The sequence below is a fragment of the Salvelinus alpinus genome, chromosome 8 (genome assembly GCF_045679555.1).
Source record: "Salvelinus alpinus chromosome 8, SLU_Salpinus.1, whole genome shotgun sequence".
NCBI lineage: Eukaryota > Metazoa > Chordata > Actinopteri > Salmoniformes > Salmonidae > Salvelinus > Salvelinus alpinus.
The window spans coordinates 40776634-40906873 of NC_092093.1; the positions used below are offsets into that span (position 1 = coordinate 40776634).

The window sequence follows — 130240 nt, forward strand, 5'->3', positions numbered from 1 at the left end:
ACATTTCTATGTAGTTTGCCAATATCACGGACTGCGAAAGTCCTAAATGGTTTATTGACAAATCTTTTCAAGAAAAACCTTTCTTTTGGCAACATATTAATGTGTGGATTCATGGCCCCTTCTGCTAAAACTTGGTAAAGATCAGTGGTACTATACTGAACAAAAATATAAACGCAACATGCAATCATTTCAGATTTGACTGACTTACAGTTCATAGAAGGAATTCCGACACTTGAAATTAATTCATTAGGCCCTAATCTATGGATTTCACATGACTGGGAATACAGATATGCATTTGTTGGTTATAGATACCTTTAAAAAAAATCAAAAAAAATATGGGTGTGGATCAGAAAACCAGTCAGTATCTGGTGTGACCACGATTTGCCTCATTCAGCACAACACATCTCCTTCTCATAGAGTTGATCAGGCTGTTGATTGTGCCTGTGGACTGTTGTCCCACTCCTCTTTAATGCCTGTGCAAAGCTGATGGATATTGGCAGGAACTGGAACACGCTGTCTTGCACGTCGATCCCAAACATGCTCAATGGGTGTCCATGGCTGGTGAGTATGCGGGCCATGGACAAACTGGGACATTTTCAGCTTCCAGGAATTGTATATAGGTCCTTGCAACATGAGGCTGTGCATTATCATGCTTAAACATGACGTTATTGCGACGGATGAATGGCACGACAATGGGCCTCCAGGATTTCGTATGCATTCAAATTGCCATCGGGTTAACTGTCCATGGCTTATGCCTACCCATAACTTGTATTCTCCCTAACACAAGGTGCGCCTGTGTAATTGTTTTATTTTATTTAACCTTTATTTAACTTGGCAAGTCAGTTAAGTACAAATTCTTATTTACAATGACTGCCTACCGGGGAACAGTGGGTTTAACTGCCTTGTTCAGGGGGCAGAACGACAGATTTGTGTCTTGTCAGCTCAGGGATTCGATCGAGCAACCTTTTGGTTACTGGCCCAACGCTCTAACCACTAGGCTACCTGCTGTCCCGTAATTATCATGCTGTCAGCTTCTTGATATGCTACATCTGTCAGGTGGATGGATTATCTTGGCAAAGGAGAAATGCTCACTAACAGGGATGTAAACAAATATTTGTAAACAACATTTGAGAGAAATAAGGTTTTTGTGCGTATGGAACTTTTCTGGGATGTTTTATTTTAGCTCATGAAACATGGGACCAGCACTATACATGTTGCGTTTATATTTTTGGTGTGTACACACACAGTGCACTCGGAAAGTATTCAGACCCCTTCACTTTTTCCACATTTTGTTATTAAATCGTTTTTTGTCCCTCAATCTACACACAATATCCCGTAATGAACAAGCAAAAACAGTGTTCAACATTTTTGCAAATCTATTAAAAATAATAACTATTTACATAATTATTCAGACTCTGTACTCTAGGAAGTCTTGGTGGTTCCAGAAGTCTTCAATTTAAGAATGGAGGCAACTGTGTTCTTGGGGACCTTCAATGTTGCAGAAATGTTTTGGTACCTTTCCCCAGATCTGTGCCTCGACACAATCCTGTCTCAGAGCTTTACAGAAAATTCCTTCGACCTCATGGCTTGGTTTTTGCTCTGACATACACTGTCAATTGTAGGATCTTATATAGACCGGTGCGTTGTGTGCCTTTCCAAATCATGTCCAATCAAGTTGTAGAAACATCTCAAGGATGATCAATGGAAACAGGATGAGCTCAAGTTAGTCTCATAGCAAAGGGTCTGAATACTTAAGTAAATAAGGTTTGTGATTTTTATTTTTAATACATTTTCAAAAACCTGTTTGCGCTTTGTCATTATGGGCTTTGTGTGTAGATTGCTGAGAATTGCTTTTAGAATAAGGCTGTAAATGTAACAATGTGCAAAAAGTCAAGGTCTGAATACTGTTTGTGTGTGTGTATATATATATATAAAGTGTTTAACAAATACGTATATTTTATATTTGAGATTCTTCGAAGTAGCCACCCTTTACCTTGACAGCTTTGCACACTTTTGGCATTCTCTCAACCTGCTTCACCTGGAATGCTTTACCAAACGTCTTGAAGGAGTTCCCACATATGCTGAGCACTTGTTTGCTGCGATCCAACTCATCCCAAACCATCTCAATTGGGATGAGGTCGGGTGATGGTGGAGGCCATGTCATCTGATGCAATACTCCATCACTCTCCTTAGTCAAATAGCCCTTACACAGCCTGGAGGTGTGTTGGGTCATTGTCCTGTTGAAAAACAAGTGATAGTCCCACTAAGCGCAAACCAGATGGGATGGCCTATCGCTGCAGAATGGTGTGGTAGCCATGCTGGTTAAGTGTGCCTTGAATTCTAAATAAATCAGTGTCACCAGCAAAGCACCATCACACCTCTTCCTGCATGCTTCACGGTGGGAACCACACATGCAGAGATCGTCCTCACAAAGACACGGCGGTTGGAACCAAAAATCTCAAATTTGGACTCATCAGACCAAATTACAGATTTCCACCAGTCTAATGTCCATTGCTCGTGTTTCTTGTCCCAAGCAAGTCTCTTCTTATTGGTGTTGTTTAGTAGTGGTTTCTTTGCAGAAATTTGACCATGAAGTCCTGATTCACACAGTCTCCTCTGAGCAGTTGATGTTGATGTGTCTTACTTGAACTCTGAAGCATTTATTTGGGCTGCAATTTCTGAGGATGGTAACTAATGAACGTATCCTCTGCAGCAGAGGTAACTCTGGTTCTTCCTTTTCTGTGGCGGTCCTCATGAGAGCCAGTTTCATCATAGAGCGTGATGGTTTTTGCGACTGGACTTGAAGAAACTTTCAAAGTTCTTGACATTTTCCGGATTGACTGTCCTTCATGTCTTAAAGTAATGATGGACTGTTGTTTCTCTTTTCTTATTTGAGCTGTTCTTGACATAATAGGGCTATCTTCTGTATACCACCCTACTGTGTCACAGCACAACTGATTTGCTCAAAAGCATGAAGGAAAGAAATTCCACAAATTAACTTTTAACAAGGCACACTTGTTAACCTGTTTGGGCGCATGAATCGCTAGCAGGACACCTACGACAACATCCGGTGAAATTGCATAGAGCGAAATTCAAAATCCAAAAATCATAAACATTCATGAAAATACAAGTGTCATACAACATTTAAAAGCTTAATTTGATAATCCAACCGCGTTGTCATATTTCAAAAAGGCTTTACGGCGAAAGCATACCATGCGATTATCTCAGGACAGCGCCCCACATCAAAATACTTTTTCAGCCAGCACAGGCGTCACAAAATCACAAATAGCGATTAAATAAATCACCTACCTTTTTGAAGATCTTCCTCTGTTTGCAATCCCAAGGGTCCCTGCTACACAATGAATGGTCGTTTTGTTCGATAAAGTCCTTCTCTATATCCAAAAAAGTTTAGTTGGGGCCAATGATCTCAGTAATCCACTCATTCAACATGCATACAAACAAATCCAAAAAGTTACCTGTAAAGTTCATCCAAACATGTCAAACGATGTTTCAAATTAATCCTCAGGTACTCTAATATCTAAATAAACAATACTATTTAAGACGGAGAATAGTATGTTCAATAACGAAGAGTGCGCACCTCATTCATACGCCTTGGAAAAACTACAACTACTTGCTCATTTTTCAAAAAACAAGTCTGAAACCCTTTCTAAAGACTTAACATCTAGTGGAAGCCATAGGAACTGCAATATGGGTCCTATCTATTTGTATTTCCCATAGGCTAGCATTGAAATGGCCTGTGACCTCAAAGAAAGGTCTGGATGTATTTATCTCGGATTTTCGCCTGCTATATCAGTTCTGTTATACTCACAGACATCATTTTAACGGTTTTAGAGACTTCAGAGTGTTTTCTATCCAATGCTACCAAGTATATGCATATCCTAGCTTCTGGGTCTGAGTAACAGGCAGTTTACTTTGGGCACGTCAGTCATCCGAAATTCAGAATAATAAAGAGTATGCTAATGAAGAATTTAAATGCATTCCAGGTGACTACCTCATAAAGCTGGTTGAGCGAATGCCACGAGTGTGCAAAGCTCTCATCAAAGCAAAGGGTGGCTACTTTGACGAATCTCAAATATAAAATATATTTTGACGCATTTAACACTGTTTTTGGTTACTACATGATTTCATATGTTCCATAGTTTTGATGTCTTCACTATTATTCTACAATGTAGAAAATGGTAAAAATAAAAACCCTTGAGTAGGTGTGTCCAAACTTTTAAGTTGTACTGTGTGTATATATACAGTTGAAGTCGGAAGTTTACATTCACCTTAGCCAAATACATTTAAACTCAGTTTTTCACAATTCCTGACATTTAATCCTAGTAAAAATTCCCTGTTTTAGGTCAGTTAGGATCACCACTTTATTTTAAGAATGTGAAATGTCAGAATAATAGTAATTTATTTAAGCTTTTATTTCATCACATTCCCAGTGGGTCAGAAGTTTACGTACACTCAATTAGTATTCGGTAGCATTGCCTTCAAATTGTTTAACTTGGGTCAAATGTTTTGGGTAGCCTTCCACAAGCTTCCCACAATAAGTTGGGTGAATTTTGTCCCATTCCCCCTGACAGAGCTGGTGTAACTGAGTCAGGTTTGTAGGCCTCCTTGCTTGCACACGCTTATTCACTTCTGCCCACAATAATCTATAGGATTGAGGTCAGGGCTTTGTGATGGCCACGCCAATACCTTGACTTTGTTGTCCTTAAGCCATTTTGCCTCAACTTTGGAAGTATGATTGGGGTCAATGTCCATTTGGAAGACCCATTTGCAACCAAGCTTTAACTTCCTGACTGATGTCTTGATGTTGCTTCAATATATCCACATAATTGTCATTCCTCATGATGCTGTCTGTTTTGTGAAGTGCTCCAGTCCCTCCTGCAGCAAAGCACCCCCACAACATGATGCTGCCACCCCCGTGCTTCACGGTTGGGATGGTGTTTTTCGGCTTCCAAGCCTCTCCCTTTTTCCTCCAAACATAACGATGGTCATTATGGCTAAACAGTTCTATTTTTATTTCATCAGACCAGAGGACATTTCTCCAAAAAGTATGATCTTTGTCCCCAGGTTGTTGCAAACTGTAGTCTGGCTTTTTTATGGCGGTTTTGGAGCAGTGGCTTCTTCCTTGCTGTGCGGCCTTTCAGGTTATGTCGACATAGGACTCGTTTTACTTTGGATATAGATACTTTTGTACCTGTTTCCTCCATCTTCAAGATCCTTTGCTGTTGTTCTGGGATTGATTTGCACTTTTTGCACCAAAGTACGTTCATCTCTAGGAGACAGAACCCGTCTCCTTCCTGAGCGGTATAACGGCTGCGTGGTCCCATGGTGTTTATACTTGCGTACTATTGTCTGTACAGATGAATGTGGTACCTTCAGGCATTTGGAAATTGCTCCCAAGAATGAACCAGACTTGTGGAGGTCTACAATTTCTTTTTTCTGAGCTCTTGGCTGAATTATTTTGATTTTCCCATGATGTCAAGCAAAGAGGCACTGAGTTTGAAGGTAGGCCTTGAAATACATCCACAGGTACACCTCCAATTGACTCAAATGATGTCAATTAGCGTACCAGATGCTTCTAAAGCCATGACATAATTTTCTGGAATTTTCCAAGCTGTTTAAAGGCACAGTCAATTTAGTGTATGTAAACTTCTGACCCACTGGAATTGTGATACAGTGAAATAATCTGTAAACAATTGTTGGAAAAATGACTTGTGTCATGCACAAAGTAGATGTCTTAACCGACTTGCCAAAACTATAGTTTGTTAACAAGAAATGTGTGGAGTGGTTGAAAAACGAGTTTTAATGACTCCAACCTAAGTGTGGGTTAACTTTTGACTTCATCTCTAGATATTCAGAAAGTTTTCAGACCCCTTGACTTTTTCTACATTTTGTTACCTTACAGCCTTTTCTGAAATGGATAATAAAAAAAATACAAATTCTCATCAATCTACACACACAACGTGTGTAACCCCATAATGACAAAGCAGAAACCGGTTGTTTGAAATGTTTGAACACTAATTAAATATATCCCTTTACTCAGTACTTTGTTGAAGCACCTTTGGCAGAGATTACAGTATTTAGTCCTCTTGGGTATGACGCTACAAGCTTGTCACATGTTTTTTGGGGACTTTCTCCTATTCTTCCCTACAAAGAAGCGTCGCTGCACAGCTATTTTCAGGTCTCTCCAGAGATGTTCGATCAGGTTGAAGTCCGAGCTTTGGCTGGACCACTCAAGGACTTTCAGAGACTTGTCCCAAAGCCACTCCTACATTATCTTGGCTGTGTGCTTAAGGTTGTTGTCCTGTTAGAAGGTGAACCTTCACCCCAGTCTGAGTTCCTGAGCGCTCTGGAGCAGGTTTTCATCAAGGATCTCTGTATTTTTCTCTGTTCATCTTTCCCTCCATCCTGACTAGTCTCCCAGTCCCTGCCACTGAAGAACATCACAACAGCATGATGCTGCCACCACCATGCTTTACTGCAGGGATGGTGCCAGGTTTCTTCCAGACGTGACACTTGGCATTCAGGCCAAAGAGTTCAATCTTGGTTTCATCAGACCAGAGAATCTTGTTCATCATGGTCTGAGTCCTTTAGGTACCTTTTATGGCAAACTCCAAGCGGGCTGTCATGTGCCTTTTACTTCCGTCTGGCCACTCTACCATAAAGGCCTATTGGTGGAGTGCTGCAGAGATTCGGGTTCTTGGTCCCCCGATTGCTCAGTTTAGCCGGGCGGCCAGCTCTAGGAAGAGTCTTGGTGGTTCGAAACTTCTTCCATTTGAAGAATGATGGAGGAAACTGGGTTCTTGGGGACCCTCAATGCTGCAGACATTTTTTTGGTACCCTTCCCCAGATCTCTGCCTCGGATCTCTACGGACAATTCCTTTGACCTCATGACTTGGTTTTTGCTCAGACATGCACTGTCAATTGTGGGACCTTATATAGACAGGTGTGTTCCTTTCCAAATCATGTCCAATCATTTGCATTTACAACAGGTGGACTCCAATCAAGTTGTAGAATCATCTTAAGGATGATCAATGGAAACAGGATGCACCCGAGCTTAATTTTTGTCTCATAGCAAAGGGTCTGAATATTTATGTAAATAAGGTATTTCTGTTATTTTTAATACATTTGCAAAAATGTCTTAACCTGTTTTCGATTTTTCGTTATGGTGCTTTGTGTGTAGATTAAGGAAATGTTTTTATTTAATCTGAGTCTGAATACTTTCTGAATGCCTGTGTGTGTGTGTATAGATAAATGTGCCTGGCTTTATAAATAATCTAACAGGTAGTCAATTTATTATAGACCTAATTAAGTTGGGGTTTCCTCTCCTCACTTTTCTTAGACAATAAAGGCAATGGCTGTTTTCGCATCTCCTAACTCCGCAGCTGACTGCCGTATTGTTCGCCACACCAAAATGCTGGTTAACTTTGCTTTTATGCATATAGCAACATGGTCTAGGAAAAGGTGCCAATTCAACAGCGCAATGTTTCAGAACCTTGGACAGTGACCGCTGTCTAACGCGGGAGAAAGTGAATTTGTTATAAAACAATATTATTTTTATTGGTGTTGCACCATTGTTCTTACAAAATATAACAATATACAATTTCAGTAGCACATGTCTTAAATGGAATAGTCCACTTACACTTATTTTTTATTTTTTTTACTGCTCGACTAAAGAAATCTCGGTCTACCAACAGCCTATCAATCAACCAGTCGACTAAGTGGGGCCAGCTCTAATCCGCATATAGATGACATTTAAAATTGAACAGATTGACCAATAGCATTTATGTAAATAGTAAAAAGAACAGGTCCTAGTATCGACCCCTGCGGAACACCTTTATGTATTTCAAGAATAACTTATTCAACTTATTCAATAACGTAGCATGATCAACGGTATCAAAAGCTTTTGACAGGTCCACAAACAAAGCAGCACATTTAATTTTAGAGTCTAAAGCATTGACAAGATCATTAACAACCAAAGTGGCTGCTCTAATAGTGCTATGACCAGGCCTAAACCCTGATTTGGTTTACATTCTAAATACATTTCTCAAATAAATAAAAAAAGGGCAAAGTTGTACATTTACCGATGATTCAAGAATCTTAGCTAGACAAAGAAGCCTTGAAATTGGGCACAAATTATTTTGATTACTACTAGCACGAGATGATTTCCATACTTTTGGAATTTGTCCTGACAACAATGTCAAACAAAAAATATGGGTTATTGAGCCAACAATGATGGGCGCAGCACACTTAAATGATTTGATACTTAGAGGGCTACATTGGACCTTTTAACTAAGGGTGAATGCTTTACCGTAACATTCTAGATGTGAGGGACTTGGTCAAATTCCTTTCAACCTCAAAAGGACTGGGCTGCTGTCTTCCAGCACCGAGGCGGGCCCTTTCCTCTGAGCATGGAGTTTTCCCAAACGTCCTCTATTTCGAATCAAGTATCAGGATTGCATGGTTTTTGAATTTTTTTTTTACCAAGAAAAAAAGATGACCCTACTCATGCTAGTTAGTTAGATTGTTCAGCTACTTTGTGTAAAGTGTAAAACGGACAAATTTTTTCTCGCTCTTGGAGGTTTTAACATGTAGGAGTTTCTCTTCCTTTGCTCCGCTGATTGAATCATGATAAGTATTTGTGAAGTTGGGTGGGCTTCGAAGGCTGAAAGAGAATTAGAAAAAGTAATTGTCCATTAGGTTTGCACAAAAAGGAAAATTTACTTTGGCGCTCTTGGCATTGAAAGGATAAAAACAGACATAAAAATGCACATTCCACACATTGAGCTTTTCCATGTCAGTTCACCATAGAGGATTGTCACTGCAAGATTGTTTTGTAAACTAATTTTTTTTTGCGTGGCACCTTTTAATCTCCGACCGGGCGGCAGCATGTTGAAGGGTGCGTGCTGTGGGTGGGTGTTTTCGCTGTAGACCTAGAGTGTTTTCCTTTTTTAGTGTTCTATATTTGGAATAAGTCAAGGGGTATGAATACTTTCTGAAGGCACTGTCGGTCACAAAGGCATATCAGTAGCAGGTGAGGTTGCACTGTGTTAAAGGCTGAGGAACTTCATTAATAAGATCCTGACATTATCTTCTCACCTTAGGTGGCTTCACTCCTACGTGATGCTCGTCCCTCAACAGATCTGTCTTGTAGGACATGGAACTTTTAACGTTTTGATTTTGCTCATCCGCCCAACACTAGTTCCTGATTCTTAAAATCACTCCGCTCTCGGTAGCTATTATGCACTGGCTACTACGGCAGACCATGTTTGATTAGCTGAGCAAGAGGGGAGGAGACGAAGCCACTCTCGCTAAAATCTGTCCAAAATTAGCCAAATGCAATTCTATGGGCTTATTTATTTAACCCTTTATTTTACCATGTAAGTTGACTGAGAATACATTCTCATTTACAGCAACGACCTAGGGAATAGTTACAGGGGAGAGGGGGGATGAATGAGCCAATTGTAAGCTGGGGATGATTAGGTGACCGTGATGGTATGAGGGCCAGATTGGGAATTTAACCAGGACACGGGTTAACACCCCTACTCTTACAATAAGTGCCATGGGATCTTTAGTGACCACAGAGAGTCAGGAGACCCGTTTAACGTCCCATCCGAAAGACAGCACCCTACACAGGGAAAGGTCCCCAATCACTGCCCTGGGATATTTGTTTAGACCAGAGGAAAGAGTACTGCCTACTGGCCCTCCAACACCACTTCCAGCAGCATCTAGTCTCCCATCCGGGGACCACCCAGGACCAACCCTGCTTGGCTTCAGAAGCAAGCCAGCAGTGGGATGCAGGGTGGTATGCTGCTAGCAAAGCTGGAGACATGATCATCTTGTCATTGCCTAGTGCAAGCTTGTTTGAATGGCCGTACAGTAGCTAGTTTGCCAGCTTGTTGATGAAGTTGTACAGAACCAAATTTATGGGACTGTTCTCAGAAATCGGCATGTAACTGACTCTTGACAGCTGGCACTGTGCCTCGCTACTTTGTAACATTTGGCCAAAGCGATAACGTCGCAGTCAGCTGTGCTGTATTACTAGGCTCACTAATCACGGCAGAACCGATATCATGAGAACTAGCTAGCTAACTGGCGTTGTTAGCATCCCTTTTGTTTCATATGGATTAATTTGAGACGGATTCAGCCAGCAAGCAGACACTTGCTAGCTAATGCGTTAGCTAGCAGTTATTTTGTTGCACATTTTGAATTTCATGAATACGGATTCCACCACAAGCACCTTAGCTAGATGTAGAAGTGGGTGGTGAAGACTTGCTCCTGAAAACAAAATTCTTAGCTAAAGGTTTATAGTTTTTGGGAAGATTTAACTCTGACACTTTTGGGGATGAAAGGGGGTTCAGTGGATGATGTCACCTTGGTTACATTTTTGAATGTTAGGACAGCATATTGTAGCAGTATCTGATATGATACATGTTAACTTTGTCCAGGAGAGTTCGTGTGGCATCTTCTATCTTTTACACCCAGGTTTGTCTAATAAACAAACTGAAGAGGTTCTGTCTTTCCATACACTTGCTGAGTAGTGCGGTCAGGGTAATGGGTCTATAATTATTGAGGGATTTGTCATGTGGTATCTTAGGCACAGGAATTAAAGTAGACACCTTCCAGTAGGGCTGTCCCTGATTTAAAAAATCTTAGTCGAACGAGAGTCGTTTGTTCTTTCGACCAATCGTTTGGTCAAAATTTTGAAACGTCTATTTTTCCATATATAGACACATCCTATGTGTTAATCAAATCAACTACATGCACTGAGCTTGTCTGATGCTTTAAGCGCACTGTTTGATTAAATAAAGAAGAGAAATGAGTCTGACGCAATTGATTTGATTGTGACTGTCCAGGCTCAGACTTGCTGTGTTTAAAAAAAAAAAATTAAAAGACAAGTGACACTGTGACTAGCACCTGTTGTCTCTCTCTCCCTGCTGCAGCGACGACCACAGAACCGCAAAAGTGTTTATCATGTTGTCCGTGTTGCTGAAGCTGCAACATAATTACAGCCAGTTCTGACTGAAAGGTTTGATTACCGAAATCCCACATTTGTTTAGGAAAACCATTCCCTATTCCCTCAACCCCTGTTCTCTTTACTTGTATGCATCGCATGCATGTGACCAATAGGGCCTGACTTATAGCATATCATAATCAAATCAATAAATTGGTTATAACAAACTCTGAACATGTGACCGCAAAATGGATGCAGAGGTCATGACAAATAAACTTGAAACGGTAATGTTTACTGGTTGCGCACGAGGTAAAAGGGAAGTCAGATGTGTGGAGTAAATGTGACTTAAGTTGTGGAAAATACTAGAGATCAAGAAAAAGAAGGTAAGGAGCAAGTGCTACATGCATATTGTGTCCCAAACAGGTGCTGTTAGACCGTTTTGGAACAATGTAAACAACACAAAATATATTATAAGCGTATGAGAGAGCAAAGTTTATTTTTATTTTTTTATTTTTTTGTAAAGCCTTTCTTACAGCAAAGATTAAAGAGTCATATTCATTCGTGAATGCAATTTCCCAAAAGGAAATGGTTAATTTATTATTTATGGTAATTATTTTGCATTTCAAATCATGAATGACTCGTATGCTCTGTGATGACATTAACGATGATGATAAAAACAAAAGGAGGTCAAGAAAAAAGTTGCGTTGTTATTATGAATATTGTTTTTATGAAAATTTTGAAAAGTGTAAACTATTTATAAACTAATTATAAATAATACCAGTGGCTGTTTTAACTAAAGTCTTAAGCCTTTATTGCAATATAGCAAAGATTAAAAACAGACGATTTTTATAAAATTGTTTCATCTGACATGTGGTTGTGTGATGCTTGGTGCTCACGGAATCAGTAGGCTATTAAAGAAACATTCAAACAGAAGCAGGATCTCTTCTGTCGATGTATATGGATGATTTATAAAGCCAAGCACATTTGATTGATTATAGACCTAATTAAGTTGGTCTCTCTACTCACTTTTTATAGACAATTAAGGCAAGAGCTGTATTCTCGCCTCCGCCACATTGTTCTCAACACCAACATGCTGGTTAACTTTGATACTGTGCACATAGTGGTTGCTCAATGAAAAGTTTTGAGATTATGCTGCTGGATTTAGAGGTAATTTGTGGTTTAGTACAGTACCCTGCGTCACTGCGTCATTGCTCCAGACCAGCGCAAGAGGGAGTTAGAGCACTGTTTTTATGATTTTGGGTCCCAAGGCGCTAATGTGTCTCTAACTGACAATGAATGGGTGACATAAACCTAAATAGAAACTGATAATTGTGCACAACTTCAAAATTGAATTTCAATGAACTGAATGATGAGGATGAAGAAGGTGATTGAATTTAAAACAATAGTGTAAGAATTGCTATTCCTCTGTCCTGCACGCTCACACCTGGAAAAATACACTTTTTTTTTGTTTCTACTTGTCAGTATTACTTAGTAAAACTATTGTTATGCTGTTTTTATTCTAAGAGGAACGAAAATGTTAAATTCCATGATATTCTTAAGATATGTGTTGACTGAAATATAAGCAAGTGATGTCTGCTAAGTAATCAAGTTAACGGCGCCGTCATATGGCCTTGGCACCTACATAAAGCCGAGTGACTCACTTATTCATAGCTTTGGATCAAAATAAGTACCAACATTCCTTCTGGTAGTCTTTTAATAAAGAAATGTTTTGGTTGTCCTGACCTGGACGCCATGTATTATAGTCTCTAAAAGGAAACATATTACCACCTTCTCTTGCATATGTCATTTTCCGTATGGATCCATAATACAGAAATATCACTGAATGACAGAAATATTGAAATAAAGTAGGTTAATGTATGTAAACATTGTTGCTTACTGGAAAATACTCTTTCTAAATTAATGGAAGAGGCGAGGGGGGAAAAGACAGAATTCAGAGGTCGAGACAAGCATGGGGACTGGTCTTGATAAATCAATGAGATTTTTATTTGCCCTGAATCTCCGTTTGGGTATTTGTTAGATTACAATTAGTGTGGAAATGTGATAAAGGATTTTATATGTTTAAAGTAATAATAATAGAATCTGAATGACATTTAAGAGTAATGACTAAAGTATTTCACCCTAATAGTTACAGAAGCTTAGACAATGTGTTTAGACATAATACTAGAATATTGTGAGACAGTGGGAACATTGTGTTTTGTGTGTGATAAAGAGGAACTGACAACAGACATGTTTTGGTACTGTGAGACCAAGGACAGGAGAGGAACAAATGCACTTGTAGGTGCTTGTAGGCGTTATATAAAAGGCTGTGCGCATTATATGATTTTTAGAACGTTCTCTGAGTCTTTGCCTAATTCTTATTAACCAGAGCTTTACAATCTAGGGGGAATTGGTCAAAGCTATAGTGATTGTTATCATCATTGGGATTGAAAATTCTCGTGACAAAATGTTAGGATAATTTTTTCGTACTGTAGCCTACTCCCAACCGGTCACATTGTACAGCGCCATTATGGGCTATTAGCAGGACAATATATTCTTGCTATGAAGGAGGGTAGGGGGAGAATTGTATCGTCAAATGTATTTCTTAGGTTAGCTGTATCACAACCGGCCGTGATTGGGAATCCCATAGGCCGGTGTAGGCCATCATTGTAAATACGAATTTGTTCTTAACTGACGTGCCTAGTTAAATAAAGGTCATGTATATTTTCCTGAGGGTTTAGTTTTTCTTGGAATATTAATCAAATAAGCTACATTTCTTAAAATCAATCTCATATACTATATGTATGAATTTAAAATAGGTTTTAAATTCTCTAGTACAGCCAGTAACTTTCTGTTATTTGAAAACAAAAAAAGCTCTGAAATATCGCTAATGTTTTCAAACACTTGTTTTTCACAAGTGCTATTAGCAGGACAATAGACACGATGTGGTGCCAAAAACACCTCTCTGACATAGGGTCCAGCATATCTCTTGATGATGTCATTGAATGTCTGTTTAATATTCTCTACAAGGACAAATATTACCACAGTCTCTTGCGCATGTCATTTTCCAGATTTGCGCTAACAAAAAATGCCCCTTAGATGTTAATTTAGAATCCTCCAATACTCTAAATGTAATTATTGGCGGCGAGCCATGTAGATTTCAAAATAGTTGAAGAGATTTTCGATGGCACATGGTTTATGAATTGAGACACACTTTTCCGTTCATCCTGAACAATCGTGTAAGAATTGCTATTCCTCTGTCCTGCACGCAAACCCAAATAAATACTTATTTTTTTGTTTTTACTTGATCAGAACAAGCTGTAACTGGACTGTAGCGTATTATTTACTAAAACTGTTATATTAAGGTTTTTATTCGAAGAGAAATTAAAATGACCTGGATGCCATGTACACTATTATAGTCTCTAAAAGGGAAAATATTACCACAGTCTCTTGCGCATTTCATTTCTTTCATAATGCATCCTTATTTACAAAGCGATTATTATTAGATATTCTCACAGTGCACATCTGTAAATCCCAAACTCTAAAAGTAATTGGAAAGGTGGATGCAAATTATTTTTGACATTGTGGTTACAATAAAGAATGTAAACAATATGCTGTGTTTTTATTTACAGTAGTGATGGACAGCTGGAGGCATTTTGAAAACTTGTTTTTCACTAGTGTACTCTAGCAGGTGTAGCCCTTCATGCAAACAATGTTTCCTATTAGCGGGACAATAGACTCGTCACAGCCCGGCTACTGTAGGTGTGAAAATCCCCCAATTTGGCCCTAACAGTTCTTCATCAACATCTTTATGCCTTCATGTAATAAATTGAGGATAAATATTTTTATTATTTAAACTACATTTTAGTTGCACTTCCCCCCAGCTCCACAACCACGGGTAAAACCTTGCTGAGATGCTCGATGTATTTGTTGTATTGTCAATTTCTCAAGCCAAAACGTCTTGATGGCCTTCATCAGTTCATCTTTGCTTGTTACTGTAGGCTTGGCAAAGTTACGGATTAATGTTTTCAGTTGATGCCAAACAAGTTCGATCGGGTTTAAATCAGGAGACCTAATACATGTAGAGATGGGAAAAAAAATATTTGTAGATATATTGTAGGCCTACCATAGGTGTTGTAGGTATTTTTTATTTTACTACATAAAGGTCTACTTACTTTGCTGGCGTCTTGAACCAGTTTATGCCCTCATTTACAATGCAAACCTGGGCGGCAGTGTGTTTTGGGTCGTTGTCTGCATTTGGAGAAGAAAAATACATTTAGCCTAACAGCCAACATTAGGTACAATACTAGAAATATACATGTAAATAGGCCTAAACATAACAAAATATTGCTATAATCTTACCTTGAAAGAAATGTGGTCCCAGAAACACCTCTCTGACATGAAGTACATCATATCTTCAAAGAAATCTCGAGCCATGATGCCTGAAAAGAGGCAACTGTGAATTATTGTTGAACACATAGCAGTCCGTAAGGTGTAGGCTACAATATTTTATATACCTTTTGCTTTGTAAATGCTAAACTTACGATCAAAAATCAAATATGGGCCTGGTCCCTGGTGAGAAATAGTCCCCTTCCTCACATTTCGTTTGATGGGATGCTTGGGACTCTGATTGCTTGATCATCTTCCTTTTTTTCTGTAGCAATTTTGAGCAAATTGCTCAAGGGCCACAGTTGATACATCTGTGAAGATGGCGTCATTGAATGTCTCGCCAGCTTTGATCCATGCCTGGGCCTGCAGGACGCGAAGGTAGTTGTCAGATTAATCATTGGGTCGAAACTACAGAACAGTACAAAACAAGAGAACACACATGGTTAATGTCCTGATGTCTGTGTCTGTCTGTCTCCTTCCGTCCCTTTCTTCCTTTCTTCAAGTCCAGGCAAGTTTCTTCAACTGTGTTCTGACTGTGATGTAGATGTGCCGTGATGCCAGCCGATTACAGATGGCCTTTGCCAAGCGCTCTTCATCCATTAGTGAGTCAATCGCTTGAATAGTCTTGCTGGAAATAGAATGCAATGTAAAAATGCGCAGCCGACATTAAAGACCAGCAGTCGATTTATTTAACCATTATTAGGCCTACAGTATTTTAGCCTACTGTACCTGATCATTTTCCTGGGCTTTCGCATTCAGCGTAACACAGGCATCTGATGATAGTGTTTGCGAATAGCACTGTCCGTGACCAAAATCCCAAAGTCTACCAGTATTTTTAATGTCTTCAGTAGATGTTCCCTTCCTCCTTAAAGCCCTAATCTGCTCACTTAAATTAATACAGATCCTGGTCATGGTGCTACAGTATGCTACAGCATAATCAAACTGAGGACAATTGGCGATCTGCTGTATACTTATGGCCTATTGTAACTTGAAAGTCACACCTTTCCAGTACTCCTCACCACGCCCCAAACTCCCCCCTTAACACAGTTACCATTCAAAAACTAGTTGTTTATCTATAAAAAAAAAGACATTGCAACCAAAGAGAACAAACTAGATGGACAACGTTTTCATCAAGCCAGCTTCTTTCTATGGTGCCTCCCAATCGCTCACTTTTGGTCATTTGAAAACAAAATTATCTCCAAAATATCGTATTTTTTTAAACAAGCCATTGAAAGTTGGTTGCAATTTCAGTTTAATCCACCAGAAAAAGCAGAACAAATAAATCAACAAATATTGTGGTTAAACTCAAATATACTAATTGATTTAAAAAAAGTATCAATTGGAACCTAACGAGTGGAAGGGGGGGAAAAGTATTATTATTAACCCTGCATTGTAATTATATAAAAGCCCCTTAGATATTGTTTTTATTTACAGTAGTGATGGACAGCTGGAGGCATTTTGTGTTTGACAAGCGTAGCATGCTGTGATTTCTGCAAACCAACGTTTATAGGGTGGGCTATTAGCAGGACTATATTTTGTTCATGGCTCCAGAGTGGTGCAGTGGTCTAAGGCACTGCATCTCAGTGCAAGAGGCATCACTACAGTCCCTGGTTCGATTCCAGGCTCATCCAGCGAGGGTATTGTCTTCTTAGCAAGGGAGGAGAATTCTCGACCTGGGTGGACTGTGAGAGGATCATGTACAAACCCAATGATATCCTTGTGCGTGCTGTAGTCTTCAAATCTGGTGGATAAGTTATCCCTCAGCTGCTTGATGAAATATTCCATCACCTGCGGCTTGGTCCCTCTGCCTGCCGTTTCTTCAGTGTGCTGAAGTGCAGTAGCCTTCCAGAAGTCCAAATTCAGCCTTCCTAGTAAAGGCCTCAAATTTCTCCACCTTGTCCGCGACTGTTTCCCTCTTCCTTGTAACTGCAGATTTAACCCGTTTAAGTTATAGGATATGTCCATAAAAAAAGCTGTGTGCAGCTTGCAGTTAATGATTCAATGTTTCTGTGTCGGGCCTCTATATGGGGAGACAATACCACTGAAAGTTCTCTGCTTAGATTCATAGTCTGAGATTGAATTATTTGCAAACAGCGATATTTTCATTGCAACTAAGACACACTGGCTTGGCATTGGGAGAAGATGGAGAGATGAATGCAAATCTCTCTACATTCTTCTCTGAAACTTTGATTTTCATTAATCATCTTTCTACTTGATACATTTTGAGAGTGACATTTTATCTTGCTATCCAGCAAATTGTTCTGAACAAATGTTGATGTTAAAAAAAGTAGTGTAGCCTACAATAGGCTACGTAGACCTGTTTTTCCCCACCTATCAACGCACAGAGAAATAGACAAATTATATTTGAATAGAGGCATGTTTTGTGAGCATAATCAAATCTTATTGTCACTGAATGTATGCACTAATCATGTGTTAAACATGTTAAATAAGTAGTGTAGGCAAATTAATTGTGCTAATATTATATACTTATGTTCTGACCCGCCGTCATCCAATTGTTACAACAGGATTTGAAGCAATAGCCAACCCGTGTGTGGTCAACTATTTCAGCACCGTTTCACACTGCTCTGAGACAAGCATGGGGACTGGTCTTGATAAATAAATGACAATTTTATTTTCACTGAATCTTCGTTTGGGTATTGGTTGGTCTACAATTAGGGTATGGAAACGGTCACGTTGTACAGCACCATATTTTCCTGACGGAAACCCTGAGGGTTTCGTTGTTCGTTTTTCTTGGAATCGAAACACCATAATATTAATCAAATTAATTAAGCTACATTTTTTAATCAATCCCACATACTATGTTCAAACAAAAAAAGGTTTTAAATTCTCTAGTACAGCCAATATTTAAGACTGTCATGCTTCTCAAAAGTGCCCTCTGGTGATCTAACTAGCATTAATGGCAACAATGGCTGACACTTAAATAACGTGCCATAGAATTCCGCAGCAGCCCGCAAGGCATGCTGCAGTATGACGCAACTTTTTCTAGACTATCATCATGGTCTAGAAAAAGGCACCAATCATATACAATTAAAGCAGCATGTCTTAGAGTGATGGACTGCCTTCTCCACGGCCTCCACCATGGATTAATCCACTCAGACAGGCGCAAATCAGATGGGTGTCTTGTACAACATGAAAATGTATTTATTTTTGCGACTGCTTGATTGAAGAAATCTTGGTTGACCAACAGCCTACCTTCCAAACAATCCACCAGTCGACTAAATGTGGTCAGCCCTACCTTCCAGGCCTCCGGGACAAAGCTTGTGTTCAGAAACCACTGGAACAGTTGGGTGAAAACATATCACAGTTGTGAAGTGAACCACATTCCTTCAGGCCCTTCCCCTTCAGGCTGTCTGGTCCAGGAGCTTTGACATCCCTCTCCTCTATTGTCACATTGCCTGGAACCATTCCTTCAGAGAGTGTGTGGCAGTCCTCACTGAAGTCATGGTTGTCAAATCTGGAGTAAAATCTGTTCAATTAATTTGCAAAATGTAGTGCTTGGTTTCTGTGGCTCTCATCGAATCCATTCCAAAGGGTATTCTCTTATTAAGTTGTAGTCCTTTGTTAAGCTATGTTTTGTTGTCTGGGAAAATTATAACATTAGTTTTGATAATAGAATCAACACAGGTTAGTGTCCAATAGCAATTCTTGGTTTAGGGAACAGACAGGGCCATTAAGAAATGCATCCCATTCAGATGCTTCAAAGCAGCCTGTTAATGGCTCTACAGAGTCATTTGAGGGTTATCAGGGAACTATTGTAACTAAATTGTGTTAATCATTAGTGTCTCCCTTAAATGTGTAACCCCAGACTTGAACACGCTGTCCCCTCTGCCTTTGTCCCTATGAAACTGATGTCAGCCTACATTCGAATCCACATGATTCGATTGTTGTAGATTAATTGACTGCAATAGTCCCTGCTGAGACAAAATCTGAAGTGAGAATTCCACCAAAAGTTGTGGTGTTGGTGCTTACCTCTCCTACCCTTTGGATGGTCTGGATTTGTACAGCTATAACTCGGATGCATTTACGGACTGACAGTCTGTATACAGTTGAAGTCGGAAGTTTACGTACACCTTAGCCAAATACATTTAAACTCAGTTTTTCACAATTCCTGACATCCAATCCTAGTAAAAATTCACTGTCTTAGGTCAGTTAGGATCACCACTTTATTTTAAGAATGTGAAATGTCAGAATAATAGTTGAGAGAATTATATTTTCAGCTTTTATTTCTTTCATCACATTCCCAGTGGGTCAGAAGTTTACATACACTCAACCCCCACCTGTGGACGTCGGGCCCTCATACCACCCTCATGGAGTCTGTTTCTGACCGTTTGAGCAGACACATGCACATTTGTGGCCTGCTGGAGGTAATTTTGCAGGGCTCTGGCAGTGCTCCTCCTTGCACAAAGGCGGAGGTAGCGGTCCTGCTGCTGGGTTGTTGCCCTCCTACGGCCTCCTCCACGTCTCCTGATGTACTGGCCTGTCTCCCGGTAGCGCCTCCATGCTCTGGACACTACGCTGACAGACACAGCAAACCTTCTTGCCACAGCTCGCATTGATGTGCCATCCTGGATGAGCTGCACTACCTGAGCCACTTGTGTGGGTTGTAGACTCCGTCTCATGCTACCACTAGAGTGAAAGCACCGCCAGCATTCAAAAGTGACCAAAACATCAGCCAGGAACATAGGAACTGAGAAGTGGTTTGTGGTCACCACCTGCAGAACCACTCCTTTATTGGGGGTGTCTTGCTAATTGCCTATAATTTCCACCTTTTGTCTATTCCATTTGCACAACAGCATGTGCAATTTATTGTCAATCAGTGTTGCTTCCTAAGTGGACAGTTTGATTTCACAGAAGTGTGATTGACTTGGAGTTACATTGTGTTGTTTAAGTGTTCCCTTTATTTTTTTGAGCAGTGTATATATTCATTTTAAGGTTTAACTTCTTAGTGATCCCTTCCTGCTCAGATCCCGGTAACGGGATTGATTTGACAACATCCAGTGAAATTGCAGGGCGCCAAAAAACAGAAATAATCATAATAAAAATTCACAAAACATACATGTATAATACATCAAAGCTTTATATTAAAAAAAAAGCTTTATAATAAAGCTTAACCCTAACCCTAATGGAAAACAGATTGACCTCAAAAAAAGAATTCCCTGGCTGGATTGTGCTCGGGGTTTCGCCTGCCAAATCAGTTCTGTTATACTCACAGACATTATTCAAACAGTTTTAGAAACTAGACCTGAGTAGCAGGCAGTTTACTTTGGGCACGCTTTTCATCCGGATGTGAAAATACTGCCCCCTATCCCGAAGAAGTTTTAATGTTGTTTTCTAGTCTCTGCTTCTCATAAGAAATGGTCTGAGAGATGTGAGTTATTGCAGTCAAAACAGGGTGTCTGTGAGAAAGCGCCTCAAGGCTAAAAGAGATTCATAGACACAGAACCCTGCAGGGGAGTGAAAGAGATAAGAGACTAGTCAGCCATACCACTATAAAGCAACATGGGGAGTGGAAAATTACTGCTGAGCCCTTAGAAACACTGGAACTATTGTCTCTCCTGCAAGTTTGTATAACTGTATATGCATTGGCTTGGTCTCATGAGTAGAAGGTGTTGACGTAGGCAGTTACATCACTAGGGGTTGACTGCAAGCATATTAAAGCAACTTGGACCCTTTCCTATTTTGCAGAACTTACTCGGAAACATGCATGCTATGTTCCTGTTGTCAACTTCTGTCTGCAATTGCATTAATAAAGGTTTTTGATTGATTTACTTAAAGATATTGTCTGATTGCTGATTTCACCAATAAGCAAATGATTGACAAGGAACAAGGAACCTACCCCAACATTTGGCAAGCTTGCCAGGAGTAAGTGTCCACCCCAGTTGGAGGAGATTCTTCACCATGGTGCCAGAGCTCCAAATTAAACAAGGCAGGCAGACACCTGTTTAATCTAAGTCTGTAATTAATTGGCATTCACTGGTGTGGTTTCCCTCTATCAAGTAAACGTCACCTCACTCACTCTAAAATATATACATACACTTTGAATATGACATAGTCGATTTTCTAGATTGGAGAAATTACAAAACAGACTTGGTGAAATGCATGATGTCAATATATGATGAATGAAATGAATGATTGATGATTTGAATTTTTACTTCGGGTGGTAATGCAGCGACCATTGCTGAATACTAGTTATTTAATTTTTTAGAGGGGATTCAGTAATAATCATCATATTTTTGGGGGGTTGTAATGCGGAGACCATTACTGAAAATGAGTTGTTTTGGAGAGGTGGTTCAGTAATAATCATCTTCTATTTTATTTTGGGTGGTAATGTGGGCGACCATTACTAAATACTAGTTATTTTATTTTGTAGAGGTAATTCAGCGACAATTACCCAGGCCACCTTGACCTATGAGAGGGTGGTTTATAATATTTTTTGTAGTGGTTATTCTATGAAAATTACCCAGTGAATGAGTTGAGTTGTTTATGAATAGTGCGTTTGTATGTTTCGTTTGTTTGTCTGTGGATTATGGCGGGGTTTATTGGGTAATGGCCCAATGGTGGAATAAAAAGTTAGGAGTAGGACAGAAGTTATTTGAATAAAAGGTTGAACATATTTGTTAGTGAAACTTTCCTACCATAGGACAATATAGGAAATGTACAACCCTTAGTATACCAGTAAAATTATAACAAGGAAGTTATGTAGAGATTTTCATAGAAAATGACTTTGTGACACTATCACCAGGGGGCACTGGTGTATAACATATTACTGTTACTCTACACATTTACATTTAAGTCATTTAGCAGACGCTCTTATCCAGAGCGACTTACAAATTGGAAAGTTCATACATATTCATCCTGGTCCCCCCGTGGGGAATGAACCCACAACCCTGGCGTTGCAAGCGCCATGCTCTACCAACTGAGCCACACGGGACTACACCCTTAAGATATAATATTAGGAATTGAAGTCTATCATGCAGTTGTCTCTGTGAGGCCCGTGTGTGAAATATATTTGAGTTTAGTAGAACCATTTACTATAGCCTGGATTAAGTGAGAGTAGAATTAGGATTACAGTATCACCCACTGTTGTTTAACACACACTGAAAGGAGATAAAGAATAATTTATAGAGGCATTTGTCTACATGTTACACCCACTTTTTAAGATACCCCTATAAAAATTGGGAAACGCATTACACGCAGACTATTTAAATAAAACGCCGGAGCACCATGGCACAGTCAAACCAGAATGAGGAGATAGGAGCAATGAAGCCTGTCATGCTTGTTGAATATATGCAAAAGAAGTTTCCCGCTGTGGAATTTACATTCACTTTTAAGAAATGGCATGTCTGGACAGAGATGGCAGGAGAAAATAGATATCCAATGGATGGTTCATTCAACAAGACTAGGTTGGATTTAGTCAAGGAGATAATTCAGACAAGAAAAATGGACAAAAAGAAGGGGATGAAGAAAAGTACCCTTGTGTCAGAAACTGTGATAGGAATGATGATGCTGGAAGGACAGATTTTCATGAACAAGGCTACCGTGACCAAACTAAAGCTGGAGAGAACAATAGAGTGTGGGAGGAAAGAAATGAGTCAGGACAGAGGCAGAACAGGAGTACAGGAGTAATCAACCCAAAGGACCCCCGGGTGACTATACACAGATCTACCCTCTCATACCACTGACAGAAGAAAATGGAGAAGCAACCACAATTATCCTCAAGGGGACTCTGATGAAGGAGGTGGATGACAGAACAGCAGCAACAAGCGGCATGAGAACAATAGAATTGGATGGAGAGAAAAAAAAGGAGGAGTTTCCCTCGACACCCCAACTCACTCCACAAAAAGGAACCGACTGGAAGACCCTAGACATATGGCCGCCTGTAGAAAACAAACTAACTACTAAAGAAGTAAAAGAAAAGTACAGTGTTACCATCCATGGGTAACTTATTCAGAGACAAGGGAGAAGGAAGACTGGAAAATAATAAGTTGTATACATTACGAAAAGAGAAGAGAAAGTTGATAGAAGATCTGCAGGTGCTAATTGCTGATAAGATTAAAGAGACAATGGACACAGATGATGTGGACAAAAGTAAAAAGCTAAAAGAGGATGTGTGCCCGCCAGAGCCCCTCGTGACTGGAACAACACTCAATGCTACTGTCACGCCCTGACCATAGTAAGCTGTTTTTCTCTGTGTTGGTTGGGGCGTGATAGTGACTAGGTGGGTCATCTAGGTGTTTGTATGTCTGTTGGCCTGATATGGTCCCCAATCAGAGACAGCTGTTTATCGTTGTCTCTGATTGGGGTTCATATTTAGGTAGCCATTTTCCCCATTGTTAGTTGTGGGATCTTGTCTACAGTGAGTTGCCTTTGTGCACTCCAGTAGTTTCACGTTTCGTTTGTTCGTTATTGTTTTGTTTAGTGAGTTTCTCTTTATTAAAATTATGTGGAACTCTATGCACGCTGCGCCTTGGTCTCATCCTTATAACGAACGTGACAGAAGATCCCAACAACAAAGGACCAAGCAGCGTGCCCAGGAGGAGGAAGTATCCTGGACTTGGGAGGAAATCCTGGCAGGAAAGGATCGCCTTCCTTGGCGGGAGTTGCCTAGGAGCATGAGAAGACAGCGACGACATCGGGGAGGTAGGCCACAGAAACCCCAAGAAATTTTTTATCTTTATTAAAATTATGTGGAACTTTATGCACGCTGCGCCTTGGTCTCATCCTTATAACGAACGTGACAGCTGGACCTGTGGGCAGTTGGGGCATGTGAGTTCACAATGTGGGGGAAATGAAAGAGGAAGAGTTTACAATAGGGGCAGAGGAAACTTTGGGCCTGGCAGAGGAAGAGGAAACTTTGCTATTGCACATCCCGGAGTTTACTACCCACCATGGCAACAATATGCTCCTCAGCCACAGTACCACTCGCCAGGAGCTGAAAATGCTCCCCAGGGGCCACCTATGCCCTATGGACAAGGAGGACAAGTTAATGACAGAGGACAGCCATGGCCAATGGGAAATCAGAACACCAACAGTTCTTATTTCCCTTAGAATCAACAGTGAAGGCCCCCGACTCCCCTGCTCCAGTGTCCCCAGTACGAATTCAATGATGGAAGAGAAGAGCCAATGGTTACTCTTAATGTTAATGGACATGACCTACCATTTCTAATAGACACTGGAGCTCACTGTTCCTGTTTAGGCAAACCTGGACAAGTTGTTGGGGCTTCCCTGAGCAAATCATCAGTAACAATAACAGGGACATCGGGACAGCCCAGGAATGTGTACTGAACAAAGACTTGTTTGATGAACCTCTGCTTGACTCTGACATGGTGCTGTTCGCTGATGGTTCTGCCTATATAGATCAAAGCACAGGGAAGAAACATGTAGGATTTGCTGTAGTAGATGTGGAAGGTGATATTGAGGTTATACGGCCCCTACCAGAACATTTATCAGCGCAACAGGCAGATTTATTAGCTCTGAACACAGCTTGTGATTTGGGGGAAGGGAAGGCCCATACTGTCTATTCAGACTCAGCATATGCTATTGGGGTTTGTTTGTCATGGTGTGGGGTTTGGAGAGCAGGAGGTATTTGAAACTATGCGAAAACCTAACAAATTGGATATTGCTAAGGTTGAGGCACAGACGGGTAGAAGTGATTATGCTAAGTATTGGTAACAGCATAGCTGATGAGGTTGGCCAAATTGGCTGCTTCCCTTGTCACACACATGCATTCTATTTTTAGTCGTTTGTGTCATCTGAAACTACTGATCTTGAGAAACAGCAGCAGGCTGATATTCTCAATCGCCAAGTATGGAGGGAGAGAGGGTGTGCTCTCTGTCCTAGGCCTGGCTTATGGCTATATCTTTTGTCTGGCATGCCCTGTTTACCATCAACCATGATCTCTACTGTTTGCCGATTGGCTCCAGGAGTGAGCCATTCGTCAAGGGGGATATGGTGGAGGAGAAGATTATATGGTGGAAGAGAAGATTTTGGCCCAATGGTTTTGCCCAAATTTCAATCAGCACGTTAAACAGTTCATTTATCATTGTTTGTTATATATGTTTGTTATATAACATAGACAAGGGAACCCCACTAAAAAAGGACATTTTGTCCACCTTGCTATGGATTTCATAGACATGGTAGAGCGAAAAGAAAGAAAGAGATGCTGCCTGGTGATAATTGACAGGTTCACCAGGTGGGTGGAAGCATCTCCCACCACCAACTGCGATGCATGAACAGTTGCAAAATTGCTAGTAAGGGAAATCATACCCAGGTTCGGTGTGCCTGAGGTTTTGTCTGCAGATAATGGGACCCATCTCATAGGAGATGTGGTTGCCCAAGTGGCCAAAATGATGTGTGTTGACCAGAAGTTTGTGTCCATCTATCACCCGCGGAGTAACGGGAGTTACTGAGAGGGCTAATCAAACCCTGAAAGGCTCCCTTGCCAAACTATGCCATTCCACAGGAATGAGGGATTGCCAGAGGGAAAATTGGGTGGACACCTTGTGAAATGTTAAAAAGATGACCAATGAACACCCCAGGGGTGAGACCTATGACTGACCGACAGATAGACATAACTAAGGCACAGTGTGATCACATTGAGTACATGAAAGAACTAACTTAAATTGTCAGTTTTCTCCACTCTCACACTAGGAAAGCAGCAGAACCAATCCCAGGTGAGGATCCAGATGCTCTGACCATCTGCGTAGGAGACTGGGTGAAACTCAGTCCACACGTGAAAATGGAACCAACCACAATGGATGGGTCCATTCCAGGTAACCATGGTAACACCAACAGCCCTGCAAGTGGTGGAGGGGTCCGGCTGGCATCATCTCTCCCACTGCAAGCACCTCCCAGAGTGGAAGCCATGGATGTGCGACTGGAGGGAGGGAGAGCAGGGCCCCGAGGACATCTGAAGGAGGAAAAAGGTCAGAGCCAAAGGACAGAAGCAGAAGGCCGAGACCAAACGGCCGGAAAGAAAGATGAAGAAGGCTCTAGCCAAAGAGCAGAAGAAGGAGACATCATTTCACACTAACACTCAGGTTCTATAACTAGGAAACAGAGACTACACCGGGTCTGGTGGTTTGTTTTCCCCATCATCCTTTCCATGTGTCTCCTTGTGGGCGCAGCCACGGGACCCCTGGGGGATCTGAGGAAAACAACAAATGGATGGAAATGCTGAGAAAAATTGGAAATCAGACTAAGAGGCCAGGAACCCAGATTTTACTAGTTAGAAAGCATACAGTTGAAGTCGGAAGTTTACATACACTTAGGTTGGAGTCATTAAAACTTGTTTTTCAACCACTCCACAAATTATAAAACTATAGTTTTGGCAAGTCGGTTAGGACATCTACTTTGTGCATGAAACAAGTCATTTTTCCAACAATTGTTTACAGACAGATTATTTCACTTATAATTCACTGTATCACAATTCCAGTGGGTCAGAAGTTTACATACACTAAGTTGACTGTACCTTTAAACAGCTTGGAAAATTCCAGAAAATTATCTCATGGCTTTAGAAGCTTCTGATAGGCTAATTGACATCATTTGAGTCAATTGGAGGTGTACCTGTGGATGTATTTCAAGGCCTACCTTCAAAATCAGTGCCTCTTTGCTTGACATCATGGGAAAATCAAAAGAAATCAGCCAAGACCTCAGAAAGAAAATTGTAGACCTCTGGTCCACCCTTGGGAGCAATTTCCAAACGCCTGAAGGTACCACGTTCATCTGTACAAACAATAGTACGCAAGTATATACACCATGGGACCACGCAGCCGTCATACCTCTCAGGAAGGAGGCGCGTTCTGTCTCATAGAGATCAACGTACTTTGGTATGAAAAGTGCAAATCAATCCCAGAACAACAGCAAAGGACCTTGTGAAGATGCTGGAGGAAACGGGTACAAAATTATCTATATCCACAGGTAAACGAGTCCTATATCGACATAACATGAAAGGCTGCTCGGCAAGGAAGAAGCCACTGCTCTAAAACCGCCATAAAAAAGCCAGTCTACGGTTTGCAACTGCACATGGGGACAAAGATAGTACTTTTTGGAGAAATGTCCTCTGGTCTGATGAAACAAAAATAGAACTGTTTGGCCATAATGACCATCGTTATGTTTGGAGGAAAAAGGGGGATGCTCGCAAGCCAAAGAACACCATCCCAACCGTGAAGCACGGGGGTGGCAGCATCATGTTGTGGGGGTGCTTTGCTGCAGGAGGGACTGGTGTACTTCACAAAATAGATGGCTTCATGGGGATGGAATATTATGTGGATATATTGAAGCAACATCTCAAGACATCAGTCAGGAAGTTAAAGCTTGGTCGCAAAATGGGTCTTCCAAATGGACAATGACCCCAAGCATACTTCCACAGTTGTGGCAAAATGGCTTAAGGACAACAAAGTCAAGGTATTGGAGTACCCATCACAAAGCCCTGACCTCAATCCTATAGAAAATGTGTGGGCAGAACTGAAAAAGCGTGTGTGAGCAAGGAGGCCTACAAACCTGACTCAGTTACACCAGCTCTGTCAGGAGGAATGGGCCAACATTTATCCAACTTATTGTGGGAAGCCTGTGAAAGGCTACCCAAAACGTTTGACCCAAGTTAAACAATTTAAAGGCACTTCTACCAAATGCTAATTGAGTGTATGTAAACTTCTGACCCACTGGGAATGTGATGAAAGAAATAAAAACTAAAATAAATAATTATCTCTATTATTATTCTGAAATGTCACATTCTTAAAATAAAGTGGTGATGCTAACTGGAATTTTTAATGGGATTAAATGTCAGGAATTGTGAAAAGTTTAAATTCAGCCGTTTCCAGCTACAATAGTAATTTACAACATTAACAATGTCGACGCTGTATTTCTGAACAATCTGATATTATTTTAAATGGACAAAAATGTTGCTTTTCTTTAAAAAACAAGGACATTTCTGAGGGACCCCAAACTTTTGAACGGTAGTCAATCTCTATAGATCATTATTCATAAACTATAAACATTGATGGTAAAATGCAATTTTTTCAACGACCTGGACCAGTATTTTATTGCAGACAGAGAGAAATAGTATGTAGCCTGTTATTATTCAAACCAAAGTGAGTACAGAGGACATCATTGTTGCGTTTTGGTGAGCGATAAGTCTTATTTGAAACTTCTCATGAAAAATCTGACTCATTCTCTTAACATCCCATTATGTTCCTAATATACTGCTTCATACATTGAACGTTAGTGTATTGCTATATAAACACGTGTATTCCTCTTTACATTATGGAAAGGGTATATCCTCCGTTGGCAAATTAAATTGGGCACCAAATGGAACAAAACATACTGACACAGAGAGGGACTTGTCATATTACACATATTTAGATTTTTTTTAAACGTTTTCCAGTGCGTGCTCCAATGAACACAGCCCAGGAAATAGCATATAAAGGGCGTGAATGTTCTCTTTTTACATCAGTGTTATTATACCCCACCCCATCTTGCTTAAAGTACTGTAATTATGTTTTACCTTGGCACACAGCGTTTCCCATTGCCACCTTACGCTCAAATATGAAGATCTGGGACCAAATGTGTGGGATCAGGTCCCTCCTGTTCATAATATAGTCTTATTAATTATGATCTAAAACTCGAAACTGATCCTAGATTAGATCAGCACTCCTACTCCGAAATAATTATACATACAGCCCATGAGAGTGGATCCATGTATGTTACAAAGTCAATAGAAAAAGTCAATGCTTTCTTCTATTGAGTCTTCACATGACACGAAGGGTAACTGGTCCTAAAATGATAACAAAAACATTACACAGTCACTGGAGATATTACGAGAGCCGCCATCTCTGTTCCTGTCGCAGTTAAACCTCTGTGTGACTTATCAAGCCAAACAGTTTAAACAGGAGAAAATTCAATGAACAATGGTGCCACAAACGTACTACCAATTACTAGAAGATGGAACAACCCGAAAATGCACCTACAATAAGATAATCATGTGGCAATGTAGACCGACTACAAACAAACACAGAGAAGAGTAAAATTCTTAAGATATGCTGCTCTTTACGGTAATATATTGTGCAGAGTGCAGTGGACAAGAAAATATACATTTCTTCTCTATGTTTGCCGTAAAAAAATAAATAAAAAGGCACAAAGGATTAAAGGTACACTCAGCAAGATGACATCATCATACAAAATGAGGCAACTTCCTACTTACAGACAACATAGAGAATTACAAATCTGCCACGACTGACATTATTGGCTATTCCCAATGTGTGTGTACCACAAGGGATGATGCAAATTGTTACTTTTGCTTAATGACGGTAATCTTGGCGGCAGATTTGAATTCCGCTGTTGTGTAATGTCCTTCGGTTAATGATGTAATCTGCTGAGTGTACCTTTAATTTTTCAGCTGTGTGCACCACTGTCAGGCACATACAGTGTAGACACTGAAGGGTTTCTTCAACCTAGCACTTTTTCAGGATTTTGGCTGTAAGAGAGCATCTATGGTGGGGATCGGCATTCAGCAATATCCCCATAATATTTCCCTTATTTATTATATAGACACGAGAGCCGAATCCAACTTTTTGCCTGACCATACCGTAGCAGAGCTCAAATGACTGACAAGTGACAACAATACCTTTCATGACTTGTTCCACTCAAACAAGAAGGCTGCCCAAAGCTCAGCTCCGTTTTGAACTGGATGTCAAATAAATGAGCAAGTTTATGTTTCTTTCATTAATTCAACATAATGTGCTAACAAAGCACGTTCGCTAACAAAACAAGTTCCCGTTTGCTAAAGAAATATTTGCACAAAAAAAGCATGCTGGGGAAAAAAAAACTTGCTTGATAAAGAATGTTTGCTTATAGAACGTGTTCCCGAACAAATCATTTCCTAAAGACAAGGAGATGAAGCTAACTTCACGTGTCGAGTTCCAATTGCTGCCAATCTCAAAGCTGTTGCTTTTGCAAGGTGTGTGTATTGTTTCTGGTATCGTATTTGCTGATAAGGAAAGTTGTAACCTTAAACACCTACATAAAATCCGCAAAGAAAAATCTGAAAAAATATCTGGTAACCACTACCAGAGCACACAAAACAAGACTGTTTATTTACAGATTCGATGATAATTAAAGGGATAGTTCGGGATTTTGGCAATGAAGCCCTTTATCTACTTCCTCAGTCAGATGAACTTGTGGACACCATTTTCCATGTCTAACTTCCAGTATGCAGGAAGTTAGAGGTCATTTTGGGAGCCAATGCTAATTAGCGTTAGCGCAATAATTGGAAGTCTACAGGAACAGCTAGCATATTCGCTGTTCCCATAGACTTCCAGTCATTGCTCTAATGCTAGTAGCAATTGCTCACTGCTGCTCCTCTTCGGCCTGGGGTGGGACCTCGGGCTGAACCTGGTCCTCAGGTTGGGGCTGCTCCTGAGGGGGCCTGTCTGGGGCCGGGAGAGGAGGGGGCCGCGGGGGCACAGCCTGATGCTGTCTTTGGCGGTAGGCGATGATAGTGCCCAGAAGCAGGGCGATGACCGTCATGAGGTAGAGGTCCCACTCGGGGCCCAGGAGCTGGTCAAGGTCCACCTGACTGACCAGCTCAGTCATCTGGTGGAGGGGGGATGGAGCGAGGAGGGAGATGATGCAGGGAGGGAGGGGAAGAAATAAAGAGGGAGGTCAGAGGGAGAGGGAGCAGAAAGAGAGAGCATTGATTACATTTAACAAACAGTACAATCCCATGAATCCTGTACAAATGTTGTAAACTACAACTAGCCTAAGTTTGCCTCAAATATTGAGCCTGGCCCCCACGAGTTGAAATAGAAACGACTGAGGAAACTGAATCTCCCAGAGTCACCCGGGTCCAGGAAGCGCTCTGTACTGTACACTCACGTTGAGGTCGTGCATGTACTGCAGGGTGTAGACCAGGCCCAGTTTACACAGAGCCAGGAAGACGGGCACCTGGGCGTCGGGACTGGCCTCGGCAGCCATGTCATAGAAACGCTTGGCCAGGTGGATGTCCTACACCAGGCGGAAAGATAGAGGGTTACACGGTTGTGTGCGTATATTAATGCGTGTGCATGTGTGTGTTTGCCCACCTGTTTGATGCCCAGGCCTTTCTCATGCATGTAGCCCAGGTTGAACATGGCCTGAGCACTGTGCTGCTGCTCCGAGGCCAGCCTATAGTGGATGACAGCAGTCTCGTAGTCCACATCAGTACCATAACCGTAGAAATGGTAGTCCCCAAGCTTTATCCTAGCCACTGTATAACCTGGGTAACACAGTTAGACATATAGTACCCACGTCAGTACCGTAACCGTACACACATCAGTATCATAACCGTAGAAATGGTAGTCCCCCAGCTTTATTCTAGCCACTGTATAACCTGGGTAACACAGTTAGACATATAGTACCCACGTCAGTACCGTAACCGTACACACATCAGTATCAAAACTGTAGAAACGGTAGTCCCCCAGCTTTATCCTAGTCCTTGTTTAACCACAGTTGAACATACAGTACACATGTCATTACCATACGTTTTAATACCCCAGCTTTATCTTACCTATCCTTGCCAACAACTTAAGGGTACAAAAACAAGATGGTTGCTCAGCACAGCAATAAGAGGGGAGGGTGATTTATGAAGGAGGCTAGACCAACCCTGTGCTGCTGCTCTGGTCCAATGGAGGAGGGCTCGAGGGTACGTCTCGTTCTCACTGAAGATCCGGGCCTCTGCTTGAAATAGAAACACACACACACACACACACACACACACACACACACACACACACACACACACACACACACACACACACGGTTCAGAACAGGGGTTGGAACCCAAATGATTATCCAATTGTTTCATTCCGAACAGAACCTCAATATTTGTTGTTCCAATAGTGCACTGTTCATATACATGGTAAAATAATGGTTAATAAACAACTCCAAGGGGTCCCTATAAAATCAGTTTTATATTTTCCTTTTTTAATGGTTTTAGATCTTTTTTGTTCATAGAGAAACAACTAAATTAGATGTTCTGAGTCAATGTCAATGCTTAAATCACAGAACACTATTTTTATGGGGTGTGAAAAACGAACATTTGGGTTTTTAAGTGTAATTCCCCTTTAATTGAGTGTCTGGCCCTTTTAATTGTGCTTCTAACGAGTGAGGAATGTGCCGTCTAATGTGATGGTCTATCAATGTATCTGTACTGCTGCTGCTCATTTCATGACAAAGTTTGCAAATAACAAATAATAGATACAATTCTATAATTCAGTGGTCACGAACCGGTCGATCGCTAAAGGCATTCCTAGTCGATCACCAGACGTTTCTGTAGAAAATACATAAATAAAGGATTGTTCTCCATTTTTAGTATTTGTGTTGCGCTGTTGGCGGTATGTGCACTTGATTCAGAAGCCCTGGGCACCGGGTAAGCAAAGTGTTCCCACATTTAAATGTGTCTAAAAAGACTAACTCCGACTGCCCGGTGGACTGGGAGATCTGTGGCTAAATCGAGTGATAGCTCATATCACCGCTTCCACGACACCGGCAAAAGCAAATGTTGATACTAGCCTACGTGAGACTTCATACCTTTTAAAACCATGAACAGAGAGACTCAAATAATACAGCAAAGAGCTGCTGTTTGAGTGAGTTCTTAAGTTTTTATGCAGCACTGTCAACACTGTTTTTGCTCAACACCATTACAAAACATAAAAACACTTCTCCCTACTCCCACTCGTGCGGCAGGTGCAATGAATGAGTAGCCAAGTGTATCGATAGCCCCGCGTGCCAATTTTTATAGAGGAATATTTAACTTTCTCTGGTCATAGGAACAACATGAATTTGTGCATGAGGCAGATGCGGTGTGACTCGAGTTTCGCCATCAGGTGGAAAACAGTGTCCCCTCTGAGAGGCGAAGCCTCTGTTGCTCTCTCCCTCCCTCCGCTGAGACTAATGCCGTGTTCAAAACAACTGGGAACTTGGAAATCTCAGACATCAGTGCGTTCAAGACAACTGGGAAGTCAGTCTGGGAAAAATAGTTCAACGGTCATCCAACTCGGAATTCCAAGTCGGAAACACTAGCATCTTTCTAGAGCTCTGACTTTCCAACCTGAAGATCACTGACATCACGACCTTGTTTTTTCCCCCGGTTTCCCAGTTGTCTTGAAAGCACCATGAACATCAGATGCAGGTACCATCAGTAAAATAAAAATTATTTGCAAATTATTTACATTTATGATCAGTTATGCCTCAAGTGCTACACCAACTGATCTAATTTGTTATCAAAGCTCGAGTTTTGAAATACACTGCTAAAAAAAATAAAGGGAACACTTAAACAACACAATGTAACTCCAAGTCAATCACACTTCTGTGAAATCAAACTGTCCACTTAGGAAGCAACACTGATTGACAATAAATTTCACATGCTGTTGTGCAAATGGAATAGACAACAGGTTGAAATTATAGGCAATTAGCAAGACACCCCCAATAAAGGAGTGGTTCTGCAGGTGGTGACCACAGACCACTTCTCAGTTCCTATGCTTCCTGGCTGATGTTTTGGTCACTTTTGAATGCTGGCGGTGCTTTCACTCTAGTGGTAGCATGAGACGGAGTCTACAACCCACACAAGTGGCTCAGGTAGTGCAGCTCATCCAGGATGGCACATCAATGCGAGCTGTGGCAAGAAGGTTCGCTGTGTCTGTCAGCGTAGTGTCCAGAGCATGGAGGCGCTACCAGGAGACAGGCCAGTACATCAGGAGATGTGGACACTACGTTTTTCTCGCCCGAGTAGCTTCGTTTCACTGCCAAAAATATAATTAAAACATCTAGTGTTCAGTGAAATAACACCACAATGTCAAATACAGGTAGACAATGCTGGGGGAAAAGGCCACAAAAAACTATACAGACAATGCCTTCATCAAACAACACTGTTTCACGATGCATCAGTGACATGGCAGAAGATGTTTTGAAACAATTACTCCTTCGCATACAAGCCAATGAATTATATGCGTTACAGCTGGATGAGTCAGACGTGGCGGGCCTGGCACAGCTCCTGGTATAAGTCCGTTACGTTAATGGGGGGGTCAATTAAGGAAGACATCCTCTTCTGCAAACTACTGGAAACCTTGACAACATGAGAGGATATTGTTAAAGTACTGGACAGCTTTGTGACATCAAATGGACTTTGGTGGTCAAGATGTGTTGGTATCTGTACTGATGGCGCAAAAGCCCTGACAGGGAGACATAGTGGAGTGGTAACGCACGAGCAAGCAGTTGCTCCTGACGCCACTTGGGTACACTGCAGCATCCACTGAGAGGCTCTTGCTGCCAAGGGAATGCCTGACAACTTGAAAGACGTTTTGGACAGTACAGTGAAAATGGTTAACTTTGTTAAAGCAAGACCCATGAACTCTCGTGTATTTTCTGCATTATGATATGGGCAGCGACCATGTAACGCTTTCACAACATACAGAAGTGCGCTGGTTATCAAGGGGCAAGGTATTGACCCATTTTTTAAAATTAAGAGACGAGCTTAACGTTTTTTTTTACTGACTGTAATTTTCACTTGTCTGACCGCTTGCATGAGGACGACGAGTTTTTCACACGATTGGCCTATCTGGGTGATGCTTTTTCTTGCCTGAATGATCTGAATCTACGATTACAGGGACTCTCCGCAACTATATTCAATGTGCAGGACAAAATTGAGGCTATGATTAAGAAGTTGGAGCTGTTTTCTGTCTGCGTTAACAAGGACAACACACAGGTCCTTCCATCATTGTATGATTTCTTTGTGCGCAAATGAACTCAAGCTTACGGACAATGTCAAATGTGATATAGCGAAGCATCTGAGTGAGCTGGGTGCGAAATTACACAGGTAATTTCCAGAAATGGACGACACAAACAACTGGATTCATTATCCCTTTCAAGCCCTGCCTCCAGTCCACTTACCGATATCTGAACAAGCGAGCCTCATCGAAATTGCAACAAGCGATTCTGTGAAAATTTGATTTAATCAGAAGCCACTGCCAGACTGCGCTCAGAGTTTCTAAAATTGTTTGAATGATGTCTGTGAGTATAACAGAACTCATATGGCAGGCAAAAACCTGAGAAAAAATCCAACCAGGAAGTGGGAAATCTGAGGTTGGTCGATTTTCAACTCAGCTCCTATTGAAGATACAGTGGGATATTGGTAATGTTGTACTTCCTAAGGCTTCCACTAGATGTCATCAGTCTTTAGAACCTTGTCTGATGCTTCTACTGTGAAGTGGGGCCGAATGAGAGGGGATTGAGTAAGGTTTACCATGACCTGAACATGCGCTGACCATGCGCGTTCATGTGAGAGCGAGCTGTGTTCCATCGCACTTCTGAAGACAAAGGAATTCTCCGGTTGGAACGTTATTGAATTATGTTAAAAACATCCTAAAGATTGATTCAATACTTTGTTTGTCATGTTTTTACGGACTGTAATATAACTTTTTCAACTTTTCGTCCGTACTTTCCGCTGGACTTGCCCGCGCGTCGTGAGTTTGGAAAGTGTACTGAACGCTAAAACAACAAGGAGGAATTTGGACATAAATTATGGACATTATCGAACAAAACAAATATTTATTGTGGAACTGGGATTCCTTGGAGTGCATTCTGATGAAGATCATCAAAGGTAAGTGAATGTTTATAATGTTATTTCTGACTTCTATTGACTGCACAATATGGCGGATATATTTTTGTCTTGATTGGGCTCTGAGCGCCGACCTCAGATTATTGCATGGTTTGCTTTTTCCGTAAAGCTTGTTTGAAATCTGACACAGCGGTTGCATTAAGGAGAAGTGGAGAAGAAAATTCCATGCATAACATTTATAATGAGTATTTATGTAAATTGATGTGGCTCTCTGCAAAATCACCGGATGTTTTGGAACTACTGAACGTAACGCGCCAATGTAAACTCAGATTTTTGGATATAAATATGAACTTTACCGAACAAAACATACATGTATTGTGTAACATGAAGTCCTATGAGTGTCATCTGATGAAGATCATCAAAGGTTAGTGCTTAATTTTATCTCTATTTCTGCTTTTTGTTACTCCTCTCTTTGGCTGGAAAAATGGCTGTGTTATTCTGTGAATAGGCACTCACCTAACATAATCGTTTGGTGTGCTTTCGCCGTAAATCCTTTTTGAAATCAGACATGTTGGCTGGATTCATAAATTGTGTAGCTTTAATTTGGTGTCTTTCATGTGTGATTTCATGAAAGATTGATTTTTATAGTAATTTATTTGAATTTGGCACGCTGCATTTTTACTGGCTTTTGGCCAAGTGGGACGTTAGCGTCCCACATACACTAGAGAGGTTAAAGGCACAGTTAACTTAGTGTATGTAAACTTCAGACCCACTGGAATTGTGATACAGTGATATAAGTTAAATAATCTGTCTGTAAACAATTGTTGGAAAAATTACTTGTGTCATGCACAAAGTAGATGTCCTAACTGACTTGCCAAAACTGTAGTTTGTTAACAAGATATTTGTGGAGTGGTTGAAAAACTAGTTTTAATGACTCCAACTGTACATGCACTGTTTATGTGTTCTTACTCTGGTCCAGGATGAAGGCTACATTGCTCTGGGCCACTTCATAGCCCTGCTCGGCCAGCAGTAGGTACTGCACCAGCGACCCGTCCATGTCGCCATCCTTGAAGCTGCGGTAGGCTGCCATAAGCCTCTCCGACCAGCGCCCACGCTCACACACATTCTTGAAGAGCTGCTCACAGACACACACACACAATAAGACAGACAGATATACACACAGAAACATGAACAAAAGGGTCTGTTCAGAGAATTCGAGGTAGAAGTCACCCCTAACCACAGACTTAGGATCAGATTGCACAACCCCTGATTTTAAATTTAACCATTGGGAGGATAAAAATATATCTGACCCCAGTTGTGGATCAATGGCTAAGGAATGGATAAGTATGGATTGGCAAACAATGACTGACAATGAGTAGCAAATGGCTAAATGCTTAGCTAATACATGGCTGAATGGCATTTAATGGAGGGCAATTAACACGCTACTAAATGGCTAAACGGATGACCATGTTTTATTCCTAGCTAGAAGACAGATATTTGGTTATTCATGCATAGATCTAACAGATGAAGGTTAATCTCAGGCTAACGGATGGTTTATTGATGGTTTAATGCACAGGTAACAGAAAGCTAATTCCTGGCTAATGGAAAATGCTGTCTAGAGGCTAGCTCCCAGGTGGCTAGTTTGGCAGTGGTGTGTAATTAAAGGCTAATGAACTGTGACGCGCTGGGATACTGAACTAGCTAATAGCTAGCTAATGGCTAATCCTATAGCTATACAGTTCCATAGCAGCTAGTTAACGGCTAGTTGATGGCTAATGCTATAGCTAGCCAATTCAATACAGCAGCTATAGCTAATTACTAATTAATGCTGTAGCTAGCCAATTATGTAAATCCGCTAGCTAATGGCTAACTAGCTCACCTCCACGGCGGTGTGGCAGGAGCGCATAACGCCGGTGCCCGTGGCATGCATCTGGGCCAGGTTGTAGAAGGCCAGGATGTGGCCCGCCTGCGAGGCCAGGTTGAAGAACTTGAGGGCCTGCTTGTAGTCACACTTCACCCCGATCCCATCTGGGGAGGAAGAGGGGGAATGGAGAGACAAAAAGTGAGTGAGAGATCCCCAACACAGAGAAGGAGAAGGAGAGGTGGTGTGCAAGAGAAAAAAAGAGTGGTTGAGACTGCAGAGTTGGGAACAGAATGTTGGTGGGCAACTAACATTGCACTGTTCCCCAGGATACTAAAGGGACAAGGCTGTTTTACACTAACCAACAGAAAAAACAGGGGGTCTCTACACACACAGGCCCACAACGCATGCGCACACACTCACTGTAGTACATTGTGCCCAGCTGAAGCTGTCCGTCTACCCAGCCCTGCTCTGCTGCCTTCTGGAAGTATTTCAGCGCCAACTCGTAATTCTGTAGGACACACACACAAAACATAACTATTGTGTAAATCATACAGAAAATAAAGACAGCCTACACAGCTGCTGGATTCAATTGCCTATGCCAATCTCTACAAAAGCTCACTTTTGGAATGTAACTACAGTTTGAATCATACAGGCATGCAGCTAAACCCTATTGCATGTGCCAAATCTTTATCTCAAATAAATATGTTTTGGGAAAGGGGGATACCTAGTCGGTTGTACAACAATGCATTCAACTGAAATGTGTCTTCCGAATTTAACTCGACCCCTCTGAATCAGAGAGGTGCGGGGGGCTGCCTTAATCAACATTCACGTCATTGGTGCCTGGGGAACAGTGGGTTAACTGCCTTGCTCAGGAGCAGAGGGACAGATTTTTACCTGGTCAGCTCTGGGATTTGATCAAGCAACCTTTCGGTTACTGGCATATCACTCATACCCGCCAGGCTACCTGCCAAGCTCTTGTAGTGTAGGTGCCAGGTGGCACTGGGTGATGGTGGACAGTTGCAGTCACTTACCACTGGAACGCCCCTCCCGTACAGGTACGCCATGCCCAGTCCACTCTGCCCAACAGGGTTACCCTAGGGGACAAGAACAGTTGGAAAGGACACCAAAAAGAGAGACACTCTTGAAAACCACATCTATACCGGTTAATTTGACTAATAATATATACAATTGAAGTCGGAAGTTTACATACACTTAGGTTGGAGTCATTAAAACTTGTTTTTCAACCACTCCACAAATGTCTTGTTAATCTTGTCACTACAGGGGGTGCTGTTTCAACTTCGACATTTTGCGTCTCCAAATTAAACTGCCTCATACTCAATTCTTGCTCGTACAATATGCATATTATTATTACTATTGGATAGAAAACAATCTCTAGTTTCTAAAACCGTTTGAATTATGTCTGTGGGTGAACCAGAACTCTTTCTACAGCGAAAATCATGACAGGACATGCGAAGGTCAGAAAAATAGTCTCTGTTCTCAGATCAGTTTAAAGCTCTGTGTGTGCCCTATGGATCGAAATGAACTGCACCCGCCTTCCCCTGGATGTCAGTAACCAATGAGAAGTGGAATGGAGTCTCTACGTATTTCTCAGAGTTTATAAAAGGCAATGGAGTGACATGTACGTTCTTTTGGACGCTCGCCAAGGCGCAAGAGAGGACATCAGAATGGCATGTTGAATAGCTCTTGTTATCGGCCTAAGATATATCCGTCTGTGATTTAATTCGATATAGGTGTTAGAAACATCATAACGAAGTTATTTGAAACCGATTTATATCAGTTTATGCGAGTATATTGCTATTTTCGGAATTTTCGTAGTATTGCGTTTGAGGATTTGGACATGTGTGTGCCACGTAGCTATTGTTAGCTGCTAGTTCCGAAGTTGAAGTGGAAGTCCTTATTATTCTCTATGTTTGGTTAGGTCAGGGTGTGACTTGGGTGGGAAAGTCTATGTTTTCTATTTCTTTGTTTTTGGCCAGTGTGGTTCCCAATCAGAGGCAGCTGTCTATCGTTGTCTCTGATTGGGGATCATATATAAGTTGTCATTTTCCTTTTGGGTTTTGTGGGATCTTGTTTTCTGTTTAGTGTATCTGCCTGACAGAACTGTGCGCTTTCGTTTTCACGTTTGTTATTTTATTTGAGTGTTTTTTGAAATAAAAGAATCATGAACACTTTCCACGTTGGTCCACTCTTCCTACCACCAACGAGAGCCGTAACATTTACATACACTAAGTTGACTGTGCCTTTAAACAGCTTGGAAAATTCCTGAAAATGATGTCATGGCTTTAGAAGCTTCTGATAGGCTAATTGACGTCAATTGGAGGTGTACCCGTGGATGTACTTCAAGACCTACCTTCAAACTCAGTGCCTCTTTGCTTGACATCATGGGAAAATCAAGAAATCAGCCAAGACCTCAGAAACAAAAATTGTAGACCTGGTTCATCCTTGGGAGCAATTTCCAAATGCTTGAAGGTACCACGTTCATCTGTACAGGCAATAGTACGCAAGTATTAACACCATGGGACCACACAGCCGTCATACCGTTCAGGAAGTAGACGTGTTCTGTCTCCTAGAGATGAACATACTTTGGTGCGAAAAGTGCAAATCAATCCCAGAACAACAGCAAAGGAACTTGTGAACATGCTGGAGGAAACAGGTACAAAAGTATCTATATCCACAGTAAAACGAGTCGTATATCGACATAACCGCTCAGCAAGGAAGGCCGCTCAGCAAGGAAGAAGCCATTGTTCCAAAACCGCCATAAAAAAGCCAGACTACGGTTTGCAACTGCACATGGGGACAAAGATCGTACTTTTTGGAGAAATGTCCTCTGGTCTAAAAATAGAACTGTTTGGCCATAATGACCATTGTTATGTTTGGAGGAAAAAGGGGAAGGCTTGCAAGCCGAAGAACACCATCCCAACCGTGAAGCACGGGGGTGGCAGCATCATGTTGTGGGGGTGCTTTGCTGCAGGAGGGACTGCTGCACTTCACAAAAGAGATGGCATCATGAGGGAGGAAAATTATGTGGATATATTGAAGCAACATCTCAAGACATCAGTCAGGAAGTTGAAACTTGGTCGCAAATGGGTCTTTCAAATGGACAATGACCCCAAGCAAACTTCCAAAGTTGTGACAAAATGGCTTAAGGACAACAAAGTCAAGGTATTGGTATTGGAGTTGCCATCACAAAGCCCTGACCTCAATCCTATAGAAAATGTGTGGGCAGAACTGAAAAAGCGTGTGCGAGCAAGGAGGCCTACAAATCTGACTCAGTTACATCAGCTCTGTCAGGAGCAATGGGTCAAAATTGTGAGAAGCTTGTGGAAGGCTACCCAAAACATTTGACCCAAGTTAAACAATTTAAAGGCAATGCTACCAAATACTAATTGAGTGTATGTAAACGTCTGACCCATTGGGAATGTGATGAAAGAAATAAAAGTTGAAATAAATCACTCTCTCAACTATTATTCTGACATTTCACATTCTTAAAATAAAGTGGTGATCCTAACTGACCTAAGACAGGGAATTTTTACTAGGATGAAATGTCAGGAATTGTGAAAAACTGAGTTTAAATATATTTGGCTAAGGTGTATGTAAACATCCGACTTCAACTGTAACTGATCGATCCTGAAAAACCATGTGGTCATTGAAAAGCGATGTATAGGAATGTTTCTGTCCCAGCAGTTTTTGACCACTATGAACAGTGGATTCTTATATAGGTAATTCTTACAGGCACTGTGGCCTATGTATAAGATACCCAAAGAAGTGAATAGTTTGATAAAAGGAAATATTAAGAAAACACAGAGTTATACATATATCATTATGGATGTATAACAATCCATGGTTGGACCACAGAAATATGATGTCCACACCAGTGATTCTATTTCTAAGATTTGGACACTCACCAGGTCAGAGGCCTTCTTGAAGTACTGCAGGGCCGTCTCATTGTTCTGAGACAAGTACTCACTGCCATCCGAGTACATCTGACAGAGAGACAGAGACAGAGAGCGAGAGAGAGCGAGATAGAGCGAGCGAGACAGAGAGCGAGCGAGACAGAGAGCGAGCGAGACAGAAAGCGATCGAGCGAGTGAGAGACAGAGAGTGAGCGAGCGAGAGACAGAGAGCGAGCGAGCGAGAGACAGAGAGCGAGCGAGCGAGAGACAGAGAGACAGAGAGCGAGCGAGAGACAGACAGAGAGCGAGCGAGCGAGAGACAGAGAGAGAGCGAGAGACAGATAGAGCGAGAGACAGACAGAGCGAGAGCGAGAGACAGATAGAGCGAGAGACAGACAGAGCGAGACAGAGAGGAAAATAGAATAAAGAGAAGGGGAGAGAAGGGAGCATGAGGAGAAACCACTGGAAAGTAGCACAGCCACAGAGTAAGGTTTGCGTTACTTATTTATTTCTACACAGTGCTACAGGCCTATAAGATCATGTAATAATCTTACCTTCCCAAGGAAGGCCATGGCATGTGTGTTCCCCGCATTCGCTGCCTGGTTGAAGTAATCATAGGCCCGCTGTCGACAAACAAACATTTAATTTGTGACCAACTCCACACAACAACTTCACATTGAATACAAGAGTGAGCACGACATAGAGCTAGTGTTTGAATAATTTGAAAATGGGTTAGCAAGAGTTTACCTGGTGGTTCTGCTCCACCCCCCGACCACCGTACAGATGCAGCTGGCCCAGTCCCACCTGTTGTGGACAAAGCATGGGGTCATGGCACGAAACATGACGTATGAGTACCAAATGGCGCCATATTTCCTATATAGTGCACTACTTTTGACCAGAATCCACCCTTTCAATCATTACACGCTTACTCATGATCATACTACAGCCGTGCATGTCAGAGAAACGTGAAAATCAAGACTCAGAAAGGGACTTGTTTACTTCTTTTAACTCCTGCAAGTGCGAGGAAGTGTATAATCGGTATAGTGCCCCGAATGCCCCTGACTGTCTCGCTTTAACTTTGGTGATTGTTAGTTCTCAAAGATGACATTACGAAACAAATATGTCAAGGCTTTTATCTTTTCTACATACTTTCAACTTAGTTTTAGTGCTTCACGTTTACACCGATTGCTTTTTCCCCATCGCCAAAGAATTCCAAAGAATTTCCCATTCAAAGAAAATCACTCAGAGCAGTCTTCCCCATCTGAACCCTAACCTGGGCCTGTACATCTCCCTTCTCAGCCAGGAACTGGTAGTACTGGATCAGGTCTTCCTCCAGCATGCCGCTGGTAGAGCCCGGGTTCTCCACCTCGTCCAGCAGACGCACCCTCTGCACCGCACTGCCCCCAGTTAGGGACACGTCACTGGCCACTGGAGAGTGGGTGAGAGAAAGACAATGTTTCTGCCATAAATTGCTCTGTGAATAAAATTGATTTATTTTCTGAACACAGTTGAGTTGCAGCCTTCGCTTTTGTTTGATCAGTTTGCTGAGATTCTGGAACATCTACTTTTTAAACTCTACTGCACATGCTCGTTTCGGGCTGTTCAGATGCAGGCGTTCTCCATTCGAAACACTGACAAACTGTCATCTGAGATAGTGAAAGTGTTCAATTGGTCGGTAGCAGGTGGCTTCTTACCATGATTGGCCACCAGTCTGTAGTGCGTCAGTGCTGATTCGCAGCTCTGGGGCACACCCACACCACCCCAGTATCGGTATCCCTAAAGAGAGAATGGTAGCAAAGGGAGAACAGGTCAATCATCATACAGTATACATCCATAAGAGAGAAACAATACACATCATAAGGCCTCTCTATTCAAATCTACAAAAAGAAGAAGTAGCTCACCAGAATCATATGAGCCACCAGGTTTCCACCCAAAGCCCCGAAGGTGTAGTAAACCAACGCCTGAAACAGAGTTGAGGAGTTATGCATTTACTTTACATTCCTGGTTAAGGAGGTAACTCCATATTATCTAAGAAAGCTACCTCTGAACAAATACAGCTTTTCATCAGTATATAGGCAACATGGAAAGAAGGAGAGGCTGGATTTTGGTACCTTTGCTTGACTGGAGTTCATTCCTAACCCAGCAGCGTACAAGAAACCAAGTGCCTGTTGGAAGATACCGGGGTGGAGCGTTAGAATACCTACGACCACACAGAGATGCATGGACATAGATTAAATAGTATATGCATACATCAACTGTTAGTTTTCGTCAGTCCACATTTCTATTCGAGTCATATACTTTAAAGCAAGTTTTATACGCAAGACGACGGACATAATGTGCTTATTTTGAAGGGCATTCATCTCTGTTCATCAACGGACGACTCCCATTGAAAAACCATCAACTCAATCCGTCATTTTAAGACAAAAGCTGTCTGGCTGTAGCCCTAAGCATCAACAGAGCATGTTTAAAATGTCTAACCTGGATCCATTAAGTTTAAATAGGAATGTTCCATTACCATCTGAGCTTTGGGTGAGCCCTCCAGGGCCAGCTTCTCAAACAGCTCCTTGGCCTTGGGGATGTTCTGGGTCATATAGTCTCCAAACAGCATGGCGTAGGCCACCTTCTCCATGGCCTTGTGGTGGCCTTTCCACGCCACCTTCACTAGCTTCTCATACAACCTGGTGAGGAATAAGATGAAGATTGAGAAGTTAAAAGTGTGTGGATGTAGCCTGGGGTGGTCTAGCGGTCTAAGCCTCTCCTATAGAACACGTGTACTAAGTACCGCTGCAAGCAAGGGTTCCAATCCAACCCACTGCTCCAGCAATATCTTTCCTCCTTCCTTTCTCTCTGTCGATCCTGTCCAAGATAGATACAGATACAAAATAAGAAAGGAGTAGGACTGCCCCAAATCGGGAAAAAGGTGTTGTGGACCAGATTAGTGACAAGACACACACAGCCCTGCAAGCATATCAAAGCTTTCAAAAAGTATTTCACATCCTTTTACAGCCTGAATTTAAAATTGCTTAAATGTATATTTTGTGTCACTGATCTACACAGAATACCCCATAATGTCAAAGTGGATATTTTATTTTTTATTGAATATCCAAAACATACAATATACTTGCAGTGAAGCCGCTTAACAGCTACACCATACAAGTCATCCAACAGACTCCCATTCAGAGTGACACACAGAAGCATCCAAGGTCAATGCCCTGCTCAAGGGCACGTTGACAGATCTACCACCAGGCCAAAAAACGTGAACCCGAACCCTCCAAGATACCCCCCACAGTTCCCCAATAGCTGTCCCACAACCATTCAAGACCCCTCCCACAGTCCCCTCCAAGAAGAAAAATAAATACAATTAATTCCATTCCCCACCCCTAAGAACCCCACAATGCACCAACAACCAAGAGAACGAACTAAAGAGAAAAAAGAAAGACAGAAGAAAACAGCAAACAACAATAAAAAATAAAAAAAGACATCAAGGACAACTAAAATCATAACAGCAATGCCAATTGTATATGTTTGTGTGCATGTCTGGCACTAGTACATGTATGTGTGTGTTCTTGTATGCATTTATTTGAATGAGAGTGTGTGTATATGCATGTGTACAAACACCTGCACGGCATCAGCCTCAGGCAAACCGGCATTAGCTGTAAAAACACTGCCCCTCAGTGTCATTCAAACATACTTTTTTGTATTTTGACTTTATTTTTGACTTATATCTTTGACCATCATTCTATCTCCAGCACAACAACTCCACTCCCACTTGTCTCCAATTCCACATCCCAACCCTCAGCTTCCCTCAGCCCATCCCACCTATCTCTGCTGCCCACCCTCTTAGGATTTCTACGCAACATAGATCTTTCAACTATGCTGTGATGTTAAATGTACAATTTCAATCTATCTAATCGAATAGAATCCACAGATTGCGAGTTGAAGATAAATACTTTTACTAAGAGTATTAGTATATTAGCAATTGACTGACCCGGTCTCTCCAGATCTCCTAACAGTACTATTTTAGGGTCAATTTTAGATCAATGCTATGCATTTTCAGCCATTCCTGAACCTGAGACAAGAAACAGGCTACCTGAGGGCAATACCAAAATAAATGGTCTATTGATTCTGTATCCTCACAACAAAATCTGCAGAGCTTTTATGATTTTATGCCCCAAATATTAAAAAATAAAAATTGGTGGCAAGAATGCTGTATAATAATTTTAGCTGAAAAGCACGAAGTCTTGAATCTTGCATTGTTTTATATATCAACTCATACACCCAGTACTATGGAATCGGTACATCAAAAATATCTTCCCAACTATTTTGCAATCTGTATGGCACAGTCAACATCCTGGTCCTCAAATGAAAGTGGTAAACTTTCCTATTTCTGCTATTTTTATTCCTCTGCCAGTTTTGATCCTTTATATTGGCAGACAGACAGTTCGCTACCTCCTTCCGCTGCCACCTGCCTCCTCCATTTTTGGGGTAATGCTGTAATCAATTGGTTGTACTCTTGGATTGAACAGACCTTCCCGTACAATTCCGATAACTCCATGAAGGACATAACTCTACCATTACAATTTACAATATCGCTTAAGAACAAAATACCCTTTTCAAACATCTTTCCCATAAATACAAGTATTTTATCAACCAGCATATTTGAGTTCAGGCATAATATTTGTTGTAATATTTGTTCTATCTTTTCTGGGGGATGAAATTTAAATTGTAGCCAGCTCTGCAATGCTTGTTTGAAAAAGAGATACTTTGAAAAAACGATCATTTTCAATTAATCGAAAATGAGACATGGCAATCTGCACAAGGGCAAAAAGGCCATTCTTAAACAATGGATGAGCTTTTCTTAGTAATCTACTTGTGAACCATTTAGGGTTCAAGTAAAACCTTTGAATAAGTGAAGCTTTTAGGGTGAGGTTTAGTGCTTTTATATTTAATAGGCTCAACCCACCCAATTCATTATATAGAAAGGCATGCTTTATTTTGTCTGGTTTAGCATCCCAGATAAAGCCAAATATTTTTCGCTCATATGATTTGAAAAACTAATCATCAGGCGTAGACAGCGCCATAACTAAGTGAGTAAACTGAGATGACTAAGGAGTTAATCAGGGCAATTTTTTCATAAATAGACAGGTATTTACCTCTCCATGGTTGCAGGAACTTGTCTATTTTTACAAATGTTCTATTGAAATTCATTGTGGAGAGCTTATTTATATCTTTGTGATATGAACACCAAGTATGTCTACTTCACCATCAGCCCATTTTATAGGTAAACTGCAAGTTAATGTAAAAGTTGTATTAGATAAAGATCCAATACGTAATATTGTAACTTATCATAATTTGGTTTTAGTCCAGAGAGTATAGATCAAATCAAATGTATTTATATAGCCCTTCTTACATCAGCTGATATCTCAAAGTGCTGTACAGAAACCCAGCCTAAAACCCCAAACAGCAAGCAATGCAGGTGTAGAAGCACGGTGGCTAGGAAAAACTCCCTAGAAAGGCCAACACCTAGGAAGAAACCTAGAGAGGAACCAGGCTATGAGGGGTGGCCAGTATAGAAAAGTTATCTAGATCTTCAATGAGACATTGCAGGGATCTAACTCCAGAACTTAATATAAAACTTGAGTCATCAAAATCCGTTATAAATACCAGGCCTGGCTTCTTAGATGTTTCATGATGTTCTATTATTTCTAGTAGTTGTCGTATATTATCTCCAATGTATCGTCCATGTAAAAAACCTGTCTGATCAGGATGAACAATACCTGGTAAAACCCTTTTAATTCTGAGTTGCATCACAACATTGAAGTGTAAGGGGCTTCCAGTTTTTTAGATAGACTGGGTCTTTATATTTGCCATCTGGGTCTTGTTTTAATAATAGAGAAATCAGACCTTCCTGCTGAGTACCTGACAGACTTCCATTTCTATAGGATTAGTTAAAACAATCTAACAATGGAGCTTTTAGTATATCAAAAAAGGCTTGATATACCTCTATCGGTATGCCATCAAGCCCTGGGGTTTTCCCAGACTGAAAAGACTTAATAGCCTCAAAAAATTATTCCTCTGTAATTTGGCCTTCGCACTGATCTTTCTGTGCATTTGTTAATTTTAAATTTTTTATATTATTTGGAAAGAATTCCTTACTGTAATCTTCATTCAGTGGCAGAGGATGAAACGGAAAAGACAACATCTGCCTAAAATATTTACCTTCCTCTTTTAAAATATAATTCGTAGAATCATAGATGACTTTGTTAGCGTTCCAGTATTGGAGATTCAGGAAGAACTTTGCATTTTTCTCCAAAATTCCATCCAGTTTGCTTTATTTTTGTAATATATTACATAAGATCATTCTTGAATACGTTCCTCAGGTTATTTTTGTTTTTCCTCTAACTTATTTTGTATCTCTGTTGTGTCGTTTTTATTGCTATCTACCTGTACTATTAGTTCATGGATTTCCCTTGTTAGTCTTGTCTCTTTAGCCAGAAACTGATTTTTTTATTATTGATGAATATTGAATTGAATGACCTCAAGGTACATTTAAAGGTATCCCAAACAATAAGGGGATTTGCTGAACCTATATTATACTGGAAAAATTCTGTTATAAATTATTTTGTCTTAGTTAAAAATAAGTTGTCCTCCAGTAAACTTTGATTACATTTCCAATATCCCCGTCCACGTGGAAAATCTATAAGAGTTATGTGAATGCCAATTAGATGATGATCCGATTGCATTCTGTCTCCTATTAAAACTTTTTTAACCTTTGATGCAAGAGAGAAAGAGACAAAGTAGTCAAGACGACTAGCTTGATTAAGTCTCCTCCATTTATATCTCACTAGGTCGGGGTTATCCAAATATCCAAATATTAAATTGTTTAACTTGGCTCAAACGTTTTGGGTAGCCTTCCGCAAGTTTCCACAATAAGTTGGGTGAATTTTGGCACATTCCTCCTGACAAAGCTGGTGTAACTGAGTCAGGTTTGTTGGCCTCCTTGCTCGAACACACTTTTTCAGTTCTGCCCACAAATGTTCTATAGGATTGAGGTCAGGGCTTTGTGATGGCTACTCCAATACCTTGACTTTGTTGTCCTTAAGCCATTTGCCACAACTTTGGAAGTATGCTTGGGGTCATTGTCCATTAAGAAGACCCATTTGCAACTAAGCTTTAACTTCCTGACTGATGTCTTGAGATGTTGCTCAATATATGTACTGTACTTCCGGTGCCGACAGAGATGGCCGCCTCGCTTCGCGTTCCTAGGAAACTATGCAGTATTTAGTTTTTTTTACGTGTTATTTCTTACATTGGTACCCCAGGTAATCTTAGGTTTTATTACAAACAGTCGGGAGGAACTACTGGATATAAGAGCAACGTCAACTCACCATCATTACGACCAGCAATACGACTTTTCCAAAGCGGATCCTCTGTTTTGCCAACCACCCAGGACAATGGATTGGATCCCAGCCGGCGAACCAAAACAACGACGCCGTAAAAGGGGCAGACGAAGTGGTCTTCTGGTCAGGCTCCGGGGACGGTCACATCGCGCACCGCTCCCGAGCATACTAATCGCCAATGTCCAGTCTCTTGACAACAAGGTTGATGAAATCCGAGCAAGGGTGGCATTACAGGGAGACATAAGAGACTGTAAAATTCTTTGCTTCACGGAAACATGGCTCACTCGAGACAAGCTATCGGAGTCGGTACAGCCACCTGGTTTCTTCACGCATCGCGCCGACAGAAACAAGCATCTTTCTGGTAAGGAGAGGGGCGGGGGGGGGGGGTATGCCTTATGATCAACGAGACGTGGTGTGATCATAACAACATACAGGAACTCAACTCCTTCTGTTCACCTGACTTAGAATTCCTCACAATCAAATGTCGACAGCATTATCTACCAAGAGAATTCTCTTCGATTATAATCACAGCCGCATATATTCCCCCCCAAGCAGACACATCGATGGCCCTGAACAAACTTTATTTGACTCTATGTAAACTGGAACCCACATATCCTGAGGCTGCATTCATTGTAGCTGGGGAAGTTAACAAGGCTAATCTGAAAACAAGACTCCCTAAATTCTATCAGCATATTGATTGTGCTACCAGGGCTGGTAAAACCCTGGATCATTGTTATTCTAACTTCCGCGACGCATATAAGGCACTCCCCCTCCCTCCTTTCGGAAAAGCTGACCACGGCTCCATTTTGTTGCTCCCTGCCTATAGACAGAGACTAAAACAGGAATCTCCCGCGCTCAGGTCTGTTCAACACTGGTCCGACCAATCTGATTCCACGCTTCAAGACTGCTTCGATCATGTGGATTGGGATATGTTTCGCATTGCGTCAAACAACAACATTGACGAATACACTGATTCGGTGAGCGAGTTTATTAGCAAGTGCATCGGCGATGTCGTACCCACAGCAACTATTAAAACATTCCCAAACCAGAAACCGTGGATTGATGGCAGCATTCGCGCGAAACTGAAAGCGCGAACCACTGCTTTTAACCAGGGCAAGGTGACCGGAAACATGACCGAATACAAACAGCGTAGCTATTCCCTCCGCAAGGCAATCAAACAAGCTAAGTGTCAGTATAGAGACAAAGTAGAGTTGCAATTCAACAGCTCAGACACAAGAGGTATGTGGCAGGGTCTACAGTCAATCACGGATTACAAAAAGAAAACCAGCCCCGTCGCGGACCAGGATGTCTTGCTCCCAAACAGACTAAACAACTTCTTTGCTCGCTTTGAGGACAATACAGTGCCACTGACACGGCCCGCTACCAAAACCTGCGGACTCTCCTTCACTGCAGCCGACGTGAGTAAAACATTAAAACGTGTTAACCCTCGCAAGGCTGCAGGCCCAGACGGCATCCCCAGCCGTGTCCTCAGAGCATGCGCAGACCAGCTGGCTCGTGTGTTTACGGACATATTCAATCAATCCTTATCCCAGTCTGCTGTTCCCACATGCTTCAAGAGGGCCACCATTGTACCTGTTCCCAAGAAAGCTAAGGTAACTGAGTTAAACGACTACCGCCCCGCAGCACTCACTTCCGTCATCATGAAGTGCTTTGAGAGACTAGTCAAGGACCATGTCACCTCCACCCTACCTGACACCCTAGACCCACTCCAATTTGCTTACCGCCCCAATAGGTCCACAGACGAAGCAATCGCAACCACACTGCCCTAACCCATCTGGACAAGAGGAACACCCATGTGAGAATGCTGTTCATCGATTACAGCTCAGCATTTAACACCATAGTACCCTCCAAACTCGTCATCAAGCTCGAGACCCTGGGTCTCGACCCCGCCCTGTGCAACTGGATACTGGACTTCCTGACGGGCCGCCCCCAGGTGGTGAGGGTAGGTAACAACATCTCCACCCCGCTGATCCTCAACACTGGGGCCCCACAAGGGTGCGTTCTGAGCCCTCTCCTGTACTCCCTGTTCACCCACGACTGCGTGGCCATGCACGCCTCCAACTCAATCATCAAGTTTGCGGATGACACTACAGTGGTAGGCTTGATCACCAACAACGACGAGACGGCCTACAGGGAGGAGGTGAGGGCCCTCGGAGTGTGGTGTCAGGAAAATAACCTCATACTCAACGTCAACAAAACAAAGGAGATGATTGTGGACTTCAGGAAACAGCAGAGGGAGCACCCCCCTATCCACATCGACGGGTCAGTAGTGGAGAAGGTGGAAAGTTTTAAGTTCCTCGGTGTACACATCACGGACAAACTGAACTGGTCCACCCACACAGACAGCGTTGTGAAGAAGGCGCAGCAGCGCCTCTTCAACCTCAGGAGGCTGAAGAAATTCGGCTTGTCACCAAAAGCACTCACAAACTTCTACAGATGCACAATCGAGAGCATCCTGTCGGGCTGTATCACCGCCTGGTACGGCAACTGCTCCGCCCACAACCGTAAGGCTCTCCAGAGGGTAGTGAGGTCTGCAGAACGCATCACCAGGGGCAAACTACCTGCCCTCCAGGACACCTACACCACCCGATGTCACAGGAAGGCCATAAAGATCATCAAGGACAACAACCACCCGAGCCACTGCCTGTTCTTTACACTTGTGTGTATAAGGTAGTTGTTGTGAAATTGTTAGGTTAGATTACTCGTTGGTTATTACTGCATTGTCGGAACTAGAAGCACATGCATTTCGCTGCACTCGCATTAACATCTGCTAACCATGTGTATGTGACAAATACAATTTGATTTGATATATCCACATCATTTTCATTGTGTGAAGTGCACCAGTCCCTCCTGCAGCAAAGCATACCCACAACATGATGCTGCTTCACGGTTGGGATGGTGTTCTTCGGCTTGCAATCCTCCCCTTTTTGCCTCCAAACATAACGATGGTCATTATGGCCAAACAGCTCTATTGTTGTTTAATCAGACCAGAGGACATTTCACCCAAAAAGTATGATCTTTGTACCCATGTGCAGTTGCAAACCGTAGTTTGGCTTTTTTATGGCAGTTTTGGTTATGTCGATATAGGACTCGTTTTACTGTGGATATAGATACTTTTGTACCTGTTTCCTCCAGCATTTTCACAAGGTCCTTTGCTGTTGTTCTGGGATGGATTTGCACTTTTCACACAAAAGTACATTCATCTCCTTCCTGAGCGGTATGATGGCTGCGTGGTCCTATGGTGTTTATACTTGTGTACTATTGTTTGTACAGATGAACGTGGTACCTTCAGGCGTTTGGAAATTGCTCCCAAAGATGAACCAGACTTGTGGATGTCTACAATTTTTGTTCTGAGGTCCTGGCTGATTTCTTTTGATTCTCCCATGATGTCAAGCAAAGATGCACTGAGTTTGAAGGTAGGCCTTGAAATACATCCACAGGTACACCTCCAATTGACTCAAAGTATGTCAATTAGCCTATCAGAAGCTTCTAAAGCCATGACATAATTTTCTGGAATTTTTCAAGCTGGGTAGGGGGCAGCATTACGAATTTTGGATGAAAAGCGTGCCCAAATTAAACTGCCTGCTACTCAGCCATAAAAGCCAGAATATGCATATAATTAGATTTGGATAGAAAAGACTCTGAAGTTTCTAAAACTGTTTGAATGATGTCTGTGAGTATAACAGAACTCATATGGCAGGCAAAAACCTGAGAAAACATCCAACCAGGAAGTGGGAAATCTGAGATTTGTAGTTTTTCAACTCTTTTCCTATCAAATACAGTGTCTATGGGGTCATATTGGACTTCCTAAGGCTTCCACTAGATGTCTACAGTCTTTAGAACCTTGTTTGATGCTTCTACTGTGAAGTGGGGGCGAATGAGAGGGGATTGAGTCAGAGGTCTGCCAGAGAGCCACGAGCTGACCATGCGCGTTCACATGAGAGTTTGCTCCCGTTCCATTTGCTTTTCTGAAGACAAAGGAATTCTCCGGTTGGAACATTATTGAAGAATTATGTTAAAAACATCCTAAAGATTGATTCAATACATCGTTTGACATGTTTATACTGACAGTTACAGAACTTTTTGACATTTTGTCTGCTTTTAGTGAACGCGCTTCGTGACTTTGGATTTGTTTACCAGACGCGCTAACAAAAGTAACTATTTGGACATAAATGATGGACATTGCCGAACAAAATAAACATTTCTTGTGGGAGTCCATTCCGACGAAGATCAGCAAAGGTAAGTGAAGATTTATAATGCTTTTATGACTTTTGTTGACTGCATAATATGGCGGCTATATTTGTGTCTTCATTGGGCTCTGAGCGCCGACCTCAGATTATTGCATGGTTTTTGCTTTTTCCGTAAAGCTTTTTTGAAATCTGACACAGCGGTTGCATTAAGAAGAAGTGCATCTAAAATTCCATGCATAACAGTTGTATCTTTTAGCAATGTTTATTATGAGTATTCCTGTAAATTGATGTGGCTCTCTGCAAAATCACAGGATGTTTTGGAACTACTGAACGTAACGTGCCAATGTAAACTCAGATTTTTTTATATAAATATGAACTTTACCGAACAAAACATATATGTATTGTGTAACATGAAATCCTATGAGTGTCATCTGATGAAGATCATCAAAGGTTAGTGATATATTTTATCTATATTTCTGCTTTTTGTGAATCCTCTCTTTGGCTGAAAAAATTGCTGTGTTATTCTGTGAACAGGCACTCACCTAACATAATCGTTTGGTTTGCTTTCGTTGTAATGCCTTTTTGAAATCGGACACTGTGGCTGGATTTACAACAAGTGTATCTTTAAAATGGTGTAAAATACACGTATGTTTTGAGGAATTTTAATTATGGGATTTCTGTTGTTTTGAATTTGGCGCCCTGCAGTTTCACTGGCTGTTGAAGCGATGTGACGCTAACGTCTGACGTACCCTAGAGAGGTTAAGTGGTTTAAGCGCTAAAGCAAGAAAGCAAATAATAATAAGAGTAAGTGGAATGTCTAGAATTTTCTTGCTTTCAGCAGGCACACTTATGAACACTAAAGGAGAATGTGAGAGATTAGTGTGTAGGTGAGACAAGGAAGAGAGCTCACTCTTTCTTCTGGCTCTTCCGGTTGGTTCCGTTGATCATGCGGAGGGCAGTCTGGTAGTCCTTTTCGGCCTCCTCCGCTACATGCCTCTGCTCAGCCTGCTCCTCCGCTACAATACAACACAATTTGATTTATTCACAACCTTTTTCAGCCTCGTAAGTGGTGGTAAGTGTGTCTTGTTTTGACGTATGCATGCTGTAAGGGGGAGGGACAGAAAAGAGAGCTTTGTTTTTACCACAACAATCAAACGTTGATTCAGTCACAAAGAAAAAAAATTGCTGTCAGCTAAGGTTCACTCAAATGATTGGTCAGTCTAGGCCAATTCCGAATTTGTTCCTCACTGAGCTTACAAGTTTTGTAATAGCTCACAAATGAAACCAATATATTCACTCACTGAATAATATTAGAATGTAACAGTAACTCACTTTTGAGTTTCCTCGAGGTCTGAAATGCCCATGCCGACTTACTCTCACAGAAGCCCCATCTCTTGTCCCTGTCGTAGTCGTAGGTTGTGGCGCACCACAGGCGTTCGTCCCCCCGTCCATCGGTGGTACAGTCCGAGTACTCCTTCCCCAGGAAGAGAAAGGGGAACAGACAGGGCTCCCTATTGGCTGTGCCCCCATTCACCACAGGAACTGCATCAACCAAAAATCACAAATGGCAGGGGAGTTAGTATGTTCAAGCAAAAACACAGACAGAAAGCAGATGGATGATAATAACCGTGTGTGTGTGTGTGTGTGTGTGTTAAACATGAACAAAAAGTACATGAAAGTAAGATCAAATACGAATCATGTAAGTTAAAGCTTTAACCATTCTTGTTTAATTCCACTGAATGATGAAAGAAACCCTACAGAACAGTGGCCAAATGATATATACCCTTCACCAGAGTATCGGGGCTACTTTCAGAGAAAACACTGGTGCAAGACTTATTGCTATTTTTATTGACTTGGCCAAAGCTTTTGATTCGGTAGACCATTCCATTCTTGTGGGCCGGCTAAGGAGTATTGGTGTCACTGAGGGGTCTTTGCCCTGGTTTGCCAACTACCTCTCAAATAGTGCAGTGTATAAAGTCAGAACATCTGTCTCAGCCACTGCCTGTCACCAAGGCTCAATCCTAGGCCCCACGCTCTTCTCAATTTACATCAACATCATAGCTCAGGCAGTAGGAATCTCTCTCATCCATTTATATGCAGATGATACAGTCTTATACTCAGCTGGCCCCTCCCTGGATTTTGTGTTAAACGGTCTACAACAAAGCTTTCTTAGTGTTCAGGGGCAGAATGACAGATTATTACCTTGTCAGCTCTGGGATTCGATCTAGCAACCTTTCGGTTACTGGCCCAACGCTCTAACTACTAGCCTACCTGCCGCCCCAAAAGGTCCCTAAAGCACACACATCCTTGGGTCGCTCGTCTTTTCAGTTCGTCGCAGCTAGCGACTGGAACTAAATGCAACAAACACTCAAACTGGACAGTTTTATCTCAATCTTTTCATTCAAAGACTCAATCATGGACACTATTACTGACAGTTGTTGCTGCTTTACGGGATGAATTGTTGTCTCTACCTTCTTGCCCTTTGTACTGTTGTCTGTGCCCGTTTTTGTCCTGCTACCATGTTGTGCCGCTTACACGTTGTGTTCAAATTAAATCAAACGTTATGTCACATGTGCCGAATACAGCAGGAAATGCTTACAGTGAAATGCTTACTTACAAGCCCCCAACGATGCAGTTAAGAAAAACACACACACAAAAAAAAAAAAAAAGTAACAAATAATTAAAAAGCAGCAATAAAATAACAATAGCGAGGCATACAGGGGGTACAAGGAACAGTGTCAATGTGCGGGGGCAGCGGTTAGTCGAGGTAATTGAGGTAATATGTACATGCAGGTAGTTATTAAAGTGACAATGCATAGATAATAACAGAGTAGCAGCAGCGTAAAAGGGGGGGGGATATGTAAATAGTCCGGGTAGCCATTTGATTAGATGTTCAGGAGTCTTATGGCTTGGGGATGGAAGCTGTTTAGAAGCTTCTTGAACCTAGACGTGGTGCTCAGGTACCGCTTGCCGTGCGGTAGCAGAGAGAACAGTCGATGACTCAAATGGCTACCCGGACTATTTGCATTGTCCCACCCCCATTTCCACAAAGCTGAAACTCTGTTTATTTCCATGCATAGTCACTTTATCTCTACATGTACATATTACCTCAACTACCTCAACTAACCTGTGCCTCCCCACATTGACTCTGTACCGGTAGCCCCTGTATAAAAACTCGCTACTGTTATTTCATTGTTACTCCTTAATAATATTTTATTTTATATATTTATTTTTTACTTCAGTTTATTTTTGTAAATACTTTAACACATATTATTCTTAAAACTGCATTCTTGATTAAGTGCTTGTAAGTAAGCATTTCACTATAAGGTCAACACCTTTTGTATTCACCTTTTGTATTCATGTGACAAATAAAATTAGATTTGATTCAAGTCCAGGATCCAGTTGCAGAGGAGGTGTTTAGTCCCAGGGTCCTTAGCTTAGTGACGAGCTTTGAGGGCACCAAGGTTGTTGAACGCTGAGCTGTAGTCAATGAAAAGCATTCTCACATAGGTGTTCCTTTTGTCTAGGAGTGAAAGGTCAGTGTGGAGTGCAATAGAGATTGCATCATCTGTGGATCTGTTGGGGCGGTATGCAAATTGGAGTGGGTCTAGGGTTTCTGGGATAATGGTGTTGATGTCAGCCATGACCAGCCTTTCAAAGCACTTCATGGATACAGACGTGAGTGCTACGGGTTGATAGTCATTTAGGCAGGTTACCTTAGTGTTCTTGGGCACAGGGACTATGGTGGTCTGCTTGAAACATGTTGGTATTACAGACTCAGACAGGGAGAGGTTGAAAATGTCAGTGAAGACACCTGCCAGTTGGTCAGCGCATGCTCGGAGCACACGTCCTGGTAATCCATCCGGTCCTGCGACCTTGTGAATGTTGACCTGTTTAAAAGGTCTTACATCGGCTGCGGAGAGTGTGATCTCACAGTTGCCCGAAACAGCTGATGCTCTCATGCATGTTTCAGTGTTACTTGCCTCAAAGTGAGCATAGAATTAATTTAGCTAATCTGGTAGGCTCGTGTCACTGGGCAGCTCTCGTCTGTGCTTCCCTTTGTAGTCTGTAATAGTTTGCAAGCCCTGCCACATCCGACGAGCATCGGAGCCGGTGTAGTACAATATAATCTTAGTCCTGCTTTGATGCTTTGCCTGTTTCATGGTTCGTTGGAAGGCATAGCAGGATTTCTTATAAGCTTCCAAGTTAGAGTTCCGCTAATTGAAAGCGGCAGCTCTACCTGAAATTGAAAAGTTGCCTGAAATCCATGGCTTCTGGTTGGGGTACAGTCACTGTGGGGGCGACGTCATCGATGCACTTATTGATAAAGCCAGTGACTGATGTGGTGTACTCCTCAATTCAATCGGAAGTGTCCCGGAGCATATTCCAGTCGGTGCTAGCAAAACAGTCCTGTAGCTTAGCATCTGCTTCATCTGACCACTTTAATATCGACCAAGTCACTGGTACTTCCTGCTTTCATTTTTGCTTGTAAGCAGGAATCAGGATATAATTATGGTCAGATTTGCCAAATGGAGGGCGAGGGAGAGCTTTGTACGTGTCTCTGTGTGTGGAGTAAAAGTGGTCTTGAGTTTATTTCCCTCTGGTTGCACATTTAACATAGTAGTAGAAATTAGGTAAAACAGATTGAAGTTTCCCTGCATTAAAGTCCCCGGCCACTAGGAGCGCCTTCTGGATGAGCGTTTTCCTGTTTGCTTACGGACATATACAGCTCATTGAGTGCGGTCTTAGTGCCAGCATCAGTTTGTGGTGGTAAATAGACAGCTACGAAGAATATAGATGAAAACTCTCTAGGTAGATAGTTTGGTCAACAGCTTATAATGAGATACTCTACCTCAGGCGAGCAAAATCTTTTTGCTCGCCTTCCTTAGATGTCATGCACCAGCTGTTGTTTACAAATATACATAGACCGCCACCCCTTGTCTTACCAGAGGCTGCTGTTCTATCGTGCCGATACAGTGTATAACCCGCCAGCTGTATGTTATTCATGTCGTCGTTCAGCCACGATTCGGTGAAACATAAGATATTACAGTATTTAATGTCCTGTTGGTAGGATATACGTGCTTGTAGTTCGTACACTTTATTATCCAGCTATTGTACCTTGGCCAATAGTACTGATGGCAAAGGCAGATGAGCCACTCGTCACCGGATCCTCAAAAGGCACCCCGATCTCCATCAGCGATACCTCCGTCTCATTTTTATTTACTTTATTTCACCTTTATTTAACCAGGTAGGCCAGTTGAGAACAAGTTCTCATTTACAACTGTGACCTGGCCAAGACAAAGCAAAGCACTGCGACAAAAACAACACAGAGTTACACAAACAAACATACAGTCAATAACACAATAGAAAATAAAAATAGAAAAATCTATATACAGTGTGTGCAAATGTAGAAGAGTAGGGAGGTAAGGCAATAAATAGACCATAGAGGCGAAATAATTACAATTTAGCATTAATACTGGAGTGATAGATGTGCAGATGATGATGTGAAAGTAGAGATAGTGGGGTGAAAAAAAGCAAGAGGTTAAGTAATATGATGGGGATGAGGTACTTGGGTGTGCTATTTACAGATTGGCTGTGTACAGGTACAGTGATCGGTAAGCTGCTCTGACAGCTGATGCTTAAAGTTAGAGAGGGAGATATGTCTCCAGCGTCAGTGATTTTTGCAATTCATTCCAGTCATTGGCAGCAGAGAACTGGAAGGAAAGGCGGCCAAAGGAGGTGTTGGCTTTGGGGATGACCAGTGAAATATACTTGCTGGAGCGAGTGCTACGGGTGGGTGTTGATATGGTGACCAGTGAGCTGAGATAAGGCGGGGCTTTACCTAACAAAGACTTATAGATGACCTGGAGCCAGTGGGTTGAGTGACGGATATGTAGTGAGGGCCAGCCAATGAGAGCATACAGGTCGCAGTGGTGGGTAGTATATGGGGCTTTGGTGACAAAACGGATGGCTCTGTGATAGATTACATCCAGTTTGCTGAGTAGAGTGTTGGGGGTTATTTTGTAAATTACATCGCCGAAGTCAAGGATCGGTAGGATAGTCAGTTTAACGAGGGTATGTTTGGCGGCATGAGTGAAGGAGGCTTTGTGTGAGTCTGGAAGGAGAGTTTACAGTCTAACCAGACACTTAGGTATTTGTAGTTGTCCACATATTCTAAGTCAGAACCGTCCAGAGTAGTGATGCTAGTTGGGCGGGAGGGTGCGGGCACAAATCGGTTGAAGAGCATGCATTTAGTTTTACTAGCATTTAAGAGCAGTTGGAGGCCACGGAAGAAGTGTTGTATGGCATTGAATCTCGTTTGGAGGTTTGTTAGCACAGTGTCCAAAGAAGGGCCAGAGGTATTACAGAATGGTGTCGTCTGCGTAGAGGTGGATCAGAGAATCACCAGCAGCAAGAGCGACATCATTAATGTATACAGAGAAAAGAGTCGGCCTGAGAATTTACCCTGTGGCACCCCCATAGAGACTGCCAGAGGTCCGGACAACAGGCCCTCCGATTTTACACACAACTCTGAGAAGTAATTGGTGAACCAGGCGAGGCAATCATTTGAGAAGCCAAGGCTATCGAGTCTGCCGATAAGAATGCAGTGATTGACTGACAGTCGAAAGCCTTGACCAGGTCGATGAAGACGGCTGCACAGCACTGTCTTTTATGGATGGCGGTTATGATATCATTTAGGACCTTGAGCGTGGCTAAGGTGCACCCATGACCAGATCGGAAACCAGATTGCATAGTGGAGAAGGTACGGTGGGATTCGAAATGGTCGGTGATCTTTTTATTAACTTGGCTTTCAAAGATTTTAGAAAGGCAGGGCAGAATGGATATAGGTCTATAACAGTTTGGGTCTAGAGTGTCTTCCGCTTTGAAGAGGGGGATGACCGCGGCAGATTTCCAATCTTTGGGGATCTCAGACGATACGAAAGAGGTTGAAAAGGCTAGTAATAGGGGTTGCAACAATTTTGGCGGATCATTTTAAAAAGAAAGGGTCCAGATTGTCTAGCTCAGCTGATTTTTAGGGATCCAGATTATGCAGTTCTTTCAGAACATCAGCTATCTGGATATGGGTGAAGAAGAAGCAGAGGGGTTGGGCAAGTTTCTGCAGGGGGTGCTGAGATGTTGGCCAGGGTAGGGGTAGCCAGGTGGAAAGCATGGCCAGCCGTGGAAAAATGCTTATTGAAATGATCGATTATCGTAGATTTATCGGTGGTGACAGTTTCCTATCCTCAGTACAGTGGGCAGCTGGGAGGAGATGCTCTTATTCTCCACAAACTTTACAGTGTCCCAAAACTTTTTGGAATTAGTGCTACAGGATGAAAATTTCTGTTTGAAAAAGCTAGCCTTAGCTTTCCTAACTGACTGAGTATATTGGTTCCTGACTTCCCTGAAAAGTTGCATATCGCAGGGGCTATTCGATGCTAATGCAGAACGCCACAGGATGTTTTTGTGCTGGTCAAGGGCAGTCAAGTCTGGGGTGAACCAAGGGCTATATCTGTTCTTAGTTCAACATTTTTTGAATGGAGCATGCTTATTTAAGATGGAGAGGATAGCACTTTTGATGAGCAACCAGGCATCCTCTACTGATGGGATGAGGTCAACATCCTTTAAGGATACCCGGTCCAGGTCCATCAGAAAGGCCTGCTCGCAAAAGTGTTTTAGGGAGCGTTTGGCAGTGATGAGGGGTGGTCGTTTGACCGCGGACCCATTATGCACACAGGCAATGAGGCAGTGATCGCTGATATCCTGGTTGAAGACAGCAGAGGTGTATTTAGAGGGCAAATTGGTCAGGATTATATCTAAGAGGGTGCCCATGGTTACAGATTTAAGGTTGTACCTGGTAGGTTCCTTGACACACTCAAACCGGTGCGCCTGGCACCTACTACCATACTCCGTTCAAAGGCACTTAAATAATTTTTTCTTGCCCATTCGAACTCTGAATGGCACACACACACACACAATCCATGTCTCAATTGTCTCAAGGCTTAATAATTCTTCTTTAATGTATCTCCTCCCCTTCATCTACACTGACTGAAGAGAATTTAACAAGTGACATCAATAAGGGATCATAGCTTTAACCTGGTCAGTTGATGTCATGGATAGAGCAGGTTCCTAATGTTTTGTACACACAGTCTATGTCTAGGGTCCGTTGCAGCTATCAGTTTGCTTTTCGCACATTTTTAAATACAATCGCATGAAAAAGCCAATGCTGTCATTACTAAATATGTAACATGATAGGTATTGTAACATGATTTATTGAATTTTTCAGACCCAAAAAATTACAACAATATTTATAAATCAGTCGTCTTCCTCAAATGAAGGGGATGATGACAATGTATTTGAGAGGGGGTTTATTTGATTTCAATGGTCTTCAACTCGTGACAGACACTTCATTTAGGATACATGGAGTTGCCCTAAGTTAGACTGCCCCAGAGCAGGTTAGTTCTGAAGGATTCGTTACCATTAAAATGTACCTGTCTAAAAGGTGAGCCACTTTCATGGTCCCTGTTATCCCAAGTTGAACTCAGAGTTGACTAAAGTTCTCTCGCCAACTCCTCAAACCTGAATTATAGAATAGGGCTTAGGTGTCTGCAAAGGTAAGGTTGCACTTATTTCTCAAATGTTTCCTCAATGTTTTCAGCTAAGATAGTCACTCTAAACATGTTTCTGTTTAGTAAACTAAGTCCCAGTTCTGGAGGAGTGAATTTAAGGGAAGCTGAAATCTACTGGGTGAAACTTTCAGTGCATTGCATTCCAGGGTTTTTCTTTATTTTTACTATTTTCTACATTGAAGAAAAATAGTGAAGACATCAAAACTATGAAATCACACATATGGAATCATGTAGTTACCCAAAAAGTGTTAAACAACTCCAAATATATTTTATATTTGAGATTCTTTAAAGTGGTCACCCTTTGCCTTGACAGCTTTGCACACTCTTGGCATTCTCTCAACCAGCATCATGAGGTAGTCACCTGGAATGCATTTCAATTAACAGGTGTGCATTGCTAAAAGTTAATTTGTGGAATTTCTTTCCTTCTTAATGCGTTTGAACCAATCAGTTGTGTTGTGACAAGGTAGGGGTGTGTCCTGACCTTCCCTCCTGGGTGAGGATCAGAGAGCCTTGAAGTTGGCCATTTTATGACGGTCGTAAATACCTTGCAGGAACTCTCTCTCCCCCTCTGCAGAAATAGAAGTAAAAAAATCCCTTTGTTACAACAGAGAGATTTTGTAGTACTGTAACATCCAAGATTGGATAAAGAACAATATTTCTGTAATCCAAACATTTGGAATGGTCCGTGGATATAATCATGTCCAACGTTTATTGTTTGGTGATCATTAAAGACGTTATAATGGAAACATTTGTCACTAAGAGCTTTCACAGTATATATGTCAGATTTACATCTAAATGTTGTGGAACTTATATGATTGAATGTGATTTTAGCCTTCTTAATGAGAGAATGGTTTTTCATATAAAAAAGTTCTACCCAGTCAGTGACCACACCCACGTGAGCGCAGACATTATATTGGCATCATGGAAGGCCTCCTTTTGCCAGAGTGGATAAAACCCCACGTGACGAAATTCAGATTAGACCAAGCAGACTACGGTGTAAGCCGGATATTGCAAATGGTTAGACTCTACCAGACCAGTTACGTGCAGCGCGAGCGGAATACGTCACAAATGGTCAGGAACTCTCGACAAGTGAAGATAAAGACTATACATTCACAGTCTGCAGCTGTATATGTAAAATAGTATAGTAAACTCAACCGAAGAGGAGAAAAGAAGAACATTTCCCTATCAAACTACCATTGGTAGACCTTTGGAAGATTCGTTCTAACAGACACTCTGAGACCAACCTACCACAACTAAAAAGGACATGGTGACCTCTTGTGAACAACCAGACTCACACAACCAGAGAATTCTGATGAATTTCTCTCCATAGATGGACTGGTTGATTTCAACAGAAAGACGACAAGGACATCCAAGCGTAAATATGTGTTGCATTTCTAAATCCAAATGAGCGGTTGTTAGGGTGGTAAATATCCATATTTACGATGATGGTATTATTCAACTATGTACAATAGTTGAATTCCTTTGTCTCTCATTCTCCCGCTCTTTCTTTCCCCACCCCTTTTCATTGTGTACCAAGCTGTCATGTCGAGTTAGTCCACCAGGGACTTTTAATTGCATTGTAAGTAATCAACGTATAATCTATCCTGTGTGTGTGTTTACGTAATTCTGTGTGATTATTTAGTTAGTAAATAAATAATTAAGCCAATTTGTGTATCGCTGATTCATCATGGAGACTAGAGTTCATGCAGATTTGAAGTCAAACACGTTCAGAATGAGACTGATGAGATAATAATGATAATTAATGAAGACTGGTATAACGATCTATTTATATCTTTAGAGTTCATTCGGGAAACGGTAAATCATTAAACAAACTTTTCCCGTGGTGCCCCAAGATTGCTAAGAGTTAAGTGTAACATGAGTAATTTAATCATCGTAATAATTAAACATAGTTAATTGGTTTGATAAAATAATCATCATCGCATTAATGGTACCAACGACACAACGAGGAATCTAAGATAGAATGAGGCCTTTATGTTGCATTCAGCCTATATGAAATTGAAAAGCAGATTACATAATTTAAACCCAGATTATGTTATACACAATTAGAGTTGTAGACAGGAATTGTTGGTTGTGTGTGTTGCCATTTGAACAATACATAGAGGTTGCCTTCGTGTTGTTTCTCTGACAGTCAGTGTAGAGGTTAAGTACGGAATGCTACGAGCAAGGCCATGCATAGGGGCTGGCCGGCTTAGGTATTCTGAGGAATAGAAGTGTCGGGCCAAATGTACTATTTGTCTCTTGCGCCTCAGGAGCGAGTAGACTGTCAGTATTAATTTCCTGAGCAGGACATAGGGCCAGCCGATTTAAATTTGAGTAGATATGTCATCTTAACCGAAGCAGGTAATTATCTCTCCATCCCTCGTGTTTCGGTAGCGCGAGTAGAAAAACTGTATTTACATGACAGAGGAACTCTGGCTAGAAGGCCAGCATCCCGGAGTCGCCGCTTCACTGTTGACGTTGAGAATGGCGTTTTGTGGGTACTATTTAATGAAGCTGCCAGTTGAGGCCTTGCGAGGTGTCGGTTTCTCAAACTAAACACTCTAATGTACTTGTCCTCTTGCTCAGTTGTGCACCGGGGCCTCCCACTCCTCTTTCTATTCTGGTTAGAGCCAGTTTGCGCTGTTCTGTGAAGGTAGTACACAGCGTTGTACGAGATCTTCAGTTTGTATGAGATATTCAGTTTGTTGGCAATTTCTCGCATGGAATAGCCTTAATTTCTCAGAACAAGAATAGACTGATGAGTTTCAGAAGAAAGTTCTTTATTTCTGGCCATTTTGAGCCTGTAATCAAACCCACAAATGCTGATGCTCCAGATACTCAACTAGCCTAAAGAAGGCCAGTTTTATTGCTTCTTTAATCAGACAACAGTTTTCAGCTGTGCTAACATAATTGCAAAAGGGTTTTCTCATGATCAATTGGCCTTTTAAAATTATAAACTAACACAACGTGCAATTGGAACACAGGTGTGATGGTTGCTGATAATGGGCCTTTGTACGCCTATGTAGATATTCCATTAAAATCAGCCGTTTCCAGCTACAAGTCATTAACAACATTAACAGTGTCTACATCAATTTTATGTTATTTTAATGGACAAAAAAAATTGCTTTTCTTTCAAAAACAAGGACATTTCTAAGTGACCCCAAACTTTTGAACAGTTGTGTGTGTTTATAATATATATACACTGCTCAAAAAAATAAAGGGAACACTTAAACAACACAATGTAACTCCAAGTCAATCACACTTCTGTGAAATCAAACTGTCCACTTAGGAAGCAACACTGATTGACAATAAATGTCACATGCTGTTGTGCAAATGGAATAGACAAAAGGTGGAAATTATAGGCAATTAGCAAGACACCCCCAAAAAAGGAGTGATTCTGCAGGTGGTGACCACAGACCACTTCTCAGTTCCTATGCTTCCTGGCTGATGTTTTGGTCACTTTTGAATGCTGGCGGTGCTCTCACTCTAGTGGTAGCATGAGACGGAGTCTACAACCCACACAAGTGGCTCAGGTAGTGCAGTTCATCCAGGATGGCACATCAATGCGAGCTGTGGCCAAAAGGTTTGCTGTGTCTGTCAGCGTAGTGTCCAGAGCATGGAGGCGCTACCAGGAGACAGGCCAGTACATCAGGAGACGTGGAGGAGGCCGTAGGAGGGCAACAACCCAGCAGCAGGACCGCTACCTCCGCCTTTGTGCAAGGAGGTGCACTGCCAGAGCCCTGCAAAATGACCTCCAGCAGGCCACAAATGTGCATGTGTCAGCATATGGTCTCACAAGGGGTCTGAGGATCTCATCTCGGTACCTAATGGCAGTCAGGCTACCTCTGGCGAGCACATGGAGGGCTGTGCGGCCCCACAAAGAAATGCCACCCCACACCATGACTGACCCATCGCCAAACCGGTCATGCTGGAGGATGTTGCAGGCAGCAGAACGTTCTCCACGGCGTCTCCAGACTCTGTCACGTCTGTCACATGTGCTCAGTGTGAACCTGCTTTCATCTGTGAAGAGCACAGGGCGCCAGTGGCGAATTTGCCAATCTTGGTGTTCTCTGGCAAATGCCAAACGTCCTGCACGGTGTTGGGCTGTAAGCACAACCCCCACCTGTGGACGTCGGGCCCTCATACCACCCTCATGGAGTCTGTTTCTGACCGTTTGAGCAGACACATGCACATTTGTGGCCTGCTGGAGGTCATTTTGCAGGGCGCTGGCAGTGCTCCTCCTTGCAAAAAGGCGGAGGTAGCGGTCCTGCTGCTGGGTTGTTTCCCTCCTCCATGTCTCCTGATGTACTGGCCTGTCTCCTGGTAGCGCCTCCATGCTCTGGACACTACGCTGACAGACACAGCAAACCTTTTTGCCACAGCTCGCATTGATGTGCCATCCTGGATGAACTGCACTACCTGAGCCACTTGTGTGGGTTGTAGACTCCGTCTCATGCTACCACTAGAGTGAGAGCACCGCCAGCATTCAAAAGTGACCAAAACATCAGCCAGGAAGCATAGGAACTGAGAAGTGGTCTGTGGTCACCACCTGCAGAATCACTCCTTTTTTGGGGGTGTCTTGCTAATTGCCTATAATTTCCACCTTTTGTCTATTCCATTTGCACAACAGCATGTGACATTTATTGTCAATCAGTGTTGCTTCCTAAGTGGACAGTTTGATTTCACAGAAGTGTGATTGACTTGGAGTTACATTGTGTTGTTTAAGTGTTCCCTTTATTTTTTTTGAGCAGTGTATATATATACATACACACACACACACACACACACACACACACACACACACATATACACCTAAGCTCTAATATGTAGACGTGTTTAGAATTAATCCTCACTTTAGAAAGTGCTGTCCATTTCGTTGTTAGGCTTTGAAACAACATCCACAACGACCATGTTTTCCACTCAGTTTCAACCTGTTGAACTTCTTTCTTCACATGATCATCACAGTGAGGTGAGTTTAAAAAGCAATATACTGGTTTGATGTGATTTTAGATTGCATTTGCATTGACGTCAGTGGTTAGAGCAGGCCTGGGCAAATATTTTCCATGGAGGGCCATATTAGAATATATTTTGCCATTGTGAGCCAGAATCAAATTATAGGAGTGTACATCATGTGTATGACTGTGTTGACAGATATATCTACTGTAAATCATGTCCAGATATGCTACTTATTTTACTGTTTTAACATGCACAGAAATAAACCACACCCATGTTCTCCTTTTGGTAGGTATTTTCATTATTAAACATGCAATGAACTACACAGAAGGAAAAGTACACTGTGAATTCAGCACCAATGACAGAACTCTTGTTAACGGGTATGCACAAAAACACAAAGAGCTCAACATTCAACAGTGAATTCTCTGATGGGCATAGACTTGCGCATTGAAGCAAGGTATAGTTTGACGTCGCTATGCGCAGGATAGCTGATAGTCAGTAAGAGATGATCTATGCCTTGTCTTGTTATATTTCATAATTTAAAATGTCTGTTCACATATATTAGGTTGACCCAAACAGTACAAAAATCTTCTGAGCATGATTCCTAATCTTTGGAAAGTTTTGTTCATCGAGAGATGCATAGAACCTCGTCAGTGACATTGTTTTGAATAGTTCTCAAATCACTGCATCAGACCTTCCACATTGAAGGTGAAAGGAGAGGAAACCAACAGCATGTCAACACTTTGAAATACTAAAAACGACAAGAAAAAACTCACTGTTCAAAGCACGCAGCAGTGATGTATACTTCTCCCGCTGGTCATCTGATAGGGAACAGACTAGTAGTGCCGGAAGGTGGGGGAGATTGTTGGCTTCTACTTGGAGGGTCAGGAGGAGTAATTTCCCCTTGAAGGCTTTGACAAAGCTGTACATCTGATGTGCAAAAAGGCCCTTCCCTTGTAGATTTAAATTCAGTAAATTCATGAGGGCCATGATGTCTATGGGGAAGGCAAAATCAGACAACCATTCTTTATCTTGCAGTTGAGGGATATCCACGTTTTCATTTCACTTGCAAAAACGCAGCAATTTCCGACTTCAGGTTCCACACCCTTTTATGCACCTTCCCCAAACTCCGCCATTTCAAGTTTGTGTGGTAGGGGAGATCTGCATGACCCGACTCTGTCTCTTCCAACAGTGAGACAAACTGCCTGTGGTTTAATTAAAGATTCTGCTCTTATGCTCTTAAGTATACCACTTTAGTGAATGTATCCAGAACATGGCTCATTTACAGAGCACCTCCTGATGAATAATGCAATGCAGGAAAATAATTCTGATCTGGGTTCAGCTCAGCTACTTGATTACATATCCTTTTCAAAAGGCCAACATTTTATCCTGTCAAGTTTGGGCACCGATCAGTGGTCACACTGGATAACTTTTCAAAACTCAGTCCCAGCTTTGCCACACACTTACTAACCTCCTCCAATAAATATTTCCCTGTGGTTGTGCTCTTCATTGACTGCACTGAAGCAAGCTCCGATGTAATTTCAAAGTCTGGGGTTATGCCTCCTTTACCCTGTCTTTCAACTGCTGTTCCATATTCTCTGCGATATCCTCAACACGCCGTGTCACTGTTCATCTTCACAAGGAAACATTTTCAAACAGCTCCTTCTTGTCGGGGCAAAGTATTGCTGCAGGGTCAATTAAATATTCTTTAATGAATTCACCCTCAGCGAATGGCTTGCTATGTTTAGCAATATTGTGGGACAGTACATAGCTAGCTTTCGCAATTCCGTTGTTTGCTGAAAGCAGTTTCGAAAAAAGTCCTTGCTACTTTTGCAACTGAGAAAGCAACTCTTTCGATGCACTTGCCCTCTGCTCAGAAGACATATTCCTATATTTCTCTGCACGATTTGTCTGGAAGTGTCGGGACAAGTTGTAGTCTTTCAAGACAGCGATGCTCTGTTTGCAATAAAGACATATTTCGATGTCCACTCTTGCTGGAATACCCTACATTCATTGTCTACTTTGCTTTTCTTTGAAAAACACATTTTTGCACAATTTCTAGCTAGCTAGTTTTTGTAACTGTGACGTGTGTCTCAGCCTGTCAGTCACTGTCTGTCCTCGTGCAGTTATTTATAAGTGCCTTCAAAATAAATGTCACAAGCGGTGGGAGTTAAATCATTACACAAAGGCGAGTATTTATTGGGCTTTTAATTTGAATAAGAAATACATTTTTCAAAACTTTACTATCGCAAATTCTTGATGTGATCTGAGCATGATTCCGCGGGCCATACTGAAATCAGGTCGCCAGCCGCAAACTAAGATTGAATCCTACTACGCCGGGTCTGACGCTTGTTAGATGTGGCAGGGCTTGCAAACTATAATGGATTACAAAGGGAAACCCAGCCGCGAGCTGCCCAATGACAAAAGCCTACCAGATGAGCTAGATTCCTATGGTCGCTTTGAGGCAAGCAACACTGAACCATGCATGACAGCACCTCCGTAGCCAATGTGAGTAAGACCTTAAAACAGGTTAGCATTCACAAGGCCAAACATATTACCAGGACATGTACTCCGAGCATGCGCTGACCAGCTGGTAAGTGCCTTCACTGAAATGTTCAACATCTCCTTGACCCAGACTGTAATACCTTTCAAGCAGACCACCATAGTCCCTGTGCCTATGAACGCCAAGGTAACCTGTCTAAATGACTACTGCCCTGTAGCACTCACATCTGTAGCCATGAAATGCCTTGCAACACCATCATCCCAGACACATTACAATTTGCCTACCACCAACAGATCCATAGATGACGCAATCTCTATTGCACTGCCCTTTCCCACCTGGACAAGAGGAACACCTACGTGAGAATGCTTTTCATTGACTACAGCTCAACACCATAGTGCCCTCAAAGCTCATCACTAAGCTCAGGACCCTAGGACTGAAAACCTCCCTCTGCAACTGGATCCTGGACTTCCTGATGGACTGCCATCAGATGGTGAGGGTAAGCATTAACACATCTGCCACACTGACCCTCAACACAGGGGGGTCCCCTCCTGTACTTTGTTAACCCACAACTGCATAGCCGCGCACGACTCCAACATCAATAAGTTTGCTGACGACACACTGGTGGTTGGCCTGATCACCGACGACGATGAGACAACCTATAGGGAGGAGGTCAGTAACTGTGGCAGTGTGGTGCCAGGACAACAACCTCTCCTTCAACGTCAGCAAGACAAAGGAGCTGATCGTGGACTACAGGAAATGGAGGGCCGAGCATGCCCCCATCCACATCGATGGGTCTGTAGTGGAGTGGGTCGAGAGCTTCAAGTTCCTCGGTGTCTATATCACAAAGGAATGATCATGGTCCCCACACACAGCTGCACCATTGAGAGCATCTTGACTGACTGCAACACTGCTTGGTATGGCAACTGCTTGGCATCCGACCACAAGGCGATACAGAGGGTAGTACATATAGCCCAGTTCATCACTGGAGCCGAGCTCCCTGCAATCCAGGACTTCTATACCAGGCGGTGTCAATGGAAGGCCCTACCGAAGTCAGACTATTCTCTCTGCTACCGCACGGCAAGAGGTATCGATTCAGAAAGTCTGGAACCAGCAGGACCCTGAAAAGCTTCTACCACCAAGCCATAAGAATGCTAAATAGTTAACCAATAGCTACCCAGACTATCTGCATTGACCCTACTGCACAAACTCTTTTGACTCACACACACCCACACACCAATAACACACGCACATTGACGCCAAACACATTCACAAACACACTTTCCATATACACTGCTGCTACTGTTTACTATCTATCCTGTTGCTTAGTCACTCTATCCCTACCGATATGTACATATCTCCCTCAATTACCTCGTACCCCTGCACGTCGACTCGGTACTGGTACCCAGTGTATATAACCAAGTTATCGTTACTCATTGTTTATTTATACCTTGTGTTATTATCTTTCAATAACTTCAGTTGTTTTCTCCTCTCTAGATTGTTGGGAAGGGCCCGTAAGTAAGCCTTTCACTGTTAAGTCTACCCTAGAGTTTCCAATAGATGGAAATTGCCCGACTTTTGGGTCAATGAAAAACTGATCAAACTTTTGCTGGCTAAAATGACCAGGATACATTTTTTAAATACCAGTCAATGGAAATACATTTGACCATCATGCTTATTGGTCTACAGGTAAATTAGCGTAATTGAGTGAAATTCAATTGGCCTGTGTGTATTTTCATTAGTCATCATACATCTTACTTATCCAACACAACTACCACATGCACACAGCATATTTTGAGCAGGATTTCTCCTCAGGCATGTCTTACCTTGGTTCAAAGTAGCCTACAGGCAAGCTTACAATTTATTCTACCATTTTTACCATTCTGCATGCCAGTTACTATTTTCATTTCGTGGAACAGTTTCACTTCAATAATAACGTTTTTGTTTCTCAAAATCAATGTCATGCAGTTAATCATAAAAATCTGAATTAAAATGATAAAAATCTAAAAGTTAAAAGTCAACTAACGCAAGATCACCAGCCTCTGCCATATGGACACATTGATACTCCGTGAACCGTTGGCGGCTAAAGTAATGAGCACATGGAACTCATTGCCTATAGTCCAATGCAGCAGTAGGCCTATAACTTCCATTGCTCTTTCACACCGAGAATAGGTGATTATCGAGGATTTTTTTTATTTTCTCCAAATAGCTTACTGTGAGGAACTATAGTTTTAATATATTAGCATTCGCAATGGATGTAAAACAAAAACACTTTGCTACAGTTCCCAGAGCAGGCCAGGTACTTCGATGCGTGCGCTCCCTCAACGTTATCAGGACAGAGAAACCAGACATGCTCACATGGAACACTTCAAACAAAAGACAATGAAAAAAATTGAAAAATCTCGTAAATTATGGTTATGAAATAAACCAAAACTTGATTCTCACAAGTGTAGCAGGTTGTGAAATCTGCAAATAATGTTCCCACTCCGGGAATTACAAAGGTAAATGACTAATAAATGCATTAACAGAAATTATTGTAACCAAATGATGGGGATTAACGGTATTGATTAAAGAAAAAAATCTAAGGGCAAACCATTCACACAATGAAACAATTAATGAGCAAGAACTGGCGGGAGACAGCTGAGCCATTCTGGAGAGACTTGCCTATATCTTCGCGACACACCTCTCCCCTTCTTCTCAACATTTTAAACTATAGTAACATCTTTACACATATTTTAGATGCTTTTCACTGACAGCAGTAACTCAATAATCAGCTAGGCCTATTGCCACGCACGCTGACCAAACTGCGGGCTTCCCAAACGAGCATGTGATTTGAAACAATCCACAGCTATTTCTTTTAAAGAAGCTAATGATCTTCCATTCCTCTGTGGCCAAGTCATGCTCTCTGCTGAAGAATTTATGATTTGAATTATTTCTGAATAATTTTGGCAAATTTATTTCGATTTACTTCCCTATTGGACCCACCGCTGGTGCCATTTCCCTCTTGTGTTACTGGTTTTCATATCAACTTTCTTTTGTTGTCCAGAAGCCAAAGGCACAATCCTAGTCATATTAGCAACCCATCCTAGTTGTTGCATCTTTAGATCTCTAAGTTTCTAACATATGGGACTGATATCAGGTGTGCTGTTTAGTATGGTATTTTCCTGCGAATTGCATTTTGGCAAATGTTTGGAAATTACGTTTTATTGGCTGCTTTATTACATGAGTTAAGATCCATTACCATAATCTAAATGTGATTTCTGTCATTCTGAGCACAGTGGGTGGACTCCCTAACCCTTTTCCTAATAGGTTATGCAACCAATGTAAACTCAGAAAAAAAAAGAAATGTCCCTTTTTCAGGACCTGTCTTTCAAAGATAATTCGTAAAAATCCAAATAACTTCACAGATCTTCATTGTAAAGAGTTTAAACACTGTTTCCCATGCTTGTTTGATGAACCATAAACAATGAATGAACATGCATCCGTGGAACGGTCGTTAAGACACTAACAGCTTACAGACGGTAGGAAATTAAGGTCACAGTTATGAAAACTTAGAGGACACTAAAGAGGCCTTTCTACGGACTCTGGAAAACACCAAAAGAAAGATGCCCAGGGTCCCTCTGCGTGAACGTGCTTTGGGCATGCTGCAAGTAGGCATGAGGACTGCAGATGTGGCCAGGGCAATAAATTGCAATGTTCATACTGTGAGATGCCTAAGACAGCACAACAGGGAGACAGGACGGACAGCTGATCGTCCTCGCAGTGCCAGACCACGTGTAACAACACCTGCACAGGATCGGTACATCGAACATCACACCTGCGGGACAGGTACAGGATGGCAACAACAGCCCAAGTTACACCAGGAACGCACAATCCCTCCATCAGAGCTCAGACTGTACGCAATAGGCTGAGAGAGGCTGGACTGAGGGCTTGTAGGCCTGTTGTATGGCAGGTCCTCACCGGCAACAACGTCGCCTATGGGCACTAACCCACCGTCGCTGAACCAGACAGGGCTGGCAAAAAGTGCTCTTCACTGACGAGTCGTGGTTTTGTCTCACCAGGGATGATGGTCGGATTCGCGTTTATCGTCAAAGGAATGAGCGTTACACCGAGGCCTGTACTCTGGAGTGGGATCGATTTGGAGGTGGAGGGTCCGTCATGGTCTGGGGCGGTGTGTCACAGCATCATTGGACTGAGCTTGTTGTCATTGCAGGTAATCTCAACGCTGTGCGTTACAGGGAAGACATTCTCCTCCCTCATGTGGTACCCTTCCTGCTGGCTCATCCTGACATGACCCTCCAGCATGACAATGCCACCAGCCATACTGCTCGTTCTGTGGGTGATTTCCTGCAAGACAGGAATGTCAGTGTTCTGCCATGGCCGGCGAAGAGCCCGGATCTCAATCCCATTGAGCATGTCTGGGACCTGTTGGATCGGAGGGTGAGGGCTAGGGCCATTCCCCCCAGGAATGTCCGGGAACTTGCAGATGCCTTGGTGGAAGAGTGGGGTAACATCTCACAGCAAGAACTGGCAAATCTGGTGCAGTCCAGGAGATGCACTGCAGTACTTAATGCAGCTGGTGGCCACAGCAGATACTGACTGTTACTTTGGATTTTGACCCCCCCTTTGTTCAGGGACACATTATTCCATTTCTGTTAGTCACATGTCTGTGGAATTTGTTCAGTTTATGTCTCCGTTGTTGAATCTTGCTATGTTCACACAAATATTTACACATGTTAAGTTTGCTGAAAATAAATGCAATTGACAGTGAGAGAAAGTTTGTTTTTTGCTGTGTTTATATGGGTCTGGTAATTTTCTCAAACGGCCGGTAAATAAACATCTTCCCGGTCACATTGTTTAGCGCCATATTTTCCTAGCGGAAAATTTGATTTGAAATCAAACACACATGACAACAGGAGGAAGCAACAGTATCATTTGCAACATAATTTTTCAATATGATTCTACTAAATCAGGTAAAAACGACTGAATGAGCCCCAAAACGTGCTATGATTTATTGATTTTGATGATATTAGTGAAATCGTGAAAATGAGTTTGTCCTGGCTGTCCTTACTCTCTTTGGGCCTTTCCTCAACGGGAGGAGGTTGGGTGGGCAAGTCCTCCTTCTCTTCCCCCTCTTGCCCATCCTCCTGGACCCCACCATCAGGTCTTCTCTCCCCCTCACGCTGCGGGGCCTCCCTGGGGGAAGTCACCATTCCTGCTACAATCCTGGAAGCTACTGGGTCCTCTTCCTCCTCAGAGTTGGGGTCATGGTAAGACTAGAGGGGGGAAACAACCAACATGAGATGGTGGAGGAGAAACAAAGGCATTCTAAGTCACGTCATGTTACGTGATGAAATATAACTTATTCTATTGTCATTAGCTTGATGGTTAGTGGGTGAGTGTAACACCAACGCTACACAAATCCACTTTGGTCAGTTCTTTGCTAAACAACCATACCATGAGACATCAATGTCTTCATCACTGGAAAAGATAAATGGTTGAGATTGATAGAATTTAAAAGCTTATAAACAGGGTTGTCAAACAATTGTATTTTTTTTATACAAATTGTCACTTTAACCATCAACTCAAATGATTTTCATATTCATCATCTGAGGTTTTCGTGTTGTGCCCACCATCAGTTGAGACATGATCTTGAATACAGGGTGGGTGTCATGTTTTGGCTGATAAATGTACTAACATGGGAATACAATTGAATTGTCTACTTCCAAATGGTACCATAAAGATGGTTAGAGGTCCAGATATCAGGGAATGTTGACGAATGGGAATATCTGTTTTAAATTATACTGTCAATCCTCCATAGAAAACCTATTTAAATCATAGAAATATAGATAGTCGAATAGACATGACAATATGAGTTGACATTCAACGGTGGGTGGACCGTTGGCCATCTTTGTGGTAGTAATTAGAAGTTACAATTTCAATAGTGTACCTGATACACCGCAGTCGTCTGAAGGGATAGGTCCATTCTATTGCTATGATTGAAATGACACCCACCCTGTATTCAAGAGCATGTTGTCTCACCCGATGGCAGGCACAACACAAAAAACTTCGATGACAAAATAGGATCTAAGCTACAACATACGCAAATGAGAAGTTCGCGTTTTTAGATAGACGTTAAAGGTTAAATCAAATGACAATTCTTATGACTTAAAGATGGTTGTCACACTTTCATACTCTGTTTGTAACCCTTTACATGGTATCAAACTCAAGCGTTTATCTTTTCCAGTGATCAAGACATGGATGTCTAATGGTAAGGTATGCAAAATTAGTCATTCAGGTCCATGTTTAGGCAAAAAATTTAAAAAGTTCCATTCGGCCCACTTCTTCTATGAGCAAAACAAGTTTTGTTTAAAACAAAAGGCATGCTGTCAAAAAGAGATTGAATAGAAATGGATTAACCCCTTTGACTGGGCTGAGCGGGAGCTGACCTCCCGTAGGGGTTGGACCGCCAAGAGACCAGAGTTGGCTAATTGGGATGTAGGGTTTGCGCATAGCCTGAAGGTAGCAGTTCTCATTGCTGCTCAGTAGGCAAGCACCACGGATGTAATGATGTGAGCTTTGACTGGAAGCCAGTGGAGTGCACGGAGGAGCAACATGAGGGGTGACATGAGAGAATTTAGGAAGGCTGACACCAGATGGGCTGCAACGTTCTGGATAAGTTACATGGATTTGAAGGAACAAGTGGGAAGCCCAGCCAACAGAGACTTGCAGTAATCCAGACGGGATATGACGAGTGCCTGGAATAGGACCCGCGGCCCTTCCTGTGTGAGGCAAGGTTGTACTCTGATGTTTGCAGAGAAAAATAGGGCGTTGTCCAGAGTACAAAGAACCTTGATTTGACCCTGGGAAGGGGACACCGTGGAGTTGTCGACCGTAATGGAGAGGTCTTGGAGAGGGCAGGCCTTCCCCGGGAGGAAGAGCAGCTAAGTCTTGTCGAGGTTAAGCTTGAGGTGGTGGGCTGACACCCAAGCTGAGAAATCTGACAGGCACTGAGAGATGCGTGTCGCCACCTGGGAGTCAGAAGGGGGGAATGAGAAAAGTAGTTGAGTGTCATCCGCATAATGATAGGAGAGACCATGTGACAGAGCTGAGTGACTTGGTGTATAGAGAAAAGAGGAGAGGGCCTAAAACCAGATCAGGAGCAACCCGCCAGGTAGGATGCATTCCAAGTGCGTGGAGAGCCTGAGACGCCCAGCTCTGAGAGGGTCGAGAGGAGGATCTGGTGGTTCACAGTGTCGAATGCAGCGGATAGATCTAGGAGAATGAGAACAGAGAGAGATTCAGCTTTGGCAGAGCGGAGAGTGGTCAGGGATGAGTTGATGAGGGAAGTGAGGAATGGGAGGTCTCCAGAGATAGTCTGGAGAAGGGAAGAGGGGATGGGGTTGAGTGGACAAGTTGTCGGGCGGCTTGACATCAAGTCGCAGAATTTCATCTGGAGAGAGGGGAGAAAGAGGTCAAGGTGTAGGGTAGTTCTGTGTGAGTGGGACCAGTGGCTTTAGTAGGCTGAGTGAATGAGGATGGAATGTCGTCAACCTTTTTTTTTTTTTTTTAAGTTGACAAAGTCATCTGCAGAGAGGGAGGAGGTAGGGGGAGGAGGATTAAGGACGGAGGAGGTGTCGAATAGTTTCCCAGGGTTGGAGGCTGAGGCTTGGAATTTAGAGTGATAGAAAGCAGCTTCAGCAAAGGATACACAAGAGTAGAGTGGAAGGATGATAGGTCGTCTGGAAAGTTTAGTTTTCCTACATTTTTGCTCAGCTGCCTGCAGCCCTGTTCCGTGAGTCACTCAGCCAAAGAGCAGAAGGGGAGGGTCGAGCCGGCCGGGAGGAAAGAGGACAGTGGGAGTGAAAGGAGGTGGAAAGAGAGGAGAGAAGGGTTGAAGATGCAGAGTCAGGAGACAGGAAGGAGAAGGATTTAGTGGAAGGAAGAGAAGATAGAATAGAAGAGAGCGAAAATTGCGACGGCGTAATGAATCTATCAATATATGACATGTACAGTGCATTCGGAAAGTATTTAGACCCCTTGACTTTTTCCACATTTCATACGTTACAGCCTTACTCTAAAATGGATTTTGAAAAGTTAAAAAAACTCAAATCTACACACAAGACCCCGTAATGGCAAAGTGAACAGGTTTTTATACATTTTCGAAAATGTATAAAACATTTAAAACAGAAATACTTAATTGAAATAAGTATTCAGACCCTTTGCTGTGAGACTCATCCTCGACATGTTTCTACAACTTCATTGGAGACCAACTATGATAAATTCAATTGATTGGACATGATTTGGAAAGGCACACACCTGTCTATATAAGGTCCCACAGTTGACAGCGCATGTCAGAGCAAAAACCAAGCCACGAGGATGAAGGAATTATCCGTAGAGCCCCGAGACAGGATTGTGTCGAAGCACAGATCGGGTACCCAAAAATGTTTGCAGCATTGAAGGTCCAAGAACACAGTGGCTTCCATCATTCTTAAATGGAAGAAGTTTCAAACCACCAAGACTCTTCCTAGAGCTAGGCGCCCAGCCAAACTGAGCAATCAGGGGAGAAGGGCCTTGGACTAAGAAGGTCCTTGGACCAAGAACACAATGGTTACTCTGACAGCTCGAGAGTTCCTCTGTGGAGATGGGAGAACCTTCCAGAAAGACAACCAACTCTGCCCCACTCCACCAAGTGCCTCCTGAGTGGCGCAGCCGTCTAAGGCACTGCATCTCACATTAAGCATCTCCAATCCAAAATTTAATCTAGAATTGGCTTCCTATATCGCAACAAAGCATCCTTCACTCATGCTGCCAAACATACCCTCGTAAAACTGACCATCCTACCGATCCTCGACTTCGGTGATGTCATCTATAAAATAGCCTCCAACACTCTACTCAACAAACTGGATGCAGTCTATCACAGTGTCATCCGTTTTGTCACCAAAGCCCCATACACTACCCACCATTGCGACCTGTACGCTCTCGTTGGTTGGCCCTCGCTTCATACTCGTCGCCAAACCCACTGGCTACAGGTTATCTACAAGTCTCTGCTAGGTAAAGCCCCGCCTTATCTCAGCTCACTGGTCACCATAGCAGCACCAACTCATAGCACGCGCTCCAGCAGGTATATCTCACTGGTCACCCCCAAAGTCAATTCCTCCTTTGGTCGTCTTTCCTTCCAGTTCTCTGCTGCCAATGACTGGAACGAACTGCAAAAATCTCTGAAGCTGGAAACACTTATCTCCCTCACTAGCTTAAGCACCAGCTGTCAGAGCAGCTCACAGATTACTGCACCTGTACTTAGCCCATCTATAATTTAGCCCAAACAACTACCTCTTCCCCTACTGTATTTATTTAGCTCCTTTGCACCCCATTATTTCTATTTCTACTTTGCACATTCTTCCACTGCAAATCTACCATTCCAGTGTTTTACTTGCTATATTGTATTTACCTCACCACCATGGCCTTTTTGTGCCTTTACCTCCCTTATCTCACCTCATTTGCTCACATTGTATATAGACTTATTTTTCTACTGTATTATTGACTGTATGTTTTGTTTATTCCATGTGTAACTCTGTGTTGTTGTATGTGTCAAATTGCTATGCTTTATCTTGGCCAGGTCGCAGTTGCAAATGAGAACTTGTTCTCAACTAGCCTACCTGTTTAAATAAAGGTTAAATAAAAAATCTCAGTGCAAGAGGTGCCACTACAGTACCTAGTTCGAATCCAGGCTGCATCACATCCGGCCGAGTTTGGGAGTCCCATAGGGCGGCATACAATTGACCCAGCGTCGTCTGGGTTTGGCCGTCATTGTAAATAAGAATATATTCTTAACTGAATTGCCTAGTTAAATAAAGGTTAATAAATAAAAAAATAACCAAATCAGACCTTTATGGTAGAGTGGCCAGACAGAAGCCACTCCTCAGTAAAAGGCACATGACAGCCAGCTTGAGAAACAAGGTTCTCTGGTCTGATGAAACCAAGATTGAACTCTTTGGCCTGAATGCCAAGCGTCACGTCTGGAGGAAACCTGGCACCATCCATACAGTGAAGCATGGTTGTGGCAGCATCATGCAGTGGGGATGTTTTTCTGCAGCAGGGATTGGGAGACTAGTCAGGGAAAGATAAACAGAGCAAAGTACAGAGAGATCCTTGATGAAAACCTGCTCCAGAGCACTCAGGACCTCAGACTGGGGCTAGGTTCACCTTCCAACAGGACAATGACCCTAAACACACAGCCAAGACAACGCAGGAGTGGCTTCGGGACAAGTCTCTGAATGTCTTTGAGTGGCCCAGCCAGAGCCCGGACATGAACCCGATCTCTGGAGAGACCTGAAAATAGCTGTGCAGAGACACTCCCCATCCAACTTGACAGAGCTTGAGAGGATCTGCAGAAAAAAATGGGAGAAACTCCCCAAATATAAATACAGGTGTGCCAAGTTTGTAGCGTCATACCCAAGAAGATAATCGCTGCCAAAGGTGCTTCAACAAAGTACTAAGTAAAGGGTCAGAATACTTATGTAAATGTAATATTTCAGTTATTTTTATTTTATACATTTGCTAAAATGTATTCAAATCTGTTTTTGCATTGTCATTATGGGGTAGATTGTAGATTGAGGGTGAAAAAACAATTTAATCAATTTTAGAATACAGCTGTAACATAAAATGTGGATAAGGTCAAGGGGTCTGAATACTTACCGAATGCACTGTATATATTGCTTGTTACATCAAGGTACCTATTTGAACCTAGGGCTAGTGAAATGTGTTTATAGCTACCTTCAATTCAGGAGCATGATCATGATTCCCCTGTAGCTCTTCATCTGTAGAAAGACAAAGAAAATTTTATTGATTAGGCATTGTGCATCACCTGACAATCCAAACACTTTTCGTTCAAAAAACACCACTTCGTAGAAAAAGAAACTACTTTCCTACACACAGTATTGATAGTTAGCGCCTCAAAATAATGTCAACAAGCTTACTACTGCTAGCGTTACAGTATCTGTCAAATTGTATCAACTATGACAGATGACATCTACCCGGCTGACGTGTTTAAGACTTACCAGCTGCTGTTCCGTGTGAGAAAAATATAAGGAGAACGACCAGGGACAAAACCATCCTCGAAGTCTTGAATGACCCTTTAAAATCCATTTCGATTACAAACTAACGACTGCTAGCTAGCTACTTTAGTTAACGGAGTTAGCTCCGTGGCTAATGTTAGTCATCCACGTACAGGATTCTTCTTCTCTTGCATACGCTGCGAACTAACATTCACGAGCGCAAAGCCCACCAAATAAATATTTTATAGCAGCATAGGGTAGGTACACTGTTTGTTTTAACTAACGATAGCTAGCTCATGCTTTTTTTACTGCTGACATGGAATATATTTAGCTGGATAGCTAGCATGTTAACTAAACAAAATACCTAGTTTCATTAGCTAGGTACGCGTTCCTAGTCTTTGAAGCCTGTTGATAAATTGCAACGATGTGCTGTTATACCGTTCGCAGTTTATCAGACAACACGTCTAGTTAAACTTGAACGCCACTTCCTAATCTCTCCGATAGACGTATCCTAGCACGCGTTGGCTGACATTGACCAATGTAAAGGACATCATCCAATCTTGCGTGCACGGTAGACGGGGTTGCACAAAATGTGTCCGCCTGTGGTTTTACACAGGTCGGAAGACGAAACGCCTTCTAACATAATTCGTGTACGTTTGTGTTGCATAACATGTATTTGGCACGCCAAAAAAGTAATCAGTACTAGTCTTAACATAATTACTTTTAAGTCATTTAGCAGACGTTGTTATCCAGAGCGACTGACAGGAGCACTTAAGTTTAAATTCGTTGCTCAAGGGCACATCGACAGATTTTCCACAGTCGGCTCGTGGATTCAAAGCAGTGACCTGTCGATTACTAGCACAATGCTCTTAACCGCTTGGGTACATGCATAATCAATGGGTATGGTAGGCTATATATCCCATTGGGATAATATATTGAAAATATAATTCAAAACCCTTTAATTAAATGTACCTCTTGTCCATATTTAATGTGCACTGCAATTTCTTTGATGTCTGTTTGTCAAATCTCTAAGAATATCAAGCGCGAGCAACCTTTTTTCAAGAGAAACATCACTGGACATCCGGTAGCCACTAACCAGTAGTCTTGCGCAATAAATCATCAAACCCACAAAACATAATCCAGTAAAAATCGCATTTATTTCAGCACGACACTTCAAAATGTGCAGAATTGGATAGAGAATACGAATCATTAATTCCAAATACTGTCAGCACGTAAATATACTGTCATTCGAGTGATTGTTTCTACATCTCCTTTGCTTAGACTCGGTGAGGTAAGGCGGCCCTCAAAGGAAGCCTTGAACCACTGACCCTTACACTGCAAGCCAGTCTTCCAAGTGGAAAAGGCACCGTTTGTCTACGCACACAGTATGGCTAGTGCTACAAGAAACAGTGCCAAAGAGAGTATTTATTCATTCACATTAAATAATCAGGTTCTCTTTTTTGTTTTGTTCATGACTTAGTCAATCTCAGTAGAGTCGGGCCCCGAATCCAAAAGTTTGTTTGATGGCTTCAAAGTAGTATCTCTTCCAACCCTCCTTCGTCCTATCCTCTTCTCCAGTAGGGACATCTTTACATTCCATCTTCAGCTCAGTCTCATTGCCTCGATCCTTCATGTTTAGAGTGATAGTCGCATAGTGCTCTGGAAGAGGGAAATCAGAGTGAGTTGTTGCAAAAACAATATATCCAAGCCATTTATGTTACTATCCAGGGTTCCTCAAGTCCAGTCGTGGGTCCCGAACAGGGTATGCAGGCTTTTGTTCCTGCCAAGTTTCAACACACCGGATCCAACTAATCATCAAGCCTGTGATTAGTTTAATCAGGTATGTTAAAATCAAATCAAAATGTTTTGGTCACATCAGATTTACAGGTGTTATAGATGCAGCAAAATGCTTGTTACTAGCTCAAACTGTGTAGTTGAATCAAATATTTGTACAACTAAACCAAGATGGAATCAACACGCTGTGGTCTAATGGGAACAAATGAGTGATAGTGGGCAGAACAAGCATAGAGGTGGGCAGAGCCAAGCACGCGCTAGCGATATCCTGTTGGCGCGTTCCAGTATACATCTGCATATTTCCGTTAAGGAACACCTACTCTGAAGTGCACGTGTACAATAACTCAATTTGCTTTTGCACTCCTAAGCAGTGCATTTTTTACTTTTGCAAACGGCAAAGTCCACAAAACTCTGTCCACTCTGTTCATAACAGATTCTACTTTTAGGAACAGAAAACTGTATTGACATCAAATGTTTTATTGATGAGAAAATGTACAGAATGTCAGCCAAAACCCATCTTCTCCCACTGCCCGCCAGTGAGCTTCCTATCGCTTCCATACAATAATTGGTTGTGAGCGGAAACGCCAACAGGATGCTTCACATGTATACATCCAGTGAGATATCGGTCTCATTGTTCTATCAGTGGTGGAATGTCTAGCAAATACCAAACAAATACACAGATAATCAAATCAAGAAATGTCAGAACGCGTCCAATTAACAAATCCAAAGTAGATATCACATGAGCAATGTCAGAATCCAGAATATAAATACAATGCTTCAGAAAGTATTCACACCCCTCGACTTCTTCCACATTTTGTTGTTACAAAGTGGGATTACAATGGATTTGTCATTTTTTGTCAACGATCTACACAAAATACTCTGTCAAAGTAGAGGAAAAATTATACAATTTGTAATACATAAAATAAAATAATACACTAATATACTGTATCTTGATTAAATAAGTATTCATCCCCCTGAGTCAATGCATGTTAGAATCACCTTTGGCAGCGATTACAGCTTCAAATCTTTCTGGGTAAGTCTATACATTTTGCACACCTGGATTGTACAATATTTGCACATTATTCTCTAAAAAAATTCTTCAAGCACTGTCATGTTGGTTGTTGATCATTGCTAGACAGCCATTTTCAAGTCTTGCCATAGATTTTTCAAGACAATTTACACCAAAACTGTAACTAGGCTACTCAGGAACATTCAATGTCATCTTGGTAAGCAATTCCAGTGTATATTTGGCCTTGTGTTGTAGATTATTGTCCTGCTGAAAGGTGAATGTCTCCCAGTGTCTGTTGGAAAGCAGACTGAACCAGGTTTTCCTCTAGGATTTTGCCTGTGCTTAGCTTTATTCTGTTTTATTTATCCTTAAAAAAAACATGACTAACATGATGGAGCCACCATCATGCTTGAAAATATGTGTTTGAAATGCACTGCTCGACTGAGGGACCTTATAGATAATTGTATGTGTGGAGTCCAGTACATGGGTTTGAGGTAGTCATTCAAAAATCATCTTAAAACACTTATTGCACACAGTGAGTCCAGGCAACTTAAGCACATTTTTACTTGCCATAACAAAGGGGTTGAATACTTACTGACTCAAGACATTTCAGCTTTTAATTTTTAATTAATTTGTAAACATAATTCAACTGACATTTTAAATTGAGGCCCTGGCGTGACATTTTGATAACCATGTAAATCTCTCTCGGACAAGCTGACTAATCAATATTTTCGGGCTCTTTTTACTCTTAGATTCTAAAATGCTAATTAGCATCAAAGTAGACATCATGCAAGACTACAAATCCCTGCAAGCTCCTTCATGTCATCTCTAGCTGGCACCTTTGCTAACAGGTATTGTGTCAATTTAAAACTTGCACAAGACAGTTCACAGAATTGTCAATTTAAAGAAATGTAGCCAATTTATTCATTACTACATTTAGCTAACAGCTCTGATTCTCTGGATTAACTGTCTCGGAAGGGAGAATAACAATGATCAAGTGTCCTTTCTCCCCGTGTAACACAGGAGATGAATTTCGGGAGAATTCTCCTCAGATTTCCTTTGTTAAAGTCCTCGGCAACAATAAATGCGGTTTCCAGTTTGCTCAATGAGTGTTATCCTTAGTTCTAGGATGAAACAAAAGCCTGAAAAACCTGTGGGTCCCCAGGAGCTAGTTGAGAAAGCAGTTAGTGTTGTAGAGATGACCTGTATAAGAAATACCTAAGTGGAGACATGCTGAAATGAAAGTTGATATTGAAAGTTGCTGAGGTTAAAAGGAGCACACACAAAAATCAACAGAGCACAACCGGGCAAGGTGGGGAAACCTACCACATGGCCAGGTCTTGAACCTCCATTTCATAACAATCTTCTCATCTGGGACCTAAGAAGTGGAAACAAAGACTACAGTTAGAATTGGGACGTTCTTCCACAATGGGTTACGATTGACGGATAACAAACATGATCTCACGTGTCCTCACCAGCTCTGTAAACTCTCCGTTGACACTCCCCTCGAGCAGCTGAAACTTCCCTCCTTTTTCTCCGTCGACCACAGCTGCAGCATGGGTGAACGCCTGGACCATCTGCATTACCAGAGAGGAGACCAGAGGACGCGAATCAGCAATGATTCCTACAAGCCAGCAGCCAATTGTAGTCATGATTCAAAAGAGTTATGGGCCACCAAATTGAAAGTAGGTGGACATTATCTTACAAATAGGCAACATTTCTGAACCGGCAGCAATCTACACAGAGTTTAAGTCTAGTTCACTGAGGTTGCTCCTCGTTCCCAATTGAAAGCAACAGTAAAATCCAACATTGGATATAAGAGTGAATCAAAAATGTTTGCACTGATGAAATTATTTGCACTAGTGAAGTACCGCAGGGGGAAAAAGGATAAAAATGACATCAAAACCCAGGTAAAACCCTTTCTTTAGAAGGCAAACTAGCACATGCACTCAATGATATTCTTACTCTACATTATTAGGGCAACTGAGCTTGTTAATGACATGGAAACCCTGCTTTACTGCTTCACCCAAACTCGGTCCTCGGGACCCCAAGGGGTGCACGTTTTGGTTTTTGCCCTAGCACTACACGGCTGATTCAAAAATTGATCAAGCTTTGATCATTTGAATCAGCTGTGCAGTGTTAGGGCAAAACCCAAAACATGCACCCCTTGGTGTACCAAGGACCGAGTTTGGGAAACGCTGCTGTTAAGCCTCTCTGCATCTCACCATTGCCAAACTATGGTTGTTTCAATACTCTAAAATGGCATCCTTTCCTACTTCCTCAGTGACTGGGGAAAGGACTGGCAAGGGCAACCGTTTAAGAACTAAAACGGAAGCAAACAGAGCAAATAGAACGAAACGGAGAGGGACCCAACTGAATTTGTCCAATAGAAACTCGTTTGGAGTAAACAGTTGCAAAACATTTTGCAACAGACTATACGTTTAGCAACAGAATATGCGTAATGAATATACTCCTGGAGTATATTTTGTTCATGGAGTGTACAACTGTTATGCCTGACCCGATAAGTGATGTTCGAGGAAAGGGCAAGGAAAAGACTACTTGACCACTCACGTTTTGGTTGATGAAGGTTCTGTACAGCTCATCAGGTGAGGTGAGGAAGGTTTCCTTGAGACTAAACTTGCAGGTTGAAATCTTGACCCCTGTGCTTGATGGTGGAGCAGAAACAGAGGGACCAATCTGGGGACAGACACCAGACAAGCATGATCATGAAGTCCCAGTATTTTTGTACCTTAGGTGAAGCTCACGTAATACTCGATAAGCCTGAATACTTGATATCCAAAACTTGGAAGTTGAGTAAATTAATTTTAGAATGGATTGTGGCACTTTACATTGTATGAAGGGCGGTGGGGATGAACTTCAGTTACATTTTTACAGATAAAAAAAGCAAAAATGTCTTTATTTTGTTTTGCTAATTGGACTCTTGAACAACATGTATGGAACATTCCTTACACTGTTATTGCTAGTTGGGTTTTAAATCATTACTCCCTTGATACATTGGCTGCGTCCCAATTCTTCTCCATTCTTTTGTTTGTATTGGATTGATGTAAACATTAGCTGGAAGTTTCCACCATTGTTAAATCCATAACGGAAGAGATTGAGGTTAGAGAATCAGGGCGTAAGGTAAGAAGGCAACTGCTACCCACCTGGGTTTTGTCAACTTTGACCTTTGTCTGCGATGGCTGTGGCTTGCTCGCCGCCCCATTCGCCGTGGGCAGGATCATGCCCTGAGTGAACTCTGCAATCATCGGAAAAGTTCAATTTCAACTAGTATCAAGTGGAACTATCGCCTATGGAAATATGGCTATGAACAGGCAATAGAGTTGAATAGATTTGAATAAAGGCCTCACCTGATTTCAGGTGGCCAACATAGCTCCCCAGGGCAGCTCGCACTTTCTTTGCTCCCTCCTTCCTCATGAGTTCGGTGAGAGGTGTATCGGGTTCATCCTTGCAGAGAACCACACTGATCTGTGCCCCCCCCAAAAAAAAGAGAGCAAAGACTATACAGATTGTTATGTTAGGTGCGTTCTTCATCTACCCATATAAAGGTAGTGCAAAGAAATAAACTTAACTCCCTTTGGGCCAACTGATATAAACTAGATGTTGTTGGTGCTCCTATTGGAGAATAGTGTTGGTGCTCCTATTGGAGAATAGTGTTGGTGCTACAGTTGGAAGTCAGCAGTGACGTTGCCATTACCAATTACTATCATTACAATTTGTTGAATGTTCAGTTTTTCTTTCCATCATTGTTTATTTTTGTCAATTTTTTTTATTTACTTTTTTGTGATGTCCTTGTATGAAGCCTTGGTGGGGTGGGTGGGTGGGAGGGATGGATGGATGGAGGGGAAAAGGGACTAGGGATGTTGTACTGTTTTCAATGTCTCACTGTTCTCATATCTGAAAATTGTTAAATAAAGTAGAAAATAAATAAATGTAACTTTTCTCAAGAGTAACTAACATTACAACCGACAGTTAGCAGCTGTCGATTAGCCTGAAAGAGCATGATCCTGAATGGCATTCTGTCATAACCTACATCTAGGTCGTCCATGTCATTTTCATCGGAGAGGTTGGGAACGTCAATGTTCCCTTTGTACTTGATTCCGGTGTTTGATGTTCCTGGGGGAGGGAGAAAGAAAGAAAGAAAGAAAGAAAGAAAGAAAGAAAGATCGGGAGATGTCATGAAGCCTACTTTGAAGGCAGATACTATGACAACCCACCCAAATCTCACTGAAACCCTGGGTCTTTGTGTACGGGAGAATATAGTTGTCACCACCGATAAATCTACGATAATCGAGAATTTCAATAAGCATTTTCCTACGGCTGGCCATGCTTTCCACCTGGCTACCACTACCCTGGCCAACAGCTCTGCACCCACCACAGCAACTTGCCCAAGCCCCGCTTCTCCTCCACCCAAATCCAGATAGCCGATGTTCTGAAAGAGCTGCAAAATCTGGACCCCGACAAATCAGCTGGGCTAGACAATCTGGACCCTCTCTTTCTAAAATTATCCACCGCAATTGTTGAAACCTCTATTACTAGTCTGTTCAACCTCTCTTTCATATCTTCCGAGATCCCCAAAGATTGGAAAGCTGCCGCGGTCATCCCCCTCTTCAAAGGGGGTGACACTCTAGACCCAAACTGTTACAGACCTATATCTATCCTACCCTGCCTTACTAAAGTCTTCGAAAGCCAAGTTAACAGATCACCGAATTTCGAATCCCACCGTACCTTCTCCGCTATGCAATCTGGTTTCCGAGCTGGTCATGGGTGCATCTTAGCCACGCTCAAGGTCCTAAACGATATAACCGCCATCGAAAAAAGACAGTACTGTGCAGCCGTCTTCATCGACCTGGCCAAGGCTTTCGACTCTGTCAATCACCACAACCTTATCGGTAGATTCAATAGCATTGGTTTCTCAAATGACTGCCTCGCCTGGTTCACCAACTACTTTTCAGATAGAGTTCAGTGTGTCAAATCGGAGGGCCGACTCTTTTCTCTGTATACATCAATGATGTCGCTGTTGCTGCTGGTGATTCTCTGATCCACCTCTACGCAGATGACACCATTCTATAAACTTCTGGCCCTTCTTTGAACACTGTTAACTAACCTTCAGACGACGAGATTCAATGCCATACAACTCTCCTTCCGTGGCCTCCAACTGCTCTTAAATGCAAATAAAACTAAATGCATGCTCTTCAACCGATCGCTGCCCGCACCCACCCGCCCGACTAGCATCATTACTCTGGACGGTTCTGACAACTACAAATACCTAGGTGTCTGGTAAGACTAAACTCTCCTTCCAGATTGACATTAAGCATCTCCAATCCAAAGTTAAATCTAGAATCGGCTTCCTATTTCGCAACAAAGCCTCCTTCACTCATGCTGCTGCTAAACATACCCTCGTAAAACTGACTATCCGACCGATCCTTGACTTTGGCGATGTGATTTACAAAATAGCCTCCAACATTCTACTCAGCAAATTGGATCACAGTGCCATCCGTCTTGTCACCAAAGCCCAATATACTACCCACCACTGCGACCTGTATGATCTCATTGGCTGGCCCTTGCTTCATATTCGTCTCCAAACCCACTGGCTCCAGGTCATCTATAAGTCTTTGCTAGGTAAAGCCCCGCCTTATCTCAGCTCACTGGTCACCATAGCAACAACCACCCGTAGCACACGCTCCAGCAGGTATATTTCACTGGTCATCCCCAAAGCCAACTTACTTTGGCCGCCTTTCCTTCCAATTCTCTGCTGCCAATGACTGGAACGAATTGCAAAAATCACAGAAGCTGGAGACTTATCTCCCTCACTAACTTTAAGCATTAGCTATCAGAGCACCTTACCGATCACTGTACACAGCCAATCTGTAAATAGCACACCCAACTACCTCTTCCCCATATTGTTATTTATTTTTGCACCCCAGTATCTCTACTTGCACATCTATCACTACAGTGTTAATGCTAAATTGTAATTATTTCACCACTATGGCCTATTTATTGCCTCACCTCACTAATCATACTACATTTGCACACACTGTATATAGATTTCTCTATTGTATTATTGACTGTACGTTTGTTTATTCCATGTGTAACTATTGTTTTTGTCGCACTGCTTTGCTTTATCTTGGCCAGGTCGCAGTTGTAAATGAGAACTTGTTCTCAACTGGCCTACCTGGTTAAATAAAATAAATAAAAGTGAGTCTCATCACCATGGAAACGAGTGCTAAGCTGCACTTAGTTTGGCTCAAACCCCTCTGTGTTTCAATCAAAATGTGGGATACTTTTCTTTGCAGAAAACATCTTACCATGTGTTCAACATGAGTTCTATACAGAGTGGTGTGTGTGAGAGTGTGCTGGACTCACCGGTCCACGTCGCCTTGACGTTCCACTCATAGAAGTAGATGAGCTTTCCCTTGCGGTTGTTGATGGACGCCTCGCCGTCCAGCGTCGGGACGTCGGTGACCTCGCAGCTCCCCTCGGGTCCCTCCACGCGCAGCCCCAACAGGAGCTCCTTCAGCTTGTCTGTCGACCAGCCTGTCACATCACGCTCCGTCCTGTAGGGACACGCAATGAATTCATATATTCAACTGGGTTGTGTTCAGTAGGGCACACAGTCACCCAACAAAGCATTCTTGTAACAGAAACAAGCATTTGCTATTGGAGAACTTCCCCGTTTCAGACCGCTCATATTTTGTGCCTTGTGTAATGAACTAGTAAAACTGTGATATGGTAATTTGGCTGTCAACATTGACACAGTGACATGTTCCGTATGTGTGGCCCGTGCGGGTATCAAACCCACAACCCAGGTGTTGCTGGCACCATGCCAGCAAAGCTCAATTGTAGCAGTGTGTACACAGCCCTAGATGGACTCAAAAGAAAGTAATCCGTTTTAATAACCTATTCTTAGGCAAGTGAATTTTTCCTTCAGAAATATAGTTCAATTGGGTTTATTTACATAATAATAAATATACATTACTCTCTGAAGACAATCACACCCCTGAACCTTTTCCAGATGTTGTTCAGCTACAGCCTGAATTTAAAATGGATTCAATTGAAATGCTTTTGTCACTGGCCTACACACAATACCCCATAATGTCAAAGTGGATCAAAATAAACCAATTAATAAATTAAAAGCTACAAAAGTATTCAATCCCTTTTATGTCAAGCCTAAATAAATTAAGGCGTAAAAACTTGATTAACAGCCACATACTAAAAGGCATGGACTCTGTGTGCAATAATAGAGTTTAATATGAGTTTTGAATGACTACCTCATCTCTGTACCCAACACATACAGATCATTGTAAGGTCCCCTCAGTTGAGCAGTACATTTCAGATTCAACAGATTCAACCACAAATACCAGGGAGATTCTCCAATGCCTCAAAGAAAAGGGGACCTATTGGTAGATATAATAGCATGGTGAAGTTAATTACACTTTGGATGGTGCATCAATACACAGAGTCACTACAAAGATACAGGCGTCCTTCCTAACTCAGTTGTTGGAGAGGAAGGAAACCGCTCAGGGATTTCACCACGAGGCCAATGGGTACTTTAAAACCGTTTACAGAGTTTAATGGCTGTGATAGGAGAAAACTGAGGATGGATCAACAACATTATAGTTACTCCACAATACTAACCTAATTAACAGACTGAAAAGGAAGCCTGTAAAGAATAAAAAAATATTCCAAAAATAAGCATCCAGTTTGCAACAATGCACTAAAGTAATGCTGCAAAAAAATGTGGCAAAGCAATTCACTTTCTTTTTGTCCTGAATACAAAGTGTTCAAATCCAACACATTACGTAGTTTCACTCTCCATTTTTTTCAAGCATAGTGGTGCCTGTTTGTTATTGACCAAAAAATAAAAAATAAAAATGAAAGCAACGGAACAGAGCTAAGCAGAAGCAAAATGTGGAAAACCTGGTTCAGTCTGCTCTCCACCAGACACTGGGAGATGAATTCACCTTTCAGCAAGACAACCGAAAACACAAGGCCACATCTATACTGGAGTTGCTTACCAAAAAGACAGTGAATGTTCCTGAGTGGCCAAGTTACAGTTCTGACTTATAATCTACTTGAAAATCTCAGGCAAAACCTGAAAATGTCTGTCTAGCAACAAGCAACTACCACTTTGACAGAGCTTGAAGAATTTTGAAAATAATAATAATACAATTTTAAAAAAAGGGCAAATGTTGCACAATCCAGGTGTGGAAAGCTCTTAGAGACCCAGAAAATAGATATTTCTGCATTTCATTTTTCAATAAATCTGCAAACATTTCTAAAACCTTGTTTTCACTTAGTTATTAAGGGGTATTGCGTGTAGATGAGTGGAAAAATATTAAATCCATTTTGTATTGAGGCTGCAACAAAATGTGGAATAAATCAAGAGGTATGAATACTTTCTGAAGGCACTGTATTTACAGTTATTGTACTTATTAAGTCAGACTAAATTATCTGAGTAGTAAACAGGGAAACAATGAGTCCAAGACAGTTCACAAAAGAACATACCAGAGGGGGCATCGTTTACTAGGATCACCTGGTTACCGCCAGTGTTGAATACATTGAGCTCGTTGACAAATCAAACCACGGGACGCTTTTTCACACATATTTATTTGCCAAAAAGGTCCACGGTGGGCCTGTGTAAGCTAATACAAATGTATTGGAGACAGGTTTATGGCAGTGAATGTCATTCATTTACAGCTATAGTATTTCTCAGCTAAGTAACATAAGTAGGTCTACAGTATCACAGCGAGGTCAAACAGGTCGTGTGTGTGTGTATGTGTGTGTGTGAGAGACTATCCTGTGTCCACAGCAACACGATTGATTATTCTCTATCCCCAGTGCATGTGGTGTACTATGGTCTTGGCCATCGACAAAGCCACAGTGGAGAGGGTAAAGACCTTCAAGTTCCTCAGCGTGTACATCACTGACAACCTGAAATGGTCCCCTCACACAGAGAGTATGGTGTAGGAAGCTGAAGACATTTGGCTTGGCCTCTAAGACCCTCAAAAACTTCTACAGATGCACCAATAAGAGCATCCTGTCGGTATGCATCACCGACTGGTACAAAAATTGCACCGTGTGCAACTGCAGGGCTCTCCAGAGGGTGGGGCAGCCAGCCCAACACATCATTGGGGGCACACTGCCTGCTCCCCAGGACATTTACAGCGCCTGGAGTAAAAGCCCAAGAAGATCATCAAGGACCTCAGCCACCGAACCACAGCCTGTTCACCCCGCTAACATCTAGGAGGAGGTGACAGTACAGGTACATCAAAGTCTGGAGGAAACCATACGGTGAAGCATGGTGGCAGCATCATGTTGTGTGGATGTTCTGCAGCGGCAGGGCCTGGGAGACTAGTCAGGATCGAGGCAAAGATGAACGGAGAAAAGTACAGAGATCTTTGATGAAAACCTGCTCCAGAGCGCTCAGGACCTCAGACTGGGGCAAAGGTTCACCTTCCAGCAGCAATAATGCTATACAGAGTAATCTACTCACGTTCGCACACGCCGATTCACGGACCGTCTATATCCGGGTTGCATACAGTTTATACCAGACATTAAAACCAGTAGATAGGATTGGAATGTCAGCGCTATGGAAAACTCCCGATGTCACATGAAGCCGGAAGGATTTATAGAAACAGTAACAATATTACACATCAATACAGGGACATTCCTGTGAATACTCTGGGGAAAAAAGGGAGTATTTGAATATGAAGCATGTAATATTCAGAGATGCAAACTGGTGAGGGCCCAAAAGGGCGACTTTTTCCCCCCTGACACACGCAAACACGGGATCCTTTTTTTTGTTGCTTTAAATTTCTAGTGAGTTTTAGGCTGGAATCCCTTCTTGAAACGCAGGTTACCTGTACTAACTAAACAACAAAGAACATTATCAGTCTCGGTGTGTGAAATAAAAAGTGGTACATGTGAACCAAACTCCTAGCAAAAAAATTAAGGAACACAATCCAATGTTATTTGTTGCCTAGACTTACACCAATGTTGCCGTTAGTGATGACAGCCTTTATAATAGAACGCTTGTGACGACACACGCACACGCGCTAAATATTGCACTAGAATGAAACAAACAGGCATTCTATTTATGCTCCATTATAGTGGCCACTATAGTAGACATGGATTAAGTGCACAAGGCTACATGTGTACAAAAGTAACGTTCACGGAGTAAAACATTAAATAATCCCCCCTTACTCACACGAAAGGGTTACAGCACGGTCAAGTTCAACACAGCAAAAGCATTATCTTTGGGCTACACTGCACATTATCACATTGTACACTTTCTTCCTGTGTACATCTATTCTACAATGTGCCAGAAGCAGAACACGAGACCCTTTGTTGGCATAATTGATCTCTTTCGGGCAGAGAGTGCGTACACCTGACATATCCCTTTTTATGCTCCTTATTGAAAAAGAGGGAAAGTGTGTGGTGTTCCTTTTCACCTCTAAAGTGGCATCCAGCTTAAGCCAGGCCCAGCTGAACTTGATCCCTGAATCCACTTGTTTAACAAGCGACATTAATTTTCACCTAATTCTCCCACCCTGAAAATTAACCAGAGGGAAAACAATAGTTCATTAGCTAGCTAACATTTCACACAGAATGCCAGGGTCCAGTGAGCAACTAACGTTATAGCTTAAGGAATGGCAAGGAGTCGTATAACCAGTTAATAATATAGCCAATTGGTTCCTCGCGCTAACGTTATCTGATGTTGAAACGTTCTTTTACCTAATTTTCACGCCATAAACTACATTATTTGATCTAACTAAGTTAGCTAAATGTTACTCAACATTTTTCTGGCTAGCTAACAGAGAATTCGATCCAGCTACTGTAGCAAGATACTTAACAATGCTAGGGTTGTAACTGGCAAACTGCCTTTCCACTCTCTTTCCTGAGCACGCGCTGATGCTGGAACTAGCAAGTTGGTTGGCTCTTCTCTTAATAGGGATCCACCGACTTGACATTTTTGGGCGATACCGATATTTTCCTTGCTAAAAAAATCTGATACCGATACCCGATTAAAAATATTTTGTCCTTAAGCATTCTAGTACAGTTAAATAGTTCACCCACACACACAGACCAATAAGTTATTTTGTTGTCATTTACGTATGTCCCCATCACCAGTAAAATAATCTAAACCCATTTCTTTCACTTACTTGCTGTGCTGTTTCGTTGTTCAATCGTTTCATTCTCAACCAGGATTTTATCATACATGTCAAGCAGTGAAGTTTCAGCTGTCTGTCTGTCCGTGGCCTCTTCTGTCGTGGATCTTCTTCCTCAGTGCACACTGTCACTGTGTCCCTTTCTATCTTGTCCAGCTGTGTCTAACATTTGACGTAAACCCTGTTGCTAGTCTGCATCAAAGTAGCGGTAAAGAGGCTCAGAGAGAATGCCACTGAATCGCTTGATCACAGCCTCTAGTACTTTTCCAAGTTAACCCGACGGTCTGTGTCTGCATTTTTGTTGAGCAGGCGTTTCAATGCCATGACAGGGTATCACGTCTGCTGCAGACGCAGTTGAGCTTATTTCTCCAGTCAGTTGTTTGAATGGAGCTAGGAGTGTTCATGTTTCAAACATGTTCTCAAATGCCGTTGAAATGGCAGCAGCGGTATGAGAACCAGTAACATTAATGAGCATGCAATACGGCTTTCCTCAGTACGAAATCCTTGTCGACTCACTGTCAGACTTGGCATGCTCATGGGGCTGACATCTCTGATCCAAATGTCGGTCAGTCGTGAAGCTAATAGCAGTGACGCCCATAGCAAGTAGCTCATGGATGTTCGTTTCAACAGTACTGTGTAATTCCGGTAGGGCAACATCTGCAAAAAAAAATCACCTACTTGGTAATGTGTACTGGGGCTCGAGGTGCTCGACCAGTCAAGGGCAATGAATCCCATTATCTTGGTGTTAATGTATTTCGCCATTGAGTTTTCGCTGAAATTTTCTCACTCTTTCGAATGACTGCTCGACTTGAACTTGTTTAGTTGTTGGAAGTGTGTGCTTAGTTTTTTCCCTGCTTTTGTTCTAAGTACTCTCTGAACTTCTGGGGGTGATGCACTTTCAAATGAGTAATTAGGTTTGTGGTATTGAAAGATTTCACTTTCTCACCTCCTCAGGAAATAGCAGCACAAACGTTGCATGCAGCCTTTTTGTTATCTTCCTTTGAAACTGAAAAATAGATCCACACAGCAGACATTGTGGGCTAGGTTGGGAATGCTGTGTTGCACGTGTAGCGCTCGATTCTCCGTGGCGTCATTCGTCATCTACCTATGTTATATAGGTATGAACGTCAGCTTTGACATCGGTTTTGCACATTGGCATTAAGCTAGACATCGGGCCAATGCAGATGTTGGCATTTATAGCTAATATCGTACGGTTCCTATATGCTAACCGATTCTTCGACCAATCCCATCGTGGTTGGTCTGTCAGCACAGTCCTGTATGACGACAAATGTATTCCTCAGAATGGATCACTATTTAATTAAATATCTGGATTTGTAGCGAACGTTCAAATAATTCACTGTGGGGATGGAACTTGACCATCATAAACACATTTTAGAGCCCAAAACAGGCGTCTAAAATGTTTTAGTTTGGCAGTTCTGGCGATCGTAATTTACATAGGCTTCCTCAGACAGACCTGGCATTTTGGCAGCGCTAGGATGCTATGCAGCCGCAAAGCTCGTGACTTCACGCTCCAGACCAGACACTGGGGGCCTGGTTTATATGGACGAACATCACGCACACTAGCACTCACTGTGCATAGGGAGCAGCAAAGACGTCACATCATCCAAAAACACGGCAGACATTGGATGAATAGAAGATGTTAATATATTTTGATGTGAGTGATGGAAAAACAAAATTGGCATCCTCGACAATTATTTGAATAATTCAATGAATGAATGTTTTATACCAAGGCAGTTGTGTTAAGTACTTAAGTGTACATTAAAGTACTACTTAAGTAGTTTTTTGGGGTATCAGTACTTTCTTTATATTTGACAACTTTCACTACATTCCTAAAGAAAATTTACTTTTTACTCCATACATTTTCCCTGACACCCAAAAGTACTCCTTATATTTAGATGTTTTATTTAACTACACTACTCAGTTAAGAACAAATTCTTATTTACAAAGTATATTTTAGCAACTACATTTACTTTTGATACTTAAGTATATTTAAAAACAAATACTTTTAGACTTTTACTCAAGTAATGTTAGTATTTTACTGAGTGACTTTCACTTGAGTAATTTTTTTACTGAGGTATATTTACTTTTACTCAAATATGAGAATTTAGTACTTTTTCCACCAACGCCCAAAGGTGATGACTAAAGTGTATTTTTAGGCATTTCAACGGACTTCTTTCTCTATGTGGGAGTCTGGGCCGGGCGTTATCTAAACTGCAGTGCAGTACCGAAGCAAAACTGTTGTGGGAGCAGTCTAAACCGTGTTTCTACGTCCGGAACCCTTGCCTTGGTCTGATAATAGCTGGCCAGTGAGCAGGCCTTTCCAACTGCATCTCGAAAGGCAGTGTGCTTTCTTCAACTAGGCTAACGTTACTCACCAATGCCAGTTGTTGACGTTTGTTGCATCGGCTCTCTCCTCCACGATCCAGCGTGGATCCCCTTCTCCCCATTTAGCCATGACGACAGTGGTGGCTAGCTAATGTTAGCAACAGTAGTAACTTACTATCAAACAAGCTGTACAATTGAGTCCCAGAAGCTTGCTAACGTCAGCTAACTAGCTAGCTAAATGAATCGCAAATGCCGGCAACCGAAAGGAACGAACGTGATGATTAGCTAGCTAACGTTAGCAAGCTAAACCGATTAAGTAAATAGGTCGACTATTATCTACAATTGCGTTATGGCCGCAACTATGTTCCTGAGCGACGGTTTGCGTCTTGGTTTATGACCCTGGTCTTTCTAGAAAATTCGTTTTGACATGCAAGGAGCTTTCGCCATTACCATATGAAGGTGGTGTACAGCTACAGACGGAAGTGACGCATATACCCCTACACCCCCCAAAAAATGCAGCAGCAGAGTTCCTTCTTCGTCTGTAGATGTTTTTATGGCAGTTGGCAACCAACTTTAAGTTGCATTACCGCCACCAACTGGATTGGAGTGTGGACTAGAGACAGTGAAGGTCTAAATAATGTTCACTTACAACTGAATCTACTCCTTCCTCAACATCTCTTACCCTCTCAAACAACCCTAGATCTATCACTGGCTGAGGGAGAAACCAAGGTGGGATACCAGGAAGAACCACAGAGGGGCTAAACTCCCTCCCAAGCAACACCATCTTGCTCGCCATGCCATTGCCTATCCGCCCAAAGCTTGTACATTTCCCCAGCACTATAGCAGTACCTTTTTTGTAGGATGTGTAACCTTATGTTCTTCTACATTTACCCAATATGTCATGCTAACTATCGTCTTCTTCTCTAACTGCATCGCTGCCAACAGAGAGGTACTGAGTGCTCGACAACATACTGTATTCTTAGTGCTTAGGCCTCGATTACATCTAGCTTTTTTAAAGATGCCTGAGCTGCTGATCCATATGCTACACTTCCATAATTCAGTGATGACCTTAACAGCACTATATATAGCATTTTTGATGCCATGCTATCTTACCCCCACTCCATTCCTGACAAGCAACGCATCACATTCAACATTTTCTTTCCTTTGACAACTACTCTGCGAACATGCTCCACCCATGCCCAGATTTTTTCCATAAAACCTCAAGTATATTTCTTCCCTGACCTTCTAGGGAAAAAAACACTCTGTGTTTTCTCAACTGAAAACTTAAAGCTCAACTTCACTAATCGCTTCTTGAACTCTTCTGGCTGTATGGGTAATTCTTCTCCCTTTCTTCCCCAATGCCCCATCATCCGCAAACAATGACCTCCCAATATCAGGCCTCACCTGGGAGAATACATTGTCAATCATAATGTCACACCCTGATCTGTTTCACCGGTCTTATGCTTGTCTCCACCCCCCTATAGGTGTCGCCCATTTTACCCATTATCCCCTGTGCATTTATACCTGTGTTCTCTGTTGCCAGTTCGTCTTGTCCCGCATGCCTGGTTCTCTCTCTAGTGCCTGTTACCTAGTTTTGACCATTCTGCCTGCCATTCTGTACCTTGTGACACTGCCCTGGATTACTGACCTCTGCCTGCCCTTGACCTGTTATTTGCCTGCCCCCTGTTTTTGTAATAAATGTTTGTTACTTCGAACTGTCTGCATCTGGGTCTTATCCTGAGGTCTGATACATAATGGAGAACAACAAAGGCCTAATTACACTTCCCTGGGGGATACAATTATCTACCTCAAATCAAATTGTATTGGTCACATGCACATGGTTAGCAGATGTTAATGCGAGTGTAGTGAAATGCTTGTGCTTCTAGTTCTGACAGTGCAGTAATATCTAACAAGTAATCTAACACATCCACAACGACTACCTTATACACACAAATGTAAAGGGATGAATAAGAATATGTACATATAAATATATGGATGAGTGATGGCTGTGCGGCATAGGCAAGATGCAGTAAATGGTATAGGATACAGTATATACATATGAGATGAGTAATGTAGGATATGTAGACATTATTAAAGTGGTGTTATTTAAAGTGACTAGTGATACCTTTATTAAATCCATTTATTACATTTATTAAAGTGGCAAGAGATTTGAGTCTATGTTAGTGATGGCTGTTTAACAGTCTGATGGCCTTGAGATAGAAGCTGTTTTTCGTAGCTTTCTGACATAGAGCTCCCCACCCTCACTTGTATTGATCACCCCCCCAAAAAATCCTTTATCCAGTTAAAAACCCTTCCTCCAAACCCCATGTTATCCAGCTTGATAAGTAGGCATTCCTTCCACATCATAAGCCTTCTCTACATCAAAGAAAATGTTTACCACCTCCTTATTAGCCTATGCCGTCCGTATGACTGACTCAAGGCAAAGTACAGGATCCATTCTTCCCCTGCCTTTCCTGAACCCACTTTGATCTGGCGACATTAGTCCTCTACTCTCCAGAAAGTAAGTCAGCCTTTCTGTTATCATCCTTTCCATAAGTTTACATACATGATATGTCAACGCTATCGGCCTATAGCTTCAAGGACTAGTAGGGTCTTTCCCTGTTTCAATATCGGCACCAGTACAGCCTGCTTCTGTCACGACTTCTACCGAAGATAACTCCTCTCCCTGTTCGGGCGGCGCTCGGCGCTCGGCGTCGCCGGTTTACTAGCCGCCACCGATTCCTTTTTCCTTTTCTGGTTGTTTTGTCTGTGTTCCTTTTCACACCTGGTTTCAATTGCGTTTATTTCTGTGTGTATATAGGGCACCTGTTACCTGCCTTATTTCGTGCGGGATTAAGCTTGTGTGTATTCGCGCTCGATTATCTTTGATGTTTCTTGTTTTCGTTATTACGTACGTATAGTTAAGTTTCGGAACTGAGTTTGTTCCTCCGAGTTTCTGTATTGTTTTCACTATTTAGGCACTTGTATGTAGTGTCGGAACTGTGGTTGTTCCTCCGTGTGTTGGCACGAGTTTCTGTTCCTTCGAGAGCGTAGTTTTGGATTTTCGTCTGTGCCAATTTTGTATTGGTGGACTATGTATATATAGTTATATATTAAACACGCTTCTCAGAAATCCCTGCCCTCCTGCGCCTGACTCCTACACCTCTCACCGAGACGCACTTTATCACAGAATCCCGCACTTGGAATTATGGAGTCAGCAGGAGCAGACGCACTCCCAGGGTCCGTGGAGGAGCGAGTTCAACACCACACGGCAGTGTTACACCGGCTCGGGACCGCCATGGATCAGGTGATGGCAACGATGGAGAGATGGGAGAGAGGTGGCCTTCCCACACCTTTATCAGCCACACCCCAACCAGTACCACTACCCTCTCCTTCATTGCCTGAGCACAGTGGGATTCGACTCACCCTCCCGAGGGAGTACGATGGGACGGCGGCCGGGTGCCAGGGGTTCTTAATCCAGATGGACCTATACCTGGCGACCGTTCGTCCGGCTCCTTCGGGAGGTGAGAGTGTGAACGCCCTCGTCTCCTGCCTCTCAGGTAAAGCCCTGGAGTGGGCCAACGTGGTATGGAACGATCCTGACTCGGCGAGGGACCACTACCCAGGGTGAACGGCTGTTCCATCTGAGGCAGGAGAAGAGGAGTGCTCAGAACTTTGCTCTAGAGTTCCGGACCTTGGCCGCTGGCGCGGGATGGAACGACAGGGCCTTGATCGATCACTATAGGTGTAGTTTGCGTGAGGACGTCCGTAGAGAGCTGGCCTGTAGAGACACCACCCTCTCCTTGGACCAGTTGATCGACATGTCCATTCGGTTGGACAACTTGCTGGCGACCCGCGGACGTCCAGATCGGGCTCTGTCAGTTCCATCCCCCAGCTCCACCACTCCAACACCCATGGAGCTAGGAGGTGCTGCAGCGAGGGCGACCGGAGGAGGGGGCCTTTCCTGTGCCAGCTGTGGTCGCAGAGGGCACACTGCTGACCGGTGCTGGGGGGTCCTCCAGGGAGTCGAGACGCCAGGCCGAGCACTGCTCGGACACCTCAGGTGAGTCGGCACCAGGCTCACCCAGAGCCCCCTGTTGGTCACATGTATGTATGGATTGTTTTTCCTGAATTTTCCCCTCTTTCCCGGCATAAGGCGCTAGTAGATTCAGGCGCGGCGGGGAATTTCATTGACCGCGGTTTAGCGCACAGGTTAGGGATCCCCCTTGTTCAGCTTGACAAACCCTTCCCAGTGCACGCCTTAGATAGCCGACCATTAGGGTCAGGGCTAGTCAGGGAGGCCACGGCTCCACTGGGTATGGTCACGCAAGAGGGTCATGAGGAGAGAATTAGTCTCTTCCTCATTGATTCTCCTGCGTTTCCGGTGGTGTTGGGGATCCCCTGGTTGGCCCGTCACAACCCCAGGATTTCGTGGCAACAGAGGGCTCTACAGGGGTGGTCGGAGGAGTGCTCAGGCAGGTGTCTAGGAGTTTCCATCGGTGCTACAACGGTGGAGAGTCCAGACCAAGTCTCCACCGTGCGCATTCCCTCTGAATGTGCCGATTTGGCTATCGCCTTCTGTAAAAGGAAGGCGACCCAATTACCACCTCATCGACGAGGGGATTGTGCGATAAATCTCCTGGTAGGCGCTGCACTTCCCAGGAGTCACGTGTATCCCCTGTCCCAGGAGGAAACGGTGGCTATGGAGACATACATATCTGAATCTCTGGGGCAGGGGTACATTCGGCCCTCCATCTCACCTGCCTCCTCGAGTTTCTTTTTTGTGAAGAAGAAGGAGGGAGGTCTGCGTCCGTGCATTGACTATAGAGGTCTAAATTCCATCACGGTGGGGTATAGTTACCCGCTACCTCTCATTGCCACGGCGATTGAGTCATTTCACAGAGCACGGTTTTTCACAAAACTGGATCTCAGGAGTGCATATAACTTGGTGCGTATCCGGAAGGGAGATGAGTGGAAGACAGCGTTTAGTACCACATCCGGCCATTATGAGTACCTCGTCATGCCGTACGGGTTGAAGAATGCTACAGCAGTCTTCCAATCTTTTGTAGACGAGATTCTCAGGGACCTGCACGGTCAGGGTGTGGTGGTTTACATCGATGACATTCTGGTCTATTCCGCTACACGCGCCGCGCATGTGTCTCTGGTGCGCAAGGTACTTGGGCGACTGTTGGAGCATGACCTGTACGTCAAGGCTGAGAAATGCTCGTTCTTCCAACAGGCCGTCTCCTTCCTTGGGTATCGCATTTCCACATCGGGGTTGGTGATGGAGTGTGACCGCATTGCAGCCGTGCGTAATTGGCCGACTCCAACCACGGTAAAGGAGGTGCAGCGGTTCTTAGGGTTTGCCAACTACTACCGGAGGTTTATCCAGGGTTTTGGGCAGGTGGCTGCTCCCATTACGTTACTGCTGAAGGGGAGGCCGGCGCGTCTGGGGTGGTCGGCTGAGGCGGACAGGGCTTTTGGTCGCCTGAAGGCTCTTTTTACCTCGGCTCCCGTGCTGGCGCATCCGGACCCCTCTTTGGCATTCATAGTGGAGGTGGACGCATCCGAGGCTGGGGTTGGAGCGTGCTCTCCCAGCGCTCGGGTACGCCACCGAAGCTCCGCCCCTGTGCTTTCTATTCTCGGAAGCTCAGCCCGGCGGAGCGAAACTATGACGTGGGGGATCGGGAGCTGCTGGCTGTTGTCAGAGCCCCGAAGGTATGGAGACATTGGCTTGAGGGGGCCCAACACCCTTTTCTCATCTGGACTGACCACCGTAATCTAGAGTACATTCGGGCAGCGAGGAGACTGAACCCTCGTCAGGCAAGGTGGGCCATGTTTTTCACCCGATTTAGGTTTACCATCTCCTATAGACCAGGCTCCCAGAACACTAAGGCAGACGCACTGTCCCGACTATATGATACGGAGGAGCGGGCCATCGATCCTGCGCCCATCCTCCCGGCTTCTTGTCTAGTGGCACCTGTGAGGTGGGAGGTGGACGCAGACATTGAGCGAGCATCGTGTGTTGAGCCTACTCCACCACAGTGTCCAGCGGGACGGGTGTACGTTCCGCTGGAGGTTAGAGACAGGCTAATTTGGTGGGCTCACACGTCCCCCTCCTCTGGTCACCCAGGGATTGGTAGGACGGTGCGATGTCTTAGTGGGAAGTACTGGTGGTCCACTTTAGCCAAGGACGTGAGGATTTATGTGTCCTCCTGCTCAGTGTGCGCTCAGTGCAAGGCTCCTAGGCACCTGCCCAGAGGGAAGTTACAACCCCTTCCCGTTCCACAGCGGCCTTGGTCACACCTGTCGGTTGACTTCTTGACCGATCTGCCACCATCACAGGGCAACACCACGATCCTGGTCGCTGTGGATCGGTTTTCTAAGTCCTGTCGTCTCCTACCTTTGCCCGGTCTCCCTACAGCCCTACAGACGGCGGAGGCCCTGTTTACTCACGTCTTCCGGCACTACGGGGTGCCTGAGGATATTGTTTCTGATCGAGGTCCCCAGTTCACGTCCAGGGTGTGGAAGGCGTTCATGGAACGTTTGGGGGTCTCGGTCAGCCTTACCTCTGGGTTTCACCCCGAGAGTAATGGGCAGGTGGAAAGAGTGAACCAGGATGTGGGTAGGTTTCTGCGGTCGTATTGCCAGGACCAGCCAGGGGAGTGGGCGAAGTACATCCCCTGGGCAGAGATTTACATTTACATTTAAGTCATTTAGCAGACGCTATTATCCAGAGCGACTTACAAATTGGAAAGTTCATACCTATTCATTTGATGGCCCAGAACTCACTCCGCCACTCCTCTACGAACCTGTCGCCCTTCCAATGTGTGTTGGGCTATCAGCCGGTCCTGGTACATGGCATCAGAGCCAGACCGAGGCTCCTGTGGTGGACGATTGGGTGAGACGCTCAAGGGCCGCCCACGGGTACCTTAAACGGGCCGAAGGGCGGCAGAAGGCCAGTGCCGACCGCCACCGCAGCGACCGGGTCTGGCTCTCGACCCTCCACCTGCCCCTCCACCTGCCCTGCCGGAAGCTGGGTCCGTGGTTTGTGGGGCCATTCAAAGTCCTGAGGAGAATAAACGAGGTGTGTTATAGGTTACAGCTCCCCCCTTATTACCGTATTAACCCTTCGTTTCATGTGTCTCTCCTCAGGCCGGTGGTGGCTGGTCCGCTTCAAGAAGATGAGGTGCGGGAGATCCCTCCGCCCCCCCTGGACATCGGGGGGGCGCCGGCATATGCAGTTCGGTCCATACTGGACTCGAGGCGTCGGGTGGGGGGTCTTCAGTACCTCGTGGACTGGGAGGGGTACGGTTCGGAGGAGAGATGCTGGGTGCCGGTGGAGGACGTACTGGATCCACCTATGCTAAGGGAGTTTTACCGCCTCCATCCGGATCGCCCTGCGCCTCGTCCTCCGGGTCGTCCTCGAGGCCGGCGTCGCCGCGCGTCAGGAGGGGGGTACTGTCACGACTTCTACCGAAGATAACTCCTCTCCCTGTTCGGGCGGCGCTCGGCGTCGCCGGTTTACTAGCCGCCACCGATCCCTTTTTCCTTTTCTGGTTGTTTTGTCTGTGTTCCTTTTCACACCTGGTTTCAATTGCGTTTATTTCTGTGTGTATATAGGACACCTGTTACCTGCCTTATTTCGTGCGGGATTAAGCTTGTGTGTATTCGCGCTCGATTATCTTTGATGTTTCTTGTTTTCGTTATTACGTACGTATAGTTAAGTTTCGGAACTGAGTTTGTTCCTCCGAGTTTCTGTATTGTTTTCACTATTTAGGCACTTGTATGTAGTGTCGGAACTGTGGTTGTTCCTCCGTGTGTTGGCACGAGTTTCTGTTCCTTCGAGAGCGTAGTTTTGGATTTTCGTCTGTGCCAATTTTGTATTGGTGGACTATGTATATATAATTCTATATTAAACACGCTTCTCAGAAATCCCTGCTCTCCTGCGCCTGACTCCTACACCTCTCACCGAGACGCACCTTATCACAGCTTCCAACTTCCAGGCAGTTTCCCTTCCTGCCACGCCTTATTATAAAGGCCCAATACCTTCCCATTGCAGTGTCACTGAGATGAGCCATCATCAGTTGGCCTCCTAAATGAGAATTGTCTTTCATGTAAAGTTGTCTTTCATGTAAAGTATTTTACTTCTGTTCTCATGGAGACCAGGGGTTAAATTATGTGTGTGTGTGTGTGTGTGTGTGTCAGAACCCAGATGATTTGGAGTAGTCCAACCTGAGACTACTGCTCCAGGTATTCCTCTTCTGTTCCCATGGAGACCAGGGATTACATTCTGTGTGTTTGTGTGTGTGTGTGTGTGTGTGTGTGTGTGTGTGTGTGTGTGTGTGTGTGTGTGTGTGTGTGTGTGTGTGTGTGTGTGTGTGTGTGTGTGTGTGTGTGTGTCAGAACCAAGATGATTTGGAGTAGTCCAACCTGAGACTACTGCTCCAGGTATTCCTCTTCTGTTCCCATGGAGACCAGGGGTTAATTACAACCTGTTACAATGGTGCCAAAGGGGGAGGGGTTGAATGTGTCAAAGACCTGACTGGGCCAAGCACAGCGCGGTATAGCTCATTTTTGTTGTTTGTGTACTGAGGAACATGTAAATTGGTTCCAAAAGAAAGACTTTCATCAAGGTGTTTCTGGGTGTAGCGTCGTCTCCAGGCTATTGCACACACAGCACATGTAAGCCTGGGATATAAACCATTCAAAGTTGGCCTTAGTGGGAGTGACCATAGAACTCTATAGGAGTGACCTTACTGAGTAAAGTATTTGTCACTGTCACTACTTAACACAGTCAAAAATGCATAATTATTGCTAAACCCTGCCTATTTCCACAAGTTATCTTCTTAAAATGTGATTTTAAGCCTAACCCTAACTAATGAAGGCCATGCGTTGGTCCACCTGGCCTTCTGCATATTTGGGCAGAAGTGTCTGGGAACGAGATTAGGTGTAATATGACATCACTTTAGAGCATTTGCCGTCCTTCAGCACAACATGTCACCCTATAAAGAATGTTTATATAATATTCGACATAGTGGGTTATGTCACATTTGACATTGGTAATTATTCCACACAGTTATGCCACATTTATAAACACTTTATGAAGCATGACATCAATCAATCAATCAAATTAATTTATGAAGCCCTTTTTACATCAGCCTGTCACGCCCTGACCTTAGAGATCCTTTTTATGTCTCTATTTTGGTTGGTCAGGGCGTGAGTTTGGGTGGGCATTCTATGTCTGGTGTTCTATGTTGTCCTTGTTTTGTATTTCTATGTGTTTGGCCTGGTATGGTTCCCAATCAGAGGCAGCTGTCTATCATTGTCTCTGATTGAGAACCATACTTAGGTAGCCTGTTCCCACCTGTGTTTGTGGGTGGTTATTTTCTGTTTAGTGTTTGTTGCACCTTTCAAAACTGTTCGTTGGTCGTTTTGTTGTTTTTGTTTGCGTATTCATCTTTATTAAAAGTATTATGGATACGTACCACGCTGCACTTTGGTCCTCCTCTCCTTCTCCCGACGACGTTCGTTACACAGCCGATGTCACAAAGTGCTGTACAGAAACTCATCTTAAAACCCCAAACAGCAAGCAATGCAGACATAGAAGCACGGTGTCAAGGAAAAACTCCATAGAAAGGCCAGAAACTAGGAAGAAACCTAGAGAGGAACCAGGCTCTGAGAAGTGGCCAGTCCTCTTCTGGCTGTGCCGGGTGGAGATTATAACAGAACATGGCCAAGATGTTCAAACATTCATAGATGACCAGCAGGGTCAGACACTAATAATCACAGTGGTTGTAGAGGGTGCAACAGGACAGCACCTCAAGAGTAAATGTCAGTTGGCTTTTCATAGCCGATCACTCAGAGTTAGAGACAGCAGGTGCGATAGAGAGAGAGTCCATAACATCAGGTCCGGGACAAGGTAGCACATCCAGTGCTAACAGTTTAGGGTTCCATAGTCGCAGGCAGAACAGTTGAAACTGGAGCAGCAGCATGACCAGGTGGACTGGGGACAGCAAGGAGTCATCAGGCCAGGTAGTCCTGAGGCATGGTCCAGGGCTCAGGTCCTCCGAGAGAAGAGAAAGAGAGAAAGAGAGAGATTTAGAGGGAGCATATTTAAATTCACACAGGACACCGGATGAGACAGGAGAAATACTCCAGATATACAGTTGAAGTCGGAAGTTTAAATACACCTTTGCCAAATACATTTAAACTCAGTTTTTCACAATTCTATGTTGTTGTGTTTGGCCTGGTATGGTTCCCAATCAGAGGCAGCTGTCTATCGTTGTCTCTGATTGAGGACCATACTTAGGTAGCCTTTTCCCACCTGTGTGGTGTGGGTAGTTAATTTCTGTTTAGTGTGTGTTGCACCTGATGGAGCTGTTTCGGTTGTCTCTTTGTTGTTTTTGCATTTTAGTGTTCAGTTTCGAATAAACATGATGAACACGTACCACGCTGCGCTTTGGTCTTCACTTTCTTCCACCAACGGCCGTTACATCCACAAGTTTTGAAGGTTTTGAACTGGAGTTAATGTACCCAGAGGAGGATGGAAGCTAGATGGCCTCCGGCTACACCATGGTGCAACCCTACAGAGTGCTGTTGAGGCTACTGTAGACCTTTGCAAAATAGTGTGTTTTAATCAATTATTAGGTGACGTGATTATATTTAGTATAGTTTCATCTAAAAAGGATAACTTTTTAAATGTTACAATTTTTATTTTTATGAAATTCATTGAGGAGGATGATCAGGCCTACCACTGTTGTGTCGTCTGCAAACTTAATGATGGTGTTGGAGTCGTGCCTGGGTGAACAAGGAGTACAGGAGGGCACGCACCCCTGGGGAGCTCCAGTGTTGAGGATCAGCGTGGCAGATGTGTTGTTACCTACCGTCACCACCTGGGGGCGGCCCGTCAGGATGTCCAGGATCCAGTTGCAGAGGGAGGTGTTTAGTTCCAGGATCCTTAGCTTAGTGATGAGCTTTGAGGGTACTATGGTGTTGAACGCTGAGCTGTAGTCAATGAATAGCATTCTCACATAAGTGTTCCTTTTGTCCAGGTGGTAAAGGGCAGTGTGGAGTGCAATAGAGATTGCGTCATCTGTGGATCTGTTTGGGCGGTATGCAAATTGGAGTGGGTCTAGGGTTTCTGGGATAATGGTGTTGATGTGAGCCATTTTCCAACCTTTCAAAGCACTTTATGGCTACGGACGTGAGTGCTACGGGTCAGTAGTCATTTAGGCAGGGTGCCTTTGTGTTCTTGGGCACAGGGATTATGGTGGTCTGCTTGAAACATGTTGGTATTACAGACTCAATCAGGGACATGTTGAAAATGTCAGTGAAGATACCTGCCAGTTGGTCAGCACATGCCCGGTGCACACGTCCTGGTAATCCGTCTGGCCCCGCAGCCTTGTGTGTGTTGACCTGTTTAAAGGTCTTACTCACGTCGGCTACGGAGGGCGTGATCACACAGTCGTCCGGAACAGCTGATGCTCTCATGCATACCTCAGTGTTGCTAGCCTCGAAGCAAGCATAGAAGTGATTTAGCTCGTCTGGTAGGCTTGTGTCACTGGGCAGCTCGCGGCTGTGCTTCCCTTTTTAGTCTGTAATAGTTTGCAAGCCCTGCCACATAAGACGAGCATCGGAGCCGGTGTAGTATGATTCAATCTTAGCCCTGTATTGACGCTTTGCCTGTTTGATGGTTCGTCACAGGGCATATCAGGATTTCTTGTAAGCTTCCGGGTTAGAGTCCTGCACCTTGAAAGCGGCAGCTCTACCCTTTAGGTCAGTGTGAATGTTGCCTGTAATAAGTTGCTTCTGGTTGGGGTATGTACGTACAGTCACTGTGGGGACGACGTCCTCGATGCACTTATTGATAAAGCCAGTGACTGATGTGGTGTACTCCTCAATGCCATCGGAAGAATCCAGGAACATGTTCCAGTCTGTGATAGCAAAACAGTCCTGTAGTTTAGCATCTGCTTCATCTGACCACTTTTTTATAGACCAAGTCACTGGTGCTTCCTGCTTTAATTTTTGCTTGTAAGCAGGAATCAGGAGGATAGAGTTGTGGTCGGATTTACCAAATGGAGGGCGAGGGAGAGCTTTGTACGTGTCTCTGTGTGTGGAGTAAAGGTGATCTAGAATTCTTCTCCCTCTGGTTGCACATTTAACATGTTGATGGATATTTGGTAGAACTGATTTAAGTTTCCCTGCATTAAAGTCTCCGGCCTCTAGGAGCGCCGCTTATTTCCTTATACAGCTGACTGTGTGCGGTCTTAGTGCCAGCATCTGTCTGTGGTGGTAAATAAACAGCCACGAAAAGTATAGCTGAAAACTCTCTAGGCAAGTACTGTGGCCTGCAATTTATCACAATATACTCTACTTCAGGCGATCAAAAACTAGAGACTTCCTTAGATTTCGTGCACCAGCTGTTGTTTACAAATCTGCACAGACCGCCCCCCCTCGTCTTACCGGAGTGTGCTGTTCTATCTTGCCGGTGCAGCGTATATCCCGCTAGCTGAATATCCATGTCGTCATTCAGCCACGATTCTGTGAAACATAGGATATTACAGTTTTTGATGTCCCGTTGGTAGGATATTCGTGTTCGTACCTCGTCTAGTTTATTGTCCAATGATTGCACGTTGGCGACTAGTATTGACGGTAACTGCAGCTTTCCCACTCGCCGGGTCCTGACCAGGCATCCGGCTCTTTGTCCTCTGTCTCTTTGTCCCCTGCGTCGCTTCCTCTTGCAAATAACGGGAATGTTGGCCCTGTCGGGTGTTTGGAGAATGTCTTATGCATCTTGCTTGTTGACGAAAAAATCTTTGTCTAATCCGAGGTGACATCAATAAGGGATCATAGCTTTCACTTAGTTTCACCTGGTAAGTCTACAGTATGTCATGGAAAGAGCAGGTGTTCCTAATGGTTTGTACACTCAGTGTATACTAAAGGCCGAGTGTAGTCAAAAACGTGATTTCTTGTGTTTTTATATGAATTTCCACACTATGTTGTTGGAATAATATTGTGCAATTGTACGAATGATGATAATGCTCTTTTAGTGTTAAAGCTATTTGAAAAGGAATCCTGAAATGTCAGCCTGTTTTGGTGGGATGGAGTTTTGGCCTGCCTAGGGACATCACCAGGCGGTGAATTTGTTAATAGACAATTAAGAGCGTTCCAAACCTTTCTACCAATAACAGCTAGTTTTCCCCTCCCCACTCAGACCACTCCCAGGCAGTCCCAGCAAAAATCTTGTTTGAGAAATTGCTCTTTGCTTGTTTCTTTGAAGAACTTTGAAGAACCCTTTTTGGTTCCAAGTAGACCCCTTTTGGTTCCACGTAGAGGGTTCTGCAGTACATCAAACTCAAAAGGGTTCTACCTGGAACCAAAAAGGGTTCTTCAAAGGATTCCCCTATGGGGACAGACAAAGAACCCTTTTAGGTTCTAGATAGCACTTTTTTTCTAAGAGTGTAGGGTGCTTAATTGTTACCCAGAAATTATTTGATATTGAGATAACAAAATAAACAGCTCCATTGCACTTTCAGCACCTTTTTGATTAGCATTATTATTCTCACCCATAAATGTGGCCCAGGAAATCTATCAGGAATGACACAAACGTCAGTATGTATATTCTCATGTGGATTTGAAATAAAAAATATTGTGGCTATTTTGTTGTCTACTTATGACATATGAGTTGTGTTGGTGTTCATTGTAATCATTACAATTTGTTTGTATTTATTTTCTATATAAATGATGCTTGTGTGAGACCAATCTACACATGGCTTTGGTGGTAGACATTCTGCTAAAATCCCTGGACTACCCAACATTACTGAAAACCTTATTGCTTATACACATGTTACGTCAGTGGCCATTGAGGATAATATTTAAATGGATCATAGAGAAAGAAAAACTTGGAGAAAGTCAAGATTTTTATGCATTGTATATGATGATTGGTCTAAGGCCAATTTCAATATAAGCTCTGACACCTTTTCAATAAAAAACATCTAATATGTGGGATATTGTAAATAAAGACAAAGGTCTGATAATTCTTTAGGAATAAAACAAACCCACTGTTGTCAAATGCCAATACAGCAAAAAAACACAGCACAAGGTAGCTATTTAAATAAAACCTGAACTTGAGCTCAACAGTAGCTACTTTTGCCCCAACTTGTCAAGAGCATTCCAGAAAAATATCAGTAGCTGAACACATACAGTTGAAGTCAGAAGTTTACATACACTTAGGTTGGAGTCATAAAAACTCGTTTTTCAACCACTCCACAAATTTCTTGTTAACAAACTATTGTTTTGGCAAGTCAGTTAGGACATCTACTTTGTGCATGACAAAAGTATTTTTTTCCAACAATTGTTTACAGGTAGATTATTTCACTTATAATTCACTGTATCACAATTGCAGTGGGTCAGAAGTTTACATACACTAAGTTGACTGTGCCTTTAAACAGCTTGGAAAATTCCAGAAAATGATGTCATGGCTTTAGAAACTTCTGATAGGCTAATTGACATCATTTGAGTCAATTGGAGGTGTACCTGTGGATGTATTTCAAGGCCTAACTTCAAACTCAGTGCCACATTGCTTGACATTATGGGAAAATCAAAAGAAATCAGCCCAAAAAAATTGTAGACCTCCACAAGTCTGGTTCATCCTTGGGAGCAATTTCCAAACGCCTGAAGGTACCACGTTCATCTGTAAAAACAATAGTACGCAATTATAAACACCATGGGACTACACAGCCGTCATAGCGCTCAGGAAGGAGACGCGTTCTGTCTCCTAGAGATGAACGTACTTTGGTGCAAAAAGTGCAAATCAATCCCAGAACAACAGCAAAGAAACTTGTGAACATGCTGGAGGAAACAGATACAAAAGTATCTATTTTCACAGTAAAACGAGTCCTATATCGACATAACCTGAAATGCACTCAGCAAGGAAGAAGCCACTGCTCCAAAACCACCAGAAAAAAGACAGACTACGGTTTTCCAACTGCACATGGGGACAAAGATCATACTTTTTGGACAAATGTCCTCTGGTCTGATGAAACAAAAATAGAACTGTTTGGCCATAATGACCATCGTTATGTTTGGAGGAAAAGGGGGAGGCTTGCAAGCCGAAGAACACCATCCAAACCGTGAAGCACGGGGGTGGCAGCATCATATTGTGGGGGTGCTTTGCTGCAGGAGGGACTGGTGCACTTCACAAAAGAGATGGCATCATGAGGGAGGAAAATGATGTGGATATATTGAAGCAACATCTCAAGACATCAGTCAGGAAGTTAATGTTTGGTTGCAAATGGGTCTTCCAAATGCACAACGACCCCAAGCATACTTCCAAAGTTGTGACAAAATGGCTTAAGGACAACAAAGTCAAGGTATTGGAGTGGCCATCACAAAGCCCTGACCTCAATCCCATAGAAAATGTGTGGGCAGAACTGAGAAAGCGTGTGTGAGCAAGGAGGCCCACAAACCTGACTCAGTTACACCAACTCTGTCAGGAGGAATGGGCCAAAATTCACCCAACTTATTGTGGGAAGCTTGTGGAAGGCTACCCGAAACGTTTTAAAGGCAATGCTACCAAATACTAATTGAGTGTATGTAAACTTCTGACCCACTGGGAATGTGATGAAAGAAATACAAGCTGAAATAAATCATTCTCTCTACTATGATTCTGACATTTCACATTCCTAAAATAAAGGAAGTGGTGAATTTTTGCTAAGATTAAATGTCAGGAATTGTGAAAAACTGAGTTTAAATGTATTTGGCTAAGGTGTATGTAAACTTCCGACTTCAACTGTACATGTCGGAAGATGTCCGAAAGGTTTGACAAGTGTTTGCCTGAGTTGGTTACTATGCTTTTTAAAAAATGTTGATTTGTGTGCACTTGCTGTCTATGTGTGCCTCAGACTCACAGTAGTGACTCATGAGCCAACTAGAGGAAGTGAGTCAGCATTTGCGCTACTTACTGCACAGCGTTACCAAGGCAGGAGTTGCTATACCTCTCTACTAGTACCACTTCAGTAGCCCAATGATTAGTCTCAATGGAATGTCTGAATGGCACCAAAGGGACTACTCACTCCCTGTTGGGTTTGAAACATTAGTGAAAATGTGACGGTTTTGAGCACAAAGTACTTGAGGTAAACAATGTCTTGGGGAGCCCAACTTCAACGTTACTCATATATTCAGTTTATAATTACAGTGGTGGTAGCGTGTCAGAAGAGCAACAGCACAAACTCTGAAAGGAGAGCAAACCACTTAGTCATGAGTTACCGATTTGCCATCTGTGTGGCATGATAGAACAACTTAATGTACATCCTCTCCAACTCAGCAGACATAGATAATTGTTGGAGATCTCAAAACAGGGGAAGGATCAACAGTTACCCCAGCTGGACAGGAGTAATGTTTTGAATGTACCTTCTAATGACAGGGTGGCTATAATAACTACAATTGGTCCCGTGTGGCTCAGTTGGTAGAGCATGGCACTTGCAACGCCAGGGTTGTGGGTTCATTCCCCACGGGGGGACCAGGATGAATATGTATGAACTTTCCAATTTGTAAGTCGCTCTGGATAAGAGCGTCAGCTAAATGACTTAAATGTAAATTACATTATATACCCATCTATTCACCCGTTATCCATCTGTCCATCCATCCATCCACCCACCCATTCATTTATGTGTTTGTGTCTGTTTTTCTGTCTGTCCATGCATAATCTGTTGCCAATGATTTTTTTTCTTTGTTAGGTGACTTTCTCCTACCTCCATCCTGTCGATCCATAGTGTGTGCAGGCTTTTGTTCCAGTCAAGTTGGTGGCACCTTAATTGGGGAGGACGGTCTTGTGGTAAAGGCTGGAGCGGAGTAAGTGGAATGGTATCAAATACATTAAACACATGGTTTCCAGGTATTTGATGCCATTCCATTTGCGCCGTTCCAGACATTATTATGAGCCGTCCTCCCCTCAGCAGCCTCCACTGCTGAGTCAAGTATTATTAACACATCAGTTAAGGATGAAAGATTAGTTGATTTCTTTAGTCAGGTGTGTTAGTACTGGGTTGAAACAAAAACCTGCACACCTTGTTGTTCTCCAGGACCAGGTTTGAAGAACACTGGACTAACACCACCATGTAAATCATCGTCAACACGTACTGGTACTGCTTGTACCTCAGTTAGCCAGCAGGGGGAGACACAGTTCCATAAAACAGCAAAACATGTACATTTGTTTGACCCAATTTTCTACTCTTCCCAGAGACTATTGGGATCTCTGTTTTCCATTGAAATGCAGACAATACATGCAGGTTGCAGGAAACAGCTGCAGGTTAAAGTTGCCCCATAACCATAGGTCTGGGAGTTGGGTTGGCGTATGTTTTCTGTAAAATTCTGGACGTAAAATGCAAAACTGAGCAAGAACACGAAGTTAGTTACTGGTGGTCCCCTCTGACTATCTATCCTTCCAGCACCTATCTTATTAAACAACGTTTTATCCAGCACACTTGTGTCTGTGCCCTTTTTGCTATTTATTTTATGTTGAGCAACAGAAACGTAAAAAATGATTGAAATCTTTTGCTTCCTCGTGCAATGACTGAATAATCTAAAGTGGGATAATAGTCTATGATATACTATACCTGAAGCGTAATATTTCACATATTGATAGTTTCAGCTTTTTCAGGCTTTCCTGAGATCCAGTAGATTTGGGAAATCATCCTTTGAGGAAGGGAGAAGTTTTTCCCAAGGAATGCTGGAGGATCCAAGTGTGAGATTGTGTTTCCTGAAGCTGAAGTCAGTGGGAGCCAATCCTTATTTTTGCATTAATAATTCACGTCTTTCAGGAAAAAGGAAGACCATAAAGGGCAGTGCGGTGAGAGAGAGATTGAGAGAGAGAGAAAGAGAGAGACAGTAGAAAGAACAAAAGAAAGAGCCTCAGAGACTAGAGAGACCAGACAGTGTACAGAAGGAGGAAAAGAGAGAGCGTTGAGAACAAACTACCTTGGTAAACTGACAAATTTGAACTCAAACAGCAAAGAAGTGGGTCAGTGTGAAAAAGCTGAAATTCACACATGTTATTCATTTGCTCGCTCTGCCCTCATATTTAATGTTTACCATTTTATTTTTATGAAACCAGGGCTTCAGGTAAAAGTAGTACAGAAGTGGTTTGCTCAGTGGGAAATTAATATCAGGCTAGTCAGTGACAACTATGTGCAGTTTGGAGTTTGTGAGAGCCACTATGAGCTTATTGCAGGGACATAGACACTGTGTCCTGGGATTTCCTATTATCTTCTATGTAATGACTCTTGTGTGGCTTGTGAGTGTCATAGAGCAAAACAGATTACATGTGCGTGTTCATGAGAGTCATCCTTTCATAGTGGGGTAAGACGTTTTTGTAAGAAAAAAACATTTTCGGGATCTAACACCGCTCTAGTTCAGCTAACGGTTGGCATTGGTGGATGCATAAGAAATAGAAAAATCCAATGCAAAAACCCAGAAGTCTGTACTTCAAACGCACAACGTTTAAAAGGAGTTAGAGGCACTAAAAGTCGCCGGTGTTACCGTGGGAGACTCAAAGCGTTTAAACACTCTTCCCAGCACACCATATACTGTAAATAGCTACTTTAGAAACCTGTTATTTTTCTAGTTTATGTATATGTTTTCCATATGTATCATATTACATAGCAGTCTTTTGAACCGTCATCAAGCCCTTGACTTGTCTAAGTGCTGGATTGGATGACTGTGGGTCCCTATGGCGAAACCCTGCTTTAAGAATTCCACCATTGCTTAATTATGATATGATCAAGCCAAGATTGTGCTCTTTATCATGGACCGTTATGTGCAACTGTTGAAACAGGTCAAGATGAATAAAATTGTCCCTTTTGAACTCAAGTCTCAAACTAAGAAGCCAGGTTATGCTGTGTGTCTATTCTGTAACAATTCCACACAACTAATCAACAGAACTTGTTCTGCCTCAATTCCTCTTTTTTTTCAACCCAGAACTCTCAGAGAATAATTTCTCACTGACACAACCGGAATACACAGACCTCAGAACTGTTATGACTGTATATAGACGTTTCCTCTGCATACTTCCTCTTGATCATTTAGTTGTAATCGCTCTCTCTGTGTTACTTCCCTGTTTTATTAAGCATAGAGCCATAACGGGAGATCAGTACCAGACAGAATGGAATTTGTCAATTGTCCTGTCCAGAAGCAACCCCTAACCACACCCTGGACAGTAGTGTACATCTGAAAAGATTGGATAGATAGAAGGAAAATGGTGGAAACAGAACCAGAGGGCAAGGATGTGCGTGGGCCTTCAACGACATTGCTTATTTCAGATCTACACAAGTCTCATCTGTTAAGGCTGTGTAAGGGAGGTGAAGTCAGGTGCAGGAGAGCAGGGTAGAGTAAACAGACTCACTTTTATTCCGTTCAACAAAAAAATGACGTAAGTGCCCAAAAAACACAGAACATAAACTACAAAAGTATCGCACGTGAACAAACACCGTTAACAAAGAACAATTACACACAAAGACATGATGGGGAACAGAGGACTAAATACGTGTAGATTGATTGGGGAATGAAATGGAACATGGAATGGAACAAGACAAAACAAATGGACATGTGAAAAATGGAGCGGCGATGGCTCGGAAGCCGGTGACGTAGATCGCCAAACGCCGCCCGAACAAGGAGAGGAACCGACTTCAGCGGAAGTCGTGACATCATCAGCCATTTAATTAGCTGAATCAGGTGCCTTACTGCTGGGAAAAAGCTCACGTTCAAACCCCTGTGGATCCCTTGGATCAGGGTTAAGAACCCCGGCTCTAGGGAGCAGGGAGGCTAACGCTTGATTTGTGATTGGGCGTAAATGATCAGACTTTGGCATGGGGCCAACTTTCAAACTTTGGAATGAGCTACTGTCTGATGAGATACTGTTTGTGTCCCAAATGGCACCCTATGCCAATTATTATTATAATTAATAGACATTTTTGTAAGGGTTGATTATTTTTCAAAGTGGAAATTACAAACTTCAGAAGCATTTTTAAACCACACTACACATTTTTACACACTACACATTTTACATGTTCTGCATTGCAACAGTTTGATCAAATTAAGATCCTGCATCTGAATGTAGTACACTACTTTTAGTGCACTACTTTTGACCAGAGCTCAAAAGCCACTGTCTGCCTTCTGTATCACTCAGCTCACCCACTCAGTATCGAGCGGTTATAGGGTCACATGCCCTTTTCACTGACCCTTCTGAACCATCTAACATTGTGCCTTCACTGAATGTGGCCCAGACAAGCCCTCAAAACAAATTAGAAACAGGACAGGGGAACCTTGTCAACAACTGTTCCCTCCTCACTCTTCCTCAATCCAAGTCCACGCCACACCCTTTTCCAGTCAGCTCTGCTCTGTTTATCTCTCACCCCCATACCTAGTCTAGCCTGCCTGGAGACAGGGGTTACGAGAGGGGTGGGGCTGAACGGTGTAGTCAGGTGAATGATGCACAAATGGCCACCAGCTGAGATTGAGGACCCCTCAAAGCCCCCGTAGGCCATTAGGCTGTCCAGACAGTTGCCAGTGCCACTGTCACCGCCACCCAGCTCTCAGACTCAGACAGACGGGTACAGTAACAACAAACACCAGCCGGGCCAAGTAGAAGGGTGGCAAAGGGGAGGGGCTGGGGTGTTCCCCCTGAGCAGAGGAGGGCCCTATTGGCTGTTGCCAGGTGCTGGGTACTTAAATATTCATCAGTGTCCAATTAAGCAAGCTGTCTTGATCATTTAGTGGATTAAATATTCATAAGATGTGTGTGGTAGGAGTGGGCGTACGCACCAGATGACCATCTCTCTGTCCCGGTCACGCCGTATGACCTTTGTAGTTATCCCACTATGATTTATTAGAGTGCTGTGGTGGTGGTGGGTATGTGCCCTTTTGCATCCCCTTGGCCATTCTCTATAGTATGATGTGATCACGCTTTGTCAGTGATCATGTGTTCTTCTAAAATAAAGAATGATCAACCCTCATGTTATTATCAAATCCTTCTCTTTTAAAATGTTGATGTAATACTCTTTTCGGACTAGCACATTTCATGGCATTACCAACTGCTTTTCTATTTTCCTGAAGCCATTTGATTGATATTACCTGTCGACCAGATGCTATACATAAGAGTTGCCCTTTTGCCTCCTTGTCCGATTATGTTTGACATAGTAAAAACACATCCCAGAGCTTTCTATTTTAAAAACTATTATTTATGACCGCTGTACAGTATATTCAGGACTTCCTGGAATCAGGCTGACGAGGTGGAAAGTCTGTTTGATAAGTCCATCAATCTCTCAGCAGAATAATTTAATAGGCCTGTTAATAGTGCTCAGACAGTGGTTGTGTTGGTGGGGGAGAAAACGTCCACAAATAGAATATGCAGCACATTGTGGAACACAAACACTCTTCACAGACACATCACAGGTTCACACACTTAAATGCACGACTAGCCTATTTTTCCACCATGGAAAACTGTCAGTCATTCAAATACAGCACACTAAGAAAAACGGTCTGTCAAAATCAAATCCTAATGAAGTATTGTAATCCGGGATGGAATGGCAGTAAGCTATATCAATAGGGCTGAGTTCTAACTGGGATACACAGGTGTTATGCTAGTGTGAGAGGTGAGGCATGTTTTATTGACATGGTGAGGGTCTGAAATCTCAGTCTAATGAGGCACGTAAACTGAGTGACTGCGCTTGTGTTATGTACAGTATGCATGATGACAGGCAGGGCACGAGGATGATTGGCAAGTGAGAGAGAAAGAGTTCTATTAAACATAATTATATTAAGCATTAATACTTTTTTTTAAAGCGTGTGCTTATTCCTTTGAGGAGATCGTACACAGAGCTGCCATTGTGGATGATTTTCTTTCACATTGAAAGTTTATTTAGCCATTATTTAGTATAGACATGTTTCCCATGAGAAACACAGTTGCCATTTTATCTTGGTTGACTCTGTTTTTGTAACACAATGAAAAGACACTTGATACATGTTGCTTTTGTAATTATTCATGATTTCCTCCCTAGATGTGGATCAATCTCTGCTGTGACTTCTTCACTTTGCATTTACCTTTGATGAACTGTCATATACAGTTGAAGTCGGAAGTTTACATACACCTTAGCCAAATACATTTGAACTAAGATTTTCACAATTCATGACATTTAACCCGAGTAAAAATGCCCTGTCTTAGGTCAGTTAGGATCACCACTTTATTTTAAGAATGTGAAAATGTCAGAATAATAGTAGAGAGAATGATTTATTTCAGCATTGATTTCTTTCATCACATTCCCAGTGGGTCAGAAGTTTACATACACTCAATTAGTATTTGGTAGCATTGCCTTTAAATTGTTTGACTTGGGTCAAATGTTTCGGGTAGCCTTCCACAAGCTTCCCACAATAAGTTGGGTGAATTTTGGACCATTCCTCCTGACAGAGCTGGTGTAACTGAGTCAGGTTTGTAGGCCTCCTTGCTGCCACATGCTTTTTCAGTTCTGCCCACAAATTTTCTATAGGATTGAGGTCAGGGCTTTGTGATGGCTACTCCAATACCTTGACTTTGTTGTCCTTAAGCCATTTTGCCACAACTTTGGAAGTATACTTGGGGTCATTGTCCATTTGGAAGACCCATTTGCGACCAAGCTTTAACTTCCTGACTGATGTCCTGAGATGTTGCTTCAATATATCAAAATCATTTTCCTCCCTCATGATGCCATCTATTTTCTGAAGTGCACCAGTCCCTCCTGCAGCAAAGCACCCCCACAACATGATGCTGCTACCCCCATGCTTCACGGTTGGAATGGTGTTCTTCGGCTTCCAAGCATCCCCCTTTTTCCTCCAAACATAACGATGGTCATTATGGCCAAACAGTTCTATTTTTGTTTCATCAGACCATTTCTCCAAAAAGTCCGATCTTTGTCCCCATGTGCAGTTGTAAACCGTAGTCTGGCATTTTGATGGCCGTTTTGGAGCAGTGGCTTCTTCCTTGCTGAGTGGCCTTTCAGGTCATATGTCAATATAGGACTTGTTTTACTGTGGATATAGACTTTTGTACCTGTTTCCTCCAGCATCTTCACAAGGTTATTTGCTGTTGTTCTGCGATTGATTTGCACTTTTCGCACAAAAGTACTTTCATCTCTAGGAGACAGAACGCGCCTCCTTCCTGAGCAGTGTGACGGCTGTGTGGTCCCATGGTGTTTATACTTACGTACTATTGTTTGTACAGATGAACGTGGTACCATCAGGCATTTGAAAATTGCTCCGAAGGATGAACCAGACTTGTGGAGGTCTACAATTGTTTTTCTGAGGTCTTGGCTGATTTATTTAGATTTTCCCATGATGTCAAGTAGAGGCACTGAGTTTGAAAGTAGGCCTTGAAATACATCCACAGGTACACCTCCAATTGGCTCAAATGATGTCAATTAGCCTATCCGAAGCTTCTAAAGCCATGACATAATATTCTGGAATTTTACAAGCTGTTTAAAGGCACAGTCAACTTAGTGTATGTAAACTTCTGACCCACTGGAATTGTGATACAGTGAATTATAAGTGATAAAATCGGTCTGTAAACAATTGTTGGAAAAATTTGATATCCTAACCAACTTGCCAAAACTATAGTTTGTTAACAAGAAATTTGTGGAGTGGTTGAAAAACGAGTTAATGACTCCAACCGAAGTGTATGTAAACTTCTGACTTCTACCACCAGCGAAACCACATATAGTAATTCATACACGCAGTGTCATTAACCATTTAATTAAATCTGTCCACCTTCATGAACTTTGTTTACATAAATGTGTCAACCAAAATGAAGGCCTGAGAAGAGCTAGACCTAACAGTTTTCCGTATTCTTTGTCAGTGAAAAAGAAAATGAGACAAATTCCAAACCACAACCTTACCGGATCCTCTTTCTGTTGACACAGCTCTTAAATACTTTCATCTGCACGTTCAGAGATGTAAGATCATTTGTGACACTAACAGAGTTTTTTCCATCTCACGAACGAGAGCAAACTGCAAAATCTGACAGTGTATTAGTGCGGGAAAGCTTTTTTCGGTGCTATTTTATCTGTTAGTCCTTTTAAGTTCCTACGTGCTCTCAGACTCTTTGGTTGTTACCCTTTTAGTGTGAAACTCCCTTCTCTCCAGTAAGAGAAAGATAAATATGTACAGACACCCACTTCAATAATGAAACTAAAATGAGACACTTTACTTAAAAATGTTTACTTAAAAATGTACAGAAACAGTATAAATAATATTCAAGAAGTGCAATTTTCTAATAAACAGAACAACCTTTTGCTTTTTTACAAACTTTTACAATGGTCTGCAATATAGGAGGAAAAACACCAAAGTGTATAAAATGTTATATTACGGTTATAAAATGTTATATTACGGTTATAAAAGGTTATATGAAGATTATATCTTCACTTATATTTACATTGTTACAAAACACTTAACACCTAAAACATGACGAATACTACAATTGTTCTTGTTTTCAAAATACAAGTTGATTAAACTTTAAGAACATGATGTCGATCTATGCATCTACTGTGAAACACAGTATCTATGTATTGCATCGGTAACATATTGGATTAGCTTTCGCACGACTTGAAATACTGTTTCTCCAAAGGAAAACACATGATTTCCATTCATAGAAAAGCTTCAGTAATAGACAGTTTTGTAAAAGTTTCTCACTCCTACATTAGCAGCAGAGAGGCCAGTTTCAAACTTTTCTTTCATATGGACACAAATAAATGCGGAGTTTGTCAAAACATTGGCAAGTCCTTAATCTGGAGATGAACAGCAAAACATGACGCAGAAATGAACTTAACGTTAATTTCTCAGATCAGGGCCTCGTTTCCCAGCTGTGATGTAGGTCCAATGCAGCCATTTTTTAAAATCTCAATATTAAATAATTTCTGGGTATCAATTAAGTATCTTCATGTGATGGTTTTCAGTTAAAATGGTCAAAGAGCAAAGAGCAATGTCTCAAGCAAGAATTCTGCTAGGACTGTCTGGGAGTGGTCACCGCCTGGTGATGTCACCAGGCAGACAAAAACTCCATCCCACCAAAATAGACTTCAGGCGATCTTTTCAAACAGCTCTAACATTAAAGGGTACCAGAATAATTTCACCGTATTATTCCAACTTCATAGTGTGGAAATATATACAAATCATGTTTTTCACTGCACTGGGCCTTTAAGCATTACGACGATCGTACCAGATGCACCTTTATTTACAACCTTTTCAGTGTTTTCCAAACAAACACGCAGAGAGGACGTTCTCCAAGTGCGTTGTTAGACCATGTGTCGATACTGATAGGATCCAAAGAAAAGCAGCACTGCTCTCGGATCAGCTTTCTACATTCAAATCTTACCTTGGCATTAGAATTATTCCACAATACTGACGACGGATCAGCTCCTAGAGAGATTTTACCTCCTATGGTTGCAAATAGGCAATTGAGGCTGCTTATTATGTTTACCCAATAACAATGCACTAAATTACAGATAGGGCACATCATTACGCACATGTTGTCACAGAAACAGTAGCCTAGTCGCAAAATACAACTCAATTGATTCAATGCTACAAAGGCTCTGGGAGTCAAGGCCCTGTGTGATAACTCGCAAACAATCGGGGATAGCTAAAAAGACGTTAGGCTACAATATGCTGTCCTAACATTAGAAAATGTTAACAAGGTGACATCGTCCACTGAACCCCCTTTCATCCTCAAAAGAGTCAGAGTTAGTCTTACCAAAAACAATACATCTGTAGCTAATATTGACGTTTTTTTCCTAATGCTACATCTAGCTAAGGTGTGTTTATGAAAATCGTAATGTGCACGAAAATTTGCTAGCTAGCTAGTGTCTGCTTGCTGGCTGAGCCAACTTGCTGGCTGAACTCAGATCCATCCATATGAAACTAAGGGATGCTAACAACGCCAGTTCACACACTCAAATCGGAATACTCCCTCTAGCTACCTAGCTAGTGTAGTTAAATTCTAGGCTAATTGCACAAATGAGCTCAGTTTCTGTTCTGCTGTGATTAGTGCGTCGAGTTCTGCAGCACAGCTGATTGCTCTAGCTGCAATGCTATCGTGTTGGCCAAATGTTACGAAGTAACAACGCACAGTGACAGCTGTCAGAGTCAGATACTGATTTCTTCGAACATTCCCTTAACTTTGGTGTCATACAACTTCATCAACAAGCTGGCAAACTAAACTCAGCAAAAAAAAGAAACGTCCCTTTTTAGGACCCTGTCTTTCAAAGATAATTCGTAAAAATCCAAATAACTTCACAGATCTTCATTTTAAAGGGTATAAACACCGTGCTTGTTCAATGAACCATAAACAATTAATGAACATGCACCTGTGGAACGGTCGTTAAGACACTAACAGCTTACAGATGGTAGGCAATTAAGTTAAGTCACAGTTATGAAAACTTAGGACACTAAAGAGGCCTTTCTACTGACTCTGAAAAACACCAAAAGAAAGATGACCAGGGTCCCTGCTCATCTGCGTGAACGTGCCTTAGGCATGCTGCAAGGAGGCATGAGGATTGCAGATGTGGCCAGGGCAATAAATTGCAATGACCATACTGTGAGATGCCTAAGATAGCGCTACAGGGAGATAGCTGATCGTCCTCGGAGTGGCAGACCACGTGTAACAACACCTGCACAGGATCGGTACATCCGAACATCACACCTGCGGGACAGGTACAGGATGGCAACAACAACAGCCCGAGTGACACCAGGAATGCACAATCCCTCCATCAGTGCTCAGACTGTCCGCAATAGGCTGTGAGAGGCTGGACTGAGGGCTTGTAGGCCTGTTGTAAGGCAGGTCCACACCAGACATCACCGGCAACAACGTCGCCTATGGGCACAAACCCACCATCGCTGGACCAGACAGGACTGGCAAAAAGTGCTCTTCACTGACGAGTCGCGGTTTTGTCTCACCAGGGGTGATGGTCGGATTCGCGTTTATCGTCAAAGGAATGAACATTACACCCGAGGCCTGTACTCTGGAGCGGGATCGATTTGGAGGTGGAGGGTCCTTCATGGTCTGGGGCGGTGTGTCACAGCATCATTGGACTGAGCTTGTTGTCTTTGCAGGCAATCTCAACGCTGTGCGTTACAGGGAAGGCATCCTCCTCCCTCATGTGGTACCCTTCCTGCAGGCTCATCCTGACATGACCCTCCAGCATGACAATGTCACCAGCCATACTGCTCGTTCTGTGGGTGATTTCCTGCAAGAGGAATGTCAGTGTTCTGCCATGGCCAGCGAAGAGCCCGGATCTAAATCCCATTTAGCACGTCTGGGACCTGTTGGATCGGAGGGCGAGGGCTAGGGCCATTCCTCTCAGAAATGTACAGGAACTTGCAGGTGCCTTGGTGGAAGAGTGGTGTAACATCTCACAGTCTGGCAAATCTGGTTCAGTCCATGAGGAGGAGATGCACTGCAGTACTTAATGCAGCTGGTGGCCACTTCAGATACTGACGGTTACTTTTGATTTTGACCCCCCCTTTGTTCAGGGACACATTATTCAATTTATGTTAGTCACATGCCTATGGAACTTGTTCAGTTTATATCTCAGTTTTTGAATCTTGTTATGTTCATACAAATATTTACACATATTAAGTTTGCTGAATATAAACGCAGTTGACAGTGAGAGGACGTTTATTTTTTTGCTGAGTTTAGCTACCGTAATGGCCATTCAAACAAGCAATGGTAAGGCTGCTAGCTGGAGCAAGTTTGCTCAGCTGATCAAGCATGGTTTGCCGTAGTATCAATGACTGTATGCGTATAGCCAGTACGTCATAGCTACAAAGAGCAGAGTGAACTTCAGAATTAGAAACTAGTGTTAAGCAGATTAGCAAAGTCAAAACATTTTGAGATGAGCTCCACGTTTGGTTAGGGGCAATTTCATGGTAACAGAGTGACACTGACACTCAGATTTTTCACTTTAAAATGTATGTCAAACAAAAACCAATGACTGCAAAGTTAAACAAACCATACAACTCTATGCACAATGAGTGCGTCAAACAATTTCCACAGAGAATTTTACAAAAACACATTTACTTGATGAACAGTACAGGTGCAAAGTTTGATAACAGAATGATGGTTTGCGCTGTTTATGCCGTCATTCTCTTATCAAACTTTGCAACATTTGCCGTTAGACAGACGGCTCCTGGCAACTGCCAGTCTTATTAGAATGATGCCATCTATAGGGAGACAATGCCCCTGCTTGAACCGTTTCAATGATATAATTTCCTTAGTCAGATTCTGGGATAGATGGATTACATCGTCCCCCATTGCTCTTGCTATGTTTGGGGTTCCACCTGGCTCTATGCTGAGTCTGTTTAATATTCCAGAGTACCTGCAAGTCACCAGTCCAGGGTTCCTTCAGTAGTCACACCTGCATATCCCTCTGGCTCCCATAGTTTGAGCATACATACTGAACATCAAACCCCTAACCTTCCTCTGCCATCAACGACCATGCTTTTCCGCCTCTTGTGTGGCGGCCGCCACTTCTGACGAGTTCTTGGAGTTGTGCATCTTGTGCTGGCTGCTGTCGGTGGAACGTGGCCGCAGGGTGGCCCGCCCCCGGAGGCCTGCAAGGCCGCGACGCAGCTCCTTGCGGATGTTGTCGCTGGAAAGCACATAGAGGATGGGGTTGATGGCGCTGTTGAAGGTGGACAGGCCCAGGGAGATAGTGTAAGGGGTATAGAGGCTTTCCTGGAAATGGCACTTCTGCAGCTCGGTGAAGTGGAAGGTGACTGCGCGCAGCAGCAGAATGACATGGTATGGCGCGAAGCACACCAGGAAGAGGACCACCACGGCGAACGCCAAGTAGCGCACCCGCTCCTTCTGGCACTGCCGTAGCCCTGTGCTAGCCTGCACGTTGGCCAGGATAGCACGGTTAGTAACCACCAGCACAACCAAGGGGAACAGGAAGCCAATGACGAAGCGGGCATAGTTGAAACCCGTCACGGTGGACGTGCCCTTGCCTGGCTCGAAGCAGCGCCGCTGCCCCTCTGCCGCATCGCCCTCTGGCATGGTAAACACCGGCACGTGGCCCACGAACACCACCAAGACGATGGCCACGGTAACTGCAACCGCCAGTCTCTGTCGGCGAAGGCCGCGCGACTCCACGGCGTAGACCACGGCCACGTATCTGTCACTGGAGACGCAGCACAGCAGGAAGATGCTGATGTACATGTTGTTGAAGAAGAAGTAGCCCGTCACCTTGCAAGCCATTGAGCTCCAGCGCCATTGGTGGCCCGCGTTCACGTAGTTGGCCCACATGGGCAGGGTGCAGAGGTACATGAGGTCACACACGGACAAACTCAACAGGTAGATGCCCAGGACATTTTTGCGGCGCACCTGGAGGAAGGTCAGGTAGACAGTAGCGATATTGGCAGGCAGCCCGATGACCAGCACCACACTGTAAAGCACCACCAGGGGCACGCGGTCCTCTTCGTAGTTCGGGGTGCACGGGGGAGCATCAGTGCTACAGTTGATGGCAGCCACGCTGGTCTGAGTCACACTCGGGTCATGCATGATGTCTGAAGGGTAAAGAGAGAGAGGGAAAAAAAGAAGTCACATTTCCCATTTCGGTATGCCAAAATGTATGTAAATACAAATTAGGAAACCACAGGATTAACTCTAAATCACTCTATTTGCAGACCCTTTTTCCAGAGACTTTTCCAGGTAATTCATATTGGCTGGATATCTGCGGAACAAATCATGCTTATAGATGGCCTTTGGTTGTAAGGTAACTTAATAAAAGTATTTTAATATTGATCACAATTGGAGTTAATGGTTTATTTCCAAGCTTTTTTTTTGGTCTTTGTCTTCTGTTAATGTGATAGACTTTACCTAACTTACATACACATACAGAGACATACACATAATTACTCTCTGTATTCACAGGAAAGGCCTTATAACCCTCCCCTTAGGGGGCACTAAAGGACTAATGAGTAAGTTGCTCAAAGGATACAGAAGCTGAGTCATATGCATTGTGGGTTACATGCATGACTATGTGCGACTGTCCAAAAGTGGCAACATGGTTTAAAGTCAGCCCTCGGATTTATGAAAATTTGCATGTGAGTTGTCAAGGAATATTCAGAAAACATTGCACTTAGCATGTTGAGTTGTTAGCATGTTAGCATGTGCTCATTTTCATTTTCCGTTGTGTGAACACAACCCTAGGTTTGTAAAGGGAGACGGTACTGGACTGCCCCTTTAGGTGTCTGGCTTCCTCATGGTTTGTTCTTTACTTTAACATTAGGGACTTTTTCACTGTAGCCTTATACTTCTCTTTCTGGGGATTGCCTCATACTTTCTGAGAGAAATTGTCTCCTTTCAGAAATTGCTTTCCAAATAAAGCTGAATCTAAACCTAATTGTAACACCGCCCTTGAGTATTTCTCTCCCTCCTCTCGGAAATAGTTGTTCAAATAATTGTAACACTGCTCATTTTTCTATACTGAACAAAAATGTCAACGATTTTACTGAGTTACAGTTCATATAAGGAAATCAATCAATGAAAAATAAATAAATTAGGCCCTATATCGATTTCACATGACTTGGCATGGCTGGGCCTGGGTGGGCCCAGGCCCACCCAGTGGGGAGCCAGACCCAGCCAATCAGAATGAGTCTTTCCTCACAAAAGTGCTTTATTAGAGACAGAAACACTCCTCAGTTTCATCAGCTGTCCGGGTGGCTAGTCTCAGACAATCCCGCAGGTAAAGAAGCTGGATGTGAAGGTACTGGGCTGGCGTGGTTACACGTGGTCTGCATTTGTGAGGCCGGTTGGATGTACTGCCAAATTGTCTAAAACGACGTTGGAGGCAGCTTATGGTAGACAAATGAACATCAGATTCTGGTGGAGATTCCTGCAGTCAGCATGCCAATTGCATGCTCTCTCAAAACTTGAGACATCTGTGGCATTGTGTTGTGTGACAAAACTGCACATTTTAGTGGACTTTTATTGCCCCCAGCACAAGGTGCACCTATGCAATGACAATGCTGTTGAACCAACTTCTTGATATGCCACACCTGTCAGGTGGATGGATTATCTTGGCAAAGGAGAAATACTAACAGGGATGTTAACAAATTTGTGCACAAAATGTGAGAGAAATAAGCTTTTTGTGCGTATGGAACATTTATGGGATCTTTTATTTCAGCTAATGAAACATGGGACCAACACTTAACACGTTGCGTTTATATTTTTGTTCAGTATCATTGTATTATTTCACCTTTTCATCCCCTCTTTGCTTAGCAACATCTGTGCCTGAACAGAAATCTAACCACACACACACACACACACACACACACACACACACACACACACACACACACACACACACACACACACACACACACACACACACACACACACACACACACACACACACAACAGAGCTCTAACTGTATGTGGTGTAGGCTACGACCAGCTTTTAACCACTCACAGCAAAACAACAACTCTAACCCAGGACCCACCCCCACCAGTTCTCTCTCGCTCTCTCTTCCGCCTCTTATCCAAGCCCCAAAGCTTAACAAGGCATCGCCTGAAAAATTCATCACACATCTCAGAGGAGAAAGGAGGGGAAATGCTGTAGATGGAAAAACAAGTGCGCCACTGGCTACACGTGAATGATAGATATCATAGTCATCAATTATATTAGATTAGAATACATCTGAAATCTAATGAAGATTTACACCTACAAATTACTGAGAATGGAGGAGGTTTTGCAATTGATCAATGAATGAGGACATGATGAATTAGGGTATTTTTGAACAGCAAACTAGCCAACTGGTGATAACCAGTTCAGACATTTTAATTGTTGAGTGACCTGAGTCAAAGGAGTGATTTAATTAAACTTCACTCTAAGCCAAGGCAAAGAGAGTCTTTTTTTACTGAAAACGTCTGAGGTTTAACCCTGCAGTCACACAGTTGACAGTCCCTGTGATGTGCTGAGGAGAAATGAACAAATTGAACCAGCCCAGTCTTTACTTGATAAAATAATATTACTCACTTCTGAAATGAGTATAGGGTCAAGAAGCCTTGTTTTACCATTTTACTTGTGACTGGTACAATCACCACGAACAAGAGCGACACTCATCTGTGGCTGTTCAATATCGATGCTTAAATAAGACATTGTTCATTTCCCAGTTACATTTCAAATAAGATGGGTTAATGAATGGATCACTACAGCATTGGAAAAACAAGCATCGGGGAGCTGCTGCCTGGCAAGTGAGACAAGGAGCTGATACTGTAGATTAGACAAATGTACATTTGAATCATTAATACAGTACTACAAGTAACGTATATTCATTTTACACGAAATTTACCATTCAGAATTCATAGCCCAGGCTGTATAGCTTCTACTGAACAATGAACCATGACATTGGTTCAGTCAGTGCATTGACATAATATATATATATATATATATATATATGTCATGGTTCATTGTTCAGTAGAAGCTATACAGCCTGGGATATAATTTCATAAATTCTGAATTGTAAATAAATAAATATATATATATATTTATATTATCTCTGAAACCAAGCTTGTGCGCTGAAATAGAATCCCCACTAGACACTTTGGATCGATATTGAAAGAAAGCGGGGTTACTCGGCCTGCTGTAAGGCTTTGTCTTCATTGTGTTACATGCTCTGTTTCCTGACACACATCAACGGTTAAGGAGGACACGATTACTTTCGGAGAAAATGTCACATTTTCTTAATGTATCGCCTGCCATAAGTGAGAGTGATGCACGCTCATTTCACACCCGTTAATCTGGGTGCTCCGGACATATTTGGGGAGAGGAGGTCTCAGGGCCTCTTTCAACTCACTTGATAGTTTGAATGGGAGACATGTAGGTCTACATTATATCTAGGCTAGCCAGTGTACGGGATGGGACACACATTATTATGAGAATAGGGTTAAGATATAACGGGCCGAGTTCGCGTGTCGTGACCTCTTTCAATAGCATTCCTTCCCTTTGGACAGAATTAGTGTCACATTACTTGACATACAATGTCAACATGTATTTTTATAAACAACATGCACTGCAAGGTTACAACAACAACCTGACTGATGAAAAATAGTTTACTATTTTAGATTTCGGCTGTGATTTTGGAACAAAAAAAGACAAGGCATTGCCAGACAATTTCAATTAAAAACTTACAATGACATATATTCATTACATATTGATAATCCCTTTGTTTCCAATAACAAATAACACACTAAATCGTTGTAAGTCGCTCTGGATAAGAGCGTCTGCTAAATGACTTAAATGTAAATGTAACAAGGTGGCAAGCTGAACAGCTACGATATGCTTGCTTATTTTATTGGGCACTTAATACTGAATAGCCGCCTGGAA

The 130240-nt window shown here is 42.7% G+C and overlaps 3 protein-coding genes across 8 annotated transcripts in view; all 3 read right to left on the bottom strand.

Moving 5' to 3' along the window:
* Window positions 1-26584: 26584 nt before the first annotated feature.
* LOC139583131 (protein sel-1 homolog 1-like) lies at window positions 26585-81374 on the bottom strand. Of its 5 annotated transcripts, none has more exons than XM_071413905.1 (22): window positions 80499-81374; window positions 80215-80258; window positions 74510-74714; window positions 62530-62553; window positions 54691-54900; window positions 54269-54374; window positions 44263-44425; window positions 43859-43912; window positions 43649-43708; window positions 43442-43523; window positions 43021-43175; window positions 42495-42551; window positions 42302-42370; window positions 41760-41837; window positions 38865-38927; window positions 38254-38341; window positions 37849-37997; window positions 36939-37104; window positions 32018-32089; window positions 31459-31631; window positions 31253-31381; window positions 26585-30970 (listed from the first exon to the last, which is right to left on the bottom strand). In XM_071413905.1, exons 1-22 carry the CDS (start codon window positions 80584-80586, stop codon window positions 30725-30727), a joined length of 2481 nt encoding a protein of 826 aa, XP_071270006.1. In that variant the 5' UTR covers window positions 80587-81374; the 3' UTR covers window positions 26585-30724. The 5 variants fall into 5 exon arrangements, with proteins under 5 accessions (XP_071270006.1, XP_071270005.1, XP_071270008.1 ...); XM_071413904.1 differs by having other exon boundaries at window positions 32018-32092; XM_071413907.1 differs by having other exon boundaries at window positions 32018-32092; window positions 54733-54900; window positions 80499-81371.
* A 259-nt stretch (window positions 81375-81633) lies between these two features.
* Window positions 81634-97353, bottom strand: LOC139583133 (activator of 90 kDa heat shock protein ATPase homolog 1-like). The gene is made up of 9 exons (XM_071413909.1): window positions 96884-97353; window positions 89683-89873; window positions 87350-87432; window positions 86667-86784; window positions 86463-86554; window positions 85870-85995; window positions 84774-84875; window positions 84625-84676; window positions 81634-82154 (listed from the first exon to the last, which is right to left on the bottom strand). Exons 1-9 carry the CDS (start codon window positions 96961-96963, stop codon window positions 81982-81984), a joined length of 1017 nt encoding a protein of 338 aa, XP_071270010.1. The 5' UTR covers window positions 96964-97353; the 3' UTR covers window positions 81634-81981.
* A 23704-nt stretch (window positions 97354-121057) lies between these two features.
* LOC139583134 (probable G-protein coupled receptor 132) overlaps window positions 121058-130240 on the bottom strand; it is a 9821-nt gene continuing 638 nt past the window's right edge. For both annotated transcript variants that reach the window (XM_071413911.1, XM_071413912.1), the window contains exon 2: window positions 121058-126416. In XM_071413911.1, coding sequence (XP_071270012.1) covers window positions 125338-126416 — 1079 coding nt within the window. In that variant the 3' untranslated portion in view covers window positions 121058-125337. The remainder of the gene's footprint in view (window positions 126417-130240) is intronic.

What these genes read in the sequence shown, in the direction of transcription:
- LOC139583131 (XM_071413904.1), bottom strand. Translation starts at nt 80,586, where the DNA reads ATGGATTTTAAAGGGTCATTCAAGACTTCGAGGATGGTTTTGTCCCTG. An exon ending in TCAAGAAGGCCTCTGACCTG is followed by an intron (nt 38,928 to 41,759) that starts GTGAGTGTCCAA and finishes CTTGTCCCCTAG; the next exon opens with GGTAACCCTGTTGGGCAGAG. An exon ending in CCTGCCACACCGCCGTGGAG is followed by an intron (nt 37,105 to 37,848) that starts GTGAGCTAGTTA and finishes GTCTGTGAGCAG; the next exon opens with CTCTTCAAGAATGTGTGTGA.
- LOC139583133 (XM_071413909.1), bottom strand. Translation starts at nt 96,963, where the DNA reads ATGGCTAAATGGGGAGAAGGGGATCCACGCTGGATCGTGGAGGAGAGA. An exon ending in AACGTCAACAACTGGCATTG is followed by an intron (nt 89,874 to 96,883) that starts GTGAGTAACGTT and finishes GTGTCCCTACAG; the next exon opens with GACGGAGCGTGATGTGACAG. An exon ending in GAACCTTCATCAACCAAAAC is followed by an intron (nt 84,876 to 85,869) that starts GTGAGTGGTCAA and finishes CTGGTAATGCAG; the next exon opens with ATGGTCCAGGCGTTCACCCA.